The sequence below is a fragment of the Sminthopsis crassicaudata genome, chromosome 3, assembly GCF_048593235.1.
Source record: "Sminthopsis crassicaudata isolate SCR6 chromosome 3, ASM4859323v1, whole genome shotgun sequence".
In the NCBI taxonomy this organism is placed as follows: domain Eukaryota; kingdom Metazoa; phylum Chordata; class Mammalia; order Dasyuromorphia; family Dasyuridae; genus Sminthopsis; species Sminthopsis crassicaudata.
Genome location: NC_133619.1, coordinates 224,588,208 through 224,732,386, shown reverse-complemented (window position 1 = coordinate 224,732,386; position 144,179 = coordinate 224,588,208). Strand labels below are relative to the sequence as shown.

Sequence of the window (144,179 nt, the reverse complement as noted above, 5' to 3'; positions counted from 1 at the left end):
AGATCCCAACTTTTGGGATAAGAGTTCATTATTTGACAAAAACTGCTGGGAAAACTGGAAATTAGTATGGCAGAAACTAGGCATGGACCCACACTTAACACCACACACTAAGATAAGATCAAAATGGGTCCATGATTTAGGCATAAAGAACGAGATCATAAATAAATTAGAGGAACATAGGATAGTTTACCTCTCAGACTTGTGGAGGAGGAAGGAATTTGTGTCCAAAGGAGAACTAGAGATCATTATTGATCACAAAATAGAAAATTTTGATTACATTAAATTAAAAAGCTTTTGTACAAACAAAACAAATGCAAACAAGATTAGAAGGGAAGTAACAATTGGGAAAACATTTTTACAGTTAAAGGTTTTGATAAAGGCTTCATTTCCAAAATATACAGAGAATTGACTTTAATTTATAAGAAATCAAGCCATTCTCCAATTGATAAATGGTCAAAGGATATGAATAGATAATTTTCAGACCTCTCTTCTCTTCAATTTTCAGATAATGAAATTGAAACTGTTTCCACTCATATGAAAGAGTGTTCCAAAGCACTATTGATCAGAGAAATGCAAATTAAGACAACTCTGAGATACCACTACACACCTGTCAGATTGGCTAAGATGACAGGAACAAATAAGGATGAATGTTGGAGGGGATGTGGGAAAACTGGGACACTGATGCATTGTTGGTGGAGTTATGAAAGAATCTGGCCATTCTGGAGAGCAATTTGGAACTATGCCCAAAAAGTTATCAAACTGTGCATACCCTCTGATCCAGCAGTGCTACTACTGGGCTTATATCCCAAAGAAATACTAAAGAAGGGAAAGGGACCCGTATGTGCCAAAATGTTTGTGGCAGCTCTTTTTGTAGTGGCTAGAAACTGGAAAATGAACAGATGCCCATCAATTGGAGAATGGTTGGGTAAATTATGGCATATGAATGTTATGGAATATTATTGTTCTGTAAGAAATGACCAGCAGGATGAATACAGAGAGGCTTGGAGAGACTTACATCAACTGATGCTGAGTGAAATGAGCAGAACTAGAGGATCATTATACACTTCAACAATGATACTGTATGAGGATGTATTCTGATGGAAGTGGATATCTTCAACATAGAGATCTAATTTGGTTCCAATTGATCAATGATGGACAGAATCAGCTATACCCAGAGAAGGAACACTGGGAAATGAATGTAAACTGTTAGCATTTTTAGTTTTTCTCCCCAGGTTATTTTTACCTTCTGTATCCAATTCTTCCTTTGCAACAACAACAACAACAACAACAACAAAATTCGGTTCTGCACATATGTATTGTACCTAGGATATACTATAACATATTTAATATGTATGGGAATGCCTGCCATCTAGGGGAGGGGGTGGAGGGAAGGAGGGGAAAAATTTGGAACAGAAGGGAGTACAAGGGATAATGTTGTAAAAAATTACCTATGCATATGTACTGTCAAAAATGTTATAATTATACAATTAATAAAAACATTATTAAGAAAGGTAAAAAAATAATAAAAAATAAATTCCATGGTTTCCATACTATATTCAGGATTAAATATAAAATCCTCTGCTTGGTTTTTAAAGCTGTTATAACTTGGTCCCTTCCTATCTCTCTAGTCTTCTTAAACCTTACAACCCATTATGTATTTTGTGATCCAATAACAATTGCCACCTTACTATTCCTCAAATAAGGTTTTCCATCTCCAAATCTTGTTAATTTTCATTGCTTGTCCACTTGCCTGCAATTATCTTTTTTTCCATCTTCCCTGACTCTGGGAACACAATATGTAACTTTGCTTTACCTCTGGTAGACCTTTTCTTCTCTTCTTGTGAGAGGATGATGATAACTCAAGGAAACTGAGAAGTTGTTGCATTGTCTGACCTCTCTCCTCTTCTCTCTGCCTCCAATTTATTTTCCCAGTGCACATGTAATACCTGTGTCAGTAAAGGCTACTTTGCAACTCCTTTAGATGTTCACAGCTGTGGAGGCTCTTGGAGAATTGACCTGCCCCTTTCAATGCACTTAGGCATGGTTTTTAATACCTGACTTCCTGGCTTCCCTTAGGTCTCAGCTCATTTCTAACTTTCTGTAAGATGCCTTTCCCAATTTTCCCAAGAAGCCAGTTGTCCTTGATTTTAATGCTATCCCTCTGAGACTATCCCAATTTGTCCTATATATGTCTTATTTAGGGACACAAAATTTCCCCTCAGTACTGATTTGGCTTTAACATTTTAAAATGTTAGTATGTTATCTCATTGTTATCATTCTATTTAATGAAATTATGTATTGTTTTTATTTGTTTTTTGATCCATTATCTTTTTTTTTTTTTTTTTTTTTGGGTGAGGCAATCAGGACTATATGACTTGCCCAGAGTCACACAGGTTGTAAATGTTAAGTGTCTGAGGCCAAATTTGAACTCAGGTTTTCTTGACTTGAGACTAGTGCTTCATTTTTTAAAAACTGATTAAAAAATAGAAATACCTCTAGGAGAGGTTTTTGAAGAGAAGGGCTCTGCCCCTCCTTCCTTTTATTGATTTTAAGAGTAGTTTTTTTTTTTTTTTGAGGGGGGGGCAGGAGCTGTGATCAGGTATAGTGTCCAGGACATAGCAGATTATTAAATGATGCTTGGTGAAATGCAATTAATTGCTGAATATTTTAATCCTTATATGAAAATTTGAAGAGGAAAGGAAATATCAGGAAGAGTTCCTATCACCAGCGTCATCAGAGAATGAGCTGTTCCACATTAGTGAATTTTCTACATAATTGAAGATTATTTGTCCCTTTAAGCATGGAAACTTTTCTTACAATAAGCATTCTGGATGGACATATTTCTAAAAATGCACTTTTCCATTTGTTTGTTTTTTAAACAGAAAATGCTGAGCATGATTTAACCTTTTCTGGATGACTCAGGGTCATCAGTATGAGTATAATTATAGCTCACATTTATATACTGCTTTATTATGTTTGAGCTATTTTCCCCATGACAATTCTGTAAGGTAAGTGGTGCAAGCATTATGGTCCCCATTTTGCAGATAAGAAAAATGAGGTTCCAAGAAGTTAGTCATGGGGTGTAGTGAAAGGCAATGAGGTCTGGAGTCAAGGGCCACTTGGCAGAACATTTCAGAACCCTTAGTCATCTCTTCTTCATATTTAGGCATCAGAATGAGAATGTTCACAAATGCAAGAAGATGAATAATGTTTAGATGTGCCAGGCTGAAGTAAACCTTTCAAATTTCTTCTGCATGGTTATCCCAAGTTGCAGGTTTCTAAACAATGTGGAAAGTTTAAATAACTGTAATGTGGGGCAGTAGAGGAATACCCCATTTGGAGTTAGAAGATGTGAGTTCAAGTTCTACCTTTCCCACTTACTATTCACCTCTCTAGGCTTCAGTTTATCATCTACAAAATGAGGGAGTTGGATAGATGGCCTCTGAGCCTCTCAGTTCTAAATCCAGGATCTTGTGACTGATCTCAAATCCTGGCTCTGCTACTAACTCCTTGTATGAACTTGAGTATATCATTGAACATGCCTAGAAAATGAAGGGTTTGGACTAAATGGTCTCTAAATTTCTTATGGTCTAAATCTTATGAGCTTAAGTCAGTTGGTCATTAAACATTTATTAAGCACCTACTATATGCCAGGCACTGTGCTAAAAGCTTGAGGTACAAAGAAATGCAAAAAAAAGTCTCTGCTCTTAAGGAAATAATAATAGAATAGAAGACAATATGTAAACAATTATGTATAAACAAGAAATTTACAGGATTAAATAGAAATTATCAACAGCAAAAAGACACTAGGAAAAAGGAGGATTAAAAAAGTCTTTCTAGAAAAAGGGAGCTCTTAGCTAAGAATTGAAGGAATCCAGGAGTAGCTTTCCAAAGTTTATGCTGATAGAACTGGGATTTGAGCTCATTTTTAAAAAACAATAGCTTTTTATTTTCAAAATGCATGCAAAGATAATTTTCAGCATTTTTCCTTGCAAAAAATCTTGTTTCACATCTTTCTTCCTCCTTTCATCCCACCCCCCTCTCCTAGACAGCAAACAACCTAATATATGTTAAACATGTGTAATTCTTCTACACTTATTTCCACATTTATCTGTGCTGCGCAAGAAAAATCAGATCAAAAGGGAAAAAAAGAGAAAAAAAGCAAGCAAACAACAAAATGGTGAAAATACCATGCTGTGATCCACATTCAGTCTCCACAGTCCTCTTCCTGGAATGCAAATGGTTCTCTCCATCACAAGAATATTGGAATTGCCCTGAATCACCTCTTTGTTGAAAAGAGCTAAGTCCATCAGAGTTGATTATCACATAATCTTCTTGTTGCTGTGTACAATGTTCTCTTGGTTCTACCCACTTCACTTAGCATTAATTCACATAAGTCTCTCCAGGCCTCTCTGAAATCATCCTGCTGATTGTTTCTTATAGAATAATATTCCACAACATACATACATCATAACTTATTCAGTTATTTACCAACTGATGGGCATGCACTCAGTTTCTAGTTCCTTGCCGCTATAAAAAGTAGTCTAATTCTTTTTTTTTTCAAGAAGAAATATATTTTAATTTTAAGTTTTTTTGATAAATGTAAATTTTTTGATAAATAATCCATTTCATATATTATCAGGTTTTCTACATAAAAAATTAGGCAAAATAGTTGCTAATAATTTCCTTTATTTCTGTTTCATCTTTTGCTTTCTGCTGTTGTCTATTTGGTTTCTTCTCTTTTTATGAAGATAATTAAACTATTACAAATAAACTATTTTATTAGTTTTTACCAAAAAAAAATCAGCTCAATTTTAGTTATCAATAAATTCAATGTTTTATTTTATTAATCTCTTTGATTTTTCTACTTGTGTTTAACAGATTTTTATATTTGCTAGTTTTCTAGTTATCTCATTGCATGCCTAACTCATTAATTGGTTTTGTCTATTTTCTGTTAATACAAGTGTTTAGAAATATAAATTTTCTCTTAAAAACTGCTGTGGAACATCTTCTAAGTATATTATCATTTTCTTGGATGAAATCTACCATTTTAAGAGTTGTTCTCTTATCTACTAATTTTTTTAGGAATAAATTCTCCATTTAGGTTTTAATCCTCTCCTTTAAGGTTTTTTTAAATTAATTTTAATATTTAATGCATTATGATATGTAATTATGTTTTTTTAAGACATTTTTTTTACATTTAAGTAAAGGTACTATAAAATATTGAGAATGTGTGTATTCCTTTTTATTCTCATTCAACAGTGGCTATATAGCTATCATATTGTGTATTTTCCTCTAACATAATCTACTCTACTTTTAACTCTTTGTCCCTGATCCCTTTTTACAAAGAAGGTAGTAAAAAAGAAGGAATGTAATCAATGCTTTATTTATTAGCTATAATTGAAGCTAGCTGCTTCCCTACCTTTGTTATCTCCTTTTCTCCTCTAACCTACTTTAGTCACTTAAGGCTGTTTTTATTTTGGGATTCAAATGGGGGTAAGTGGTTTGTCCAAGGATGATTTCAGGAAGGCCTAGAGAGACTTACATGAACTGATGCTGAGTGAAATGAGCAGGACCAGGAGATCATTATATACTTCAACAACAATACTATATGATGATCAATTCTAATGGACGTGGCCCTCTTCAACAATGAGATGAACCAAATCAGTTCCAATAGAGCAGTAATGAATTGAACCAGCTATATCCAGAGAAAGAACTATGGGAGATGAATATGAACCATTACATAGAATTCCCAATTCCTCTATTTGTGTCTGCCCGCATTTTTGATTTTCTTCACAGGCTAATTGTACCTGTTTCAAAGTCCAAAGTCCAAAGTTCTTTTTGTACAGCAAAATAACTGTATGGACATGCATACATATATTGTATTTAACTTATACTTTAACATATTTAACATTTATTGGTCACCCCAAACGGGGGTGGGAAGAAGGAGGGGAAAAATTGAAAAAAAAAAAAAGTTTTTGCAATTGTCAATGATGAAAAATTACCCATGCATATATCTTGTAAATAAAAAGCTATAATAAAAAAATAAAATAAATACAAATATAATCCTTAATCTCAAAAAAAAAAAGTGGTTTGTCCAGGGTCATCCAGCTAATGAATATCTGAGATCAAATTTGCACTCTTATACTCTTGACTCCAGGGCCGGTGATCTATCCACAACCTTGACATCAGATATTTATTTCTGCTCCTCTCCCAATTTTTTTTTCAGTCTTCTTTCACCTCATAGCCTGTCATGTACTTTTCGGTTTGATGGGGCAATTAGGTGACACAATAGATAGAGGGTCAGCTGCTTTCATGGACTTGATCCAGTTGTTCCACAGAACTCAGGGAAAATAACCTGTACCCAGTTTTGGTTCCAATTGCTAGGGATGTGCGGTCCTGGTTGAAGGAGAAGCAGCTGAGCCCGGCTTTGGCCTCCACCCCACCTGGGGGGGGCTTCGGCCACCTCTGCCTCCTTGGTGGGCGGAGGAGAGGGGCTCAGCATGACAAACAGGGGGGGGTCCTGAGCCCAGGTCGCAAGAGCCACCTTGATCTGTCTCTTGGATGTGGTGGCTGCGGCAGCAGGTCCTCAACCCCCCCCTCCCCTCTGGGACCCTGGGGCCCACCTCCACAGCTGGCAGCCGGAAGCCCCTGAGCAGGAGTCTAATTCTTAAGATCATAATGCCATGTTGTTCTTCTGTACTCTACTACAGTGATGTTCCATGGAGTTATTGCTGTATAAGTACTGGGTTTGATGACAATACTATCTTCATCACTGTAATTTGCTGTCCCTTACCAGCTTTTAAATTTTTAGATGTCTACTCCCCTGTTGCCTATAATACATTGTTCCCAGTTTTAAAAATCTATGAACTATATTTTATTTGCATTTTTCAAGTGCCTCTTTGGATTGAAAGTACTCAATCAACAAGCCAATAAGCATTTATTAAACACTTACAATGTGCCAAGGGCTGTGTTAAGTACAAGAGATACAAAGAAAGGCAAAAACAATTGCTGAAATTAGAAGCTAATATTTTAATGGGGAGACAAATATGACAATAACTGAGTACCTACAAAATAAGTACAATGTAAATGGAATAGAGGTGGAGAGTAAAGTAAGCTATGAATGAAAATATAGGAAGAATCCAGGTTGTAAAGACCTTTAAATGCCAAACAGGGCTTTTTATTTGGATTCTGGAGGTAATATGGAACTGCTGAGAGAAATAGGCAAACCTATGCTTTTGGCAGCTGAGTGGAGATTGAATTGGAGTGGGGAGAGCCAGAAGGCAAGGAAATTAATTTTTAGAAGTTTATTGAAATAGTCCAGATTAGAAATGATGAGGACCTTAACTGATGGTACCTGTATGAATAGAGAGAAGGGGAAATATACCAGGATGTTGTCCAATCTTACATGATGTACCTTTCAATTGCCTCCTAGGAGATATTCATTTCCAATCTTTTGGCAAGCCTCGTGTTTCATGTATTGCAACTATATAGTAACACTGGGAGAATATGGACATTCATAAAAGGGCCCATTGTTTCAGGAAAAAGTTTGAGGTAAATGAAAGGATTTTTAAATTTTCCAAAGACAATCCAATCTGCTTTCTTTTTCTTGTTAACTTTTAGAATCAACACATTGCTCATTTAAAGTTTCTGTTGAAAAAATAGTTACACATATTCATACACACACACACACACATACACACACACTCCCTTACATCTATATACATACATGTGTATATTTGTGTGTGCATGTGTATATGTATATATGTGTATAGTGAGACAAACTGCATAGGTTGTCCATCTAACCAAATGTCATACCTTTTATAATAGATATTCTTTATCACCTTGGATTTTTCTGGGTAGGTGAGGAGATCAAACTTTTAAAAATGGTTATGGAGCTAGTAAGTTCTGCAGTATTTCATGTATTGAAACACAAAGTCCTCTAAAAACTGGATCTTACCATCTATAGAGAATTCCTCTTCAACTCAGAATCTGACCACAATCTCCTCGATGTTGGTGATGAAAATCTTTAGCATCCCTTCTTTGAAAGGGTTACCTAACAAAATGATCTTTATTGTCATATCTTTCAAAGAATGCTTCACATTTTTATGCATGTATGGGAAACATCTTTTTGAAAGACACCTTTTAAGGAAAAGCTTGACTCCACTGAATCACATCTTTTTTTTTTATAGTTAAGCAATAAGAAGCACAGTAGAATTGTATATTCTCTACATATTTTACTAATTTTTGGATGGTAAAGATTGTGGCAAACTGGGTAGGTAATATTACTTGCCAAAGTCTATTTCCTACAAATATCTTCATTGAGGATATCCAAGATCAATCTATTATCTTTTAAAAGTTATGTAAACATTTTTATTATTTTTAAAATTTTGATAAGTGCTTCTATAACATAGTAGAATAGAAAAAAGATGATTGCACAAGAAATGCAAATCTATTTTTTACAACATATTTTATACACATATATGTATGTATATGTGTGTGTGTGTGTGTATACACTCAAACATATGTAAAATCATTCTCTATATACTTCTATCTATTTGTTCTTTCTCTGGATGCAGCTGACATCTTCCTTTATTGGTCCTTTACAGGTAATTTGGGTATTTATAATGAAAAATAATTTTAAAATAAATTTCTCAAACTACAGCCTGCGGGCTAGATGCGCTAGCTGAGGACGGACGTTTATGTGGCTTGCGGGGTTATGGCAAATGGGCTGAGGGGTGGAGACAGAGTGTGAGTTTTTGTTTTTACTATAGTCTGGCCCTCCAACAGTCTGAGGGACAGTGAACTGGTCCCCTATTTAAAAAGTTTGAGGACCACTGAGTCTTATAGCATCAAAGTATTTCCTAAACTTTGGTGGCCAAAATTGAGCAAAATTCTCTAGATGCAATCTTAACAATAAAGAATTCAGAGGAATTAGAGCCTTCCAAATCCTGTAGATTATCTTCTGTCAATCCAGACTAAGGCTCCCTTGTCATTTTTTGGCCCTGCCACACTGGCTCCTTAATGGCTCCTTAATCTTTTTCATATGGACTGATGTCTAGTCATATTTTCTTCATCTTGCACTGGAAATAAGGTTTTTTTTGGTACCAACACAAAAAAATTTGTATTTACCCTTCTAGAGTTTCATCTCATTGGATTTTCCCCAGCATTCTAGCCTGCCAAAATTCTTGGATCCTGTCATTCACTACAATCATTATTTTTTCTAGTTTCATGTCACCTACATATTTGATAGACACGTCCTTTATGTCTCTGTACACAGTATTGACAAAAATGTTAAATTCCACAGGGTCAACCATACATCCCTGAGGCATCTCACTAGAGATTTCCTTCCACTGTATATCTCCAGATTTAACACGGTGCCTATACAGAGAAGTGCTTCATAAATGCTTGTTGAATGATCCTTTGCAGAGCCTGGAGGAAATACAAATCTTTAACATGTAGTGTCTGCTTTGTAGCTCAAAATGTGGTAGAAGTAGCATATACCCAGATAGTTATAATAATAATAATAATAATAATGAGATAGGATATATATATATATATATACATATATACATATATATATATATATATATTTCAATTGCTAGACATTGTGGCCTAAATATATATTTTATATATATTATTTCAATTGATCTTCACAACAGTACTGGGAAGTAAGTGTTATTATTAACCCCGTTTTAACAATGGGGAAACTAAGGTGGAATTGCCCAAAGTCACACAGTAGTAAATGTATGAGAATAGACGTGAATTTAGGGCTTTAATCCATTTCACCACCTCTGATACAGGGGAGACAATACAAAGAGTTATGTGGTATCTGAAGAGTTATCTGAAAAGTATTGGCATCTATCTGGCTTGTATATTGTAACAAAGTGTTATGAAGCAAATTGAATTTGGAGTCAAGTGTTCTATTTTACTACTTGTATGAAAACTTTTAGGTGACAGTGGATATAGAGTGCCATGGTCTGAAGTCAGGAGGACCCGAGTTCAAATTCAGCCTCAGATACTTAGTAGCTGTGTGATCCTGGGCAAATCATTTCACCTTGCTTGCCTCAGTTTCCTCATCTATAAAATGAACTTGAACATGAGATGGCAGATCACTCTATCTTTGCTAGGGGAACTCCAAATGGAATCATAAAAGAGTCAGACATGACTGAACAAAACAACCAAACACCTGCTTCATGAACTTGGACAAAATCATTTGGCCTCTCCAAGCCCGTTTCCTCATGTGTAAAATGGGCTAAGTGACCTTGGAGGTCCTTCAATGTCACTTTTGGGTAGAAGGGGGTTTGGGGAGGGTTATATTGAATGGTGTCACCGATCCATGTAAAGGAAGGACGATGGTGCAGAGATGCCAACTTTGCAGTTTTTTCCTAACAATTTCCACAGTTTGATAGAGGATCACCTTTGTTTTTATTGATGTTAGGACTCTCTTTATTCTTTTCTGCGTCTTACTTTCTCCAGCTGGGATATTGAGATTATATCATCAAGTGTGTAATACCAATATAATAACTGACAGTTGTGTATTACTTTAGACTTCACAAAATGCTTTGTAATCACTATTTCATTTGATCCTCACAACCACCCTGCAATACAGGCATGACAGGTGGTATCTCATTCCTATTTTATAAGCAAGAAAAGTGAGCCACAAAAAAATGGAGTTACTTGTGGAAGACTGGGCACTGGCAAAAGGGTCTTCTGACTTCTGACTTCAAACTCAGTGCTCTTTTGATTACACCACAGCCCTTTATTTCAAAAGATTTGGAAAATATGAAGAATCACAAAAGCACATTCATTGCTGTGACATTCACTTTGGAAAAACAAAGGAAATTAAATCTGCTCAGTCTTCATGAGTGACCTACAACATGATGCCCCAAACATGGACAGGTGATGAGCAACCCTGATCTACACCAAGGTGTTAAGCCATCGCAGCAGTCAGGAAAGTCAGAAGGCAGCTACCTGACACCCAGGTCTTTAATTAAGTTACCGGACAGGGCAGGGATGCAAGCAGGTGTTAAACTTAGACTGGAGAGTGTTAATCTTCTAGTTAGGGGGGAAGAGATCAAGTATTCTTTCAGGCATTGTTTGCCCTTTTGTTCAGCTTTTTACCTGGAACACTCCTCCTCCTCTACGTCTGTCCCTCCCAACTTAATCAAACTCATCTCCTCTCCTCCCCCTTAACTTCCCATAGATGGTTCTTTTGTTATGGTTTGAAAAGGTCTGTCAGGGAGATTGCTGACAACAACTCCCCCCTGTCCCCACAGCTATAAAAGGTCCAAGGACAAGGAGGAAGAGAAAATCGAGAGAAGAGGAAGATCGAGAGAGAGAGAGAGAGAGAGAGAGAGAGAGAGAGAGAGAGAGAGAGAGAGAGAGAGGTGAAAGAAGAGAAGAGAGAGCAAAATCACACAGCTCACATTCGTGCACATCCTGATCCCCACAGACAGAAGACAAGACCACATTTCAGAGCAACAGGTAAGGAGGGAAAAATAATTTATAGGCTAATCTTTTCAGTCTGATCCCTGTCATTTAAAAGCCTTATTTCTAGGATTTCCAATCACTTTTACCCACTGAGATAAAAAAATCTATGAAGTATTTAAGGATCTCCATGATCCTAAGGATTCAGATGAGCCTGTTTTGGTATGTCAAATCTGGCAATATTAGTTCTTGGTCTTTAAATTTTTTAAGCCCTTTGGAATTCTGAGACAAATATTTCAAACTGAGAGGTTGAGAGAAATAGCCATTTCCTTAGAAAAAGGAACTTAATTATCTTTTAGATACAGAGATACCACACCAGCTTACATTTCTTGAGTCTTTTGCTTCCAAGTTCAAATTGCTTTGTAGTCAACGTCTCTTCATTTGCCTACATAACACCCCCTTGAAGAACAGCACTCAGGATTGTTAGGGGTTGACTGAAAGAGTGGGATATGACAGAGATAGTCCCCATCTGTTTTCCTGCCTCCCTTCATATTTTCATTCCTTTGTTCTTTTCTTTCTCTGATTTTTCTTTTTTCTTTCTTCCTTTCTATCTCTCATGCTTTCTTTTTCATCTTAAGCATTTTATCTTCTATTCACCAAGTTAAGAATAAACAAAAAAAAAAGGAATATTGTGCCTCTACTTAAAATTGTTTTGCTTTAATGATACATTGTATTTTGCTGTTACTTCTTAAATTCAATATAAACTGGGAACAAAGCTAATTCTGGAAATTATACTATGTACATTAGTGAAGAGAAACATTTAAAGTCACTACTAACTTCATTCAGAACACATTTTCCCCCTTAGTCTTCATTTTCCTGTTCATTCATATTACCTAATATAATTGAGTTATTAGCATTGATTGAATACCCTATAATATATAAATCTGAGCCAACTGAATTAGCTCAACAAAATTACAGACATTGGGTTCCCCTTTCCCATAGATTTTTGGTTTTAACATAGATTTTGATGATAATGAAGTCGTCCATGGTTCTGAAATCTTTTGTTCTCCAGAGAATTACAGGAGTTTACATTGAAAAATTTTCTAGCTCACAAAAGTAGAAAAGTTTTAGGGCTAGGCACTTACCCAAAGTCTTTTCTGCTTCCTAAGCTTTTAGGAAAGAAAAAGATAACTTTGCCACAATGATAAAACATTCATTCTCAATTTTTAAAAAAGTGCTGGTTTGAGATACTATAAATGTGATGTATTAATTCTATTCTATTCAACTCTAATTTAATTCATTTTGATGAGAATTAATTCAGCACCTACTGTGTGCTAGGCACTATGCTAGATGGCTTTAGAGTTCCTTTCCAATGTTGAGATTCTGTGATTCTCTGGTCAACTTTGCTCTCATCCCCATTGGTCTGTTTTACTTGTTGACATTATTTTTGTTAAACCGCCTGACCTGACTTGAGCCTCTAGCTTCAGTCAGTCAATGAACCAAACAAGTCTAGCAAACTCAAATTTTCCAGCTGAAATTTATCAATTAAAAAAAGAGATTCCTTAAAAATGCTACGGAAATTGCTCTACCCAAGGTTCCAATATTATCATTAGCCTTTTCTTGCTTTATCCTCCTTCATCTCACTATAACACCTGATATTAAAAGAATTCTAGAAGAAAGAGAAAATCCAGACAATGGTGACTAGTGTCTTAGATTACTTATCTTTGTTCTGGTACCTGCTATTTGGTAATGCTGCTTACTTTTTTTTTTTTTTTTTTTTTTTTAACTCAGGCTAGTTTGCAGCAAAATAGTAATGAACATGAAGTTTCTCTTTAGCCAGTCTATATTCCTTCAATTTTCCCAAAGTGTTGGATGCTGTCCTTAGACTTACAAGGCTTCTGACTTTACAGATGGGAAAACTGGGGCTCAGAAAGTAGAATCAACTTGTTCAAGTTCACTGTGAAGATTTCAGAAGCAGGACTAAAATTCCTCTCCTAAATTCTGGTTTAGAGTTATTCCTTCATTATTCCCCCCTAGTCTCTGCCTTGTACCATCAGGGACCATAAGCTCCAGACTTCTAAGCCATTACTTGTGATTCCCCCTTTAAACTTTACTTATGCTGTCTTATTCCTGCAGGACTACACTTTCCCTTGGGATAATCTGATAAACTACACAATTTCATGCTCTATAAAATAAAGGTAGTAGATTAGATAATTATGAAGGTCCCTGTCACTTTAGATTTTATTTTCCTGTAAAAGTGGGGGCAAAATTTCACATCAACTTAACAATTCAGGAAATACTGGTTCTTTCAAGAGAATCAGGGTTAATGTTAAATATTATGAAGAATAATCAGAAAGATGGCTCCATACTTAGATAGATGTCAGTAATTCACTTGAGTATTAACAAGTACAGTTCTTTAAAAATCCTGATTTTATAGCTCATATGTTGCAGATTTCTTCTGCCACTATTTCAGATATTGATAGTAGCCTAAATTTAGATGTTATAAGTCATCATTAGCAGCAGCAGAAATAAGCATTCAGACTATGTAGGACATTGAGCTAGGTATTCAGCATATCAAGAAACATAAGACAAGACTCAGTCTCTAACCTCAAGGAGCTGACCCCTATGAACAGACAGAGCATAGACATAAAAGCTAACTAAAAATATCAGAAAGGCAATACAGTATAGTGGATAGATGATCGGGCAACAGAGTCCAAAATAAAAGTAACTCAAATCTTTCTAATAGCTTGTGCTTTACAAAGATTTTTACATGTTATCATATTTGATCTTTGTGACAATTCTGTGAAGTAGATTCTATTGTTATTCCTATTTCACAGATGAAGAACCTGAGATTTAAAGGTGTTATATCTTGCCCAGGATTCAAGACAGAATTCAAATCCAAATCTTCTTGAGTACAAGTTCAGTACTCTGATCACTACGATATGTTGTTTTTGACCTGGGTTTAAATTTTGCTTCTGATAGATAGTGGTTGTAATTCTTAAACCCTCAGTGTCCTCAGGAAATTAATTTTTTTTAATTTTTAAAATTTAATTTATTTTTTCAAGAAATTCTTTATTAGTTTTACTTAATTGCTTTACTTTGTTCCAAGAACTCTCTTACAAAGTAATCTATAAATGTTTATAATAAAAAAACAAAAATGCAAGGTATTCCAAAAGTCATAGTGCAGCTTTATATTTATTTTCCAAAATATTATTTTATTTTTCTAATATATGCAAAGATAGTTTTCAACATTCACCTCATGCAGCTTTAAGTTTTAAAAGTTGAAGACTATATTGAGACTTTTAAGATACCCAACAGTAGGTGGTTCTGAAGAAGTGTGTGGCCTTGTGTGTTAGCCAATTTGTATTTATTAAGCTCCTACTGTGTGCCAGGCACTGCTCTAAGCTTGTGTGTATGCTGAGTTGCATATGTACTATGGTAGAGTATTCAGGCTATAGGGCTGAAAGTGTTCAGAGAAGGTTTCATAAAATTTGGAGAATTTGACTTAGTCATTGAAGGAAAACTAGCATTTAAAAAAATGGAGGGAGAAACAAATGGAATGAGAATGATCATAAGATAGGAATGTATGTGATCTATTGGGAATTGGGCAGGAATAATAAGAAGGTCAGTTTGGCCAAAGTGGATAGTCTGTGTAGGGAGAATGGTCAGAAATAAAGTTAAAGGGGTAAGTCAATTATGAATGGTCTTTAATGCCAGACTAAAGAGTTGGGACTTTATCCTGTAAGTAGACAATGGGAAGGCACTGAGAGGTTTTTTGTGGGGAAGGAAGTTGGACTAGATATTCTTTAAGGTCCCTTTTAGTTCTACATCTGTGATACTATGAGGATGTATAAAGAGAAAAGAGGAAACTCCCTCCACTGATCAAATATGTACCTATTTTTATAGTCTTAATTACCTGGGTCAATGAGAGATTAAGAGATGTGCCTGGGATCACAGAAACTTCTCTTGAGTTCAGATTTTCTTGAGACTTGAGTAGTTAGATGGTATGGTAGAGTGCTGAATTGGGAGTCAGGAAGACCTCAGATGCTTACCAACTATGTGGCCTAGCTAAGTTCCTTAGCCCCTCCGCTTCAGTTTCTACATTTGTTAAAGCACTTTGCCAATTTTGTTTTTTGTCTATGTCTTTTAATAGTATTTTATTTTTCCAAATACATGCAAAAATAGTTTTCAACATTCACCTTTGCACAACTTTGCGTTCCAAAATTTTGTCTCTCTCTCCCTTTTTCTCCCCTCCCAAGATGGCAATCTGATATAGGTTAAACATGTGTAATTCTTATAAACACATTTCCATATTCATCATGCTGTGCAAGAAAAATCAGATCAAAAAGGAAAAATCAGAGGAAAAAAAAACAAGCTAGCAAACAACAACAAGAAAGATGAATATATTGTGCTTTTATCTGCATTTAGTCTTCATAGTTCTCTCTTTGGATGCAGATGGCACTTACCATCTGAAGTCTATTGGAATTGCCTTGAATCCTCTCATTGTTGAAAAAAAGCCAAGTCCATTTCAGTTGATCTTGCCATTACTGTATACACTGTTCTCTTGGTTCTATTCACTTCACTCAGCATAAGTTCATGTAAGTCTCTCCAGGCCTTTTTGAAATCACATTACTGATCATTTCTTATAGAACAGTAGTTATTCCATTACATTCCCACACCATAACTTATTCAGCCATTCTGCAACAGATGGGCATCCACTCAATTTTCAGCTACTTGCTACTAAGAGAAATTTGGCCATCTTTAAAGTACTATCTTTGTTAGCTAATATTATTACAGACTCCCTCATACAATGTAGACTGATAAATGTTTGTGGATTTGAATGAAATTGAAGGATTGGTGGGACTAAAGGAAGATGAAGACAATGGGAATGAATTCTTTGTGGAACTAGACAAAAGGATGCTGGGAGAGATGAGAAGTCTCAGTTTCCTCATCTGGAAAAAAAGGAGTTGGAATAGAGGATTTCTAGGGCCTCTTTCAGCTCTAACATTTAATGAATTTCATTGCCTTTCCAGTGGCAAATGGACTTTAAGTTTGTCATTTTGTTGCCCATAATCTCACAGCTAGGCTAAAAAAACTCTAGATTGGGGCTACTAATTTTCTCAAGGGGGAACACAATGCTAAGAATTATTTTTCTGATTTGGAGAGATGGGTGGGAGAATGATGGCTGATGAAAATAGGCAAAAGAAACCAGGAAAAATTTAAAAACAAAAGCAAACATATCTTCCTCCATGTTTGGCACTAAATAGGGATTCTTCAGAGTTAACCAGTTCCTTTTTTAAAATGCAATTGCCCCCTAGGGAGAATGAAACTCTAACTGATTTACATCATTCACATCTACCTAGTCCAATCCCTTCATTTTTCAAAAGATGACACTGGCTTTCATACTACCTGGCTAAGCATGTTTACCTAATGTAGTCATTTCTCTTCTCAGTAAAATGAAGGACTGGAGTCAATCATTTCCCATGGTTTCCTAGCTTTTAGTGCTGCTGGTTGTTTGATTGCAAAAGAAAAACAAAAGGGGGTGCCAGAATTATCTAAAGGGTACTATTTTACTTTGCTTCTAGCCTCTGTTCCAGGTTCTTGTGCCTTGCTGCAGAAATCTGTTCAGCTCCTGGATCTTTTAACCCCTTTCCTTTACCTTCCCTGTCATCCCTGGATCATGTACTTGAAGGCTTTGAGCTTTCCAAGTTATTAGTGTTGGCACATGGTCCTTCCTGGTAACTTGTCAGTATCACCTCCCATTCCCTGTAAGCAACTCTCCAAACCGTGCTTGTGTCTGCAGAGCTCCATCCTGGAAGATGTGGAAGCCTTCTTGGAGCTGTCTTGGAGCCCTGCTCATGGCCCTAATGTTTCAGGCCTCGGTGGAAGTTCATGATTGCTCCCTGGACAATTTGTGTAAAGATAGCATGACAGCTGAAAGTCTACTGGTAAGTGTGATGAGGCGGGGGCAGGGAGGAGAGGGAATGATATCTTGGTTTGGGAAAAGGGGAAGTCTGTCTGTATTTATTAGGAAGGAGGGAGGCAAGTGAAGAGACTCAGGGTGAAACTCAGTTACAGACAAGTTAGGGAGCCAGTTTTTGCTATTTTGTTCTGTTCTGCCTTCTCCTGGATCTCCCATGCTTCCTATAGGAAATCTCCCACTTGAAACTATTTGAAAAGTGACTTTCTAAGCTGTCATAAAGAATATCTTAAAATAATTAATAGTCATCTTAGTTGTTGCTTGGGGGGAGGGATTCTTATCTCACATTTCTCAGCTTTATAATTATTCCTTTTCAGCTGGCCTCATGTCACCTTTTCTCTTTCCCCACCCTCTTCTCCCCAATAAATGAAAGCAAATTCTCTAGAGGAAGGAAAAACCAAGATGTCATTTCCTTTCCTTTGAAAAGAGACAAGGCAGTAAAAATAACTAGCATAATAGCTAGCTTTTATTTAAAGCATTTTACATGTTAATTCATTGGACTCTCACAATAACCTTGTGAGGCAGGTACTATTATCCCCATTTTACATAGTAGGAAACTGAGGCTGAGTTTGAAAGGACTTGTCCAAAATCACATAATCAGAGGCAGAATTAAAACTCAAGTTTTCCTGAGTCTATGAACAACATAATGGATTTGTAGTTAGAGTACCAGGTTCAAATCTTGCCTCTATCACTTAGCCAAATTATTTAATCTTTCTGGACCTCAGTTTCCTCCCTTGTAAATGAGGGGCCAGAACTAGATTCCCCTAAACTTCCTTCCATCTGTACATTTATTAATCCTGTGATCTGATAACTTTCAATAATAACAGCTCACTTTTCTGAAGTGATTTACAGAGAGACTGAGTGACCTGTCCATATTAAAACAACTAACATCAGAGATGAATTAATCCCAGCTTTTCTTAACTTCAATCCCAATGTTCTTACTGTTATGACATAGTTGTCCTCCAAACACACCCTCCATTTGGGGGGAGTTCACTTAACCATGAAGGGCACTGGACTAGAATCCTGGAGATTTAGATTCTAGTCTTAACTGTTATTCCTTAGCTATGTAACCTTAAACTTGACATTTAACATTTCAGGGACTCAGTTTTCCCATTTGTTGAGTGAGAGAAGTAAGATAGTTGGTCTTTGTAATTCTAAAATTCTAGAACTCTGTTAGTCCAGTATTTTCCCTTACTCAGTTGAGTTGAATTGGGCTCTTTTTTCCCTCTATGAGTACCCAGAGTCTCTCTGATTCATGACAATTCTGGCTATTTCCTCCATGAAATGGATGATTCAAGGATGCATCCTCATATCCCCTAGTCAGTGAGTGGTTCTGGAAAGGAGTCCCTATTCTCTGTGTCCCTTGTGGAACCCTGGTTTTAGTCTCCACGTCCCAAACTAGGGTGGGATTACCAGGAAATTTATCTTTTCCTCAATAGTTCGCTGTTCCAGGGAGAATGAAATGCAAAATCTCCCATGGGGGAATTCAAGGTAAGTGAGGAATAGTCTCAGACATCTTGAGCAAGCTGGATGATGTGTTGGGTGAAGGCTGGAAAGGCACAATGTAGGCACAGGATAAGGTAGTGTGGTTATGGGACAGGTTGATATGGGAACAGGGCAAGGGAAAAAGGTCAGATCCAAGTATTTTAAGATCAGGGCTGAGGCATGAACCAAAGAATCTAGAATTAGGAATTTTTCTTCTCTTTTGGAATCTGGAGGAATGTTCACCACAATACAAGTATGTTTTTACCAATTCATGTCTGAAGTTCAATTCTAGTCAATTCAAGACTTGGACTGTTTCTTTTTTCTCTTTCTTTTCTTTCTTTCTTTCCTTCCTCCTTTTTTTTCTCCTTTCCTTCCTTCCTGTTTTTACTTTGTATCTTCAGAGCCTACCTAGCACAATGTTGGCACTTAATAAACACATTTTGATCTTTTCGTATTCAAAACTGGATTGAACTCAGTTGAATTGCTAAGTATCTACTGTGTGAGAATATAGTAGTAGAATATTCTATCTTTTCAGCCATCCTATGTCCTCACCTCATTTCTTCTTTATTCCAGGAATGCATCAAATCCTGTTCTATGGACTCATCTAATATACTTGGATACAGAGGAATTGCACAAAATGAGCTAAAACGTACCATAAACTACTCTCATAAAAAATATAAACAAAGAGATATCCACAGTGGCAGCATCAACAGTGATGGTGGAAATGTGAATCAAAAGAGGCAGGAGCTAATACAGGGGGACTTCCTGGATCTTTTCTCTCCAGGAGTTTGGAGAGAGGACAAAGAGGTGCAAGGAAAGAGTCTGCCACTGATCCGAAAAGCCAGACAATTAGATAATAAAAGGTCCTATTCCATGGAGCATTTCCGCTGGGGGAAGCCAGTGGGTAAAAAGAGGCGCCCTGTGAAGGTCTATCCCAATGGAGTGGAAGAAGAATCTGCAGAGTCCCATCCCACGGACTTCAGAAGAGATCTCCCCATGAAGATGGACTATTCTGAGGGTTCTGAGCTAATTGTTGATAAAGGGGAGGATACCATGGAGGACACAGATAAAAAGAAAAAGAAAAAACCTGTGAAGGTCTATCGCAATGGGGTGGAAGAAGAATATGCAGAGTTCCATCTCCCCATGAGTATGGACTATCCTGAAGTTTCTGAGCTAATTGCTGATAGAGGGGAGGATACCAGGGAGGATACAGGGGAAGATACTGGGGAGGATACCGGGGAGGATGCAGATAAAAATGAAAACAAAGAAGGAAGCTATATGATGGAACATTTCCGGTGGGGGAGGCCATTGCTTAAAAAGAGGCGCCCTGTGAAGGTCTATCACAATAGGACAAAAGAAGAATATGCAGAGTCCCATCCCACATACTTCAGAAGGGATCTTCCCATGAATATGAACTATCCTGAGGTTTCTGAGCTAATTGTTGATAGAGGGGAGAATACTGTGGAGGATACAGATAAAAATAAAAAGAATAAAAGGGGCTATAATATGGAACATTTCTGGTGGGGTACCTCTCCCAGGAATAAGCGATATGGTGGCTTTATGGTTTCTGAGAAGAGTCACACTCCTCTCATGACTCTGTTCAGAAATGCTATAATCAAGAATGCCCCTGACAAGGGCCAGTGAGGGAAAAGCTAGGGGGAAGAATAATCTTAGATTTTTCATGAGAGAAGCAGGCCCCAATTCCCTTCTGCCCCCTTTCTTGTCCCCTCTATTCTTATCTTCCATTTCCCAATCTTGGGGTGTGTTACATAGTCAAATCCTCAATAGCCATTGTCTTCAGCCATTAAAGCTATCTGTTTGTCTTTAGGAAATAAAGTTCATTTGATTTCACATTTGATTCTTGACTTTGTGTATAAAGAAAAAAATATAAATATTAATCAAAGCAAATATATTGCACAATGTTGTATAAAGATAGGAAAGGAAGAGCAGTTGAAGGATGGACTGAGGGGGAGAGTTAGCTTTAAGACTTCCAAGTAACAATATGTTTACATATAGTGAGATATAAGGTATTATTTGAATGAATAGGGGAGAAAAAAATTTGTGAGCTAAGTACACTACTAGAATATTAACTGGTATAACAGCTGGCATGCCAGAGAGGAACTATAATATTAGGGAATGATGAATGGTTTAGTAGGTACTTGTTATATGACAATTATTATGCTAAGACTGAGGCTACAAATACAAAAATGAGACAATCTGCTATTAAGAACCTTACATTCTGAGAGAGGAAGACAACACATAGAAAAGAGTTTTGATAAAAAGGGATGGATATTTAATTCTGATAAGTCACAGAAATGGTGACAGATTAGATGAGATGGGAAGTCATAGGGATAAGAAGTGACAGAGCAAATTGAAGTCAGAGCTAGAAATAAACCACAAAGTATTTCAATTATCCAGGTTGTTCCTCCAATCAATCACCCACCAGCCCATGTGGGGAGACACAATAAGACCATGCCCCAAATGTCAAGGAATTTACATTCTCCATGAAAAGACAACAATACTAACTAAGAAATAAGAGTGATGAATCAGTGAAATAGATTAAATACAAATTACATTATATAAATGACCATAGTGATCTGGCTTATCCAGAGATCCAAATTTTTGGACAAAAACTTATTTCTCAAAAATTTCTGGGAAAATTAGAAAATTATGGCAGAAAATAGGTGACCACCAACATATCATACAATATACCAACATAAGAGAAAATTGGGTACATTATTTACACAAAAAGGTGATATCATAAACAAATTAGGAGAACAGAAAATAGTTCTGTCAGATCTATGGATTTATCAGATCTATGGGTAAGGGGAAAATGTAATGACCAAAGATAGAGAGCATACAAAATGGAAAATAGATAAATTTTGATTATATAAAATTAAAAAAGGTTTTGCAATAAAAAACCAATGCACCAAAACTACTGGTTATCCAGGTATGTTGATAAGTAATCAATTAACATTAAACATGCTTGGTATTGTTTTAGACACTGATAGAATGGTTATACAAGAGACCATTGCTACTTTGGAGTAGTTTGGCCTGGAATCAGGAGAGAACTGATTCAGATCCTGCCTCTGATAGTTAGACAAGTTCTTTAATCTCCCAGGTCTCATTTCCTTATCTGTAAGATGCAGGAAATGATAACTAAAATGACTATCTTCTTATTTATAAGAAATGAGGGGTTAGCATGAAGTTCAAATAGGATAATGAATATACCCATGGGGTGGGATGGGAAATATTTAGTGATTGGCTCTTCTGAGGAAAGCTGTTTACAAGATACACTTTTAAGTTTAAACTCCAATATTAAAATTTTTTCCACTATTTTTTAAAGTCTAGATAATCAACAAAACAACAAATTAAATTTTAATTTGCAGCATTTGCCAGTTTTCAAAGTATAAATATTCACACTGATCATTTTAACAATGGGAATTCAAGTTGGCTCTAGAAGACTCTTGGCTACAAGTGCTTTGCAAAATTTAAATATTAACTATTATTATTCTCCTGATTTCATCCTGCTCCAGAACCTCAATTGCTAACTTCCTAATTCTAAGAGACTTAAGTGCACAAATGGTATATAGGTTCATACTTTTCAAGTTGACCTTTTAGTCTAAATACCCTGCTTTTACCAATGAGGAAAGTGAAAGCCATTAAGGTTAAGTGTTGCCCCAATTCTCACAGGTATATTTGGTAAAGCCAGAATTCAGTGTCTTTTCCACACTGCCATTAGATATACTAATGACTAGACAGTTTCTAAGATCTCCTTCCTGTCCTGGTCTTTGATATAGGAGATCATCTCCCAACCCACCCTCTCCTATGGCCAAGGCCTTTAAAGACTCAAGACCACTCTGCCTCCTTTCACCCCAGTTCAATCATGTAGATTGTCTTGTTGCCTAGTAGTGATTTCTTTTTTTAATGGAAGCTTCATTGGATAAAAAATTTGGATCGATTTCCCCTGTTTCATCCAAGAAGCATGATAGGAAAAAGAGATGGTTACATCAGTGACTGTAGGAGCCTCCATGACCCTGACTATCTTCACCTCCTTACAGATTCCAACAGTTGTTTTAAAAGTTTCTGATTTTACACTATGACCCACACTGGAGTCTGTGGCAGTTCCATGGTGGAAGCTGCAGAATCTTCTTAAAAGACCTTAGTCAAAGTTTCACTCTAATACTTCAAATCACAGATAGCTAGGGGCTCAGCATATTTGACTCACCTGTACATACACTTTGAACATATACACATATACATTCATATAACATACCAAACGAAAGGCAGGAAGTGACAAGAGAGCTGGATTTCTAGTCAGGGGACATGAATTAACATTTCCTTGTTACTTATGAGCTGTGTGAGCCTGAGCAAGAGATGGCATCCTCTCTGGACCTTTTTTTTATCTGTTCAATAAAAGTATTAGATTAGAACTCAACCCAAATGATGCTAAATCTTTGATCCTATGACCTACAGACAAACACACCTATACCCCCCCACACACATACATACTCCTACCTATATCCAATCTAATGGAATAGTGAAAAGAATCTTGGATCTGAAGTCAGAAGTTGGGGGAGGGTCTGCCTCTTACTATGTGTATGACTGAAGGAAGACTATTTTGCCTTAGAGCTTCAGGTTTTTCATGTGTTAAGATGAAAGGGCTAGACAAGATAATCACCTTCTAGCCCCTTTTGGCTCCATATCAATAGTACTATAACCTACACAAAAATAAAATCATGAATAGAAGGAAGTTGGTAGAATGGCCAGTCAACACAGCCCTGGGTTCTTTGGACACCAATGGCTGGATTTAAGTTTGGAGAATCCAAGTTCAAAGCCTAACTCTATCCCTTTCTTTCTTGTGTTGCTTTAATCAAGTAATTTCTTCTCACGATCTCAATTTCTTTATCTGTAAAATGAGGTAGCTGAACCCTATCATCTCTAAGGTTGATTTCAGCTCTAAATCTACAATTCTAACATATGACCCGCTCTCCTCTTCTAGTTCTTCCTTCAGACTCTAAATCTTGGGATCCTTTGACACCTCATATTATACAAACAATGATAAAGCATTGAAATGGTCTTAGAGGCTATCAAGTTGAACCATTTAATAAATATACTTTTTTTAAAAATTCTGAACTTCAAACAAGAGAGATTATACATGAAACCATAAATCTCTATTCCATTCAACTCACTTTTTTTTTGAAGTACAGAATAATATCAATTTATTACTTTTAAAGTTGTTCCACTTGTCTGCTTCCTTCAAAACTTCTCTTCCATGCATTTAAAAATGATTGAGACTTGTCTAAGGGTCATTTGAGTAATAAATGTCAGAGTTGAACTTTGAATGAATCCAGGTCTTTTGACCTGAGTTAATGTTCTTTCCTTTATTCCTTTAGCTAGTTACCAGATTCTCTTGATTCATTTCTCATTCCTAGAATATCTTAAATAATTTCTTCCCCACCTCCCATTTCTCTCTTCTTTCACTCATCCTAAACAACTCTGAGTCTTCTCTCTAATATGTCCCTCTTTCTTCAAGTGGAAAAAGCATTGGTTTTGAAGACATATGGCCCTAATTCTGCCACTAGGCATAAACATGAAGTTCTGGATTGGGTCTGATTTAGGCCAATCCTCTGGTAGCTTATTTGATATAGGGGAGGGGGAGGAATAGACAACTCACAGATTATTCAACTGTTAACAGACGGATATCAGAGTAGAACATTGAACAAGTATATAATCCATGGAGGACACTATGAGTTGATTCCTTAAGTAAAGTTGTCTTATCTATGACTTGCCCGTGGTTGTCTACCAGCCAACACTCCAGATCCCTAGTACTCTTCTTGGCTTTTGGTATTCAGGCCACCAGGAAGAGATGTCAATGGCTTGGGCCTTCAGTCCCCTAATCTAATTCAAAATATGGAAGACTGTTTCAATACCTTTTATGGAAAAATAGCCTTACTTACATGGGGTAGGGGAAGAGGTTAGGATATTGCTCCCACTACATATAACATTAAGCAAGAGCCACTTCATTTCTCTAGGCCTGGGAGATAGAGGTTGGACTAGGTGGTCTTCCTGTTCTAGAAGTCTATTATATTTCCATCACTCCCCAACTTAAAAATGACAATGGTTACTTACTTAAAGAGATCAAGGCTCTAGAACTCAACATTCTATTTATCCACAATCTCATCTCCCACTATTCCTGTAAACAAACTCCTCCTTCATTAAAAGATATTTTATTACAATGATACCTACATACATTGGCATTTGAACCCTCTCTCACGAAGAACCTGCCACTTCTTGTGCTCAGGTATTTTTCAAAGTTTAGCTTAAGCCTCCTCTCTTTGATATAACTTTTTCTGTTGACTTCAATCTGTAATGATTTTTTGTGGTACAGTAGCACTAAATATAGGTACAGACTTGCTCACTTCACTATACTATAAACTCCCTGAGGTCAAGGATCAAGTCCTATATCTTTTTAATCCCCAAAATATATAAACAGGACAGAGAACTGAGATTTGTTGACTAGTCCAGGGCATCAATGTGTCAAGGATCTGTGATTTTGTCAAGGTAGGGTCTCCCCCTCAATTGTGCAGATCCCAATTGGTGGACACCTTGGTCAAAAATAAGATGTATCAGCTTTCAGTCAATCTGGCAAGGATCCTTTCTGGAGTTGGATAGGATGGTGTTTGAATAATAGAGTCTTCTTTCCATCTTGAATTTATACTCTGTTGCATAGTTTTCAAGAGTCCCAGGATTCCTCCCAAAATATGGAGACTTTAGTTGAGTAGAGTTAAAGGCAAATAAATGTTAATAGATCCTCCTGAGTTTGTGCCTACACACACAAGAATGCAGAATGCCCATGGAATGAGACATCCTTGCAGATTCATACACAACTTACTGATACTTTGTAGAAACATACCTTCAGCTCTAGAGTGAGTTCTCTGAAAGATGTGAGATACTTTTGGCCTTACATTTGCATATATTAGAAAGTTAAGGTTAAATTACTGAATGCCTATATGTCAGTCACTCTGACAGGCAGTTTGATCCCAAAGATAAGAGGGATTTTTTGCCTGCCTGCCCTCAAGGAATTTCCATTCTACTGCTGACTCTCATGGATGCTCTTAACCCTTTAAATAAAACAAGGAAGCTTCATTGTGAATCTAGTCATTGGGGAGTTGGCAAGTGATCTAGTTCCTTAAGAAAAAGATTAAACTTCTTCCATATTTAGGAGAGGGCAGCCTAGTAGTACCCAAGAAGACCTGAGTTCAAATACAGTCTCTGATATTTTTTAGCTATGTGACTCTGGCAAGTCAGTTTTTTTCAACTCTACTTCAGTTTTTTCAACTGTGAAATGTGGATAGTATATACCTCCCAGGGCTATTGTGAGAATCTAGTAGAGTGCTGGTACATAGAAGGCAGTTAATAAATGCTTGTTCCTTTCCCTTTCTAAGATGGGTTATATGTAATCCTGCAAACAAAGAGCCTTGATTGAGGCTAGACAATCTTCAGAATCTCAGTTTCCATTCTTTTACTCCTGGAATCCAGTTCTGGGCCCCGGATTTCCATCCCAACAGCATCCCTTTCCACTCTACCTCCTGGTGCCGAGGCAAAGAGAGAGGAGTTTTATGGGGGTGTCAAAATGTCAACAGGAAAACCATTGGTATTTTCAGACCCAAATTCTCATCTCAAACAATCATTTACTTTTAAGAAATCAAGCAGGTAGCAATGTGGAGACGACATTAACATTTATTTGAAAAGGGCATCATAAAGACATATTGGAAAATATCGACAAACATTCCCTAAAGAATTACTTTAGTATCATCCCTCCACAGCTATCTCCTCCTCCCCCCCAAATCTACTACTTTTTCCTCAGCCCACAAATGAAGCCAATGGGTTCCAATGAATTTTAAATAGAGAAGCTATCAGTCACTAATTGTACACCCACATATAAATAAATCTATCAGCTATTATATACATGTATTTGAAACTATGTGGCACTTATGCTCTCCCCCACCCCACCCACCCAGGGACATAAAGGTCTAGATATGACACACACACACATACACACACAGACACATTGCAATCTGAGGACAGAAGCATTTACAGGTTTTCTAGCTAGAAGTGCCTCTTGTCCCCTTAGGCTAATTAAGTGCTATTTAGAAATCGAGAGGAGATGGAAGGAGAGGATTTCCCCTATTCCCAGATCTCTCAGAAAAAAAAAAAATGAACTCAGCTTCTTTGGTCCTCAGGTAGAATTAAACTCTCTAGGCCCAACTCCAAATTCAGCAGCATATTCCTCTTCTAATAATATATTCTAGCAATCCAATTGCAGAGAAATTGCTGATCTGAACGAGTAGGAGGTTCCTCCACTGGGAGTTCTCTATAGCAATCAAATCACAGGTTCAGAGACTGTGCCAAAAACTGTTGGGTATTAGGGGCATAAAGGTAAATAGAAATAACCCCAGCCTTCAAGCTTCCCTTCTAGTTAAATACTTCTCTTCTTGAAGCAATTTGGGCCTGGATTAGACTTGAAGCAAATAGTTCATTTTTACTTTGAAGGTTGCTGGCTTAGGGGGACCACAGGTGACCCTAAATTGCTTGTGCCTTCCAGGGCAATGTAGACACCTTGTTTCAGCGCAGTCTGCCAAGCTACCCTCAAAGGGTCCAGTAAGAGCATGGATTCTGAGCTGGGCTCAGCCTTCCAAGTTGTATAGAATCAGACATAATTTAGCACTGTAGAGAGAATTTACCTATCAGGGACATTGGGACTGAAATCAGACAGGATCATAACTCAGAAGATCTAAACCTGATCCTTGAGCTATTTTAGTTTTCTGGAGGTTCCAAGTCATAAGTTCTACTGTACATCTGAGTTCCAGGCAATTAAGAATATAAATTATAGTGGTAGTTGGTTAAGTCATATTTCAGTTGGGCCTGACTAATTTTGTCAACCCTACTTGGGGCTTTCTTGGCAAAGACACTGGAGTGGTTTGCCAATTCCTTCTCCAGATAATTTTATAGATGGGGAAACTAAGGCAATAAATGACATACTACTCAGGGTCACTTAGCTAATAAATGTCTGAGGATGAATTTGAAATCAAGATGATAAGTCTTTTTGATTTCAGGCCTGCTATCCTATTCCATATCCACACCACCACCTAGCTGCCCACACATCGTAGAGAAGGTGCTGGTCAGATTGGGGCAGGGCCATTGAAATCATAGTGTAGCTCTCAACCTTATTGAACATTTCCCCCAAATGCTAAGTGCAGCTAGCATAGTTTTTACCTCTTTGCAGACTGACTTCATTTAACTTCATCTTGACACTACTAATTTTCCAACTTCACTTTCTATTAAGAGGGCATTTTAAGGGAAGTTACTATATTTATGCTCTCAAATGAGAAGATGGAGGGAGTATCTATAGGACTCTGAGGTCTCTACTTGAAGGAAAACTCAGTTTAGTTGAGAAATTGGGATTTTCAAATATATGCATGTCTGATTAAGTCTTCTTACGAAAGCTCTAGCTGCACTTACCCCAGCAGCTTTCTCTCAAAACAGAAGCTCATTTTTTGTCCTTTAGCAGTGTAATGGAGTATCCAGCTGAGCATGGTCAGATAGAATATAAACGGATTGAGGGCATAGATTTTTTTATTTTGTCTTAATATTTCCAGCACCTAGCACTGGAGCTCACATATAGCAGGTACTTAATATCTGTTGCATTGGATTGAAGGATAGTTTATGATTGCCTTTACCCAGGAGAAGAAAAAGGTCTCATCACAATACAGATAAAAGGGGATTGGTGAGGAAGAGCAAGTAATTTCCTCATTTCCTGGGATCAATGCTGGCATGAGAATATATAAAATGTATGAAATCATTTTAAGAACTCACTACTTCTCTCTGCAATACCTTGCTGTAAGGCACACTGACTTTTAAGCAGAATTTTTACAGGTTCCCATGATCAAGAGCTGGAAAAAACCTCATAGACCATCTGTTTCCATACTTATAACATCAGGACACTGGACTAGTGTATCTTTTAAGGTTTCTTAACCATAAGATCCTATAAGCTAATCCAGTGTTTTAATTTTGCAGATGAGGAAACCAAGTCCAAGAGAAAAGCATTTTGCTCCAATCCCAAATGCTTTAGCAGAGGTAGGATTCACATCTAGCCCCTTTGAATCCAATGATCAATTATAGTTTGTTGCTAATTGTCAAGATAATTTAGTTTAACCAGTTGATTAAATTAGGTAATGGACATTATTTAACTCAGATACCAGAAGAGTGAGAAGTAGCTTCTTCACAAGGAGAAAATAAAAGTACAGAAAAGTTTCTCCTGATTTAAGGGTGGGGGTGGAAAAGGCATAGAAGTGATGCTCCTAAGTCAAAGGTGTCAAACCCAAGGTTCCATGCTACTGGCCACAAATAAATACGAGTACCAGCAGAACAAAGATGATATTAATATCCCCCCCACCCCAGGAATCCTTATGCATGGGTAAGTGTCCTGGTTTCTATATGTTTGACATCATTGGTTTAAATCATGTGCCTAGATATTTATTTCTTAATTTTCCCCCTTCACAATGGAATAAGAAACAGTGATAACCAAAAGCAGTAGTCATCTTCTAGGCGAATGACCCTCATTTGTAGACTTAGAAAAGTGTTATAGAAATATTACATAAATCTGAGCCTCAGTATCCATATCTGCAAAAAAATAGAAAGGAAGGGCATGATGGGGGTGAGGGTGGGGGAGGTTGGACTAGATGGCCCATAAGCTCCCTTCTGGCTCTAGATTGTATGATCCCCACTCCTCAGCATCACAGACACAAGAAACATCGCTAAAGGTGGGGGAAGGATGACCAAGTCAAGTAAGAAAGAAACTGAGGATCTTTTAAGGCTAAGTTTAGGGTTAAGTGCTAAGAATAATCCCATGGAGCTAGTTAGTTTTTAACTGGGCTTAGTTTGGCTCTCAGGATTTCTATGTTGTCTTCAAAGTTTCTTCTAAGAAACAATGTGCTTTGATACTAACTTAAAGGTTCCTATTTTAACAAGAAATATTTTAATATATAAAATAGAGAGGAATTTCATGCTTAGAAGGCTGGATGTCCTCCATTTTGAATTTCAGGGACTGCATGCAACCTAAAATTGCATTAAGTAAGTATGGAACTGGGAGGAACAATTCCGCCTTCATCAAATGACACTCTCCTCTGGTTAGAGAGTCTTTATTTAGTTCTGACTGACATCTTGGCAAGCACATTGATAAGTTAGAACAAGGTGGCCAAGGTAGCAACTGGCCTTGAGATCATGCTTTAGAAGGATCAATAAGGAGGCTTGGCTTGGTGAGACACACATGATCATTTTCTTAAAAGATATTTTAAGGTGTCCTACATAAAAGGAGGACCAGACATGTTTTGCTTGATCATAAGAGGGCAGAACGAGGAACAGTGAGTTGAAGGAAGTAAATTTGGGTTTTATGGAGTGAAAAACATTCTCTGAGTTGGAGGTATTCCAAAGTGAAATGAATTGTCTTAAGTACTAATGGGTTCTCTGAAAGTCTTTAAATAAAGGCTAATGACTATGTACCACATATGTTATATGGGAGAACCCTTTTCTGATAATGATCACAACAAAGTGGTTTCTGAAGGCCCTTCCAACTCTGAAGGTGGGATTTGGACCACCTAGTATATTCCTAGTGCAATAACAGAGACTGAGTTAAAGGTGGGCTGCATTTTTCCCCTAACATATTGTAGGCTTGCATAAAACTTTAGAATGCATTTTTTAAAAAAAGGAATTTTGTTTTAGAAATGTGTCCTATATTTTCAGGTTTTATATTCAGGCCAATACACTAACTACTGAAACTATTAAAGCAAAGGCCTGAAAGTGACCTTATGATAGTTGGGCTCATATTATTTCCTTTTTTTCTCTCTGTCTCTTTCCCCTCTCCCTCCTAGAAGGGGCAAACCACTCACCAATCTCTAATTCACTCAACCTCAGGTGAATTATCTCAGCTTAACTAGTAAATGAGTTTGGGGATAAGGTTTAGAGGATTGGGGGAGGAAGGGCTATTTTAGAAGGGTTATTTAGAGAGATGTGCTTATCAGAATCTGCCATCTGGAATTCTAGATAAGCCATTTGAGGGTGGTTGACCTTTGGGAATATCAGCAAGGAAAGAATGGAACCAGAAAGGGCATTGAAGACAAACTTTCCTTCCCACTTTCCCATATTGCTTGGAGCCTCATATCTATTGGTTCTGATTGGGCTTTGGAACAACTTCTTGTCACCATCATTTATAAAAAGTTTACTGAGTACCTACAAAGTGCAGGGTGCTTGGGGCACCAAAAATCTAAAATTTGAGAGAGCTTCTGTTGCACCCTCTGGAGTTCAGAGATATCACCTCATCCAAATATAGACTTTATCCAAGAGTACACACATATGGTTCCCTCTTTTCCCCTCTCCCCCTACCTCCTACAGACACACTCACACACAGACTCACACACTGCAATCTCAAGACAATATAACTGGCCCATCCATTCCTTGATGGATACACCCAAATATTTTCAGTGCTGGCAGGTAAACTCCTGTTGTAGCAATGGTAGTTCCAGGGACCCTTTGCCCAGGACAGGGCAATAACTTTCCCTATGAGGGAAGGGAATGATTCAGAAAAGGGCATTGAGGCTTCTCATCATCCTGTTTTTTTGGAAAGTGTCTATTATCTTAATCTACCCTTGTCCTGAATCTCAAGCCTAGAATCCCAATAGGCCTTTGCTCCACAGGAAGAAAGACCAGTGAAACATCATAACCTATTGTCTCGGGCAGGGTAGAGATGGTAAGATAGCCAAGATGGACCACAGACAGTGGTGGAATGAGACAAATACAGCCTTATCACTTTTGCCTACTACAAGGGAACATTCTCATATATAATTTCTCATGTGCAGGACTCCCAATTTACAGTGTATTTGCCTCTCTGGCAATGTGAAAGTTGAAGGTGGAACTTCTTTCTCTACTTTTTTGCTAGTTTTCCCTTCATCAGATTAGACTTTGTCCTTAATTTTATTAAGCCTCTAACCCCTGGCTCTAAGGGTCCTGTGCCATTTGAGAGACTACTGGCTCAGGCCAACTATTATGGGTGAAAAAGAGCAGGAAAAATTGCTGGTATCAACTACTTGGTGAGCACTGGCATCCCTGGAAAGGATGTTCCATGCTTCCTCTTAGATCTTTGTTTTAGAGCTGCCATGGTCCCAACTGTTTTCCCCCAAATTTCTAAGGCATTCCATTCTCTTCTGCCTAACTCTGGGTCCAACTTGCAGTGACTTCTCACATCAGGCAGAAGGGATTTCAGTCTATTAATCAGTGAGGATGTAGCTCTCAGAGTACCTCACCCTCTTCTGAAGCAGCTCTGTTAGGTGGGGGTTCAAACTTCCACTTGGTAAATGGGAAATTCCTGGAGAAAGACTCCAATACTTTCCTTTTTCTAGGAAATACTGCCCATGAGGTTGGATGTCTCCTTTCCTTATTTCCATTTTCTGTTCAAGCCTAGGTTTTCAGCTAGGCTCATAAGCCACTGATATCTTGGATAGGGCTTCCCTTTGAAACATGGAAAGCCTATCTATGGATAGTTCATAGGCTTTTCCTCAAGGGGAAAAAATAAAACCAAAAAAAAACCACTTCCAACTTATCAGCCAAAAGCTCACCAAGGCTCTGAGACTTATTGGGAAAGAGCCCTCAAATCTCTCCTCACAAAGGACCCCAGGTGACATACAACGCAAGGCAGAGTGGGCAAGGTAGACTCCCACTGGCATAGAGGCCCTGAAAGAGAGTGTGCAAAGCTGGGATGGTGGAGCAGGAAGAAGAGAAGGGTTGAGGGAACTTGTTCTCTCAGGAAGGTGGTCACCATTTGGAAGTTGTTTTTCTCCCCTGAGTTAGGATTCCATACTGTAGGGGATGGGGGTGGGGATCACCTCCCCCAGACCCATCCTCCACAGGGCCTCGGATTCTTGGCACTCAGTATACGCACAGATCAGGGAACTTCATCTCATAGACGGGGATGGAATGATTCTGTGGCTGGCCATAGGCTGCTGTGATGGTACCAGATGGGCTTGGGGGAGGTCTGAAGACAGCAAGAAGAGATTGAAGGGAAAAGTCATGTTAGGGTTACAAATAGGATAAGCTAAAATCAATCTTCTCCTGGGGTAATGTGGGAGAAGACACAGATCCCCAATTACAGAGACCAAATCCATGAAGGTCAAGCCTTTCAAATTTCAATTCAAATTCAAATACAAATTCAATTGAAGCCTTTAGACAGAGAAAGGACAGGATCCAGGAGAAAGTAAGCTAGCTCTGAAGTCAGAGGGTCTGGGTTTGAATTCTATTTGGTGTTTATCTGAGTGGCTGTGGGCATGTCGTGACTACTACTTTCTCTCCTTGTGTCTCAGTTTCCTGGATCTGTAAAATGAGTGGGGTTGGACTAGATGGCCCCTAAGTCCTCTTTTAACTATAGCTCTCTGATCTTATGATCTTATGGGCAATCATGTCTTTATGTTGTGCTCCAAAACTTTTATTTTAAGGATAAATTTATGATGAAGGCCATAATTAGAGAGCCATTCTGTGTTCTTTTCCTGAAATCATTTCCTAATTCACTGACATCTTTCCTTTTCCAATGTCAATCAGTATAGATTAAAATTCCCAATTATAAAAAGGAATAAATCCCAGGCCTCGTTGGGGGCTCCAGAAAACAGAAGCAACAAGTGATGATTTTGGAGAAAAGGGCCTTTGAAAGATCAATATTGAAGGCCACTTACCTGATGGTGATTTCAAAGATCTGGTTGAGTTTGCTCTGTAAAAGTGATGCCTGTAAACCAGAATTGAAAAGAAGGTAAATTTGTTGGCCCCTGACCACATCACTTAACTACAGATTCCTGTGGCCAGTTTAGGGCCAGAGGGCCAAGGGAGGGACATAATGTTACTTTTATCTTTGTCCTTGGACACCTAGGATGAATGAAAAACCCCTGAGACAGAATTTCTGGGTGATTCATAATCAAATTATTAACTAATCTAGCTAATAAGCAAATCATTAGTGGTTCCTCTTGATAAACAAAAGAAACAGAAAATCTAAAAGTCTTAAATATTTCCTGAGAGGAAATTTCCTTGACAACTGAAAATCAATTCTGATTGGTAGACAGTTAATGAAATGGTGAATTAGAAGTCTAGCTTTTCCTGCTGAGAATTTGGCTTGGTCATGAGACTCGGCCACCTCCAGCCATATGGACAGGGAAATCCTTTTCCATCTAGACCACTGGCTGGTTTTCTCCTTCATGAGATGGGCCACCTTAATTGGGGAAAAAATTATGGCTAAACTGGATTCTGTTTATACTCTAAACAAAAGTAAGGTCTCTTAGTTGGGTGGAGTCCAGCTCAAGATCCAAGAGCATGTTCTTTCAAGGATTAGTATTAATCTCAGTCAGCCACATCCTTCAAGAGGCTGACATCCACAGAAGCTGAGCCTCAATGAAGAGACAGAGCTGAAAAGTTTGGATCCTAAATTTAATAAGTGGTTTTATTATGATAGAAAAAATGATTTCTTTTATAGCTCTATATAGAGGCAGCAATCTGCTTGGATTTTGGTCTGCATGAGAACCATATCAGAGAGGTCTTGGGTACCTCCCTTTTAAAGAACCAATTAGAGAGAAGAACATGGCATAGAGGACAGTCAGGAAAACTTAAGCTTAAGTCCTGCTTCTGACACATAATGGCAAGTCTTGGGATATGTAGGCAACTCTCCAATTTTAAGTTGTAGAGAAAGGGTTTATATGCAGTGATAGAGGGGATTTCCTCACTGGGAGATGCCGTACCAATAAAAATAGAGGACCCGATTTAAAAAAAAAAAATTCTTTTATAAGAGTTAAGTAATTCATGGAAGGATAACAAAATGGAATCATTTCCCAAGAATAATGGAGTCAGTCTAATTTAATAAATATTTATTAAGTGCTTACTGTGTACAGGCATTATGCTAGGTGTTGGGGATATATAAAGAAAGAATGAAATAGTTGTTCCTGCTATCAAAGAGCTTATCCTCTTGGGACCTAACTGATCTTTTTCAGTGACCTAGGGGAAAACCTCTTTCCACTTTTCTGCCTCATTCTCTCTGTTTCAGAAAAATAGTAATGCTCTACCTCCCAAGGATGAGAATAAAAGAGTAGCATAACATGGGGTTGAGAGCACTGAAAGAGGAGAGATAGAAATGCAAAATATTTTGCATTTAGTGCCTAAAATGTTTTTATTATTGATGTCCCATCAAATTTTGGCCCTATCAACTCATGAAGATCATTCATAGTCTCATGAAGTGTTTCAATCTGCTTTGGGGGAGAAGCTGTCCATAACCAGTGAAAACCGGAATACATGGAGTAATAAAATTTAGCTTGTTATTGTTTAAAAAACATCTTTTCTCTTTTCCCTCTGAAATTTCTTCCTATTGACTCCTTTCTCTAAAAAACAAAACAAAACAAAACAAACTTATTCAGTCACTTTTTTCCTTCTTCAAATCCTTCTTCCACAATCCCTGTTTCTAAGAAAACTAATCTCAGTTTCTAGATATTCTGATACAGTCAGCCCTGCCAAATATCATAGAACTTGGTACCCATCAGTCAGTTGTCTCTTGGAGATATCCATATTATTTCACCATGGCTGACTTCTTGAGAAAAGGAGCTATTTAAGTTGTCTCCACATAGCAATGTGTTGTTGTTGTTGTTTTAATTTTGTATTTGTTTAAAATAAAAAAATTACAAAAAGAATTTAAAACTTCTCTACTTTATAGCTCCATATCTAAATTAACTGGCCCAAAAGACTGAATCATAATAGGGCTTTCTTGGTACTTTGGGGGATGATACTCAACCCAAATATTTCAATAGAGCCACAATTCCATTGAGAGTATCCTTTTTAACAGTGAAGATCTCAAGCCATCCATGCTGCTTTAAGATTATCCATGTGCAGCTTTTGACAAGTAAGAATTTTTGGCCCTTTATGTCTAATGGCATTCTTTACTCCACTAATACCAGATGAAGATGAGTTATGAATACCAGAAAATACTAGAGATGGTCCATCCCTGGTGGTCAGCCTTTATTTCCCAAGTGGAATGGGCTTAGGGAAAGGCACAAAAGAAGCCCAGAAAGTTTTTGTTTGGTGTTATTATTTCAGTATTGATATATTTCAGTGTTAATCCTTATTAATCCTAAAGAATCGATGTCAGTCTCCCCAGGGCTTCAACACTCACCCGGGCCCCACAATGTGCAGCAATCTCCTCAAAAGGTGCCTTCTGGAACTTCTCAACCACTTGCCGTCGCCGCTCACGCTCTTGTTCCTCTACTGCCACACTATCCACTAAAAACAGAAAGTTTAAGTTAGTATCATGGTAATGGACAGAGTGCTAGGGGCCTGGAATCAGGAAGACTCATCTTTCTGAATTCAAATCTGACCTCAAACATGTACTGACTGTGATCCTGGACAAGTCCCCTATCCCTGTTTTCCTCAGTTTCCCTATCTCTAAAATGAGCTAGAGAAGGAAATAGCACACCCACTCCAGTATCTCTGCAAGAAAATCCCAAATGGGGTCATGAAGAGTTGGACATGCCTGAAAAACAATTGAACTTGGCCAGTGATTCGGAATCAGAGGATGGAAATTCCAATGCTGACTTTGCCATTAATATAAGCATCTTTGGCAAATCATGGCTTCATTCTGGTTTCTTCCTCTTTAAAATGTGAATACTATACTTGTCCTATCAACTTCACATTGTTATAATTTTCAAGTGGAAAATATGTATGAAATAAAATTATAGACATAATTATAACTTATAAAATAATAAATTATTATTTTCAAGTGTTACCAAAAAGGCAAAGTACTTCTATTATAACCCAGAAAATTCTGAGAGAATGAGATAGTGGGGAAAAAGTAGGAAAACACCCAGAGCATGGTGCCCTGAACCAGGGCACAACATGAGGACATCTGGAGGAAAAGGTAGATGCAAAAGGGAAAGGAGAGACAAAGGTTGGGGGGGGGGGAGGGAAAGAGCTCTCTAGTCCTGGTTCTGTCACCAATACACTGTATGATCTTAGGCAAATTATGTGACCTCTATGGCCCCCATTTTTCTCATCTATAAAAAGAAGAGATGGAATAGGTCCCTTCCACCTCATATGTTCTATTAAACTATGGTTTAATGACAGGATGCTAGAGATTAATGACACTTCCCAGTTCTGCCTAGCACCAGCCCAGAGTATATAAACATGGGTAGGTTTCTGAGTAGCTACAATGGAAACTCACCCATCATAAGTGCTGATACAGTGTGCACTAAATAGTCCCTCATTATACATGTTACTAGAATCAACTGGTATATTTGTAAGTTTTATTGATTTTTGTTTCCTCACAAACAATTTAAATTTTTTTTTGTAAAAGAAATTCTTTGTAACTTTAAAAATTCTTTGTAACAAAATATAGCTCTATAAGTAGAGGAGGGGAAAGAGATATATTTGGCAATGAAAGGGATATTTAAAAAAAAAAGAAAAAAAGTACTTTTCAATTCTTGAAATTGGAATTATATTGGAAAATTGAAGACATTTGATCACCATATACACAGATCCCATTCGTTTCAGTTAGTCCTAACTTACCAATGGCCTTCTTTAGGGTCTCATAGGTAATCTCCTCAGCAGGCACTCTCTATAGAGAAAAGAGATGTTTTTGAAAATTAGCTTTCTTAGGAAAGATGAAAGAAGGATGAAGATGTCAAATGATATTGGGGTCTCTCAGGCTTTTAGAATTCCCTAGTACCCTTATTTATCAAAGTCCCAGGCTCAGAAATTAAAAGCCATTTAATTTGTCAGAAACTCTTCTAGACTAGTAAGATACCTTCAAGGGAGCTACATTGTATACAGAATTTGACAGCTGTCTTCCCCCAGCCCCGCCCTGATCATTTCCCTGGCCAAAAAAAATAAATTGATAAATTCAGAGATGGGTTAGAGAGATCCAGTTAGGTCAGACCTTGACTCAGATCAGAAATTTTATTTCAGAAAGACCCCCTACAAACCTCCCCTCACATAATCTGTCTTTTATACTCATTACCAATTCATTTACCAAATATTGTGTGACAAGATCATTATATAATTTGTTTTTAAAATATTGGTCTTTTGAATGAGTTTAAGATATTTAGAATGGGGGGGAAAGATTAGGTAACCCTTAAGAAACATCTTTGCATGATAATTATTCTACACATTACAGACTTAGCAAAGGAGAGATTCAAGGCTGAGCATTTATAAAGAACGTAGAAAGGGGAAAAAGATAAGAGATAAAGTTTAAAAGATCTTATCCTTTTGGCTCCTTTATGTTGTCTCCCTCTATTAAAATGTAATGGTTCTTTCATCCCTTAGTAACTCAGTTGCTGAAGTAACTTTTTATGATTAAAAGGAAATCACCATGGGTTTGGATGTAGAATATATTTGGACAGAAAAAAATGTTTCTGACCTGAAAAAAGAAAGATGAGGGAATGGGGAACAAGGGAACTGAGACCCAGATGCCCATGAGTCAGGAAATTGTTAGTTTTGGAGTTAGTGATAAATCTATCATTTGCAGTGAAGTATATGTGTTTATTTTGAGACTAAAAGTAGCAGCAATTGCCCACATGTCCAGCACTTCACAGCTGGCTTAAGGAAAATCAAGGAATGAATCCAATATAAATTTATCTTGACTTTTCATAGATATCTCTTATGGAAGGTACTCTGAGAGATACTGATATTCTATTAGCTTCCTTGATATCACACTTTTATAGTTGTATGCCTAGCATCTAGGTCAGTGCATAGAACATGAAGGATTCTTAATTGGTCATTAAATTGAATCCAATTAATAGCACACATCACCAATTTTATAATAGAATTCAATAGGAAAAGAGGGCTCAAGACTTAATAGAAATTTGTTTTAAACACATAAATGAATGAATTACAAAGCATTTACTAAGCAGTTACTTTGTGTCATGCACTGTGCTACTAAATGATATGGATTTAAGAGAACACAGAAATAAAGTCCAAGAGCAATGTATTTTTGAATGTGAAAAGGGAAATTAGCTCCCTCTCCTGGATCAGGATGGTATATAAAAAAGAAAGGAATTTACCTCTTCCTTCTCTGGGCTGTTTCTTGATTCTACCTCCACCTGAAGAGAAATGGTTTCACCAATGCTCTTCCTCTTAGATAGGCGATCTTCATCTGGAAAAGGATTCCCAGAAATTCAGAGTGTTTAGAGTAAGCCATGAGAACTTGGTAGTGAGATTCTCAGACCCTTTTATTCCTGCTCTCTGAAACTTTCACTAATTCACCAAAAAAAAAAAAAAAAAAAAAATGCTAAGAGAGAAAATAAAAAAATGCTAAGAGAAAAAATAACCCAGCCAGAGTTCTTCAGGGTGAGGCACAGATTTCGAAATAAAATGGGAGTTGGAATTTGGGCTCTGCTGCAGATCTGCTGAGTCCGTCTGAGCCTTGATTCTCTAGGGCTCATATTTCCCTATTGTTCAATGGAAACAGGAAACCCAAGAGCTCTAGTTAAGGCTTTGAAGTCATTTGAGATCCATAGGAGATTCCATCCCCTGAATGGGGAAGGTTTAGCAAATCTCAGTCAGCACCAGATTTATTAATCATAGGTCAAATTATTCCTGGAATAGGTTACCCCTAAAGATGCTAGGCTGATGGATAAACCCCAACATAGTCAACAGGTTTCATGCTATAGATTTTCTCAGTATTTACCAGTCCTGAATGTCATGAAAGATTGCCAAGAAAGGCAACCTGTGGAGTCAAACTTAAACTAGGAAAAGTGAGGGAGATGAAAATGGATGTCCTCGTACTTTAATCCTACCTGTAAGTTGAGGGATGTATGGTGTGCAGAGCCTATCAGAGTTGTAGCCACTGCCCCCAAGAACTTCACTGATCTTACTCTGACGGAAGAGGAGCTCAATCACCACTTGATCCAGATTCTGGGACAACCTGAAAGACATAAATGGGAAAGAACAGAGGAAGGGAGAAAACAGAATTATGGAGAGATGCAATAGCTGTATACTTTCACAGTTTCCTTCTGGTCTTCTCTCTCCAAAGAAGGAAGCCAACTCTTCTGACCTGTGTTGCCCAGGCTATCTGTCTAGGATAATCCAGGACCAACTGTGTAGCCCCCAAATGATCAAAAAGGCATAAACTAAAGCGATACTTCCCTTAAGCATTTCTAATAGATGAAAGTGATACTACTCTGTGGACAATATAGCATGCTTTAGGCAATAATATCACTGGCAGCAAAGGAAACCCCATGTAATGCTGATATGGTATATGGATAGTGTCATGTCAAGAGTGAGCGTTCCAGAATTCACTTCCCTATGAGTATGATCAATGTTCATAAGGCTGTCATCCACACTGACATATAAAATGATGATCAGTCACCTGGTGCCTGGTGCAGTTCAACCTAGGATGCCAACACTGAATTGTATGTATGTGGTGGTGATGGAGGAGGAAGAGGAAATTATCCTACTTTGTTCTCCTTTCTGTTAATTATATAGCCCTCTGTAGGGCTTCCTGCCTTCAAGATCCCTTCTCCCACTTTAACAGGTACCTCTATCATCCCTGAATCCAACAGAAGCCACTTTCTTACCTAGGTCTCTCCACAAACACATCTTCTGGGAGCAAGTATGGTGCTTCCTTCTGCCTGGTCTCTATTACCTGGAATGTGAAAATGAAATAATAAACAGAGTTGGGTCTAGTAAAGAGAATGAGCTCAGAAGAGAGAGGTAAGATCAGAGACTCTTCTTCGTGTTTTGCCATTTCCTACCACAATTCCCTAAACAGAGTAGACTTTAAAGCATCAGTGTGAAATTCAGAGAAATGCTGATGGTCCAAATAGCCTACAAAATATTTTGTGGCATCATCAATAAGACATTTTACTTGGTGCGCTATATAATCCAGGCTTAAATCCTAGAGGGCTATAGTATCTTCTCAGCCCTAACCCCTTTAACTATTTAAAAAGAAATTATAAAGGTCATTTAACAGCCAGTTGTATTGTGACACAGTGACCTGTTTAGGCACCTCTGATAGCACTGGGCAGTGACATATGATCCTGTGTTTGCTCATTCAGCTCTGCCAGTTTTTGACCCTGGAGCTGAAAGGTGGTTAGGTTACCAAAATAACAGGAGGATTGAGAATTGCAGGTCTGAGTATATATGGATGCTTTCTTTACCAGACTAGACATGATTAGCAGAGGGAATACACTACAGTGATGTACATAAAGACAATCCCACAAGGTATTTAATCCACACCTATTGATTTTGAGCTGGAAGGGACCTTAGAGAGTGGCTAATTCAACTTACTCATTTTGCTGATTTAAAAGAAATTACCTTCCCCAAATCACACAGTATAAGAAGAACTAGGATTTGAATTCAGACCCTCTGACTCAACATCCAGGGATCTTTTTATTTTGCCAAACTGTTTCTCTCTTTTGTTATTAGGAAATAATTTTTTTCCTAGTAGAAATAATAGAAGTCAAGTTCCAGCATACTGATTGCTTAACAATTGTGCTTTCCCCAGGTATACTCCTTCCCACCTTCTCCAATTTAGGCAGGGAAAAAATTTAGTAGTCTAGTAGCACAAAAGAATCTTTCACAATCTGGCTCTCATCAGTGTTTCTAGTCATTTCATCTTATCCCCATTTCATGGTCTCTTTGTTCTAATCAAACTGACTTGCTAACTCTTCTCTCTATATGACATTTCATTTCTCCCCTCTGTACCTTTGCAATGACTCTCATTTGGAATGTTTTCTTCTTTCATATTCACTCTTTGACATCTGTAAATTTTCTTCTGCTGACATGGGAGATATGGTGCTGGGCTTGGAATCAGAAGATCGAAGTTCAAATATGGCTTTAGACACCTACTAGCTATGTGACTCAGATAACTCACCAAACCCCTCTATCTGCCTCAGTTTCCTTGAATGTAAAATAGGGGATAATAGCACACCTACCTGCCAAGTTCTCAGAATCAAATGAAGTAACAGTTGTAAAGTGCTTAGCACAATATCCAGCACATAGTAGACATTATTTATAGGTGCATATTATCTCTTCTTCCCTTCCCTTTCTAGACTCCACTCAGATACCATGTCTTAACACAATGCCTTTCTTTTAATTCTCCACTTATGAAATTTCTTTCCTTTTTATAAATTACTTTGTATGCTTTTATGCATAATTTAGGTGTGTAAATGTTCTATCCCTGTCAGCCTCATAAAAGTCATGTCTACTTATGTGTTGTCTTTGGTGCATGGCACACAGTAGATGCTTAATAAATGCTTGTGAAATTCTGAGAGACTCGAAGCAGGATGGGGCTGTGAATAATACACTGACCTTAGAGTCAGGAAGACCTGAATTCAAATCTAGCACCAAACATTTACTAGATGTATGATCCTTGGCAAGTCACTTAACCTCATTGCCTCAAAAAAGAAGAAAAAGAAGCAAAAGGGAAAAAGGAAAAGGCTAGAAAATTTTTTGATAGGGCTACCAACCTCATGGATATGCTGGCAGAAAGCAGGCACAGCAGTAAGTTGACTGATGAGGTTCAAGTAAGCAGCTCCGAGAGCATAGAGGGCACAGCGGTTGTACACAGGCAGATTTTCTTCATTGATATGGGCCACTTCCTATGCCAACATAAAGACAATCCCACAAGGTATTTAATCCACACCTTCTATCAGGTCCTCCAACTCACCATCCAATCTCTAACTTTACTTACCCTTTTCTGGAAAATTGACTTTCCTCATGATTCATCCCTGAATTAGGAATTTTTATGCCAGGGACAAAAAGCACAAAATACACCCTTGATCTATTAGTAAAGGGAAAGGGAAGACACTGCGACATTATCCCACATAGGATATTATTAAATTTATTAACATCTGTTAAAGTCTATTATTTCTATTTTTAAAATTGTTTTGCTGAAAAATTGTAAATGTCTTCAGCACCCTCAAAATCTGTTACTCTTTGTCAAAGCCACAGCAATCCATCCTGACTGTAGCTCTAATTAAGTCCTATACAGTTTATAGACTATGACTTGTAAGAGAATGGGGGAAAATATCTACTTGAGTCATTCTGTACAATATCCAAAATAAGACAGGTAAATGAAGATGTCATCAATTTTTGTCAGCAAGAACAACCTCATTTGGCTAGAGCATCTTGAAATGTGTGACTTCCCAACTTCTTGGTCCTGCCTTTGACCTCCTTCCTATTGTTCTGCATCCTTGAAAGCCCTCTTCCATCATCATCTCTCTTGATGTTTTTATGCTCCATTAACGTTAGTTCTTTAAGATTGGATACTGTCTAATTAATTTTAAAAGGTTATTAGTCCCTTCATGGGAACCAAGTTTGTCCCATTGTGGGGCAAAGATTACCATTATCCAAACTAAATTAATGATCCACTTATTAGAGTAAAAACAGCTGACTAAGGAAGAGAAAGACAACCCATCTTTCTCCCTGATTCTGGTTTTGAGAGGTGCGTAGATTTAGAACACTGGAAGGCAACATCACTACTTTTTTTTCCTTGTCCTATGTAGGAGCTTATTAGCAATGATGAGTGAAGCAGTCTCTTATTCACATCTGAATTATAAGGTTCAATCATCCAGATCCAAGATGGTCTAAGCCATCCTTAACAAGGTAACCCACGGGTAGCCTCTATGGGATAGCAAAACAAAGATGAAAGTTAAAAAAGGAGGCTGATGGGGGGTAGGAAGTGGAGACAACCTTCATTACATTTCTTGAATGCATTCTGCCATCTGGGAGACGGGTGAGGGGAAGGAGGGGAAAAATTGTAACAAAAGGTTTTACAATTGTCAATGCTGAAAAATTACCCATGCATATGTCTTATAAATAAAAAGCTATAATAATAAAAAAAGAAACTTCAGTGGCTCCCTCTAGAATTAAATATAAACTCCTCTGTTTGTTATTTACAGTCCTATACAATCTGGTTCATCTCATTATCTCTTTCCCTCCATGAGAAACATGTTAAGCTTTAGTCAAACTGGTCTATCTGCTTTCCTTAAGACAAGACACACACTCTCTTATCACCATGCCTTTCCAGCGCCTGAAATGTTCTCTCTCCTCACTTCAAGAACCCCTTTATTCAGTTCAAGTGTGACCTGCTTCAAGAGACATTTCCCGATTTCCTTAGTTGTTAATCCAGTCTCTTAGTGGTCCTTCAACACTGAAATCAATCCTTTTGTATTTACTGTATACATTTATATCCATAAATAGATATATTTGTATCTATTTACTTATCTGTGTAAGTATTTCTTCTCAATGGAATGTAAGTTCTTTGAGGGCAGGGATAGTTTTCATTTTTATCTTTGTATTCTCAGTGCCATGTGTGAGCAACCTATAGCATTGTATTTCTGTAGAGAACTCTCAGGAAGCTAGAAACTTCGGTGTTATGTTCCCCTCCTCCTAAGATTAATCAGGGGTGCATTTAAGTTTGAAATCATGAGAAAGCATAAGGTCCTGACACATTTACAGGGGCATTGTGAGCTTTAAATAAGATTGAATCCCTTGAACTAACAACATACTTCTGAGAGTTAGAGCATAGAAAACAGAAATCAGGGTTGGTGATAGAACAATGGCTTTCATAGTAACATATGGTTTTAAGATATATAAACAACATAATTTCTCTTAATAAATGTTGAATTATCAGCAACCCTGTTTCTCTATTTTTCAACTGCCACTAGCCCATTTGTGTTGTGTTGGCACAACATATTTCCCTATAAGGAAAAAGACTCAGAGAAGTCAGCTGACCAAGTTAGTTGAACAAAATAAGATACTGAGCCGTTGAACTTGATAAACTGATAAAAATCACCCCCAAACAAGAAGTGGGTGAAAGGTAACTGCAAGGGCAGAATGTGCATGCTAAATGAGTTAATTAATAATAACTTCTCTTTCCCAAAGGAGGAGTTTTCTGCCATTTTTGAACACGGGTTGTATGATGGAGAGGGAACATGTCAAAGAGGAACATGCAATGGGAGGATCAAGATGAGTATTCATTTTGTCATTCCCCGGCCTTGGGACTACAAGGGAGGGACTGTCCAGGGTGGATCACAGTTTCTTGCAAGAACCATAAACTAACTTCTTATATTCCGAGTCTTTTTTATCTTTGCAGCATATTTCTAATACAAATATAGTAGTTACTTAATAAGTGTTTACTTAAATGAATTGAATATCATTTTGCCATTCCCTGAAAACTCAATGCTTTCCCAAGAGGCATCCTTCTTGCCATCCAGGGCCCTTTCCCTCCCTTTGGCTCCTTACCACTATGGCCTCACCTGGACAGCCAACACCAGGCGAATGAGGTCCACCACCACTTCCTCGTTGGCCAGCTCAATGCTGATGAGGGCCAGCATGCTGTAGAGAGCCTCATAATGTTTTTGAACATTAGTCTCCTCCTTGCAGCTCATGTAGATGTGTCTGTAGAGCTGCTGAGAATGCTGTGGGTGGGGCAATGAGGCACAAAAATTAGTAAGAGAGACTTTTGCCTTCAGCCCAGAGGGGGCCTTAATGTTATTTTTAAGGCAGTCAGTGCCTCCAAGAGAAGGCAGCTTTTGAACTTGATTGTATAGGCAGGTTCCACAATAAAGCAGACATGACTTGGGTTATTCCCTCCTTTTCCCCTAAAGCAAATTCTAGAGGAGGCTCAGAGAGCCTGGGTGGGGCCATTCAGGGTGATCTTCAGTCTGAAGCTCACTGCTAAGGTTAACCTTCTGCTAGGTTCCTCTTGAAAGTCCACACAAAGCTGCCCATGGGAGTTAGGCACCTCTAAGGAGGTGACAAGAGTAGGGAAAAATCATAAGAGGTGAAGGAGAGGGGAAAAGGCCTCTTGAATAAGGAGGAAAAAAATCTATAAATGAATTTAGGGATCTGGATGTTTGGGGAAGGAGAAGAATCATTCAGAGATACTGCCTTAAGACCTGACCTAGTTTAAGAAGCCAGAAGTGGAAGTGGAGATGGGGGAGAGGTACACCAGCCCTGGGAGGCTTGATTTGCATACCTTCTTCATGAATACAGTGTCTTGCCTGGAGCACTTGTCCACCTTCAGTTTTAGGATAGAGATGTCACTGAGTGTGCTGTGAGGAGAGGAAATAAGGTAGGAATACAGCTTGAATGCTAGCTAGCTCTCAAGTAATTGTCCTTCCATCTCCATTTTCTGGGAAGAAAAGCTTCAGGGATTTCTATCTCACTCCCCTTCATTTGCTAAGGTTCTTAAAAAAAAAAAATCATTCTTAGTCCCTGGGACTTGATAAAGTCAGCATGATAAAATGGATAGGACACTGGAGTAGAAGTCAAGAAAACCTGGGTTCAAACCCTAATTTGTTTTGTGACCCTAAACAATTAATTTAATTTCTCTGTATCTTAGTTTGTAAAATGAAGTGATTAGACATAATGGCCTCAAAGGCCCCTTCCAACTCTAAATTTAAAGGCCAAGGTCACACACTGTGTCCCAGGACATTTTGACTTTTGTCCTGTCTTTGGATTTTGATGACTACAAGAAAGAGGCTGATTACTTTGCTCAACTCTGCCTTACTTAAGTGCAATTCACTCGCAAGGCAAGATACCACCACCATGATGCCATTGGTCCTCTTCAAGAATGAAGGTCATACAATAATATGATTCCAAAATAATCCTAGTTCTTAGGCTCACAGGAAGTTTAAAGCAAACTTAGAGGCCATCTAATAAATCCCCATTATTGTTCAGACAAGGAAACCAAGGTCCAAAAAATCCAAAGTGATTTGGCAATAAGGAACAAAGCTGGGATTTGAACCAAGGTACACTAACTCCAAACCCAGTACTTTTCCCACTGTACCCCAGCTGTCATTATTTTCCTTTATCCCTTTACTATCCAGACTCCATTTCTTTTCTCCCAGATTTCTCTTCCATTCTCTTTGCTGATTGCATCCCATTTTCTCTTTGTCCCTTCTGATTCCCTTATGCAAGAGAAGCTCTCCAACCTGGATTTTACTCTTTCCTCCCAGGTCTTCAATACTTTAAGCTTCTGCTCCTTTCCTTCAATATCTTGGCCCTCCCATAGTCATGGCAATACCTTTTGTTTTCTCTTTCCATCCACCCATATAGCCCAATCCTAGGGTCAATGACTATTCTTAGCCCTCTTGCAGCCTTTGCCTATGGAAAAAAATGATCAAGAGGATAATGATGACAATAGTAATAATAATGATAACAGCCAGAATTTATTTAGTACCTACTATGCACCAGGCATTGTACTAACTGCTTTGAAAAATTTTTACAAAGATTTCATTTGATCCTCACCTCCACCTTGAGAAGGAGGTGCTATAATTAAACCCCTTTTATAGTTGAGGAAATTGAGGCAAACAGCAGTTAGGTGTAAGTGAGTCCCAGGTCACCCAGCAGGTGAATTTGAACTCAAGGCTTCCTAACTCCAGGCACTTTATCCATTATACCACCTTTCTGCTATGACGTTCTATTGTCTTTACAGAGTTGTGTCCAGGTTTCCTTGGTGGACAAGCCTCTTTAAATTCTATAGCTGTGTTCCAGCATAGTGTGAAACTCTTAAAGTCTCCTTCATTCTTCATACCCAAAGGACCTAGAGATCCCATTAACCTGATAGTGGAGAATTTGTGGCGATTGCCATGACGATCTATGAAGCTGATGAGGATCTCCAAGACAAAGAGGCGGATCTCAGCATCCTCCATAAGAGCAGCAGAAAGAAGCCGGTCCAGGAAGGAGCTGGGCAGGGCAGTCAGCATGTTGCTGCACTGGAAGCCAGTGGATACCTGTCAGGAGGCCAAAAAAGGGAAAATCTAGGGATACTTTCTTTTTGGAAACGGGGAATGGAAAGGAAAGGAATAAACATTTAAAGAGCATCTACTACGTACTGGGAACTGTGTTAAGTACTTTTTACAAATATCTCATTTGATTTTCACAACAATCCTAGGAAGTAGTAGGAAGTGTTATTATCCCTATTTTACAGTTAAGGAAACTGAGGCAGAGAGAGATAGACTAACTTGCTGCTTAACATCACACAGGAGGATTTTGAATTCAAATCTTCTAGATTTCAGAACCAGCACTCTAACCACCAGAGAGGAACAAATACACGGAATTAGATTTAAAAATTCTTTCCATCCCAACCACTCCCAGAGTTTAGGGTGGGGCCGTACTAGTAACTTAAGTCTGGGCAAGTCACTTAACCCTGTTTGTCTCAGTTTCTCATTCGTAAAATGAGCTGGAGAAGGAAATGGCAAATCACTTTGCCAAAAAAAAAACCCTAAATGAAATCATGAAGAGTTGGACATGACTGGGAAAAAAGCTACAATAGTAGCAACAAAAACATGCCTGGGCAGTGGACATACAAAAATACAAAAGTTCCTATCCTCAAGGAGCTGACATTCTATTAGGAAGCAGTAAGTAGAGGCCTTCAAAGTCCCAGAGGAGGAATTAGGGAGTTCTAAGACAGGGCATTGATGTGATGTAAATAGAATTTACCAAAATACCGTAATAGTGGTTTGTATGTAGGATGAATTGGAATGGGTCAAGATAGTAATAGCAAGTGTTTTAATAATTTATTTAGAAAGTGATTGAGACCTAGGTTGAGATGACAGCTTTAGAATAGAAAAGCAGGATGTATTTGAGAAATGAAGATAGGGATTGGGAGGCTGAGTAGGAAACCAATCAAAGGAAAGAGATGGATATGACAGGGAGAGAGAAGCAGGGGCCAAGAATGCAGGGATTCTGGGGAAAACCAAAAGGAATAAAGTAAACACAAATGTTATCTGGGAGTTTTTGTTAGGAAAATCTTTCTTACTTTAGGACAGAGACTTGGGTGGGGACAGGGCAGATTTACCTGAAGGAGGGATTTCAGCAGCATGATCTGGGTCAGCCGGTTCCTATTCTCCCTAAGGATCAGAGACACAAATAGCAGAACACTGACATAAGAGTAGTCACTGAATTTGGAGTAATCCCTTCTACTAGCCCTACTCCCACTCACTAGACCTTAGTTCTCAACAAACGGCATCTAACAGAGCTAGAGCAGTGATGCCCTGATCAGGAAGTAGCCATGCTCTTCCCAGATCCAAAGAAACATTCTTTGAGACCTCAGCAACAGGTGAAGGGATGGGGTGGGGATCAAAATGTAAACTGTTGAATGAAGCCATGACAACAATAGGAGGCCCCAAATAGCTGAGCAATTCCAAAAGCAAGAAGAGATAAGCAGAAAAAAAGGAAATAAAGACAGAGGGGAAGAAAGGAAGGATGGAAGGAAAGAAAAGAGGAAGAAAGAGGGGAGGGAAGGAAGGGTGGGAGAAGGGAGAAAAAGAAATCAAACAAGAGCTAAGGAAGGAAAGATCAGAAGAAGAGTGGTTAGGAAGAGAAGAAAATCTAGTCAATTTGGACAGAAAATGCCATCTGCATCCAAAAAATGAACTAAGGAAACTGAATGTAAATCAACACATACTATATTCAACTTCTTTTTTCTGTCGTTTTTTTTTTTTCTCTCTCTCCCATGGTTTTTCCCTTTTGCTCTGATTTTTCTTCTCCCAACATAATTCATAAAATAATATGTATTAAAAATAAATAAACTAGAAAATATAGTCAAGTTGAATTTGGAAAGTTAGAAATTTAGGAGGGGTGGGGACCTGAGGGATGAAGGGAAAAGATACATTTTGATTAACTCACCCTGTCTTTCCAGTCTCCATGGGGTGATGGAGAGAGGGCAGTGGGACTTTGCTCATGATGAAAAGCATTACTTCAGAGCGTTGATAGGTGGGTAGTGTGCTGGCAAAGGAACCTAGATAGGGATGGAGGGCAGAGAGGTGAACTCTAGCTGAGCTGTACAGATGGTTGAGGTCTCACATGGAGAGGCTCTTCAGCACAGAATATTGCTCAGCAATGCTGTAAAACTTTTAAGAACAAATAATGGAAACAATTCTTTGGAAAAGGTTAGAGCCTTACTGCCTTAAAGAATGAAGGAATGTACTAGATGACTCCGGAGAGTTTTTTCTCTCTCAGAATTCTCAAATTATAATCACTATAATTGTGTTTAATATCAGGGATAAAGATCTAGGGAGCAATATTCTCGTTTATTTCAACTACCATATGTTTGAATGGTTGGAAACTCAGTGTTCAAGTACTAATCTCAACCTTTCTTTTCTTCCTTTCCCTTTTTCCCCTCTCCCCTTCTATTTCCTCCTCATCTCATTCCTACTGAAACCAGAAGTCTCTGACCCTATTCTTTCTTCCCCTTCCTTAAAATTAATTTGCCTAACTTTGCATATATTTACTTTCTCTCATCCTTTCTTTCTCCCTCTTGTATGTAGCTCTCTCTGTCTCTCTCCTTTCCCCCTCCCTCTCTTTTCCCCCTCTCTTTCTCCCCCCTTTCTCCATTTCTCTCTCTCCCTCCTCCATCTCTCTTCTTCCCTCCCTTCTCTCTCTCTCCCCCCACCAATCTCTATTTCTGTCATCATTACTTCAAAACAAAAAACTAGCTAAATTCATCAAACAAGCTGTGGTAAGTAAGGGCTTGCTCCTCCTCCCCTGACAAAAAGTTTAGGAAGAATTAGGAAGGAGGTGAAGAATCTTTCTTGGATGTCTTATCCTTTAGGGAGATACTGATTCCTGCTCCAAGGGCTCCCTCCCCACCCCCATGGGCCATCCATCCATCCCACACCGGTGGTCTTGATAACAGCCTCCTGAAACATTCTCTCCTCATGCTCCTTGATGATCTTGGTACCAACACTGACGGCTCCATCGTAGCTGCCGGTCAGGGCATAATCAATGCTGAGCCGTAGCTGCCTCAGCAAAGTATTGAACATCTCTAGCACTGTAGGACCTGAAGAAGGCAATGAGACAAGAAAGGAGAAGTTGGGCCTGGTGTTCACCTCTGCCTTCCCTTGCCCATGATGCAGTCATTTTTCAATTGGATCTGATTTTTCGTGACCCTGTTTGGGGTTTTCTTAGCAAAGATACAAAAGTGGCTTGCCATTTCCTCCTTCAAGACATTGAGGAAACTGAGACAAACAGGGTTACGTGACATGCTCAGGATCACACAACTAGTGTCTGAGGCCATATTTGGACTCAGGTCTTCCTGACTCAGCACCTAATCCACTTACTTAATAATGGAACCCAGCTAAAGACTATTTGTAAATTAATGTTTTTCCCAACTATTCTTAGGAGCAGAGGTCACCAACTTAAGAACTAAAAGACAACTTAAAGACCGTCTAATCTCATTTTACATTAGGAAAGTGAAGTCCAGAGGGAGAAGGAGTACAGTGTGAGAAAGAGCGAGGGAGGCCAATTTGATTGATCTGTTAAATGCATGAAGAGTAGCAGTATGCACTAAGACTAGGAAGGCATGATGGGGCCAGTGTGTGAAGAATTTTAAATGCCCAATAGAGGAGCTTAGAGGTGATCTGAGAGGCAATAGGGAGCTATTGAGGTTTATTGAGTAGGGAAGTGACATCACTAGATCTATCTTTTAAGATAATCATTCTGATGCATGTGTGGAGGGTAGATTAGAAAGGAGAGAGACTTTAAAGGAGATAAATTAAGAGGCTACTGAAATGGTTTGAGTGAGGAATGATTAAGTGCCTACTGGTCTTGTGAGGGGAAAGAAGGGGATAGACATAAGAGATGAGATAAAAAATGACAAGATTTGGCAATGTGGAGGCTGAGTGAGTGAGGGGTCAGACTTGGAGACCACTCTTTTGATGACAGGAATTGGAAGAAAGTATCTGGGCAAAGGAAGTTTTCTTTCCTGCCTCTTCAGAAGCATCTGTTGTCCTCTTTCCCTCAGCATTCCCCTTACCCACAGAGCCAGTAGCAGCAATGACAGCTGCCTCAGACAGGACCTCCACAATGCCCGCACGGATGGTGGCTGCACTTCGACTGTTGGCATCCAGGTGACTCAGGAGCTGCTGGATCACAAGATGGGAGTGCTGGGGCTAGAAACGAGGAGAGGGGATGGCATTGGCCCTGAACTCAATTGCTTCCCATCTTCACCCGGCTAAGCTATTTCTGTAAATTTTAGGTCCCCATTGTCCATCCCAAATGTTACCATTGTTCATATTACTTATATAATTTTTTATATCATTGACCCTCTTGGAGGTCTTGCTAATGCCTAAGGATAGCTTTTCAGAACAATGTTTTTAAATAATTGAAGAAAATTATCAGTTTAAGTTAGAAGTTAAAGATGTAATTTTTTCCCCATCCAGATTAATAGACCCCTCCCCTTGAAGTCTATCCACAGGTCCTCAAAGGGGGGTGGTGGTTTAAGAACCCTTCTCCTGAGATAGGTTACTATCCAACTCAGGTATTAGAGGAACAAAAATTCCTAAGGTCAGAGAACTAGACATTTTGAATTCCAGTCTGTTAGTGTAACAAGTCAGTGACAGAACCAAGTATTGTGACCATCCTAGTTTTTTTCTGGATACTTCAGTTTCCCATCTTATCTTATCATCATCTTCTCACATCTTAAAGTACCCAGCCCAAGTCATACTGCTGTGGAAGATAGCTTGGCTTAGAAAACCAGGCTATGGGCCAGAGCCACGCTGGAGGCATTGTGCCCGCTACTTCTTAGTTCCATTTCCTGCTGGCTATATACAGCACCATTCTAGGCCAAAGGAGGCATCATACCTGAACTGAATACATGATGATTTTAAAGCAACGGATGGCAAACACCTTGGGTTCCCAGAGAGAATGGTTATCTAGGTGACTGTGGAGGGAGAAAACATGGGAAAAACAAGAGTGTGATGCACTATGTGGTATCAGCTTAATTTGGGGCAGAGAGATACCCTCCCCCTTACCCAAGGGGCCTACTAGTCCTGATTCTCAACTGATTCCCAACTTTGTGGATATGTAAGCAAGGGCTAATGGGTAGAAATAAAAGAAGGAAATCAAGGGGATGTAGGAGCTGTCCAAAACCTGGAATGAAGTTATGAGTTGGGCCTAGAGGGGCACAGGATTGTGGATTCAATGCAAAGAGCTGGTTTTCTGACCACATTTCTGCCCTATCAAGGTTTTGAGCTTGTGACCTTTGGAACCAACCTTCCAAATGGAATGCCTGCCAATATACTGTCTCTTCCAACCAAGCAAGGTTTTTCCTCTCCATTCAAATGAGGAGTTAAATGAAACAGGCAGGGGGATACATACCAACAGGACAGAGTAAGAATGATGTATGACTCACAAGCCTATCCTTCCAGTGGCCTCTGGGTGGTCTAGACTATCCACACAGAGAACACAGCTACAACTTCTTTTTCCTTTCACACAGGAAGCAGGGGATAAAGAGTTTCAGGTGTGGGGGTTTAAGGGGACCAAGCATTTGAAAGGGTTAAATGTCTTAACCTCTCAGCATCTCAATTTCCCCTAAAGCAATAGAATTCAGATAGAAACTCACATGAGTACAGGTTTGATGGCATTTTTGATATTGCCATAGGCAGCCCTGCCCAACAGCTCTCGGAGGCATCTCTCAGCCAGCTCTGCTGGGCTCTCTTTTTCCTTCTCTGTGGCCTGTAAGGGTGAAGGAGACCTGCTGTGGAAATACAGACAAAGTAGGTGTCAGGGTGTACCTGAAAACCATGAGAAAAGATGTAGATGGAAAAGAGATGCGGCAGGCAGTGATGCAAAAAGACCTTTCTCACTTCTTTCTACCAATAACAAGCTATTCAAAAGTGATTGCACTTCTCTGAACCTCTCAGAATTCATTTATTCATTCATTCATTTGTTCCATAAGTATTTATTAAGAACTTATTATGTCCCAGGCACTAGCGTTAGATGCTGGAATTATCCAGTTCTTTTTTCTTTTTTTTTTTTTAATTTAATTTTTATTTTATTTTATAATTATAACTTTTTTTTTTGACAGTACATATGCATGGGTAATTTTTTATAACATTATCCCTTGCACTTACTTCTGTTCAGATTTTTTCCCTTCCTCCCCCAACCCCCTCCCCCAGATGGCAGGCAGTCTTATACATGTTAAATATATTACAATATATTCTAGATACAATATATGTGTGTAGAACCGAATTTCTTGTTGCACAGGAAGAATTGGATTCAGAAGGTAAAAATAAGAGTTTACACTCATTTCCCAGTATTCCTTTTCTGGATGTAGCTGGTTCTGTCCATCATTAATCAATTGGAATTGGATTAGCTCTTCTCTATGTTGAAGATATCCACTTCCATCAGAATACATCCTCGTACAGTATCGTTGTTGAAGTGTATAATGATCTTCTGGTTCTGCTCGTTTCACTTAGCATCAGTTGATGTAAGTCTCTCCAAGACTCTCTCTATTTCTCCTGTTGGTCATTTCTTACAGAACAATAATATTCCATAACATTCATATACCATAATTTACCCAACCATTCTCCAATTGATGGACATCCATTCATCTTCCAAGATGCTGGAATTATCACAGAATATCAGAGTTGGAAGGGACCTAAATAATCATTTAGTTCAACAAAACCACAAAAAAATTAATTCTCAGGGCTAAGCCACAATGGAGGAGTACAGTCAGAAGACTCCCCTAAACTCTCCCCTAAATCCCTCCAAACAACTGACCTAGAATAGATCTAGAAGAGATAATTTTAAAATTATTGGACTACCTGAAATCATGATAAAAAAAGAATTTAGAAATAATCTTTCAATAAATTATCAAGGAGTTATCAAACTGTGTATATCCTTTGACCCAGCATTGCTGTTATTGGGATTATATCCCAAAGAAATACTAAAGAGCGGAAAGGGACCTGTATGTGCCAAAATGTTTGTGGCAGCTCTTTTTGTAGTGGCTAGAAACTGGAAGTTGAATGGATGTCCATCAATTGGAGAATGGTTGGGTAAATTATGGTATATGAAGGTTATGGAATATTATTGTTCTGTAAGAAATGACCAACAGGAGAAATACAGAGAGGCTTGGAGAGACTTACATCAACTGATGCTGAGTGAAATGAGCAGAACCAGAAGATCACTATACACTTCAACAACAATACTGTATGAGGATGTATTCTGATGGAAGTGGAAATCTTCAACATAAAGAAGATCCAACTCACTTCCAGTTGATCAATGATGGACAGAAATAACTACACCCAGAGAAGGAACACTGGGAAGTGTATGTAAATTGTTAGCACTACTGTCTATCTACCCAGGTTACTTATACCTTCAGAAGCTAATAATTAATGTGCAACAAGAAAATGGTATTTACACACATATATTGTATCTAGGTTATATTGTAACACATGTAGAATGTATGGGATTACCTGTCATCGGGGGGAGGGAGTGGAGGGAGGGGGAGATAATTTGGAAAAATGAATTTAAAAAATAATAAAAAAAAAGAGAAAAAAAATAAATTATCAAGGAAAACTGCCCTGATATTCTGTAATCAGAAGGTAAATAGAAATTGAAAGAATCTATTGATCGCCTCCTGAAAGAGAGAGCAAAATGAAAACTCCCAAGAATATAATAACCAAATTCCAGTCCTCCCAGGTCAAGGAGAGAATATTGCAAGCAACCAGAAACAAACAATTCAAATATGGTGGATGCATGATCAGGATAACACAAAATCTAGCAGCCTCTAAATTAAATTAAAGGATTGGAAGGTTTAAAACATTATATTCTGGAAGACAAAGGAGCTAGGATTACTACTGAGAATCATCTGCCCAGTAAAACTGAGTATAATCCTTCAAGGGAAAAATAGAAATTCAATGAAATAGAAGACTTTCAAACATTCTTGATGAAAAGACCAGAATTGAGTAGAAAATTTGACTTTCAGATACAAGACTCAAGAGAAATGTAAAAAGGTAAACAGGAAAATGAAATCACAAGGGACTTGATAAGGTTAAATTGTTCTCATTTGTACATGGAAAGATGATACTTGTAAATCATAAGAACTTTCTCATTTTGGGGGTAATTAGAAGGCACAGGTGCAAGTTGAATAAGAAGGGAAGTTATCTTTAAAAATAAAATTCAAAGGTGAGAAAAGGAAAAGAGAAAGGTAGAATAGGGTAAATTATCTCACATAAAAGACACAAGAAAGAGCTATTATAGTGAAGGGGAATATGGCAGAGGTGATGAGAAACACTTGAATTTTACTTTCATTGGAATTGGTTCAAAGAGGAACATACAAATTCAATTGAGTATAGAAATCTATTTTACCCTACAGGAAAGTAGGAGGGGAAGGAGGTAAGAGAAATGGGGATGCTCATCAAAGGGAGATTGGCTTGGAGGAAGACAATAGTCAGAAGCAAAACACTTTTGAGGAAGAAAAAGGTGAAAGGAAAGAGAATAAACAGGTGGGAAGAAGTAGAATAGAGGGGAAATACAGTTAACAATGGTAACTAAAAAATTTAAAGCAAGTTTCTCTGAAAAGAAGGCCTTATCTCTTAAACATATCCGAAAACTAAGCCAAATTTATAAAAATAAGAATAATTACCCAATTAATAAATGATCAAAAGATACAGTTTTCAAATGAAGCATTTATATTTATAATATTTATAGTATTATGAAAAAATATTATAACTCACTATTGATTAGAGAAATGCAAAGTAAAACTACCTTATAACTTATTAGAATGGCTAATTGGAAAGAAAGGAAAATGATAAATGGTGGATGGGATAAGAGAAAAAATGAAACTGATGTACTGGAGTTGTAAACTGAATCAGCCATTCTGTCGAGTAATATGGAACTATGCCAAAACCAAACATACCCTTTGACCTAGTAATACTACTACTAGGTTTGCATCCAAAAAAAGATTAAAAAATATTTATAGAAGCTCTTTTCTAGTGGCAGAGAATTGGAAATTGAGGGAATGTCCACCAATTGGGAAATGGCTAAATAAATTGTGGTATGTGGTTATGATGGAATACTATTTTGCTATAAAAATGCTGAGTAGGATGTTTGGGGAAAAAACCTAGAAAGACTTACATAACTTGATGCAAAGTGAAATGTACTGTGTACGACATAACTGCAACATCTAATCATCTTAGCTGTGAATGACTTAGCTATTCTCAGCAATACAATGATCCAAGACAACTCTGATGGTCTCATGATGAAATATGCTATTCATACCCAAATTAAGAACTGATACTATCTGAATAGAGATTGAAGCATAGTTTTTCACTTTATTTTTTCTTGAGGGTTTTTCCTATGTTTTCTTCACACCATGATTTACAGGGAAATGTTTCACATGATTGCTTGCTTTCTCAATGAGGGAGAAAAAGGGAAGAGAGGAAGAGAATTTGACATCTAAAATTTGAAAAAAGAATGCTAAAATTGTTTTTAACCTGTAAGTGGGGAAGAAAATGAAATATTAAGTTAAAAGAAAATGTGGCTTATATTGTCTTCTTGTTTTTGGAAACTGTGTTTCTCTTAATGCAGTCCAAAAATACATTTACTTTTGGGCACAATACATCATATTGTTGACTCACGTTAGCTTTAAGTCCACTAAAACTTTCAGATCTTTCTCAAACTCTTATCCAGACAGAACTCCCTCAACTTATATTTATAAAGCCAATTTTTGAGACTAGAGTATACTTTGCATTCATTCTTACCTAATTTCATTCATTCTTACCTAATTTTAATGTGCTCAACAGGAAAATTGGATTTGATCATCTCCAAGATCCTATGGTTCCATAGCCTATGGTAACTTCTTACTACCCTAAAGGTTGTTTTTTACTGAGCATATAAGAAGAAATGGTCGGTTCATATAAGTGGTGAGATTTGGGAACTGAAAGTTGTTCTGTAAGGGTAAGTAACTAAGGAAATCAAGAAAATTTCCTTCTTGAAGATCTATGAGAGCAGATAGTACCTGATCTGAGATAGAATTTTACAAGGATAGGTAATTTCTTTAAAGTCAATGAGTCAAAAATGGGGCTAAGCCAAGTTCATGAATGCCCTTAAGTGTTGTTAGGGGAAGAAAAAAAGGGTTTTGAGAAAAGGGAGAAGGGGAGAGAAAGAAACAGAGAGGAAGAAAGAGAGAGAAGGAAGGGGAAGAAAAAGAGAGGAGAGAGGGGGGAGAGAGAGAACAGGAAAAAGAAACGAATGATAGGCTGATTAATTTAGAACTAGAAGAAATCCCATATGTCACCTAGTCCAGCCTTCTCATTTTGCAGATGGGAAAGCCTAAGTGCAGACTTTGTGACTCACCTAAGGAGGTAATTAGTAGAGATAGGATTCTAATTTAGGCATTATGGCTTTGAGTTGAGTGTTCCTTCCATTATATCATGGAAAGAAAATAGGTGGAATCACCATCAGCTGTCACTTCATAATGGTACCAAAGTAAAAAATGACCCGATATAAAGGAAAGAAGTCTGGACCAGAAGACTTAGGTGTGAATCCTAGCTTACTAGCTGTATAACCACGAGTAAATCTTCCTCTTTTAGAGCCTCAGTTTCCCCATTTGTAACAGAGATACCAATATCTGCCTGATCTTCTTCATAGGATTATAGGATCAGAGCTGGAGGAGACCTAGAGGCCATTGATTCAATCTCCTTATTTTACAGAGAAGGAGGGAGCTGAGACCCAAGGAATCTGACTTGATCAAGAGTTGATTTGGGCAAAATATTTTGTAAATCTTAAAGTGCTATATAAGTATGAATTGTTATTACTATTGTTGCTATTATTTCTTTTTCCTGAACAATAATAATAACTGACATTTAAACATTATTTTAAAGTTCATAAAGCACTTTTCATACATCATCCCAGTAGAGCTTCACAATAATTCTGTGAAGTGCATAATAAAGGTATTATAGTCCCCACTTTACAGATGAAGAAACTGAGTCTTGCCAAGGTTAAGTGACTTGCCTATGATCACATAGCTGGTAAATACCAGCCAAGGCCATGAACCTGAATGTAATTCCAGCATCCTACCTACAAGACTGCGGATCACAGTAGGTAATTATCTGCTCGCTCTTCTCCAGCTAGCTGTCCAGACCACAGGACCATCCGAGTAGAAAAGCAAAATGCCCATGTGCTGCTGTTCTAGGACGGATCACTAGAGGGAGCTCATTGCAAAGCCTGCCTGGCTCCCATGGCATCTTGCTGGCTCCAGCCTTTGGAGACTGTTTGTCTAAAACTTCTGCCAGACTTGGAACTTAGCCCTGCTCAAACCTAGGGACATGGCCCAGTGGACAGATTGCTTGCTGGACTCAGAGTCAGAAATTCTTGGGTTCAAATCCTGTTTCAGACACTACCTATGCTCGGTATCTTGGGCACATATTCATATTCCTAGGTATTTGGGTTCCTTGCCAATTGTTTTTCTAAATTTGGATTCTGAACAAATAGAGAGATGGGACAACCAACATTTTTGTCCCCCCTGTCACTCCCATAATACACAAATGAGATAAGAAGGCTATCAGAGAGAAGCCTGACTTTGGAGCCTGGAAGTCTCCTGCTCTGACATGGATAGACTGTGATTGTAAGCACATTATGGCACCTCTCAAGGCCCCCCGCCTTCCCAAGCAGCTCCCAAAGTCTGCAAGTTGGCAAACTGCACTGGGTGAGCAAATTTATGAAATCACAGGCCTGGAAGAGGGGGATTGGGAAGGAAAACATGGGACCTCCTTTTTCCTACATTTAAAATTTTAAATATAACTTTCCTATTTTACAGATTTGAACTCTGACCCACAGGGAGAAAAGATAATACCTCTTCCCCCAAATGTCCACTCCAAATGTGGTTTGCTTAACTTTTCTTTGAAACAAAGAAGAGTTCTTGGGGGATTAGTTGGTGAGATGGAGTGGTATAAAATACCAAAAAGCAGCAATAGTGACAGTTCCTGGATCAGAACTCAGAACTGGTACCCCTCAGCTCTTACTGTTGCTAGGTGGATCAAGAGATTCAGTCTTTTAAAGAATTTTGCAGTGACATCAGTAAGAGAGGAGGGAAGGTCAGGGAAGGTGAGTTCTTAGTCAGCAACCACAGCCCAGGAAAGGCATCTTACCAAATGGGAAAAAAAAAAAAAAAACCATCCCCAAACATCCCCAAACAGTCTCTGACTTGGCTGTGCTAAAGTAATATGATTCTCTGAGTCCTTTGTATCTGTTCAGAGATACCATACCAACCACGGTCTCCAGAGAGTTCAAGACTATTATTGTCCTTTCCTTACAAATGCAGAAATGAGGTATAGTGTGACCTAGGATAATAAAGGAATAATGAAGGTCAGAGTCAAGGTCACCCAGGGAATCAGTTGCCAACTGGGCAACAGAACCCAAGGAACCCAGGTTTTCCTGTGTGGAGTGGCTCCTGAGCCTGGAGCTGGCGGCTTCTCTTACCCATCCCATACAGAGGGACCCTCTCTCACCTCTCAGCTTCCTCTACATGCTGCAGGTTGAACAGCAGAGAAGGAACAATCTTGTCCATGTGCTGTGGGTCCCAGATGTTGGCCTGCAACTCATCATTGACCGTCTTCCTCACCACCCCTTGCAGGCCTTTGATGCCTGACATACGGATCCTGTGGGGAAAAACAGCAAAGTGGTGACAAGGAGTTTCCAGCCCTCTAAATCAGCCTTCCAAGCAAGAGGCCACATCCCTGGGGAGGAGAAAGAGGAGGTGGCACAGGGCCAGGCCCTCAGCAGCACAATTTGACTTTAAGTGATCAGATGTCCTGAAAAAAAGGGGGATGGTTCTAAGCTGAGGCTCCATCCAGAAAGGGACCGTCTCAAAGTATCTTAGCTGCCAATTTGGCACCTTCTGGCTTCAGTCCTTGGCCAAGAGTCATCCCTGGCTCTGCTGCCAGACTAGGAACCTGCCTCTGCTCAGACTGGGAGCTTGGCTCAGTGGATAGCCCACTCGCTAGACCAAGGTTCAAATCTTGCTTAAGACACTTACTGCCTGCCTGATCTTAGATAAATCCTTACCTTCCTAGGTGCTGATTTCCTCATTTGAAAAAATAAGGGGGTTGGACAAAGTGGTCTCCATTCTCTTAGGCTCTGGAGGTTCACTCAAACAAAACAGAATACGGCACAGATAACACTGTTCACATTATTACACCTGGTTCGATGTCGGTCAGCAGCAAGCCACTAATGCCTGTGGAGCATAAGGCTACAGAATGCCAGCCCTTCTTTTTCATGAGAGAGCTAACTGCCAAGAAGCCTGACCTTGGTTGTAAATTTCTCTCAGGCCACACTCATAAAGAGAGGGGGGATTTCATTACAGAAAGAACACTGGGATCTAAAGGCAGAGGGATCCAAATTTCAATTATGGGTCATTTTTTTTGCTTCCTGCTAGTCTGGCATCAGAAAAGAGATTACTATGTGGAGATGGGTGGGGAAAGAAAAGGGCATAGGAACCTGTTGCCTTCCTCTAACAACCTGGAATGGCTGACTTGGGGCAGGAACATATATATCTCTGTCCACAACTTCTGAGCACATGGGAGCGACTTAAGTTCCTGAGGAAGGACTTTCTTAGCCCAAGAGATTTTAGCAGCTAGGCTATCCATGGGAAAGTGGTCCTCAAATGCCTCCAAAGTCTCACATCCCAACCCAAGGAACTCATTGAATTGATTGGGAAATTTGTCAAATTGAACAAACATTTTCCTTATCTACCCTTGTTAAATTTAAAAATAAACAGGGACCATCTCCCCCCCAAAACTCCAAGCTTTGCAACTAAAGATGAGTAGGCATGACTGGATAACAGCTCATTGAGGGAGGGGGAAAGACCTGGGGGTCTGAATGAATTGTAAGCTCAACATAATATGGTGATTAAAAAACCTAGATCGTGTGACTTAAGCTGCATTCATTGTCTAGAAAGAGGGAAGTGATAACTCCCTTTTCTGCTTTTTGTTGTTGTTTTGTTTTATACTTTACCCTCTTCCAGTGACAGCTAGCCCCCTTACTGTTTCTTGTACATGACACCTCAACTTGGAATATTTTCTCTGAATGTCTTGACACATCTCTGCCTCAAGTCTCAGCTAAAACTTTGCTTTCTTCCTTAATCTTAGTGCCTTCCTTTGAAATCCCCACCTCAGTTTATCCCATCTGCTGCTTGTCGGTACACAGTTGTTTGTATATTGTCTTCTCTATTAGACTGTGAGCTTTGTGAAAACAGGGACTGATTGTGGTTTTTTTTTTGTTTGTTTTTTGTTTTTTGTTTTTTTTTTGCTTTTTTTGTATCCCCAGCATTTAGCACAGTGCCTGGCACACAGTAGGTGCTTAATAAATACTAATTGATTGAGTGACTCTCCTCACTCCAATCCATCTTTAGTTTCTAAAACGATTTTTCCTAAAATACAGGTTTGACTTTTCACTTCTCTACTCAATAAACTCCAGTAGCTACCTGTGATCACCAAGATCCAAAGGAAAATCTTCTGTTTGACATTTAAAACCCTTCCCAATCTGCTCGTTTGCTGCCTTCCAGTTTTGCCCTCCATAATCCAGCTACATTTGCCTTCTTGTTGTCTCTTATACAGAACACTCTTATCTCTATACATCATAGCTTTCCTTACTTCTCAGTCACTTATCCTCCTTGAATTCCTTCAAGACCCCACTCAAATCTACCTTCTGTAAGAGGCCTTTCCCAGAACGCTTTCGCCTTTTCCCTCTACAAGTGCCTTTCCTCTGAGATGATTTCCAACTTAGTCTATGTCTCATCTGGAAATAGTGTTTTTCATGTTATCTTTCCCCAGTAGGGGAGGGACTACCTTTGCTTTTATATCCTTAGCAGTTAGTACAGTTCCTGGCACATAGCAGATAATTAATATTTGTGGACTGACTATAGTCTGCCCTCATCAGACAATGAACCGGAATATTCTGGGCATCCCATTTTTGTTACAATTTTGATGATCTAGACAGCATCTAAAAGGGCAAACCAGAATGTGGAAAGGCCTTGAGATCAGGCCATATAAGATTGTTTAGCTTGGAGAAAAGAACTTGATGGTATATGGATAGTGGAGAGTAGGAAGGAAGGAAGCTCTGTGAAGCAGCTCCCTATATTAATGTAGCCCTGATACCTATTCCACAATTAATAGTCTTAGAGAGTTATCTAAAGCACTGAAATATTAAGTGATTTGCCCAAGGTCATATACTTACTATGGGTCAAGGGTAAGACTTGAATGCAAATTTTCCTGACTTCTGGACCAGCTCTCTATTCCTCCCTCTTGTCATATTGCCTCTCAATAATAATTATATTAATAAATAAAATAGAAATAGTATATCTGTGATAAAAGGATTTTCTAGGCCTTTAGTCTAAAGTAATCCTTAAATTTACTACCACTTCTTAACTATTTTGGAGTAAGGTTAAGTGATGGATTTGTCAAAGGGTTAACTACTGGACAGTGAGAAAGCTCATCATCTCTTACACGCTTTAGCAACAGCTATTGAAGAATCATGATATCTGGAATTTTGTGATTTGGTCTGGCTGAGAAGAAGGAAATTGGGATATGATATAGCTGGATAAAAAGAATTAGACCATCTTTCTGAGCCTCTCTACATTCTTGTTCCACTCTTTCAGAGACTAGATGGAAACTACCTTGTGGACCTGGACATTTTCATTTCCTACTCTCTAAAGCACTTTACAACCCACAGTCAGTGGTAGAAAAGCAAATAAAAAGAGTAAAACTAAAAAGTGGAAAAGGTAGGTTTTCTCTACCCTTCAAACCTATAAAAGTAGCTTCAGATGTAATCACCATCAAATACTTTGACCCAGATAAGATGTCCATTTTATTTTGATATACTAACATAAAAAGGACAGACTCCATCACGATTACATGAATCTCTTCCTTTTCTTGTACTGGGCTCTCTGTATCACAGTTCATTCTTTTATTATATATTCTCTTATTCTCTAATTGCTACAAAGATCTGTCTTCCCTGCCTAAAATAATTATAAATTGGGATCCTCTAAAACATATCAATGGATTTTTGTATGTATATGTGCTTGCATTTATGACCATGTATTTCTTTGAATATATTTGTGTGGGCACATATTTATGTGCATTTCTATCTGTGTGTTTATAACAGAGATGTTTCTACGTGGGTGAGTATCTCTGTGTGAAAGTACTTATATATTTTTAAAAGTGAATATGTATATATATATACATATATATTTCTATATATAATTTATATGTATCTATATGAATAACTCCCATGAAACAGATTTTTTTTTAATCTCACATTTACAGGAAGCTTTTCAAAGTATTTTCTTCAAAGGTTTTGAGAAGTAACAAAGACATTATTAATTTCCATTTTGTAGATGAAGAAATTAAGCCTTGGGAAAAATAAAGGGATGTCATTAGCTACTAGGTAGCGGAGGGGGAGGAGGAAGCCTCAGAACCATTTGATTCCAAATCTCATGGTCTTTCCATTATATCACATGAGTGCAGTTCTGTAACTATTTGCCTATGATGGGGAATAGGAGTAGTGTACCATGTGTAACTTAATGAGCATTGATCCATGAATGAACCTATACCCATATTTATAAATGGCTTTAAATGTTTGTGCTTAGCTTTTTTTTTTTTTTTTTAATCATTCCTAAGAAAGTGTCAAAGGGAAGGGAGGTGTCTGTGGTTTGCACAGCCTTGGGGGGATTTAGGTTAATGGAAATGACAGAAAAGTTCATTAGTTCTATAGTATAGTGGGACATTAAAAATCAGGAGAATAGACTATTTTTATGTCAAGTGGAAACTAATGGCTCAGATGAGGAAACACAGGAAGTTGGCTTAAGCAAGAAAAGGAAAATTGACATGGGTTCATAAGGACCTAAATCCTAGGGACATGATCATGTATATATAACCAAGAAAAAGAAATATATATAATGAAGGCAGGAATATTGCTAGCTAAGGGAAAGATAATGATCTTGCCTGTTTGGACCTTTATACATACATATATATATATATATATATATATATATATATATATATATATATATATATATATATATATATATATATATATATATATATGAATATGACTCTACAGTGTCCACAGAAGATGGTCTACATAGTTGTGAGATAGTTATGGTTATGAGAGAATTACTTTTCTTACTGTGCTACTTCATTAAATGCTTTTCCTGTGAAATAGTTATATCTACTGTCTAACTGATAAAAGTAGATGCATTGGTAGGGGCTCATAAGCTCTGGTTTGGGATGAATAGAGACTCAAAGTACTTTGAACCTGGACTAGTCTTGTCTTGGAGGAACCACTCTGTAAGGTGTGTGTGGAGATACCCCAAGCACTACATATTTTTTAAAATGGTAGGAGGTAAATGAGAAATTCCTTAAAGATCTCAGTAGTCACTAGTCATGAGTAAAGCAGTGTTCTAATTTCCCAGCCTTCCTCCCCACCACCTACTCACTTGGTCTTGATCTCCAAGTCATCATGGCTGGAATGACACATTTCACTGAATCGTGACACAAAGAAATCATAGCTCCGATGATAGGAGGGAGTGTCCTCTTCTATGTTGGCAAACTTCACAAACTTCTCAGAGATAGGAGGTGAATAGATAGAAAAAGAGGAAGAGAAGTTAAGAAATTTGAACTAAACTCTCCCTTCCTTTTCAGGAGTCTCTTGCTTCTCATCTCTTATCAAGAAGACTTGAAAATAGTTAAGATTTATGCTGGTTTTGTCTACAGATGGAGAAATTGAGTCTCAAGAAGATTTACTCTAATTGCGTCATAGATATAATTCTTGACCCCATCCCCTCAACTAACTATAACTGTCTTGTGGGACTATAAAGGCACAAGGAAAGCATATACCTATTGACTGATGAATGATTATATGTGACATGGTAACAGATAGGTCTCCAAATACTACTTGGCTTTCAAGGTCTAGACTAAGTCCCATGTGATCCAGGAAGTCTTCCTTGACTGCTGCAGCCAATACTAATCACTTTGCTTCCCAGGCTCCTCTTACAGGATTCCATAGCAAGTTGCTATGGACAACTTTGTGTTTTTTCCTAATACACAAACAGATACACACATATGATATAGACATACATACATACATACATACATACTATCTCCCTGACTAGATTAAAGATTCCTTAAGGACATAGACTAGGTCTTGTACTTTTTTCCCCCCTAGCTCCTACATTGCTCCAAGTAGAGTGGATGTGTTTAGCCAATGCTAAATGGTCAAAGGATTAGAGACGTGAAATACTTCTCAATTTTTTATACTGATGGAGGGTCAAAGTGATAGACTGTCCCAACCACTGCATAATCCATGTGCACATTCAGTACCACAGTTATCAACAGAGTTTATAGAATTATTTTGTTTTCAGGATCCAAATATCTTACCCTGACATTCAAGACTTTCTACCATCCTACTCTAACTTACATTTATCAACTTAAACCACTGCTCTTCTTCACATACTCTTATCATACACTTCCAAACTAATTGGTCCATTTTCCCTTTGTGTGTATCCCATGCTTACATGAAGCTCATGGAATTTCCTATGTCTGAATTGTTTCTCCCTTCCCCCTTATCTCCAAAGTAAGAGAAAGAATACCAGAATCCAAGGACCCAAGTTCAAATCCCATCTCAGACCTTTTGTGTGTGACCTTGGGGTAATCTCTTAGGCCATTATTCATCTATAACATGAAGAAAGGTTCACTAGATGACCACTGAAAACATTCCCAGATCTAGAATTATCTTCTAATCCACTCATGAAAATTCCATTTCTCCCTCTTGACACAGCTTAAACACTCCCACCTCCAGGAAGCTGAGCACAGGTTGAGGAAAAAAGGGACTTTCCCAGCTGAAAGTCACCTTGTTTGTATCTCTCTTATGCAACTGGTATGTTCCATTTTGTATTTCAGTTCTTAACTCTTTTTCTAAATCTTAATCAATGTTGATTGATTATGCGCCTACTATAGTATATATACTATAATAAAATAGTATATACTATATTAAAATAGTATGCCTACTATGTGCCAAGCACTGTGCTAAAGATGCTGGAAATACAAAGACAAAAGCAAACAGATCCTGTCCTCAAAGAACTTACATGCTAATCAGGGGATAAGCTCCCTGAGGACAGGAACCCTATCTTCTGCATCTTCTCCTGCTCCCTAGGAACTAATGCCAGGCTTCTTACTATAATAAGTGTCTGGAGAATGAAACCCACATATATTCCTGAGAAGAGGAAAGGGGGAGGAACAAGTATTTATTAAGCATCTTATTATGTATCATGTACTGGTAAACTTTTTACTAATCTTATCTCATTTGATCCTTAAACAACCCTGAGAAATAGATGCAAATTAGCCTCATCTTATAGTAGAGGAAAAGATGGAATTTAAGGAAATATAAAATAAGGAAATTGAGGCACAAAAAGATTGAATGACTTGTCATGTACACATACTTGTCTGTATATATGTTTGTATGTATAAAACTAGTATCTGAGGCCAACTTTCAACTAAAGTTCTTAGTTCTAGAGCTCAAATTTTCATTAATAACAGCTGTTGTTCAGTCATTTCAGTCTGGCCAGCTCTTTGTGACCCCATTTTGGCGAGTATTCTTAGCAAAAATACTGGAGAAGTTTGTCATTTCCTTCTCTAGCTTATTTTACAGATGAGGAAACTGAGACAGGCTAAGTGCCTTGCCCAGAGTCATACACTAATAAGTGTCTGAGCCACATTTGAATTCAGATTTTTCTGGCTCAAGGCCTGGCACTCTATCCACTGTCCAACTTAATTGCCATTAATAGCAGTGCTAGGGTCTAATCACTCTTTCTGACTCTCTCTGTTCAAATTATTCTTCTGATACCAACAACCTGCAAATACAAAACAAAACAAAACCTTCTTCTGATACCAACAAACCAACTTAGGGCAGGTCACTTATAGCCTTAATTTTCTCGTTGGTAAAAGGAGGGGGTTGATCTGTGTGGGAACTGAATGTGGACCACATGGTATTTTCACTTTTTGTTGTTTGCTGGCATTTTATTTTCTTTCTCATTTTTTTTTTTCCGTTTTTGATCTGATTTTTCTTGTTCAGCATGATAATTGTAGAAATATGTATAAAAGAATTGCATATGTTTAACATATATTAGATTACTTGCCATCTAGGGGAGAGGATAGGGAGAAGGAAGGGAAAAATTTTGGCACACAAGGTTTTGTAAAAGTGAATGTTAAAAATTATCCATACAGATGTGTTGAAAATAAAAAGCTTGAATTAAAAAAAAAGAAAAAAGAAAAAAGGAGGGGGCTGAAAGCTTCTTCCAAGTCTAGTGACCCATTTCTGGCTCACACTCATTAACTTTATTCCATCATTAATGTCATTTTTTTGGAGCTAGCTTCTCAGCATTAACCTCTTTGTTGCCTCATACCTGTCACTGCTGATTCCTACTTTCTGCATGGCTTTCATTCAAGTAGCAAAGATGCCAGAAATCTATTCTAGAGTGACAACAGCTTGCCAAGATGTCCAGAGTGAGAGCCCAGAACACAACAGTGGAGCACTCCAAAAGCCATCTGAGCTCTGAGAGTCAACCCTTACAAAACTCCCCTTTCAGCACTGTCTAAATGGAGGAGAATGCTAAGCTTGCTCAGGACTGCTACCATCTGGCTCTCCCAGCCAAAGCTGAGAGGGACAAAGGAGAAGAAAAAAAGACATCTTTCAGCTCTCTAGAATCAGGGTAGCTTGTGAGTCTATCTGAAAATCTGATTCACTGTGCTACTCAATTGGGATCTTGAGGGAATAACTGAGTTTTCTGCAGAGAAAATGTATCCTTTTTTTGTTGATTGGCTTGTTTGAGACTAAGCAAGCTAAGGCTAGGTATTCTCCTTAAGCAAGAAGTCAACTTATAATTGAAGTCTCCATGTTCTGCCTGCTCACAGCAACTTTATTCACTTATATGCATTTTTTTCAACTCTGGTAAAAGAAGGCTATAATCTCTCTCCTGAGAGCACCTATCCTATTCAATTTAATTACAGTCATCCCTTCCACATTGTGGGATGTAGAGGCATAGGGCCCCCATAATCTGGAAAATTTGCATAGAGCTTTTTTGGCCCTCTTTTTGTACCAGAAAAGTCTGAATTATGGATGGTATTAAAAGATAAAGTATGTTGACATAATACAAGATTATATATAGATTTTATGCATTTCTGAGTTTCTAACTTCTTCTATATAACCTGCTGGCCTTTTGCAAAACCTAAAAAAATTCCCATTAAATTTCTTATGCCAACCCACAATATATTGAAACCCTGATGGGGAAAGTCATGATGTGGAAGAGATAATTCTATTCAACAAACATTTGAATTTTCAACCCATTCATTAATCAACAAAATTTTATTAAGGCCTATTATGATTCATCAGGGATATAAAAACAAGTCCTCGAGAAACTTCCAATATACTGGAAGGAAGGAGGAAGAAAACAAGATATCCACAAGTAAATATGAAGAATATACAAGGTAATTTTGCCAAGCAACTGATGTCACAGTGAACAGAGTGCAGATCTAGAGGCAGATTTAATCTAGAGATTAAATGATTAAATTAATTGATTTGCTCAGGGTCACAGTGGCACAAAAACTTCAGGAGTAGATTGTGAATCTAAGACTATGTCGTATGATTATAGAATCAGTATTTTTTTCACTAAATCCAACAGGCAGAAGTGAAAAGAGAATTTCTTAGATTGGGAGCAAATAGTTAAGCCTTCAGTTTCCCCTTCCATTAAATGGGGATAATAATACCTACTTTTCTCATGAATCTTATAAGGTCATGATCATTTTTAAATCTCAAAGTGTTATGTGAGGCAAATTGTTGATATAATTGCTTCTTTTTCATAGATGCTAGCCTTTTAAGACACACACACACACACACACACACACACACACACACACACACACATATAAAAGAAAGGCATAAAACCTAAAAGACAGAAATCATATAGTTTGGGCTTAGGATCATTCATCTCAACCCTTTTTTATAGAGCTGTTTGTATTGACTGCTTTGTTCCTGCCTTTTTTTATTTACCTAAATTTTCTGCTTAGTTGTAATTCTACTTTCTGCTCCTTTCTCCTCTCCTGCACATTTCCATATAGATGTAAAGCAGAATGGTTCATGTGAAAATTATACTGGGTCCTGGAAGACATTTCTGAATGGTACTTAGTAGCAGCCATGTAACATTAGGCAACTCCCTTAACCTCTGAATTTCAATTTCCTCATCAGCAAATGAGGGTATTGGAGTAGATGATTTCCTAAATTCTCTGCCAGAATACAGTATAATTTTTATAATATATTATAATGTATTACTTTTACATTTAAAATTTTTTAAATATTTTTTAACATTTTATTTTTAAAAAACATTCTCTATATTTTATATATCTTTTTTTAACATTATCTATATTTCCAAATATATTTATTGTTCCCTCTTCCAAAAAACAATCCTTTATTTAAAAAATAGAGAAAAAATATTCAATGAAATTAACCAATAAATCAAAAAAATCAAATATTCTTTGCAATGTTCTATACTCATATTTATATAGAACCATATATGCACCCATATCTATATAGACGCAAGTAGACATGCCAGAAATGATGTTCTTGACATCAGTCTGGGCAAAAAGTCTCATTCCTGGCCTCTTTTGGAATGCTATGGCCTGCTATTACCCAACACAATCTTAGAATCATCGACATTCCCCTCTCCCTCATCTCCCATATTTAATAATTTACTTAGTAATGATTAAATATGGGATTAATTAATTAACAATGATTAAAAATCTTGTTTCCTCCTATACATTCTGTTCACTTCATTCATACATCAGACTACTGTGCTACTTTAATGAGTTTTTAAAAACCATCCTCCTCCCCCATTTAAAAAATCTTTATTATAAAGGCTTTCTCTTTGGTAGAGGAAGGAAGGAAGAATACTTTGGATAATGTAGGTGATGTCTTTCATCACCTCTAAGAGAATAACAGTGATCTCATTGGAATCTAGATTAAAATCCCTGTTCTACTACTGACTAGCCTAGCATCATTTGCATGTGAAATAAAGAATTGTAATAACTTGACTTTGTGGGCTGCTTATAAGGATTAAATGATGCAATCTCAAAGTGTTTTATAAATGTCAGCCACTGATATTAGTGACGCTCAAATAAGACAATGTAAACAAAATCCTTTGTTAACTTTAAAACTGTATGGACCCCTAGCTACTGTACATAAATGTCAAAACATTTATGCACAAGTAGCTTCAAGGAAAAGAAAGAAAAGGGAGAAAAGGATTTCATTAGTAGTTAGAAAAATATAGAAAAATTCCTTCTGCTGGCTGAGGAAAAGTAAAATATAGAATACTGCTGTTCCCAAGTAGAATCTTTGTGTTTTCCCCATAGAAATAATCTAGAAAGGTCATCATGCAGGAAGTTGGAAAGAGAGATATGGAAATATTGTGGGGGCTTTTCTTCTTTCCTGGCAATATCTTCCTTGTGGTAATCAATAAAGGAGAAACTAAAAGAGCGGAATTGGGGCTAGAAAAGCTGCTAAAACTAATTTAATGCTAAGACATTGCAAAGCTAGTAGAAGTCAGCACAAATTGCTTGGGAGAAAGGGGTGTTAGGAAGATTTTTCTTTTAATTTTTAAAGCTTTTTATTTTCAAAACATATGCATAGTTTTTAACATTCACCCTTGCAAAACTTTGTGTTCCAAATTTTTTTTCCCTTCTTTTCTGCATCCTTTCTCCTAGACAGCAAGTAATCCAATATATGTTAAACATGTGCAATTCTTCTATACACATTTGTCTGGAAGATTTTTAATACAAAGCTAACCAATGAAAGTTAAATTTTTTTTAAAGAGAGAAATTAGGAAATTACTAAAAATGCTGAAGAGTTAATATACGTAGGCTATATCCTTTATCTCTTGGTCTTCTTAGTTTATTTCTTTTAAAAGTCTGCTCTAAGCATAATCATTAAATAAAATATTTGCTTAAGTTTAAAAAATTATATTTTAATAAAAAACATCACATATTAAAATGAAGCAAAAATTTTTGGTTATACATATACGTTCATTTTTTTTTACATATTTCCATATGAATCATATTGAGAGAGAAAAATCAAAATGAAAGGGAAAAACCTTGAGAAAAGAAATAGAAGAAAAGAATTAACATGGCAAGAGTATGAGACCAGTAAGTGGTACATCAGATAGGTGGAGTGGAGATAAAGTGGAAGATGCCTTCCTTTTTGAACTCAAATCTCAACTCACTTATTAGCTTTGTGACCCTGGGCAAGTCACTGAAGCTTGTTTGCCTCAGTCCTTGATCTATAAATTGAATTGGAGAAGGAAATGGCAAATTACTTCTGTATCTCTGCCAAGAATATCTCAAATGGGGTCACAGAGAGTCAAACATAATTGAACAACAACATCGTGTACCAGACTCAGTACTAAGCACTTTATAAATATCTTATTTGATATTTGATATAAATTATCTCATTTTATTCTTGAAACAGCCTTGTGGAATAAGGCACTATTGTGTTTTCCATTTTATAATTGAGGAAACTCAGGCAAACAGAGCTTAAGTGACAAAGCTAGTGAGTATCCACAGTCATATTTGACTTCATTCTCAGAATTTTATTTACCTATTGTGCTACCTAGTTACTTCCTGACTTCTTGCCCAGAATTCTAGCTATATAATATGACTGGGAGGCTGCAACAACTCCCAGTGGGCCACAGATTAGAGATCCTTGACTAGGCCATCTTGATATGTTCATTCACAATCAAAGAAACCCCCCAACCCACTCACCTCCAACTCTGGGAGCTCCTTATGTCAAAGAAAGCACAGAAGCTTAGCCCCCTATATCTATTAGGAGCAAGGATTATTTCACTTTTGATTTGGTATTCTTAATAGCTAGCACAATGACTGATATGTAGTCAGTGCTTAATAAATACTTGTTGAATGGTATTTTTATCTTTTTTTGCTTATTTTTTCTTTCTCACTTTTTTCTTTTTGATCTGATTTTTCTTGTGCAGCATAATAATGTGAAAATATGTTTAGAAGAATTGCACATGTTTAATCTGTATTGGATTATTTGCTGTCTAGAGGATTGGGATGGGGGAAATTTGTAATACAAGGTTTTGCAAGGGTAAAATGATGAAAACTATCTTCACATGTATTTTGAAAATAAAAAGCTATCATTAAAAATACTTGTCGAATGATTATTATTGGTGATTATTTTATGTGAAAGAATGCTCATTAGATAAACCAAGATCATAAGACCTTGCCTGCAGGTTTGTGCTTGTGCGTATGTAGCCTTACCAACATTTGGTTGTCAATTTATTGATGACTTATCCTTTCTGCTATTCCCTTTCTCAACCATTAGCTCCTTCATTTCTTCCCCCAAGTCTTACTTATTTATTCAATCTGTTACTAACCCAAACATTGATGGAATGAAGTAAATTAATTACTTGTCCCAGGCAAAATAACAGTTTGGTGATAGAAAGAGTACTACTTGATTTTGGAGTCCACTTTGAATTTAACTCAAATCTTTTCTTTGCTCCTTACTGTCTCTCTGATCTTGGACAAATACTTCAACCTTTTTGGACTTTCAATTTCCTCATCTGTAGGGGTTAGATTAAATAATATCCCTGGACCCTTTGGGGTCTAAATTTTATGATCTGCTTACAACTGAAACATATGTTAACTCAGAAAAACTTAAGCAGAAATCTAAGCCTTTTATATTTGTTGTTGTTCAGTTGTTTTTCAGTCATGTTTAACTCTTCATGACCCCATTTGGGGGTTTTGTTGTCAAAGATACTGGAATGGTTTGTCATTTCCTTCTCCAGTTCATTTTACAGATGAGGAAACTGAGGCAAACAAAGTAAAGCGAGTTGTTTAGAGTCATCTAACTATCAAAGGTCTGAGGCCAGATTTGAACTCAGGAAGATGAATCTTCTTGACTCTATCCACTATGCATCTCTCTAGGTATAGATAGGTGTCACAAAGTTTGCCCAAATATTCACAAGGACTATTTGCATCCAACCTGTGGCAAGGCAATCTGAGCTTGTATTGCTCAGATCAGCCACAGTTGGCCAGATTTACTTGACATAGAGATGTCATTTTGGTTCTCTTCAAGAATGAACTTAACTGATTTATTTAGTACATAATTGAAACTTAAATGATTGTTCCCTTTCTCTCCCATACCCATTTTGTTGAGATGAATATATATAATTTGATTATCATGCCCTTGTAAGGCAAAAACAAAGACATAGAAATGGTCGTTATAGAAACTGAGTAAGAGAATCTTAACACAAAGCTAATCTAGCCCTAATCTGTCTCCCTGACCCTTGCCATATTAAAGATGAGTAGACAGAAGTGGAGTGACTTGTCCAGCTTGTTAGCAACTGAGTCTGAACTAAATTCTAGTTCTTATAACCTTACAGTAGATTTTTTTCTCCCATATTGTCTTAGTACATATATTTCATGGACAAATATTGCATGGACATTCATCTATTTAACTTCAAAAAGGATGGGTCAGTCATCACTTCCCAATTTATTATGGATATGGCAAACAAGAGTTCCTTTAAGTCTCAACTAAAAGCCCACCTTCTACAGGAAGCCTTTCCCAACCTCTCTTAATTCCAGTGCTTTCCCTTTGTTAATCATTTACTCTTTATCCCACAGGTAGCTTGCTTCTTTATACTGTCTCCCCAAACAAATTGTAAGCAGAAATTTTCATCTTTTTAAAAATTCCCAGTACTTAGCACAATACCTGGCACATAACAGACACTTAATAAATTCTGATTTATTGATTTAGAGTAAGGGAATGGAGAACTGAACATGGTGATGAGAAAAATGTTTTTTAATAAATCTGAACAAGTGTCTTTGCTCCTTACCTTTCGTTGTGGCTGGAACACCCAAACAAGCTCTGTGCCTTACCCCACTCTCCCATTCCCACCTCCTTCAGGTATTGCTTACTGAATTTGTGCCTAGGATCTGCAGATTGGGCTTCTCAGATTCCAAAAGCTTGGCCACCATCTTGAGGAAGCTTTCTACAAAAAGGTTGATGCTCTGACAATGGCAGGCCATAAGCAGCTGATCCAGAGCCTCCATTGCGATGCACACATAGCTGGAGAAAAGAAGTATCAAGGATATTACTGCACTCTAGATGCTCTTTTCAATGCCTTCAATGCCCCAATAGATTTTATCCTGGTCTTGGAAGCGTGAAGTAGTTCCCAGGTGACAGTAGGTGCACATACATCTTCCTATTCCAACTCCAGTAGATGAGACATACTACTTAATAGAGATACAGAGGATTACAGGAGTCAGAAACATTAACTCTAAATGCCTTCCAAAATCATTCAAGATCATCTCAAAGAATTTGAAAATCATGGTATAATTGAAGGGAACATTTATATTGTTTTGATTATGGGGGCATCTGAATAATTCCTAACATTTATATACCAATCAAAGAAATTCTAAGTTAAAATTTAAAGGAATGGAAGAATCACATAAGTACAACTTAGTTTCTTCCTTTCACAACCAATTTGAGGGTGGAGATAGTGTCAAGATTTCTACAACACATTCCCTTGCCCAGGATTCAAGAAATGTGAAATATAAAGACCCTGACCCACCGAGAATAATAATTATGATGATGGCAGCATTTCTATAGCACTTTAAAGTTTGCAAAGTACTTTACTAGTATTCAATTGAGCCAGTTGTAGAAAAATAAGAACCATTCTCCAATTGATAAATGATATGAACAAGCAGTTTTCAGAAGAAGTAATGAATGTTATCAATAACCATATAAAAATGATTTAAATTGCTAATAATTAGAGAAACTTCATTGAAATAATTCTGAGATACTACGTCACACTCATTAAATTGGTTAACATGAGAGAAAAGAAAAGTGACAATTGCTGGAGATGTGTAGGTGGAGTGGGGAACTGGTCTAACTATTTCAGAGAACAATTTGGAACTATGCCTGAGGGGCTATAAAACTGTGCATATAACTTGGGCCAGCAATATTTCTACTAGGCATGTATATGAAAGAGATTTTTAAAAAAGAAAACAACCCATCATACCCAAAAATATTTATAGTAGATCTTTTTTGTGATGGCAAAGAACTGAAAATGGAGGAGATTCACATCAATTGGGGAATAGCTAAATCAGTTATAGTATATGATTATAACAATATTACTGCACTATGAAAAATGATGAACAGGATGATTTCAGAAAAACATAGAAAGATTTACATGAGCTGATGTAAAGTGAAGAGAGCAGAGTATTGTACATAACAACAGCAATCTCGTAATGATAATCAACTGTGAAAGACTTAGCTCCTCTATCAATATAATGATTCAAGACAACTCCAAAAGATTTATAATGAAAAATACTATCCATTTCCAGAAAAAAAACTGATGAACTCTGAGTATAAATTGAAGCATATATTTTTCTTTCTTTATTTTTTGTTTCTTTTTCATAGCATGACTAATATGAAAATGTTTTACATGACTTCATTTGTAAAATAAGTATTGTATTTCTTGTCTTCTCAATGGTTGGGGGAAAAGTGGATGGAGAAAGGAAATTTGAAATAGAACATTTTCTTGAAAAATAAATATATAAATAAATGAGATAACAAAAGAAATGTTATATTATAATATTTTTATCAAAATATTCTTTTAAAATATATATTTACAAACTCCTGGTAATGCACTACCTGACTAGAAGTCCCTATAATGCAACAAAATAGTCACAGTAGCAATTTTTTGGAATAGTATTTTGTGTTTCTCCCACAGTTACTTATAGATACCATTTTTAATATTTTAAAATTTTTCCCAAATTCTTTTCTTTTCTCTCTCTCTTTCCTAAGACCGTAAGCAATAGGTTATATCTGTACAATCATGCAAAACATATTTCCATATTAGTCATATTGCAAAAGAAAACACAGACCCCTCCCAAAAAAATAAAGTGAAAAATAGTATGCTATTAGATTAAATAGATTCTATCAATTATTTCTTGGGAGATGGATGGCATTTTTTCATCATGAGTCCTTTGGAATTGTCTTGGATCATTGTACTGCTGAGAATTGCTTGATCATCTTACAATATTGTTCTTATTGTGTACAATGATCTTCTGGTTCTGTTCACTTCACTTTGCTTCAGTTCATATGCATCTTTCCAGGTTTTTCAGAAATTATCCTGTTCATCATTTCTTATAGTATAACAATATTCCATACATCATATACCACAATTTATGCAGCCATTCTCCACTTGATATATATTCCTCAATTTCAATTCTTTGCTACTACAAAAAGAGCTGCAGAGCAATACTTTTTTGTGGTTGCAAAGAACTAAAAACAAAGGAGATACCTATAAAACAGAGTTTGGTCAAACAAGTTATGGTACTTGAACATAATGGAATATTACTATGCTATTAAAAATGACAAATATGAACACAGAGAACCATGCAACCATGAGCTAGTATAAAATGAAATAAGCAGAATCAAGCAAACAATATGCATAATAACTATAATAATATAAGTGGGAATCACAATCATAAAATAATTAAAAGTAAATGTTTGAAATGAGGTCAATTCCAATAGATTTGTAATGGAGAAAGCAATCTGCATCCAGAGAAAAAACTATGGGGACTGAATGTGCTGATGCAAAGTGAAGTGAGCAGAATATTATACACAATAACAGCAATCCTATAATGATAATCAATTATGAAAGACTTAGCCTACTGTGATCAATACAATAATTCAAAGCAATTCCAAAAGATCACATATTTTCACCTTTTTTGTTGCTGTTTGCTTGCTTACTTTTTTTCCTTTTTAATCTGATTTTTTCTTGTGCAGTATAATAATGTGAAAATGTTTAGAAGAATTGCACATGTTTAACCTGTATTGGATTACTTGCTGTTTAGGAGAGGGGAGAGATGGGGAAGGAGGGAGAAAAATGGAACACAAGGTTTTGCAAGAGTGAATGTTGAAAACTATCTTTGCATGTATTTTGAAAAAGAGAAAACTATTATTTTAAAAAAATAAATGTTGGAGATCATAAAAAATAATACTACTCCATTCTTTTGCAAACATAGGGAGGTTCACAAGTGTGGCACATTTTGCATATATTTTCATATTTTTGTCACACACATATACATACACAAACACACACATACCCTAACAAATATTAGTAAAAAAGGGAAAAGGAAAGAAGGAAGGAAGGAAGGAAGGAAGGAAGGAAGGAAGGAAGGAAGGAAGGAAGGAAGGAAGGAAGGAAGGAAGGAAGGAAGGAAGGAAGGAAAAAAAGAAGAAGAGGGAAAAACAAGAAGAACAACAAGAAGGCAGGCAGTGGCATTGGTTCAAAATTCCCTGGCTAAGTTTCTTTTTTTCTTTTTTAAGAGATCTGAGCTATCTGAATCATCCCCCAGAGTCCTTATAAATTTCAAGAAGGCAAGAAAAATTATTGTTAATTAAATGTTGAATGTGTACACTAGCTAGCATGCTGTCGCTTTTCTTTATGTGTTCTAAGTACGCTTTACAACACATTAGGGTCTCTCATATAATCAATACATATCTACATTTATGCCCATTTTATTAGACTGGGAGCACAAATGTACTCTTTTAAATGATAATTGGGGTTTATAGTTGCAGTATCTTTGCATTTATGTTAGTTCTATTCATGATTTATTTGATTCAAAAGTCTTAGTCATGAATGCAACCTCCAATTATAATAATGTTCCTATGGAGAAATAAGGTTTGATTTATATTTTACTTTCTAGGAACCCACATTGGAACAAGAAGGGAATTACTTGTGCAGGCATCAGAATATAAGGTGGGGGAAAGAAAGGTGAGATAGGCACCAAGATCTGGGGACAGGTGTAGGGTCAGAAATTCAGAGAGAAAGAATGAGCAGAACACAGAAAAAAAGAAGACTGATTTTTCATTTCAGGAACTGGAAAATTCTGCTCCCCATTCATGAAACAGCCATTTGTATTTATTACATTTATAGCTCACTTAAAGAGGGGGATCTCCCCTAAGAACTATAACTTCAAGTATATTTATCTCTTCCTATACCCCAATTCTCAATTTTACAATCTTGTCAAACTAGTTCAGCTTCAATCTTACTTCTTTTTATCTTCTCAAATTCCTCCATCCTTCAGCAATGTTGATTGGGATATATAGTCACTCCTTATGTGCAACCTTGAGCCCCTTGTGTCATAACAAGGTAGTAACAGCAATCAACAGGTTTTTAAAATTAAAATTTTTTTCAGTTTAAAATCACCTTTGTCCATACCTCTTGCTAAGATATAGACAAGTTGACTGAATTTCCAAAACAATTAGTTAAAGATGAAGCAGATTTGAAGGAGGCAATAGCAAATGTGGGTCTAACTGGGCCACAGGTACTTTCAATGAGAGCTACATACATGGGAAAGGAAGAATACTAAATGATGCAATCAACAGAAAACTAATTTATCTTTACACTTAAAATCTGGTGATAGAAACAAACCCAAACCCATATTTCACTTAAGAGACAGCTAACAAGCCACTTTAATTCCAGTTCAGGCCTTTCTGGTATCACATCAATGAATAGTTGATAAATATCTGTTAATTTTCTTTTTAAATTTTTTCTTTCTTTCTTTCTTTAGTGTTTTTCCCTAAGTGTAACTAGGGAATATAATTTTTTTACATTTAAAAATTTTTGTTTTTAATGTTTTTAAATTTTAATTTTTTTGAATTCTAGGTTCTCTCCCTTATCTCCCCCCACAATTAAAAAAATACATGTGAAGTTATGTACATTTCCATCAAAGTCAAGTTGTGAAGAAAAACAGATCTCTCACCCTAATGAAAATAAAAACTCTCAAGGAAAATTAAGTTTGAAAAAAAGAGAGAAAGATAAAGAGAATGCTTCAATCTGTAGACACAATCAGTTACTTCTCTGGGTATGGATAGCATTTTTCTTTAGTCCTTCAGAGCAGTTATGGATGATTATATTAATGAGAATAGCAAAGTCATTTACAGCTGGTCATCCCAGAACATTGCTATTGCTTTGTATTACAGTATCTGGATTTTCATAATGTCCTCAAACTGTGGTTCCAACCATACTCTATCAACTATTAAGAAATCAGTGTCCCACCTCCTCTCACTGCTTACCCATATCGATGGCGACCCACGTCACGGATCAACCTTTCAGAGAGGTAAGCACCAATCCTGTCCAGCTTCTCTGGAGCTGAGAGAGCATAGAAGGTCAGCTTCTCCATGTTAGTTTTCACGAGGCCATCCTGTAAATTCAGACAGTGCATGATCATACCTACCATGTCTACAATTAGAAAGGTTCTTAAATCAAAATAGAAATAATAATGACCTAGATTCATGGAACATACCATTCACTGGATGATAGGATTGAAATATGACAGACATCTTACCACTTAGCAATGACCTATAAAATTGGGTCTGGGCTGAATTAATATAAAGAGAATGTCATAATTCTTGTAGTCAAGACTGAAATGCATAACAATGAAACTAGAAGCTCTACCCCCCTACCATTCCTACAAGAGGAACTTTTTTTTTCTGTTTCTGATCAGTAATATATGTATATATTACTTATCCATCCACCTATTCATTTATACATAATTTCATGATCAAAGTTGTAGGTCTAGAAGCAGATGAAAGATGGATTATGAAGGGTACTAAATATCTAATAGAGGGCAGTTTTAAAGCAAAGGTGGGCTTTCTCCTATCCCTACCCCTTTACCCACAACAAGCTGGATTTAGTTCCTTTGCCTGTCATACAGTTCTTGGCTTTCTTTCTATCAATTAGGAAGCCTCTTGCTTGAATGGTAGATTTTAAAAACAGTGCTGGATTTGGAACTGGGAAATACTCAGGTTCAAATCCTATCTCTTACATTTATTACATCTGTGACCTAAGATAACATACAATGTATTTAAATGCTTATTATGTATCAGGCATCAGGCTAACTTCATCTGTAAAATAGAGATTAAAAATACCTGTAGAATTGACCTTGTATGGTTGTTGTGAGATTCAAATAGGATAACATAAAGTATTCTACAAATATCATTCATTAATGTTATTGGTTCTCTAATGTTATTACTATGTAATTAGCAAAGAAGCTATTTCCCTCCTTCTAAACAAAGAAAAACAAAGTAGTACAGACATGGGTTCTCGCTACTGAAAAATGAGAATAACTCAATGTGATAAAGTTCACAAAAACAGCCCTATTCCTTATAGGCCCGTGGTTTGTCTGACTAGAAATACTCAGAGATAAAGAGCCCTAAGGAGACATGCTGGCAAAAATAGAGACCTCCACCAAGGAATCATCCCAGACTCAGGCTTGCTCTATTATTGGAAGAGGGGAGCTAGCTTTCATAGCAGCATGTAACAATGCCAGATGTGAGGATTATGGAGAAACTAGTAACATGGATCAGAGGGATAGCTGTTTTCCACTTGGCCCCAGAGAGCAGAATGAGAAAATTAGAATTTGGAGGCAGATTTTGCCTTAATAAATGGAAAATCTAGCAATAGGTCTATTCAAATATTCTACCTATCATGGAAGGCCAATAATCTGAGATAGATTACAACTCTTCAGGGATATTTGAGAGGTAGATTCATGTAGGGAGACAAGACTAGATGAATTATCGAAATCACAGAAATTTTAGTCTTTGAAGAGATTTAAGTTGCTCTTTAGCCCAACCCATTCCTGAATGGAATTCTCATTATAAGATGTTGACAAGGAGTCATCATCCTTTGGTTCAAGACCTCTGATTTGAGAGAATCCCCTTCTTCTGCCTTTGGCAGCCCACATAACTTTTAGATAGCATGACTTCTGAGATCCTTTCTAGCTTTGAGATTCTATGGCTCTCTGATAAAAGGGGAAGACAACCTACCTCTGGGTCCTCAGGGAAGATGTTGTCAACCAGTCTCTTGTATCGGGGGCGAAGGGCACCACAACAGCCACAGACACCTGGAATGAGAACAAAGAACTTTTGAGAAATGCTTTCCAGGTACACCAAGTAGAAGAGTAGAAGAACAGAGAAGTACGTGATTGGAGTAGTAAGTGATGGGAGTACAATTAAGAATTAAAATTGATGCTTTCTCTCATAACTTTTCATTTAATTTACCCTGGACCAAGTATTTCCTGAATTTTGCACAATGTCAAGCTATTTCTCATTATGACATTCATCTCCCCTTTTTATAAGACGAGAAAAAACACCTGCAACAAGGTGAGATGAACAGAATCTCCAGGCAACCCAGGCCTCTAAGCAGAGTCCAAATGTGGCTGCAAGTAAGATCTTTCTCAAACATCACCTGAAAATATTGCACCAAAACATGCCCCAGTTCTGGGAGAGGGTTTTAAGACAAACTATTCCATCCTCTCAGTTCTCAATGAATCTGCAGTCTCAGTGAGTTTAGATGTTCCCTTCAAGGAAAAAGACAGCAATCTAGCTTCTTTGCTCATCTTATATGAATTTTGTCTAAATCCTTCCATAGTTTCATAATATCATATGCTAGAGGCTTTTCTCATTTTCTTCTGACATTTGACTATCCACACACACACAAAAAAAAACTGAGTGGATGAAGAAAAAAAAAATCCTCAAATTTTTTTTTTCTCTTAGATAATAAGGGTTTAGGTTGGAAGGCTACCCAACTACTTGCTTCACTAAGGCATTCATTCACAATTTCTTCATATTCTTTTTTTGCCTTAACTTTTCCTCTTTTCTCTACCACAAAAGCTTCCCCCCTTTTCAAACTACATCTATTAAACTATTCTCATTAAGAAAATTACTTTATAAATGTGGGTTGAGTTAAATTCACCAAAATGGTTGTTCACAAGGGAGTAAAATTAGAAGGGAAAGCTTAGGTTTATTTTTGATTAACAAGTATCACTAACATTTTTAGAAAAGAGGCTAAATAAAATCTAAATCTTAATGAAAGTTGACCTTACCTCATTTTGGGTATTATTTATTGCTGTTGTAATAAACAAGTTTCACAATTTAAAAAATCTCACTTTGTAGATTTATAGACTAAACACTAAAAGTTACCTCAGAGGTCATCTTGCCCAATCCTTTCAGGAAGGAAACCGAGGCCCATAGAGATTAAGAGACTTGCCTGAAGCTACATACTAGTCAACTAATTAAAGATTAATTTTGGTTAAAAAACTCCTTTTTAAAATTCTACACAATGATTAAACTTAGTTTCCACTCACACATTAATATGAATTGCTTTTATGTTTGAGAATCATCATGCTTACAATAGTAAGAATTATATATAGAACCTATTATGTGCCAAGCACTAGATCAATATTTTACAAATATTATCGCATTTGATCCTTTCAACAGCCCAGAGAAGTAGTTGCTGATATTATCTACATTTTGCAATTGAGGAAAAAGAGGAAAACAGAGGTTAAGTGGTTTGCCCAAGATTATATAGCTAAGAAATATTTAAACTCAAATTTCTCAGGGCTTCATATCTACAAGTTCAGAGTTCTATCCACTGAACTGTAAATAGCTGATAATACAAGGAATGTCATACTATGATAATGCTACCCAATAATGAAATGAATAGCTAAGATCAAGGATAATTGAAAACCAGAAGTTTGGGTTGAAAGGTGGGATTTATTGGGCTCATGTTCTGTTTTTAACTGTATCTATGGAACTTCTGAAAAAATCATTCTTGGCGGGTTCAGTTTCTTATCAAAATATGACCTCTGAAAGATATTGTTCAGTTCTAAGTCTATAATCCTATTATGGAGTCCTGAAATAAATCAAAGTTACAGTGAAGAACTAAGATGTCTTTAATTGAGATATTAGGGCACACCCTGCCACTCTGGGGATGTCCCATCACGAGATTGACAGGAGGATTTCTATACTTTTAGGAGAAAAAGGGAAGGGCGTCATATTAGGTAATGACGTGTGGTCATAAGACTCCAGCCATTTTTAGTAATCCAGGCTAGGAAAACCACATTATTCTGTTGTTTTTATTTTGCTTTTTTACTTCTTAAGATCTAATACCATAAATCCCAATGAGGGGGACTAAGACATCAAAAGCCATTTGGCAGCTGCTCTGACTCAAGCTGGCTTTGTTTATAGGTAGATCCTACAGTATGGGTTTAGTTGAACTTAATTGAGAATAAATGCTTCCAAGAGTAGGACATCTGAGATTATTAGGATTGCTCAGAGGGAGAAGCAGGTAATAGGTGATGTTACACTTCATGTAACATCTTTCTATCATTATATTAACATTTTTTTCTGTCACCATCATCATAGTTGTTGGAAAAGGAAGGCAGGCTCAGATAGAATGGGAGATTTTGTACAACCAGGAGACAGTATGAGGCTTCTTATGATGCATGGAAGTAGCACTGGCTACTTATGATTCATGGAAGAAGAGGCAGGTGCTAATTCCAGAAAGGAAAACACTATTTCCCAGACAACATAGGACAATTTCACTATAGCAGCTACTGAGCCCTTAAAAACCTTCCATGACATTATTTTCACTATTCATGTCATAGGGTTGAAATATCAGGACTAATTTGAAAGTCTACAAAACCTCAATTTCTCCCCTCTGGATGAGTCTAGTCTCTTCTATACTGTTAGGCTGTCCTCACCCTATCATTCTCTGTCTCATAAGGTAGAAGGAGAAAGAAGCTAAAGGGAAAAAGGAAGAAAAAAAAAAAGAAAATATAAGAGCAAGCTCTCTGCTCTGCCCCCTTCTCCCACTGTCTGCTTTATTCTTTGTCATTTCGGTAGTCACTGATTTCCTTACTCTCAGGGACAGAGACTGATATAGCCATCCTCCTGAGGACTCAGAGTTTACTCTGTTATTTTGTACTGCTTGATCTCACCTATGAATGAGAAGAGTTTGCTTTATATGGCTCAATAGCCCCAGTGAGCTGTTCTGTTTTGTTAATCCCTTGTGAATGTCAGGGGTCTGTTTTCTATTGCTCTATACTGTTTAGCTTCATCTTCCCATTAGACCTTCAGCAGGGATATGTTTTATCCTTTTGTATCCTTCATCTCACTGAGCACAAGCCTGAGCATGAGAGCTTCATTCATCTTTTCAGATCATTTATGACTTAGTAAATATTCCCTCAGTAACCAATCATTCAACAAATTCTGATCGAGGACAGATTTTCCCTCTTGAAAGTTGCCACAGACTAGTGGCTGAGGCAAATTTTGTGGGCCTGAGCATTGACGCTTCCCTGGAAAAGGTGGCATTCCAGCTGGGATCCAAGTGAAAGCACAAGTCAGAAGCCACGCTATGTCAAGAACTGGAATTTCTTAAAGACAACATTAAATCTAATAGGCTAAAAGGAAGTGAGAGTGGTAGCTAGTCCTGTCAAGACATCTCCTAATCTCCATGTTTGTTCACTTCTCTATCAAGGGCTGTCATCAAAAAGAGCCAATAAGGTTATCAAGATGTCTGAAGAACTCTTTCTCTATTATTGAGGCAGTGGTTGTATCATCATGGAGGTAGCATAGTGTCAATGGATAGAAAACTAGCTTTGTAGTTAATCAGGAAGACCTCAGTTTAATTCCACTTGGCTATATGATCTTAGGCAAGTTATTTTATCTCTCAGTGTTTCCAGGCACCTTTCATAGGGGTTTTTAAACCCTTTTTTGGTGTCATGGTCTCCTTTGGCCATCTGGTGAAACTTTTTCAAAATGTTTGCAAATATACAGGGAAACCAATTATGTTGAATTAAAAATGTAACTTTTTTTTTTAATACAAGTTCATGGTCAGAGGACTCTATGTTAAGGATTTCTGCTTTAAAAATTATAACTTCTTGTGAAAGAATCCGGCCATTCTGGAGAGCAATTTGGAATTATGCCCAAAAAGTTATCAAGCTGTGCATACCCTTTGATCCAGCAGTGCTACTACTGGGCTTATATCCCAAGGAAATACTAAAGAAGGGAAAGGGACCTTATGTGCCAAAATGTTTGTGGCAGCCCTATTTGTAGTGGCTAGAAACTGGAAAATGCATGGATGTCCATCAATTGGAGAATAGTTGGGTAAATTATGGCATATGAAGGTTATGGAATATCAGTGCTCTGTAAGAAATGACCAGGAAGATGAATACAGAGCGGCTTGGAGAGACTTACATGAACTGATGCTGAATGAAATGAGCAGAACCAGAAGATCGCTGTACACTTCAATGCTGTATGAAGATGTATTCTGATGGAAGTGGAAATCTTCAACATAAAGAAGATCCAACTCACTTCCAGTTGATCAATGATGGACAGAAACAACTACACCCAGAGAAGGAACAGTGGGAATTGAATGTAAACTGTTAACTCTACTGTCTATCTACCCAGGTTACTTATACCGTCGGAATCCAATACTTAATGTGCAACAAGAAAATTGGATTTACACACATATGTTGTATCTAGGTTATACTGTAATACATGTAAAATGTATGGGATTGCCTGTCATCTAGGGGAGGGAGTAGAGGGAGGGAGGGGAAAATTTGGAAAAATGAATACAAGGGATAATGTTATAAAAAATTACTCATTCATATATACTGTCAAAAAAAAAAATTATAACTTCTGAGAAGGGACAGACACACATTAGTAGAGGAATTTCCTAACGGGGCATTCCCTTCCATGGATGAAGTCAAAGGTCTTATTATATATATAAAGTAATATATACACATGTAACATATTATACATTTAGTATATATTTATGTTAAATATAATTACTTATATATTATACATAATATATATTTAATATATAATATAAACACATATGTAATAATTATATATAAAGAAACATTTGAACTCAAATCCAGTTTCAAAACCTTGCTCTTTCCAAAGCACTATTATACTGAAATTTACTTCCTGAAAAATGCATCAGTACACTTTTAAATTTAAATCTGTTGTCTGTTAATTCACCTTTATTTCCTTGCACTGTCAAATAACTAGCTTGGCAGCAATTCATTCATCCTACAAACACAGTCATTCTTGCCAATCTTGCTGCAGCCAAAGGCCCCCAGCCTTGTTGTCTCGGGAATAGATATAAATGCACAATTTGGTTCAATGAAGGACCATAGCTGGCACAGTGGGTTCATATCTCACCTGTTACAACCCTGGGCAAGTTACCTAGAGCTCAGTTTCCTCTTCTATAAAATGAAGGGATTGGACTACAAGACTTCTGAGGCATCTTCTAGCTTTAAATCCATGAACTAGTTTTAATTTAATCGTTTAATTTTAATCTCCAGACATAGTTTATTGAGTTGGCTGTTTAACTGATTTCTTGAGTGATCTGTCCAAGATTATGCTGCCTAGACTATATTTTAGAGATAGCTAGTTTTCTTGAAGCTAGGTCAGTAGTTTAACCACTAAACTGGATGGCCCATGATAGATGTTCCTTAGTGACAAAGGCAACAGCTGTCCTCACTCATCTGTACTCTTCCTCCCAGGCTGAGGTGGAAGTGTACCTTCCACCCTTGTCCATCTGCTCCTGACACTCCCTTTTCAGCTCTATTCCCCAGACAACTGATAGAGGTATCCAAGGCAATGGTGAAAGACTCAAGTAGCAATGGATTCTTATGAGTTACATATGGACTTAGAAAACCACAAATTAATATTATGTATTACATTTTTATTTACTTCTTATACTCTTATTTGTTCAGTTGTTTTTCAGTCATGTCTGTTTGTTTGGGACCTGATTTGGGGTTTTCTTGACAAAGATACAGAAGTGATTTACTATTCCTTCTACAGTTTATTTTACAGATGAGAAAACTGAGGCAAACAGGATTAAATCACTTGCCTGAGATCACACAGCTAGTAAAGCATCTGAAGCTACATTTGAACTCAGAAGATGAATTTTCCTTAATTCAAACCCAGTGCTTTATCCACTGTGCCACCTAGATGCCCTTCATTTCATCACACATTTCCCAATTATATTAGAATTTGCTTCTGGTAGCACTCCAGAATTTTGTCAGCAGTTGTCACCTGGAGTTTGACATACATCTCTGTGCCGGAGTGTATCTATTTCCTCTTAGAGGAAGCTTACTTCAGGTGTAGTCTATCTCCTCCCTCCACTCTTGGGACAGGTGAATTTTTTCAGCACAACTCTAGATAGTTTATTCCCAGTCACTCTCATGTATTTGTGTTTCTTAAATTAGTACACCACAATAGCCAAAAGAAATCAAACATAGCAACATAGTGTTGGATAAACCAAAGGGCATTGATTACTGGAGTTAAAAACTTACTGTCTTGACAAAAACTGATGGGAAAACTTGAAGACAAAAGTAATCCAACAAAAATCATGTTTAAAATATCGCATACAACATATCACAATGAGCTCGAAATAGATACATGAATGAGATATGAAAAGTCAGATTATGAATAAATTAGAAGAGGAAATAAACCTTTCACAAGTATGATAGAGGAAAAGTTGACCAAATAAAGGAGAGAAATCAAAAAAGATAAAATAGACAATTTGATTACAGAAATTTTAAATGTTTTTAGACAAGCAAAATGAATGCAATTAAAATCAGAAGAGAAAGACTTAATTGGGGGAAAATCTTTGCAGTAAATTTAGCTGATGAAGGTTCAATAATCAATATATATAGGCAATTAATTCAAATATATAACAGGAGCCCTTTCCTAATAATTTAAAGATCAAAGGATATGAACAGGAAGTTATGAGAAGGAGAATAATCAACAATTAAATGAAAAAATGCTCCAAATTACTTTAAAAAAAAAAGAGGGGTGGGTGAGTGATAGAAGAGATAACATTATTATAGGTTCAATTTTATTTAGAAGCATTAACTAAGACATTATATATAAGACTTTAGGAATTGGAAGACAAAAATATGTTCCTGTCCTCAGAAGGCTTACATTCTGCTGATGACAATTTGAGATTTATATAATTGTCTACTTACTTGAGCCTCTTGACAAACTCTCTAAGAAGATCCTAGATTTTATTATTCTTATTTTCTGGATGAAGAAACAGCACCTGGCAGGTTAGACAACTTGCCCATAGTCACTGGGTAGTCAGTATCTGAGTTAGGATTTGCCCCCAGGTCATAACTCCAACTATAGTCGTTTTATCCATTATAACACAGCTGGTTTTGTTTTGCTTTTTTTCTAGCCCAGCTTCCTAGAGAGAATGGAGAGAAGTGACCACCTCTTCTTCTGGCATTTTCCTTAATCATTGGTACATGTTTATCTTGGTTTGGCACCAAAACAGTATGGTCTGACTAGCTACAAACAGCCTAACCCTAATCATGGCAAAGTTGCATGCCACATTACCAATTCCCAGCAGAGAGCAACAGAGCCCATAGAGCAGTAACCCCAGTTGTGTCAGACCCCTGAAGCTCCAGCAACATTGAAAGACATATTTTAGAGTCTTAGGGCTACAAAATTTTGGTTTGGAAAATTCTTGGATCCAATTTTCCTGGCATCATATAATATCTGGAGACTCTAGACTTCTTTCTACATGGTTGCATGTCTGGAAAGGGCCAATACTGCCCAAGGGCTATTATGTTTGGCCCACCTTCATTTTCTGAGCAATTCATTAACTAGTTAGTCTCTAATTCTTGCATTCATTCATCATTAATAAAGCACCTACAGTATGCCAGAAATGGCAAATTATTTGCCCAAGGTCACATAGATCATAAATTATCACTTAAACATTTACAAAGGAATTACATGTCATTCAGTCCAATCTTCCCAAAATTATGTTATAGAAAAGAAAACTAGAGCCAGGAAGTGTAGTATGACATCCAAAGTCACCCAAGTTCTAGTTGTATTTTGTTTTGAAGAGCTGAAAGCAATTCACAATTTATTTGGCTCAATTTTGAAGAACTGGTACCTGAAAAAAATTGAAGTGTTTTGTCCAACATCAAACAAAGAGTAAGCATTAAGTGTGTAATTTCCATTAGGGTCCTCTGGTTCCAAATCTAGTACTCTTTCTTTTTCCCTCCAACACATTGCTTTGAGTTCTTGGTGTTTTATCCTAATAGATCACTGCTTAAATTCCTGATTTCATAGCTATTCTGTTCATTATAAAGGTTAGATGAAGAAAGGACAAAGCCCTTTTATAAATATAGATTTCAAAAGAAAATACAGAAGTGAGCTAATTGGCATTAATTCTTTGTATTTTGTACAAAGAGCTTTCATACTAGGGTGAGCTTCAAAGAAAAATCAATGGATAATTGACAGCAGCGTCACCCAGGTAACTATCCTGAGTGAGGAAATAATCACTGGATTTGCAGATTTTCTTAGCCAAGGTGGAAGAAAACCCGACTTTTTGGCCATATTTTTTTGTAATGTAATTTAGTAGAGGAAAAGAAATGGCTAAAGGGCATTTTTAGAAGCCTACACAAGATAAATAAAGCCATCTATTGCCAAACAGATTTCGTGGCTAGGTATAATCAGAGTGAGCAGCAGGAGGTCATGAATCAATTTTACATATGTATGTATGTATATACATAAAATCTTCTACGTGACAAGGTAAATATTTAGAAAAATTCTGACATTAAGCCAAACTGTTGCCAAATAGATTTCCTGGCTAGGTACAATCAGTGAGCAGCAGGAGGTCATGAAGCAAATATAAATATGAAATCTTCTATGTGACAAAGCAAATATTTAGAAAAAATTCTGGCATTAAGCCAAACTTCTATTTAGTCCAAAACACTGCTGAACTTCATGCGCCTCAGAAGGCTTCTGGCAATACCAAAAAAAGAAAATAAATTAGAGTGAATTGTCAGCAGTGGATTGATTATTCTGGAAATTTTGCTCAATAATAGAGTTTACTCTATTTACTGATAAAAGCAACAAGTTAATCTGTGCTTAAGTATTATTTATCTTCAAATCTTGTTTCAAATAATCATTTTCTTAAATCTAATAGTCAAAGTAACTAACCAATTTTAACAAAATTATATGTGTATTACATATTTGGCCCAGGTGGCAACTAACAAAATTGTGAGTCCAGTGAGTTCAGAGGAACAATTAACCCTCAAGGGGATTATCCCTAACAAATTCAAAGTAAGTTCATTGATGGCAAACTTCCCTGAGGTTTCTCAACAGCACTAGGATCAACATTATAATAAATCTAAAGGGACAACATATGATGAAATCGAAGTTTCCCCAATATTAATTCATCTAAATAGGAAAAAGCCAACCTAGTGGGAATAAGCTTTCCCCAGTGAGAAGAGCTTTGCCTTTCATTATTTTTTTCTTTGTTTTTGGTCAAGCAATCAGGATTATATGACTAACCCAGGATTATGTAGTTAGTAAGTGTCAAGTGTCTGAGATCAGATTTGAACTCTGGTCCTCCTAACTCCAGGGCTAGTGCTCTTTCCACTGTGTGCCACTTAGCTGTCCCTTGCCTATCATTATTTTTTTCAGTTATCAATTTAAGTGATTTTTTGTTTGTTTGTTTGTTTGTTTTTTTAGGGAGGAGGACACCATGGGTCTAAGAGTTATAACTAGGATTTAGAACCTAAGGACTATCTACATCTAGACCACAGTTTTCTTATCTGTAAAATTGGGAGGGGAAAGTACTAAAAATAACAGTTAACATTTATATATAGCTTTTAAGTTTGCAAAGTTCAACAATGATTCGGGCCAATTCCAACAGATTTGTTATGGAGAGAGTCATCTGTATCCAGAAAGAGGACCATGGGGACTGAATGTGGAACACAATATAGTTTTTTTTTCACCTTTTTTACTGTTGTTTGCTTGTTTATTTTTCTTTCTCATTTTTTTTCTTGTATAGCATGATAAATGTGGAAATAAGTATAGAAGAATTACACTTTTTTAAACATATATTGGATCACTTGCTGTCTAAGGGAGGGGATAAGGGAAGAGAGGGAGAAAAATTTTGGAAGACAAGGTTTTCTAAGAGTGAATGTTAAAAACTATCTTTGCATATATCTTGAAAATAAAAAGCTATTATTAAAAAATAAAGTTTGCAAAGTGCTTTTTCACGGAGTATCTAGGTAGTATGCTAGATAGAGTACAGCTCTGTAATCAGAAAGACTCATATTCTCGAGTTCAAATCTGGCCTCAGACATTTATTAACTGTTTGACCCTGGTCAAGTCACTTAACCCTAATTGCCTCAGTTTCCTCACCTATAAAAGGAGATAGAGAAGAAAATAGAAAACCATTCCTGTATCTGCTAAGAAAATCTCAAATGGGATCATGAAGTTAGACATGACTGAATATGACTGAACAACAACAAAGTGCTTTTCATATATGATCTCACTTAATTTTCACAATAATTCTGAAAGGTAGGGGCTACTATTATAAATGAGGAAACAGACCACAAAGGGATGAGTGATTTGTTCAGAGTTCAGTTTCTGAAATAGTATTTAAACTCAGGTATTCCTGATACCACATCCAGCTCTCTATTCCCTATGGCACCTAGTTGCCTAGTTTCTACTAACTATAAAAACCTATGATGTACAATTGAAAAACTCAATTAACAGATCACATTCAAAGTTGGTAAAATTCAGACAATGGGGAACAATTCTCAGATGTTAGAACATCATAGAGCCTCTTAGAGCAGAAAATGATCTCAGAATTAATTTTTACCAATAAATCACTCTTTACTAATAAGGCAAGTTCTGCTGGTAACTTCCTTGACAAATAGCCCCTATGCAAAGGATAATCAGCTCCTAACCAGTGAATTGTAGTCTCTTCTCCAGCTAGGTGGTGCAGTGTATAGAGAGCATTGGGTCTGGAGTCAGGAACCTAAATTCAAATCCAGCCTCAGACAACTGAATAGCTGTGTTACACTAGGCAAGTTACTTAATCTTTGCCTCATTTCCAAATTGGAGTAATAACAGCACCTACTTCTCAGGGTGGTTGTGAGAATCAAATGACAATAATTGATGTATTTATATTTATACTTATACTTATAAAGCACTGAGCACAGGGCCTTGTATGTTTAGTAAATACTCATATCCATCCTTCCTTTTTGAAATGTCAACTGAGTTTACAGGATGCACAAAATTCTTTCTCTGTCCTGGAGCCCCAAAGACTTAGCAATTATGACATACTTCACAATGAATTCTTCCCCCATTTTCTTATCTTCCTGCAACCTTTCCAACATTAACTATTTCTTTTGTCATCTTTGTCAATTTAAGAAATGAAAGCTCACAGTTGTTTTAATTCACATTTCTCTCAATTATTTGAATCAATCTTTCATAGAATCATTGATAGTCTGCAGCTCTCCTTTTAGTATCTAACCAATTAGCTATTGGGGAATCACCCTTGGTCATACATAATTTTGTCATTACCATCTGTACCTTGGTTAGCTGACTTTTTTCATAGAATCATCTATAGCTTTGTCTTCCTCCTACTGCATGCACCACCAGCCTACATGTCATCTGGCACAGAAGAGGAATTTGATAAATGCTTGTGGATTGAATTTATATCTTACGGAAGGAAAGATAAGAAGAGATCTCTTCCTACCAACAGTTTCTCTTTATTATTTCAGTTGCATTGTTTATGTTTATGCAACTGCTTTTTTAATTTCATGTAATCTAAACTATTTCACCTTTTGTTATTTGTTCAGTTAAAAATTTCTCCTATTTTTTATTATTTGTTGTGAGAGGTACTTTCTTCTTTTTTTTTTTTTTCTAATTTTCAAATGATGTAACTTTTTAAAGTCAACTATTAACTAATATGTCATAGAAAGGTTGGCATGTGAGTCCTGGTCCCTCGCTTTCTCTTGCCTTAATTTAATCTGGTTTTGTCTCTCTGTCTGCCTGTCTGTCTCTCTCTCTCTCATCCTCTTGATTTCAGGGATGATACCTTAATCTTTATATTCTCTTGGTTTCTTTGCTAGCTTCTAAACTCACTACTGTTCTATCTTCTACATGCTACCTTTGTTTCAACTTTCCAACTACCCTTCTCACCTCTGGTTATTTGCCCATAACTAGATCTGGAATTTAAAGGAACAAAAACGAACTCTTTCTTCTAAACAAATACTTCCCCATTACCATCAATGACATTGGTACTTCACTAGCTAAGACATATACTCTAATGAATTCCCTTTGTTGAAGTTCAGTCTCAATTCAATTTCTCTCTTCCTTCTCCAAGGGCTGCTGAAGAAAATTATAAAGACCAAACTGACTGGGGTAGCTAGGTGGTGCAGTGGATAGAGCACCAGCCCTGAAGTCAGGAGGACCTGAGTTCAAATTTGACCTCAACTTAACACTTCTTTGTGGTATGATCCTGGGCAAGTCACTTAATCCTGATTGCCTCAGCAAAATAAATAAATAAATGCATAAATAAACAAATAAATAAATGAGAACTGATTTTACCTATTCCAAATTTATAGCAGAAATATAGGATTTGGAACTTAAAAGATTTAAGATCATCTAAACTAAGCTGTTCATTTTACTTTTTAGGAAACTGAGACCCAGAAAAATAAATGACTTGTTCAAACAGGTACTAAGTACAAAGCAAGTCCCTGAATTTGGGGCTTGATTCCAAATCTAGGGATTTAAAAAAAAAAAACATCCTATCCTTAGCTGGGCTCTTACTGCTTTTCACCAACTTCCATTCTATCCCTATTGACCCCCATCTCATTCCCCCCTGTGATATTATGTTATGATATATGTTGGGCAACATATTAATGCCCAAGCCTCATGTAAGTTAGTTTTAATACCTTGTAGGGAGAAACTAGTCTATCTTTGATATTGATTTGGTATTGACATCACTTTCTGGTCAGGCAAAAAGAGCTTCAGGTATGCTCTGCTACTTGGCAGATCATGATGGGCAATAAAAGGCAGGAATGTTTCTTTCAGACAAATTAACTCACACTATGTAAACTTGTTGCATATCCTCCTGTTACAATGAAGTAAAATATTTTGTTAAGTGTTAAGTCACCTGTGAATCTCAGTTTGAATATTGAACATAAACTAAGAGGAAATGGCTAACACAGAACACTTATAGAAACTGTTCCAAAATTTTTCTTCTCTCTTTTCTCTCTCAATGTCATCTGAAACTCCTATGCAATAGATGATCTAGCCTTATGCTTCTCTGAGAACCCTGAGATCATTTGAAGTAAATTCCTTTAGGGTCCTCTCCTTGATTCCTCATAGATTCTTAGCATCCAGAAGATGAAGTCTATGACTACTTTTTTTAAACTAAAGCTTTTTTTTATTTTCAAAGCATATACATGGATAATTTTCAACATTTACCCCTGCAAAACCTTGTGTTCCAAATTTTTTTCCTTCTATTCCTCTACCCCTCCCCTACATGGCAAGTAATCCATTATATGTTAAACATGTGCAATTCATCTATACATATGTTTACAAATATCATGTTGCCCCAAAAAATTAGATCAAAAAAGAAAAAACGAGAAAGAAAACAAAATGCAAGCAAACAACAACAAAAATGAAAATACTATGTTGTAATCCACACACTCAGTTCCTATAGTCCTGTCTCTAGGTGTACATGGCTCTCTTCATCACTGAACAATTGGAACTGACCTGAATCATCTCATGGTTGATGAGAGGCAAGTCCATCAGAATTGATCATCATATAACCTTGCTGTTGTACAATGATCTCCTGGTTCTGCTCACTTCATTCAGCATCAGCAGATGTTAAGTCTCTCCAAGGCCTCTCTGAAATTGTCCTATTGATCATTTCTCACTGAGCAATAATATTCCATAATATTCATATACCATGAATGGTATTAGCTGATGGACATTCACTCAGTTTCCAGTTTCTTGACACTACAAAAAGGGCTGCCATAAACATTTTTGAACATGTAGGGCCCTTTCCCTTTTTTATGATCTTTTTTGGTACAAGTCCAATAGAGACACTGCTGGATCAAAGAGTATGCACAGTTTGATAGCCCTATGGGCATAGTTCCAAATTGTTCTCCAGAATGGTTGCATCAGTTTACAACTCCACCAACAATGACTACTCTTTTCTAAAGCTAATCCTTCTACCTACACCCATTTCCTTTTGAATCTTTCAGAACCTTAGCCTATCAATTATTCTCCCTCTCTCACGTCATTAATTTCTCCTTCTCTGCTGGTTCCTTCTCCTTTGATTACAAATATCTCCCCCAAAATGTCTTCCCAATTTTAAAACAATCACCACATTTTTCCTTTGATCTATCAATTATCTCATCTCTCTATATCACCAAACTTTTTAGAAAAAAAAAAAGTTAACACCAATGTCAAAACCCAATGTTTTCTGTTTCTACTACACAATAGAAAATTTTCTCAGTCATCAGTGATCTTTCAGTTCCAAATCCAATGAACTTTTAAAGTCCTCTTTCTCAACAACTGTGTAGATTTTGGAAGTTAACTAGATTGCCATTCCCTATACCCTCCTCTTGTATTTTGAAGATATCCTGTATTTTTTTCTTTTTTTGTACTTTTTCTTTGTTTGTTTGTTATCACAGGCTCAGTTCTCTTGTTCCTCCTAACTACTCCTTGTCTGCCTCCTTTGCCAATTTCTTGTCCTCCACTTGTACCAAGGGAACCAAGATAAACATTATAGATGTTGAGAAGTCAGAAGACAGTCTGGACTTAAGAGAATTCTCAACCCCCCATAATGGAGTAGAAGTGCAAGATCACAGAGCAAAAAAGTAGAACAGGAACCAGAAATCACAAAAATAAACAAAAAACTCTCAAGATTAAGGTAGGGAAGTAAGTCAAAGCCAAGTCAGGAGACAGTAGCCAGAGATCAAAATAAGAATTAGGCAAGCAATAGGGGAAACAAAAAAAGATACAATATCCCAGGGACAAGATATGCTTTCTGCAGTATCAAGGACTAATGGACTAATGACTAGCTTTCTAGAGTTGTGTTAAGAACCAAGCTTGAAGATCAAAAGCTGCTATAATGCAAAACTATATTAGTTTGGGTAATCCTGACAGTAACCCAACCTCCTCCCATTCTATTCTGCTCCATCACTTTACTTTATTAATGCAGAACTATGTGAGATTCAGCTATCTTGTTTTTTCTGACATTATTGCCTGCTAATGTCAAACCAATGAATTTATGTATGCTTTCATTCCCCAAATAAATATGTTCTTTGAAGGAGGGAAGCTGAGTCGTATTTTCTTTTGGATTCCTACAGTGCCCAGTACATTGCTTCACTCCCTGAAGGCACTGAATTAAAGTTTGAATAACTGAGTGCATCATCTTTGCCTTTGATCACTAGAAGATTATAGAGAAGTCATTTCCTCTCTCTAGCCTTTCATTTTCTCATTAGTGATAAATATCACCATCATTCATTAAGAAAAATGCATTTCTTGTAAGGAATTCAAAATGCTTTGTTTTCTGATCTCTGTGATATCTTTCCTCTCAAACATTGGGAATAAGATTTAAACCAGCCCCCTTCAACAAAATCAATTAATTTCTTTAAAATCTGCAATAATATTTCATTCATTGCTACCCATGCCAGCATCCTATTAAAATGAACTAGAGAAAAATCAAAAAAAGAGAAAAGAGCCTTTATTTTAGTTATAATAATCCTACTGTAGAAATCTCCAATATCATATCTTTTAAGAAATTATTATGGTCCTTTAAGCAGAATGGAAATAAATGTCAACCAGAAAGTCCTTCAGATGCTAGATGTCTCTCCCCAACCCCAAAGTTTTTTTGTATGTATGTACATATATATATATATATACACACACATATATGTATATGTGTATGTACATATATGTGTTATGTAATTGTAGATATATGTAATGGCATCTATTATATTTATAGAAGATATGTATTAAATTTCCATGAAAATATATAACATATACTTTAAATATAATACACCTATATATATATATATATATATATATATAATAGTTATATAAGTATATATATACCCATGCACACACACCTCCTTTGGCTCAATTGTAAGCTTTTTTGATGACAGAGATTATTTCATTTTTGTCTTTGTATCTGCAACATTTAAGTACAGTGCCTAGGATATAGACAGCACTTCATAAATGTTTGTTCCTTGGCTATGTGACTGAATTCAAAACCAACCCTACGTTATATTCATTCATTATTCAACAAATATTTAGAGATTATATGCATATCTTTCACTAAGGTCTTTTTGGTGCTTCCTCATGGTATGGAAGTAACTCAGGTTCAAGGCATTTTTACTGGCTGTCCTCCATACCTAAAAGGATCTCCCTCCTTTTCTCCATCTCCTGGCTTCCTTACCCTCCTTCAAGTCCCAAATTCTATAGGAAGCCTTTCCAGTCCCCCTTAAGGTTAGTTCCTTCCCTTATAGGAATATATGCTATTATAAATGCTATATGTTTGTCCATAGTAGTTTGCATGCTTTCTCCCCCATGAGGTTGTTAAACAAGCTCCTTGAGTATTTGGAATACCTTTTACATTTCTTTGCATCTACAATAGTTAACATAGCACCTGGCACACAGTAGATTCTTAATAAATGTTTACTAAGTCAGTAAACTAAGGCTCCTTTAGTTGAGCACAAGCCCTAGAAAAACCCTGTACTACTAAGTTTTAAAGGCTTCATGTACAGGTTTTATGATAGAACTCCTTGTGTTCCTTGTCTGAAAACCAGTCTTGGTAAATTTAGTTTGGAAAGATCACCAGGATGCCACAGGATGGACAGTATCAGCTATAATTTGCATGGGTAAAGGGAGTACCCATTTTGGAAAAAACACAGATTCACAAAGAATTATAGTATCTAAGCTAGATTAGCACTGTTGTACATGATATAGGGAATGCTCCCAAAGAGTTTATTATCTAATCAGAGACACAAGACAGGTGCATCTCACTTTTCATGACAATTTGAAAGTTTTCTTGGAAAAGATACTGGAGTAGTCTGTCTTTCCTTCTGCAACTCATTTTACATATGTGGAAACTGAGGCAAATGAGAATCACATAGGTAGTAAGTGTCTGAGGTCAGATTTGAATTGAGGATAATGAATCTCCAGGACCAGCACTGTGCACTATGGCATCACCTAGCTTCCCTAAACATGCAATTATAGAAATTCAATACAGAAGACTACAATACCTGCCTTGAAATAGTATATGAGTAAAGGTCTGAAGAGGGTTATGGAAAGGGGGAAAAAACAAAAACAAAACAAACAAGCAACAAAAAATAGGATTTCAAGGGTGGGAGAGACCACTTTGGGTTAGATTGATTAGGAAAGAAACCAATTGGAGCTATCCAAACAGGGATTCAGACTCAATTCTTCTGACTTCAAATCTAGCAACTCTATCCCCATCCCATCAATTCATGGAAATCTTTCCAAGCTTTTCTGAAATCAGCCTGCGTAACACTATCCATGTTCTCTTCTACTTTTTCAGTCTCTTATAGTTTATTCTCTTCCATGTACTTTTACATGTTCAGTAACTTTGTTCTCCTGCTATTACTGTTTCCTCCACAAGATACTTCATCTCTGGCTATTTTCTATATCTAGAATTCTCTAGGTGTCTCCACTTGATGGCTTCCTTTGGGTCTCAGCTCAAACTTCACCTTCTGCAAGAAGCCTTTCTCTATCCCCTTAATACTAATACCTTCCATTTGAGATTATTTCCAACTTCCTTTGTTTTGCTTAAGGTCAGGCCTTCTGCAGAGAGCCACATCTAACTATATTTGCAGAGAGGTAGTACATGGAGGGTAACATGGTTTGTGAAGATTCTAGTACCTTATTGGAATTTTTTAAATCACCATAAGAGATGAGGGGCATGGTGAGAATATAAGCAGAGATTGAAGAGGAAGATGAATACCGGAAAGAAAGCAGAATGTGTGCTCCCTGCTGGCTCTAAGCTTGAGAGGGATTAAACATCAGTACAGTCTTCCCTAGGGAGAAGGAAGCTTTGCTTAAATCCACAGGCAAACTGTTAGCTACAATTAACCTCTATCTCCGGCCTTTCCAAGTTTCCTTTATTTTCAATACATTTTGCCTCCTTTCCTTCAAACCTCCATTAATCTGCTCACTGCCTTCTTTCATTAAGGGGATTGCGGTGGGGGAAGGAAAAATCCAATTCAACCAAACATCACCAATTCATTTCTTTAAATGTGAAATTCAGGCCTCTACTCAGACAGAATGTTACTTTCTTTTTAGCAAATAACAGACCAGAACATCTGATCTTCCCCTAGTCTTTCTCCTAGGACCATAGATATCAGGAAATGAAAAACCAGATAGAATGTCCTGGGAATTTATCAAAATTATTTAATGAGAGTTGGAAACAGAGACAGAAATAGGAGAGAAGCAGAAGTAATGGGGAGATAGGGAGAAAAAGACAGAGTACAGAGAAGAAAGACAGAGGCAGAAGAGATGGGGAGATAAACAAGGGCAGAGATAAATAGATGAAAGAGAAATAGACAGGAGAGATAGGAAAAGGGGAGAAAAAGTCAGTGAGATAGAGAGATAGAAAGGAAAAGATGAGAAAAAAGAGAATGGAAACAAAAGAGAAAAGGGAAGGAAAGAGGGAAGAACAGAAAGAGAAATAAAGAAGAGACAGAGGAGATGGGGAGAAAGAATAAGAGAAGCAAAGAGAGAAACAGAGAGAGAGAAAAGAGAGGAAAAAGGGATCTTTCTATTTAATTTTACAGAGCTAAGAAGAGATTTAGGCAATGATCTTCCAACACTTGGAAACTGAATACTAAATCTGGACAGAACCTAGGTGCCTATCCTTCAAATGTTAGGAATTCAGCAGTTACTAAAGCACTTACAGTGTAGCAGGTGAAAAATGAAATGATTGAGAAAACAAAGGTACAATCATATGAGCATTTTAATTAATTAAGCAATGCATACTAATTGCCTTAAAAACTGGGACCAGGTCATTCAGTTTAAGTCTGCATCTCATGTAGACGGGAAACAGACTTTTTATACATTAAAAACAACGAATCAAATAAGACCAATTAATTAAAAGATAAATTAGACAATCTGATTTCTAATTGAATGAAAGATTTGGGACTTTCCAAATTAGAAGGGAAAGAGAACAGGTGCAATTCCCTGAATTCAGAAAAGGAGGACTGTCCCTCCTCCCAAGTGTCTGTAAACAATAACAGGCACGTGGAAACAATAATTGATCAGTACAGATTGCTTGAGATGTATAATTGTGAGAAAACTCCTTGCATCAATCTTTGGATTTGGCTAGGTTTCTGTTTAGCACAATCTAGGTCCTTAGTAAAGGTTCTCTAAGCAGCAGGAGGGGGTGGTCCAGCTTCCCAGCCTCACAAAGCTACTCAAACAATATATTAAGGTTTTCTCCTCATTCCCACACTTGAATAAAGTTTTGTCACAAGACAGGATTTGGACTAGACCCATAATTGAATAGAAAGGACATTGTGTTAGTTCTGGAATTGAATCACAAGATGGAGTCAATGTGATTCATTTAATTTCCACAATTACCCACTTGCTGTCCTAATCCCCTCAATTCCCTCATATGTCAGATGGTAAATATAGCAAAGGAATATTTCAGTGGAGCTGTGAGTGAACTCATGGAGTAGTCCTCCCAGCCCTGCCCAACTACTCTATTCCTTCCTTCCCATCTACATGACTTCCCCATGTCAAAGGATGGTAGATCTCAAAAGCTGGAAGGGACATCAAATTCCAACTCCTTCATTTTACAAAGAAGGAAACTGAGGTGTAGTGAAGGAAGTGATTTGATCAAAGGCACACTGATGGTAAGCATCAGAGGTGAATTCAGGTTCCCTAAATCCAGTCAGTGTTCTTTTTGCTGAATCTGGCTATCTCTACTACTCCATGTACTGAGGGCCTTCCTTCCTTTATTTCTTCATATTTAATAGGTATCTTTAGAGCATTATGGATGACTATATGTTATTCTTGACTATCACTTTCCTGGACAGCTAGGTTGCATGGTAAGTAAAGAGCCAACTCTAGAGTCAGGAAGACTCATCTTCCTGAGTTCAAATCCTGCCTCAGACATTTAGTAGCTTTATAATCCTGATCAAGTCACTTATTGATCACAATTGATCACCATTATTGGCACTCCTTCTATTGTTGAAACTTGCAACCCATACATGCCCTCCCCATTTTCTATGACTCTGGTCTGTGCTCCCCGATAAATCTTCTACATGGAATGCACTTATTGTGTTGAATCTTCTAAACTTTTGACACTTTTGATGCCAATGAACTATATAAGTTTACCAGTCATCACTCACTCTCAACATATGGCCAGGGCACCATCTTTTCTGAACCTCCACTTTCCTGATCATATCTTTTAGGCCCCTCCTCTGGCATGATTCATCATTAGGAATGGATTGCAGCCTACTCATCTCCACCATGCATTTCTCCATTACCCTTTGGGCATCCCTTAAGTTCAATTCTTCAGAGACTGGAATACATACAACATCTCTAGAAACACTTGCTTTAAAAAGTGGGTCATTTCAGAGAAAAGCTTGAAGTCATTAAAAGCAATGAGCAATTTCTCAAAGGCAATGCAGCCTGCCAATCTGATGCTATATCCTAGGCCAGATTCATTGTTCAAGAATGAAATATTACCTACACACACACACACACACACACACAGAGGCATTTTTTAAGCACTTGCTGTATGTAAAACACTGTGATGAGCACTGAGCATACAAACTGAATTGCAAAACACTTCATACTCTTGAGGAGTTCACATTCTACTAAGAGAGACAAAATACATGGAATGATCTAATGGTCCTTAGGATATAGCAGCCAAGTGAATGGTAATACTTTTCTTTAATGTTATTTCCACTGGGGGAAAACGTTCTCTTTTGCTATTGAAGCCTTTAACAGTATGAAGGAGTTTGGGGGAAAGAATATTTTCCCCCCTCTTCTCCCTATCCTTGGTAGGGTCTCAAATCTACACCCTCAAAGATTAGCTATGTATGGGTCCATTCAAAAATAATATACATTCTTTATCCATTTGAAGAAAGATTTTTCCAGCTATTCCCTTTCGTCTCCCAAATCCTAATGTATTCCCTCTGAAATTACCTTCCATTTACATCGTATATATTTTGCAAGTACATTATTATTTGTCTATCATCTTCCTTATTAGGATGTGGGGTCCTAGAAGGCAGAACCATATTTTCACCTTTCTTTGTATCACCAACTATTAGTACAGTGTCTGGCACATATTAAGTGCTTAATCGATATTTGTTGACTAAATGCATTTTAGTTTTAGAGTACCTAGGCTTTAAAAGGTTAAGTGACTCACCCAGAGTCATTCAGCCATAGTATGTCAGAGGTTCAGATGGAAGCCAGGGTTTTTTGTGGTTTTTTTTTGGGACTCTGGAGTCCATTCTCTCTTTCTCCCCCCCCCCCCCTCTCTTTTTGGTGACTGGGGTTAAGTGACTTGCCCAGGGTCACACAGCTAGGAAATGCTAAGTGTCTGAGACCAAATTTGAACTTGGATCCTCTTGAATTTAGGGCTGGTGCTCTATCCACTGTGCCACCTAGCTTCCCCCTGGAATCCATTCTCAATTATATATATCAGAGGCGTCAAACACACAACCTCAACTACACAGTTCAGAATGTCCCAAAACTGGATTAAAATGTAATTGTGAAATATTTAATAAAATAAATAAAAATACAATAAAACATAGATAACAGTACATTTTAAAAGTAAGTCACTATTCAGCCTTCATGGTTGCTCATGTATGGTTTAGTGAACTACATTTCTATTTGAATTTGACCCTTCTAGTCCACATCACACTCTATTTCCTCTAAGTTGTTTACATTTTTGCTGTTTCCATGTAATTGTTCTCCTGTTTGGGCTCATATCACTTTGCATCAGTTCATACAAGTCTTCCTAGGTTTCTCTGAAATCATCCTCTTTATTTCTTTATTTCTTACTGTACAGTAGTATTCTATCATATATAAACACACATACACAGACACACATATATATGTAACTTGTTAAATCATTCTCCAATTAATAGACAAATCCCCAGTTTCCAATTTTTTGCCACTACAAAAAGAGCTGCTATAAATATTTTTGTACATACCAATGCTTTTTTTTTTTTGTTTCTTTGATCTCCTTGGGAGTATAGCCCTAAAGGTTATATTTCTAGATCAAAGTTGTATGCACAGTTTGATAGCCTTTTGGGGATATTTCCAAATTGCTTTCCAGAAGGACTGGAAAGCTCCACCAACAATGTATTAGTGTATTGTTTTCCCATTTTTCTCCAACATTTTTATTTTCCTATTTCATCATCTTACCCAATTTGATAAATGTGACATAGTATTTGAATGGTTTTAGCCTTTTGGGCATATTTCCAAATTGCTTTCCAGAAGGACTGGAAAGCTCCACCAACAATGTATTAGTGTATTGTTTTCCCATTTTTCTCCAACATTTTTATTTTCCTATTTCATCATCTTACCCAATTTGATAAATGTGACATAGTATTTGAATGGTTTTAGCCTTTTGGGCATATTTCCAAATTGCTTTCCAGAAGGACTGGAAAGCTCCACCAACAATGTATTAGTGTATTGTTTTCCCATTTTTCTCCAACATTTTTATTTTCCTTTTTCATCATCTTACCCAATTTGATAAATGTGACATAGTATTTGAATGGTTTTACTTTGTATTTCTCTAATTATTAGTGACACAGAGCAAAGCTTCTTGAACTGTAGGTCCAGACCTCATATGGTAATTACGTAATTAAATGTGAGGGAGGTCTTGAAATTATGATTTATTATGCCTATTTTATTTACCTATATACCTGAGGTCATGTAAAAATTTCTTGGGTGAAAAGGGGAGTGGAAAAGGTTTAAGAAGCTCTGATTTAGAGGATTTTTTTAAATCTGGCCATTGATATCTTGGATCCCCTTAATTGTTGTTGTTGTTTTTAAATTTTCAACTCCAAATTCTCTTTCCCTATCTCCTCCCACACTCATTGAAAAAACAAGAAATACAATAACCATTATATATATATACACAAAGTCATGTAAAATGTACTTCCACATTAGTCATGTTATGAGAGACAAATTTAAAAAATAAAAAATAACATGCTTTTCAATTCACACTCAAGAGTTCATCTGTTCTCTCACTGGAGGTAGATAGCATTTTTCGTCCTGAGACCTTTGCAATTGTCAATCCCCTTAGTTTTTGTTTTTGTTTAATATATTTTCAAGGATTCTAGGGAGATGGTGGAGTACATCAGAAATCTTACAGTTCTCTAAATTTCTTCCACAAAAAAAATCACCCCAGAGTATTAGAAATAAATACAGGGAAAAGTAGTTGTCCTCCTAAGACAATTTGAGAAGACCTCAGGAAAGGCCTGCTCTCTAGTTTCAGCCAAAGTAAAATGCAAACACCTCCAGTCTAACTTTGTAGAATCAACAACTTGGGAGTACCTGGGTTAAGAGGCAGCCTAAAAATTTTCATTTTGCAGACAGTATAGGAGGCTGATGACTGAGTAAGAGAAGCCTGAAGGATCTTTGGCTGTTGAGAGATGCTAAGTACAGCTGTGCTGACCAGATACATCCCAGGCCGTGATTATAGGGAGGAAGAACTAGCACATACCTGGTGAGTGCACTAGCAAGGATATAGGACCCTGTTGGCTATGTGCACTTGCAGGAGGGAAGAGTTGCTGGTTTCAGTTGGAGGGCAAAAAGGACAGTTGTAATTTGCAGCATCCTGAGGGACCACAGGGAGCAAAATCATTTGCAAGAGAATATGGCTGGATCCTAGCTTAGGAGGGCTTAGGAATAAAGAGGAGAACTCATGGTTGGGCTCCAAGACAGACCTCAAAAAATAACAGTGAGAAGAACCTGAGACTTGGGGCAACATTTGCCATACCTCAGAACTAAAACTTGATTATGCAAACTTTATTCTTATCAAGAATGGATTAAAGAAGGAACAACATATATATATCTAGAAGGGTTAAAAGTCTTCCAAATCAGAAAGAAAGAAGAGAGCTGGGTGATAGGATGGGAGGAGAGGATAAGGGAGAACTCTTGGGAGGGGAGTAGGTTAAGGAATAAGAGGATAAGGTAGTGGGTAGAAGTAAAGCAAAGGAGTGAGGAGGAATAGAGTAAATAAGGTTAGGAAGAATAGTGAAGAAAAACAGGAAGAAGGAATACATAAAGAGTAATTGCAGCTTAGAATGTGAATGGGATAAACTTACTCATAAAACGGAAATGGAGTAAGTACTTAGCCCACTGTCAAGAGTTTGGTACTTCCCAGGCAGAGCTTGGGACCCTGAGAGCTCAGGAGCATGGGCAGCAGATGAAGCAATACGCTTAGCAAGAGGGCTGGGGTGACCATCTCATTTACTTACAAAGCTGATGCTTTTCTATTATTTTCATTCCCTCATCATCTATTTGAGAGGTTACTTGAACATTTTCTAGAGTGGATGCACCAACACTTAGGAATACTTTTCTCCTTTTTGTGGATATGAACTTGCCACATATCCCCTCCTCATCTGTTTCCTCTGCTATATATAGCTGTACATTCAAAGTTGCCAAAGTGAAATTGAACATATAGTTACTAATAAAATCATTTGAATATTTGAAGTCAGGAAAAGTTAATCCCATGAATGTTGAGGATTGACTCACTTTATATACATCTCTCCCTTTAGAATGCTCCTTAAAGAGTAGGAACTGCTTCATTTTAAGCCTTGGGCTCCCAGCAGTGTTTGGTACATAGCAAGTGCTTAATAAATGTTGATTGATTAATATTTTGTGCCAACTAATCTTTAAAATTTTTTAAAAATAATCCCTTAAATAGAAGGCAAGATGTATAGTAGCAAAAATGAGCAATTTGGAGTCAGAGCAGAAATCTGAGATCTAAAAGTCTGCTTTCCTATCTATATCATTTCACCTTTCTAAGCCTCTTTGCTTAATTGTAAAATGGGAAAAATACTTGTACTAATGAACATCAAGCTGTAGATTAAAATGTGATCTATTGTTATAGCTATAATAGGCCCGGTTGGAGAAACCCAAACAGAAACAAAGGCCCTGAGCATTCCTGAATTTATTTATTTATTTTTTGGATGCTTCATTTATTTAACTTGACTCAAGAAGCCTCAGCTAATGAAAGGTCTCTGTGTCTGCCATATTCAAATTGCTATTAGTGCCTCTGTGTTCTCAGAGCCTATCAAGCAAGGCCTGCTGGATGAGAGCCCGGTTTCAAGCTCTCTGTATGGGGGAGTGAAAACAGGGATTAGGGCAAGAAACAGAGCTGCCAACTTCTCAGGACAAAGAAAAGGTTCACTGGGAGCATATCGGACGTGAGGCTGAGCACTCCATTTCTGCTCTACTTTTTGGCTCTGAAGTCTCTTACATAACCACACAACAAGGCTCTGACTCAACTTAGCTAGTACTATGTTGCTATCAGCCCTGACTCTCTGATCCTTCTCTTTAGAAGGTGCACCCTGCCCAGAGGATGGAAGGGGACCTTGCAAACATGAATCCTAAAATAAAAACCTGGCTTTCAGTGGTTGTCACTGGCTGCACATCCTCATGGTATTTCCTAGGTTTTATTCCAAGCTCCCCTCCTACAGGAGACCTTTCCTGCTCCCCACCCCCAGATGCTGGTGCTTCTCCCTCCCAATTACTTCGTACTTAATTCATTATCTATTTTGTACATTCTTACATATGAGCTCTCCTAGATGAATGTCACCTCCTCAAAGACAAGGTTATTTCTTTTCTGTCTTTGAATCTCCAGCATCTGGCACAGGGCCTGGCACACAGCAAGCACATCGTGAATACTAGATGACTGATTAAAGAAGCAGTATAACTGTACAAAAAAAGATGCTGGGCATCAGAGGTGCTGGGTTTAAATCTAAGTTTTGAGTGTAGGTATCAATATGCTCTTGAGTAAGTCACTTAATTTATCTTTAAACCTTGTTTTTCTCATTTATGAATACGAGAGACCTCTAAGATCCTTTCTTGCTCAAAATTTATGATCTGTGAATATCTGTTGTGCACCTACTATCAATTAGGCAGCTATGGAGAGCCGTGGACATAGGACCTGAGTTCAAATTTAGTCTCAGATACTTACTAGTTGAATGAACCTAAGTCACTTAAACATGTTTCCCTCAGTTTCTTTATCTTTCAAATGAACTGCAGAAGAAAACAGCAAAGCACTCCGATATCTTCAAGAAAACCCCAATTAGGGTAAAAAAGAAAAAGACAAACTACTCAACAACAACTATCAATTAATCAATCAACAGACTTATTAAGCATCTATTTGGTTTCTGGCACTATGCTAAGTGCTATGCTGCATGTAAGGTGGAGTCAGATGGCATAAGTCTGATTAGGCAGGCTGATGGGCCTATATTTTGAAGAGCCTTTAATTTGCAAATTTTGACAGGTCACTTTAGGCAATGGATATGATGGGTTACTGAGAAATGTACAAATCTCTTTTTTTTCCTTTTATAAATCAATCTCTATTTAGATACAACATGGGAAGCTCATTTTTTAAAAGAACACCAAGTCTCCTTTGGTTCTCACCCCAAAATTTCCAACCTCATAATGGAAGAGAATTAGTAAAGAAGTCTGTATTTTACTATTCTGGGTCTCCTTAAGTGCGTTCATCTGTATTAAATGGATTATAATTTTGTGATACCCTCTTATAGTAATGCATAAGAAAAGGTCTATTTTAATATACTCTTGGGATTTGGGTTTTCACATTTATTTAAGAGAGATAAATTTTCTATTAAGATTAGTTAACTCTTATAAATGAAATGCCATTCTGAGCCCACTGTCTCCTGACAAATGCATTTATTCAATATATATATATATATATTGAGTGTTTGGCAGCATTTGATCAGGGTCTTAAAAGAATAAGGTAGGATTGTGAAAGTAGAAAAGGTCCAGAGGGCATTCTGGACATCTGTGTAGCATGAACAAAAGTCTAGAAGCAAGAATTTGTATACAGGAAAGAAGATTTGCCTGTCTTTCTGTTTCTAATAAGTTTTATTATCAAATTTTGCTTCTGAAACATAGTCAGTGCTATACACAACCCTCCCCTCTCTCCTGAGAACTGAGTCTTCTTTTGTAACAAAGAAACACTAAATCAGCTTGATAAAGGAGAAATATCTGGAGTCAGAATGTGACTTCACATCTTGGTTCTTCTATTTAATATTCACAAAACCTTGGGAAACCTGTTTGACTTTCTGGGTTCTGGTTTCATTATCTTTACAAAGAGGGATTTGGATTTGGTGAATGCTAAATTCTCTTCAATCCCCCCCCCCCCCCAGGCTGGGGTTAAGTGAATTGCCCAGGGTCACACAGTAGGAAATGTTAAGTGTCTAAGACCAAATTTGAACTCCGGTCCACCTGAATTCAAGGCTGGTGCTCTATCCACTGCGCCACCTAGCTGCTCCAATTCTCTTCAATCTTAATTTGTTTTTCATACAGATCTGTGATCTCAGTGGTAGGGGAAGTGTTCCAATGGAGATCAGCCTTGGCTCTGTTACCTAGAGCAGGCACTGAGAGGTTGTTAACTGACTTGCTTGAGGATCATGAAGCCCATAGATAGCCCATTTGACAAAGTAGCTCTTTCCACTCCACACAATAACTCATCAAATTTGAGTTTCACAATAACTCTACACCAAGCAGATACTTTAAGTTGTGTTTTTCTAGATTAAGAAATTTTAAAAAGAAGTACAGAAAGAGCTGAATTACAAAGAAAGATCAAGTGACTAATAAGTAGTGACATTGCTGAGACTAGAATCCAAATCTCCAGGCAACCAGCTTAGGCCAGGATGACGTGCCAAGTCATCCCACAGTGTTGACTTAGCCTTAGGCAGTTGTTGAACTTCTCCAGGTAAATTTGTTTGCCAGCTGCCACAGCCCAGGTCCCTTAATGGAATCAAAACACTCAGGAGATCGATGGAAACAATATAAAGAGCGGGTGTGACTACTCCCCCAGACTCTCCTTTTATTTGACAAGCAGCAAAGATCACATCTGCTCTATTGCAATGTGACCGGGCATTTCAATTCAAGGAGTGCTTAGAAGCTGGCCCTCTCTGTCCTGACACAAAGCCCTGAGTATCAAGGACAGGATTTTGCTAGCAACTGAGAGCAGAGGAGACATCAACACAGTTGCCATAGAAAGTTTAATTTTCATGAGGTATCTAAATTTAAATGCCCTTTCCTTCTCCACTTACTCCCTGTGTTGGAGAAGCTGTCACTTCATCAAATATCTGTGATGTCATTCCTGTGGGAATCTATTCTATGGGCACTCTCTCCTCCCAAGGTGGTGATCAACTCTTAACTTATGACTCTAACTTAGGGCATTATCTGAGGCTGAGGGTTTGTGTCAAAGGTGAGATTTGAACCTTCTGTCTCTAGGTTCAGCGCTTTTCTTATACTTTCTTCTTTCTTCTATTGAGGAAAGACCCAGCAAACATCTCTCTCTGATGACAGGTCCCAGCAGGCTTTCCATCTGGTCTTTTAGCTTCATGATTCCTCCCAATTGATTAATCAAGAACATTTATTAATGTCATTAATATTAATTATTAATATACATTTAATAATTAATAAACATTTATTAAGCACCTACTATATGCCAGGCACTGTACTAAGCACTGGTATCACTACATCTAACCATCTTCTTATATGTCACCCTAGTGCTATATCATCTGGACCAGAGTTTTCTGTAGAGCTAATCTGTCCTTGGTTCTATGCTGCTTAACACATTTTATCAATGATTTTAATGAAGGCAAGCTTATCAGGTTTGCAGGTAACACAAGAGCTGGGAAAGATAGCAAATATGGTGGGTGAAAGAGTCAGAATTCAGAAAGATTGTGACAGATAAGAACATTGGACCTAATTGAATAAAATGACTTTTCAGAAAAAGATAAAGCCCTGAACTTGGAGTTTAAAAAACCAACTTCACAAGTACAAGATGTGAACCATTTGTTTAGTTCATGTAGGGGAGAGAAAGCTAGGGATTCTCAGTGAACAATAAATTTAATGAAATTCTAAAAGATAGTAAGACACTATAATGTTAAGGAAAGAGGCATTCAGTTTGTGTCCAGAATCAGAGAGGTGATAGTCCCACTCTTCTCCTCTGGCCTAATCACATCTGGAGAATTATGTTCTGTGGCAAGTACCATATTATATGACATTTAAAAAATGAAGAGCATTTAGAGATGGGGAACCAGATTAGTTTAGAAAACTGGGAGATGCTTAGCCTAGAAAAAGGAAGGCTTAGGGAAGACATAACAGCTATCTCTGGGGATTCATTGAAGAGGCATCCTATTGAAGAGAGTTTTGTCTTGCTCTATTTGGAACTGATGGGAAAAGCTAGGAAATATTGGTGGAAAATGCCAAGAAACAATTTTAAGGTTAAGTTTAAGGGGAAAAAACAAAACAAGACAGAACAAAAATCTCCTAACAATTAGAACTCTCCAAAAGTAGAATAGACCTTGAAGAGTAATGGATTTTCTTGTCACTTAAGTCTTCAGGCAAAGGCTGTGTGAATCCAAATTGGAAATGCTGTAGAAAGTTACTCTTGACCAGCAGGCAACCTTTGAGTTCTTTTGGACTTCAAGATTCTGCAACTAATTTCCATTCATAAGCTTCTAAATTAGAGCTTCATAACCTTATCTTGGTCATCAATCCCTTTGGTGTCAGTTTAGTGAAGAAGTGTATAGCTTTTAGATATACAAATAAAATACATAGGGCCCCAGAGGAAACCAATTATTCTGAATTACAGTTAACAGAAATGTTTTAACAACAAGTTTATGGGATCTAAACATAAAATAAAGCTTAATTTAAGAGACAGCTAGGTGGTGCAGTGGATAGACAACTGACCCGGGAGTCATGAGAACCTGAGTTCAAATCCAGTCTGAAATATTTACTAGCTATGTGACCCTGGGCAAGTCACTTAATCCCAAATGCCTAAAAAACAAAGAGAACCCTTCATTTAAAAAACAAGTTCATGGACTCCAAGGTAAGAACCCTGGAGCATCAAAGGATCATAGACTTGTAAAATTCAGAGCTGAAATGGATATTAAAGAACTAGACTAAGTTCCTTCATTTCACACATAGAAATTGAAGTTAAGTGACATCCTAAATCACACAAGTAGCAGAGATAGCATTCAAAAACATACCTTCTAGATTTCTAATGTTGCATTCTCCACAGCCACTCAATAACTCACAATCTTTTTGATTACAGAATCAGTCTCTTATAACAACAACAATTACCATGGGACTCATTAAAAATAAGAGAAAGAGTTTTTCAGACCAGAGCCCCGGTAATCTTAGTTTATTTCTACCATTATTATCCAAGGCACTTTGTAAATATTATTCCATTTCCTCCATTAGTATTTACTCTGCAGACAAAAAACCTGGGACAAAAAGAGCAAGAACTGGCTGAATACAAATCACTTTATGGAACAGATCAGGATCAAGGCAAAAATATGGGTTTCTAGAGCTTGGGGTTCTTTGTGTCCCATGACTGGACAATAACAAAACCAGTGCTGAGACTCGAGTCCAATTTGCCTGAGTTCAAAGTGATTTGCAAACCTTAAAATTCTTTGAAAATTTCAATGGTCATTATTACTTATCCAGCTGGGCTTTGAAAAGACTATACTTGCTGGTTTTTATTGAAATTTAGAGCTATAGACAAGCTATAGTGGCGATATGACTACACTAACACATATAGGAGAGGTAGTTTATCATTATGCATAGAGAGCTGATCTTAGAGTCAGAAAGGTCTAAGTTCCAATCATGCTTCTGACATGCTGATTGTGTGATCCTGAGCAAATCACTAACCCTCTCGATGTTAATATGAACTCTCAAAACTATAAATTGCAGAGAAAGCGATAATATGCATTTAGCATATATATAGTGCAGTGGATAGAGTGTCTGAAATGCAGTCAGGAAGACCTGAGTTCAAATTTGGCCTCAAACACTTCCTAGCTGTGTGGTTCTGAGCAAGTCATTTCACCCTGTTTGCCTCAGTTTCCTCATCTGCAAAATGAGCAGGAGAAGGAAATGGCAAACCAATCCAGTATTTTTGCCAAATGGGGTCATGAAGAGTCAATCAGGATTCTTCCCTATTTCAATGAAATCATAGATCTGGTCCAAAATATATTCTCACTTTTTCATTTATTCTGTCTCTCTGTCTCTCTCTGTCTCTCCATCTCTCCACCTGTCTCTCTGTGTGTGTCTCTACCTCTGTCTCTCTCTGTGTGCGTCTCTCCATCTCCATCCTGTCTCTTTCTGTGTCTGTCTGTATGTGTGCAGGTACGTCTGTCTTTCCCTTACACACACACACACACATACACTTCAATAGAAAGTAAGCTCCTTGAGAGTAAAGATTTTCATTCTGCAGCTTTTCTCATGTCTTTGCATTCCCATCACCTTTCAGTGTTTGAGAAATAGTCAAACATTAATTGATAGGTATAAATTCCTAGGATCAAATGATCAATATGAAGATTTATTCATATTTATTATAAGTATTCAGGCATTTTTTTTCTTTTTCAATGGGGGGTTGTGGTTGGGGTATTAGTAGGAAGAAGAAAAGATGGATTTTCACTCATTGAAAAAATTATTTTAATTTTTAAAAATTCTTGAGAACACCAAAAGAAAAATGGACTCTTCTTTCTCTTCTTCCACTAGGACCTTGGAGGTCTAACTTTCTTATTTTACAAATGAGGTCCCTAGAGAGGTGCTGTTAGGATTGAGATTGAAGCCAGGTCCTCCGAGTCCAAATCCAACATTAATTTCTCTGTGCCAGGATGTCCCTACACATCTATCAAATTTTATTTTTTGGCAAGAAGAACTCTTTTACAATCACTATATGCAAAACAACTCCTATTAAATCTTTCATGGAGCACTGTTAAATCCTGACATTAAAACAAGTCAACAGACCCATGTTGCCAACTGTTCACTTTTCATAGACTTTTAAAAGGTCTCTGAGCTCTATTTGGATTTTCGGTGCAGTTAGGATTACAGTTACTGAGAGCCAAGCTAGAGTTCTTTAAAATCAAGAAGAAAGGGCAACTGGTAGCAGAGAATGGCCTTTCAGAGTTGGAAAGGACCTCAGATCACTGAGTCAAACCCAGTTCTTAAGAAGGAAATCTCCACATTTGGGTAAGACAGTGATGGCTAAGCAGAGTTTGTGGCACATATTAATCCTTTAATAAAATGTTTTTTCTTTTGAACTTTGTCATTCCCCACTCCAATCCATCTACCAGTCATTTCCCTAAGTGAAGATCTGACCATGTAATTCTCCTATTGTGCATCAATCTGATTCTCATTGGCCATCAACAGATCCTAGGTCAAGCCCCATTTAGTCATTGTGTGGGTTCTGATTGATTCAGATTGAATAAATAGCAATCGTTTCTGCTTAGACCAGAAACTCTGAGTCTTCTCCTCCTCTGTTCCTTGATGTCCGCCTGACTTCCCCCATTCCTTGATGCCTGCTTGTCTGCCTTCTTCCCATTCCTTGATGCCCACCTGCCTCCCCCATTCTTTGATGCTTGCCTGTTCCCCATTCCTTGATGCCCTTCTTCCTTCTTTTCTCTTTCTTTTTTGATTCTTAGTCTCAATTACTACCTCACCTTAATCAATGAATGGGTGCAGCCACAATCAAACTGAGACCTCTTGAAGATTTTAGCTTAAAAAGGCTAAGGTCTCCCACTGGATCCAGGAGCATCTTCAGTTCTCTTGATCTACAGCCTGTCACTGGACCCATATGGCTCTGGAGGAGAAAGTGAGTCAGGTGCCCTTGCAAAGCCCTTTCTCACTCAAATCCAACTTATTTGCATATAATAGTGGTACAGTATTGCCGCTTAAATCCAATTCACTTGCAAATCAAGACATTGCCCTCCTGAAATAATTGGTCCTCTTCCAGAATGAAAAATGAACTACTATGACTCCCTATTACAGATGATCGAAATATAATCTTTTGTTTGGCCTTTAAAATTCTTTTTTATTTTGAATTTAATGAACATCTTCAAAAAGGAACATATATGAAGCAGGACAAAAAAATGAGGATATGTGAAGCCCACAAAATAGCGTGGTGTACATGAGCATATAAGAAATTCCACATGTTGCTTTCAAAATTGTCCTGCTGGTTTATTTACTTCTCAATTTCTTTCTGTTCTTTTCAGTGCTTTCTTTTCTCCTTTTCAAGCAACATTATAGCTTGCTCATCTCATCTTCTCCCACAGTATTCCCAAGTAAAAAAAAAAAAAAAAAGCAAAAATTACTTTGTTACAAATATGAAGCAAATCTCTTTGACTTTAAAAGTCTTTCACAATCCAGCTCCGACCCACCTGTCCAACTTTATTTCACACTAATCCCTTTCATGTACTCCACTGGCCTTCTTTCTGTTCCTCATACATGGAATTCCATTTCCAGTCTCTGGACCTTTGCCCAGGCTGTCCCTCATGCTTTGAATACACTCTCCACCCACATCTGCCATTTAAAATCTCTAATTTCCTTCAAGACTCAGATTAAGTATCTCTCTTTCCCCAAATTACCTTTTTCATATATACCTATTAATAACTATAGCTGGCATATGTGTGTGTGTGTATGTACACATAGTGTGTGCGTCTATACATAGTATATATAGTAGGTGCATTTATATATATATATGCTATATATAATTATATATATTATATAAATATATATTATATAAATACAGCTACTATGTATCATATATTGTACTAAATGCTTTACAAATGTTGCATTTGTTCATTATAACCCCAAGAGGTAGGTACTATTACTATCTTTATTTACATATGAGGAAATTGTAGCAAATAGAGGTTACTTGTGTCCAAAGAGAAACGGAGGTTACTGTATATCCAAGGTCATACAGCTAGTAGGTATCTGATGCTATATTTGAACTTGTTTTCTTGACTCCATCCACTTTGCTACCTGACTACCTCTATATATACCTCTTGTCTCCTTCCAGTTAGACTGTCAGCATCTTAAAGGGAGAGACAATCTCATTTTAGCCTGGCACATAGTGAGCTTTTAATAAATGTATGTTGGCTAACTGAATTTCTTCTACAATATCCTTGGGAGATAAATGACCTTCAATTCCTTCTATTTGAATACTGATTCTTCCTACTTGTTTGTGCTTTTTCACATCTCTGTATACCTGTATGTAGGAGTGATGAGGTTCGGCACAGGGCAGAGTTGTGGGAATCCCTTCTGATCTGCACAGGTTCTTTGTAAAAGAATTTACGAACCCGAAAAGTTAGACTGGCAAAAAGAAGTTTATTGTTGGAACTGAGAAGTCAGTCTTGGCTTGGAAAACTGACTTCCTCAAAGGTAAGGTAAAGTTCCTAGCAGAGAAATCCTAACAGAGAGGTAAAGAAGGGCGTAGTCCTGCTAGGGAAATAGGTGAGAAAGATAAAGAGGGCTTGACACTAAGAAGAGAATGTCTTCTCAGTGGGCAGAGGGTCCTTACAGGCAATTATGCCAAGCATGACTCCTGCTTTGGGCCTCTGCCAGGAAGTGCCCCAAGTTGCCCCTTTTTATCATTTGAAACTTTGGTTAGGGGCTGGGTGCAGTTTGAGTTGAAATCAGACCAAAATCTTCCAACTGAATAGAAGATTTTCAGTTGAATGAGTGTACCCCAACTAATCTTCAACTCAATAAAGGATGTAATCAGTAGTGAGTAATATCAATGGGGGTGTGCAGGTCTCCTCCAGGATTACAGAATGAAGCTACTTATCTTGATTCCCTAGGGCAGGGATTTCTCAGGAGAGAGCTTCTCCTAGGGTTCAAGGAATTTCTCAAATGTTCCCCCCAAAGTCAGAGACAGTTCCCCTATCAGTATCTTCCTACCTTTTTTTCCAATAAATTCACAATCATATTTTAGACATCATAATACTGATACATAATAATTGACCATGTACCACCTTCGGGTTTGCAAAGGACTTTATGAATATAATCTCCTTTGAGCTCAATAACCCTGTGAAGTAGGTACTGCAAGCATTATTAATCCTGTTTTATAGCTGAATAAACTGAGGTCCAAAGACTTTAAGTGACATACCAATAGTCAAATAGATTAGTCAGAATTTGAACTTAAATCTTTCCAACTCCATGTTAATTCTGGGCATATTTCCCAGACCTAGAACACTTTCTTTTCTATTGTACATACTGATCTCCCTCACTTCCTTTAAATCCAACTAAAAGTCCATTGAAAGCCTTTTTCAACCCCTCTTAATTCTAGTGCCTTCCCTCTCTTAATTACTTCCTGTCAATCTTGGATATAGCTTGATTTGTATATATATATATTTGCATGTTATCTCCCCCATAAGATTGTAATCTCCATGAGGGCTGGGACTGACTTTTGCCTCTTTTTTTGTAGCCCCAGAATTTAGTACAGACTTGGTACATAGCAGATGCTAAATAAATTTTTACTGATTGATTCAAGTCTAACACTCTCCATTTTACTTTAATGTCTGAATATAACATCCCTGTCTTCTTAACTGCTAACTGTTATGCTTTTTCCTTCCTTAGTCCTTGGGCTATTCTGAAGCCTTGACACTCTGTACAACCTCTACTCTGCTCTCAGTCAGTTTCTTAGTTTCCTTCATTGGTTCTCCTTCATCCTACCCCTTAAATATAGGTATCTCCTAATATATTGTTGGTTGGATTGTAAATTGATCCAAACACTCTGGAGAACAATTTGGAACTATATCCAAAGGACTTCAAAATTGTGTTTACCTTTTGACCTAGAAATAGCACTGCTAATTCCCAACAAGATTTTTTAAAAGGAAAGACACATACACACACACACTTTTTTTTTTCCAAGCAGCTCTTTTTGTTGTGAAAAAGAATTGGAAATGGAGGGGATGCCCATCAATTGGGGAATATTTGAACAAGTCGTGGTATATGATTGTGATAGAACACTAATGTGCTACAAGAAATGAAAGCAGGATGCTATCAGAAAAACCTGGAGAGATTTACATGAACTGATTCTGAGTGAAGTGAACAGAACTGGGAGAACATTATACACAGTATATTGTATGATGATCAATTGTGAATGACTTATCTATTCTCAGTAATAGAAAGATTCAAGATAATTCCAAAGGACCAATGACAAAAAAAAAAAATGCTATGCAATTCTAGAGAAAGAAATGATGGAATCTGAATGCAGACTGAAGCATAGTTTTTTTTTTAATTTTCTTTTTTTTTTAATCTGTTTTCTTCACAACATGACTAATATGGAAATATGTTTTACATGACTGTACATGTGTAACTTTTATCAAATTGCTTGCCTTCTCAATGAGGAAGAAGGGAATATAATTTTTAACTTAAAATTGCAAAAATGAAGTCTAAAATTGTTTTTACAATTAATTGGAAAAAATAAAATATTAAAACTTTTAAAATAAAGTGGTTGTCCTCCAAGGATCTGTTATCAGTCTTTTCTTCCTTGACAATTTTCTCTACCTTCATGGCAACCATCATTTCAGTGCAGAAGACCCTCAGAATAGTTGAGGGGGGCCTTAGGCATCATCCAGTTCAATCCCTATTTTTAAAGTTAATTATAACTTTTTATTGACAAAACATATCCATGGTTAATTTTTTACAGCATTATCCCTTGCATTCACTTCTGTTCTGACTTTTCTCTTCCCTCCCTCCATCCCCTCTCCTAGATAGCAGGCAGTCTTATACATGTTAAATATATTATAGTATATCCTAGATATAATATATGTGTGCAGAACCATACAGTTTTCTTGTTGCACAAGAATAATTGGACAATCCCTATTTTTACAAGTAAAGAACTGAGATTATGTAATTTTAGGTGAGGGGGGTATAGGGAGGGAGGAAAGAAAAGGGGAGGGAAGGAGAAAATTAAGTGGCAAAGCCAAGATTCAAACCTAGATCATCTGACTCCAATCTAGAATCCATGGAGCCCCATTCTCTCCCCTGAAAGTCATCCCCACATTTCCAAGAGGCTGCTAGACAAACTGAAATGACTTAAACTAAATTCATTTTCCCTGCCATTCTTCCATCTTCCCAATTTTTATCTGTATGTTTTTTACTAATATTTTATTGGTAGCTTGTTTTTACAGTATCTACATTTCCTATCACATCTCTCCCACCACCTATTTTTTGTCAATGATGCACCTTTGTTCCAAGTCATCTAGGCTTGAAACCTGAACCATCTCTGACCCTTTTCTCTTGTTCCCAACTTCCAGTTATTTGCCAAATCCTGTCAACTCTATCTTCATAATACCTCTTATATCCAATAACTCTCCTCTATTTATGTAGCCATCACCCTAGTCTAGAAGGTAAATTACCACTTGCTTTGTCACCTTACCCCCAGGACCATGGGACTTTTCCATCTGACTCCCAGCTAGAACTTCTTATACAAATTGTCTCCCTCATTAGAATATGAATTTCTTGAGAGCAGGGAATGACTCCACTTTCCCATCTGTATTCTTAGCACTTAGTAAATGCTATTTCACAAAAGGTCAAGAGTATCAAAGAAATCAATGAAAAAAGTGAAGAAAGAAGGCCTACTAAATTTTAGGCTATATTACAGTGCAACAATTATTACCAAAATAATCTAGTATTGGCTAAGAAATAGAGTGATAGAAATACAGTAGAATCAGATCAAGTACACAATATACAGCAGTAAGTAGGTAGCTATGGTAATCTAGTGTTTGGTAAACCAAAAGATCCAAACCTTGGAAGCAAGTACTCTTGATGGGGGTGTTCCCTTTTGATTTGTAAAATTAACACTTTAAAATTGTGTACTCTTTGATCTATAAAGAAGGGAGATTTGAGTCTCAGGCCCTTCTGAGAAGCTTATCTCCCCAGACAAGTTAAGTGGCATCATCCAACTGGGCCATTTCTAAGGCAAATCACCTCCATTGATAGCTGAATCTCCATTCAAATTCAGGTTGAAAAAGCCTTCAAAGCAATTTCATTTGGTGGGAGATCCTGGCCTGATAAGCTCAAACTGCCCCAGCCTCCCCCCCAAGATCTGCTTATAAAATAGATTTCTGTTTACTCATTTCTTTGCAGAAGGTCAAAAGTAGCATGCTCTGACTATTTGGTATAGCTACAAGGACCCTGCCCACTGAGAAGAAATTCTCTTCTCAGTGTCAGCCTCCATTTCCCTAGTAGGACTTTGCCACTAAAGAAATCAGTTTTTCTAGCAAAATTGACTTCTAATTCAACAATAAGCTTCCATTTTTGTCACCTAAAACTCTTTGGTTTTGTGAATTCTTTCATGAAGAACCTGTGCCTCCAACTAAAAGGGGATTTCCACAACTCTCTGACTGTCACTAGAACCCTATCACTCTCACCATTTGACAAAAATATCTGGAAACACTAAAAAACAGTATAGCAGAAATTAGTTATAGATCAATATCTCTCAAAATGGGCATGTGATTTAAACATAAAAGATAATATCATGAGCAAATTAAGGGAGTATGAACAATTTTGCCTGTCGGATATATAAATAAGAGAAGAGTTTATGTCTAAGTAAGAGGCAGAAAAAGTCAAGGGAAGTAAAATGGATAATTTTGATTACATGAAATTAAAAGGGTTTTTTTTTACAAACAAAACCAATTCAGCCTAAATTAAAAGGAAAGCAGGAAAATGGAGAAAATTTTTTGTAGCAAGTTTCTTTGGTAAAAGTCTCAATTTTCTAACACAAGGAGTTGAGCTAAATTTATTTTTTTTTAAATGAGTCATTTCCCAATTGATAAATGGTCAAATGATATAAACAGGCAATTTTCAGAAGAACTGAAAATTAAAACAATGTTTAAGTACTATCTCACACCTATCAGATTGGCTAATATGACAAAAAATGAAAATGACAAGTGCTCAAGGGGATTTGGAAAAATAGGGACACTAATGCATTGGTGGAGTTGTGATCTGATCCAACCATTCTGAAATATATTTGGGGGGCAGCTAGATGGTGCAGAGGATAGAATAACTGCCCTGAAGTCAGGAGGACCCAAGTTCAAATTTTACCTTAGGCTTAGCTGTGTGACCCTAGGCAAGGCACTTAACCCCAACTGCCTCAGGGGAAAAAAAGAATAATTGGGACCTATGCCTAAAGGGCTATAAAATTGTGCATACAATTTTGATTAAGCACTATGACTGCCAGGTTGTATTCTAAAAACATCAAAGAAAATGGAGAAATTGAAGTCAGAAGATAGAAAAGCTTTAAGCAGTCAGTAAAGTCAACCAATTAGGCTTTCTTAAACACCATGGTACAATGGTTAGAGAGCTAGGTCTGAGCTCAAATACTTAGTAGCTGTATGATCCTGGGCAAGTCACTTAACCCTGTTTGTTATAATTTCCTCGTTTTCAAAATGATCTGAAGAAGGAAATAGCAAATTATTCCAGTTGCTTTGTCATGAAAACCCCAAATGGAATTGCAAAGTGTTGGACCCACCTAAAAAGAATGAACAAAAGCAACACAACTTCCTAACTCCAAACCACTGTACCATCTAGCTGCCTATGAACTACAGCTGGGGTTGTTAGATCTGAGAGAAGGGAACTTATACTCCAAATGTTGGGCAAGTAGAAATCACAAAATTTGACAAAAGATTGGACATGTGAGGTGTGTGAGGAGTTAAGATAACAAGCCTGAACCAAGAGATCATTATATACTTTAACAACAATACTATATGATGATCAATTCTGATGGATGTGGCCATCTTCAACAATGAGATGACCCAAATCAGTTCCAATAGAGCAGTAATGAATTGAACCAGCTACACCCAGTGAAAGAATTCTGGGAGATGACTATGAACCACTACATAGAATTCCCAATCCCTCTATTTTTGCCCACTTTTATTTTTTATTTCCTTCACAGGCTAATTGTACACTATTTCAAAGTCTGATCCTTTTTGTACAGCAAAACTACTGTTTGGACATGTATACATATATTGTATTTAATTTATACTTTAACATATTTTTAATATCAATTTTATAATTATAACATTTTTTGACAGTACATATGCATAGGTAACTTTTTTTTTTTCATAACATTATCCCTTGTACTCCCTTTTGTTCTGAATTTTTCCCTTCCTTCCCTCCACCCCCTCCCTTAGATGGCAGGCATTCCCATACATATTAAATATCTTATAGTATATGCTAGGTACAATATATATATGTGCAGAATCGAATTTTGTTATTGTTGTTGCAAAGGAAGAATTGTATTCGGAAGGTAAAAATAATCTGGGGTAAAAAAAATGCTCACAGTTTACACTCATTTCCCAGTGTTCCTTTTCTGGGTGTAGCTGATTCTGTGCATCATTGATCAATTGGAATTGGATTAGCTCATCTCTATGTTGAAGATATCCACTTCCATCAGAATACATCCTCATACAGTATCATTGTTGAAGTGTATAATGATCTCCTAGTTCTGCTCGTTTCACTCAGCATCAGTTGATGTAAGTCTCTCCAAGCCTCTCTGTATTCCTTCTGTTGGTCATTTCTTACAGAACAATAATATTCCATAACATTCATATACCATAATTTACCCAACCATTCTCCAACTGATGGGCATCCGTTCATTTTCCAGTTTCTAGCTACTACAAAAAGGGCTGCCACAAACATTTTGGCACATACAGGTCCCTTTCCCTTCTTTAGTATTTCCTTGGGATATAAGTCCAGTATTAGCACTGCTGGGTCAAAGGTATACTTTAACATATTTAACATGTATTGGTCAACCTGCCATCTGGGGAGGGGGGAAGGAGGGGAAAAATTGGAACAAAAGGTTTGGCAATTGCCAATGCTGTAAAATTACCCATGCATATATCTGGTAAATAAAAACTATAATTAATAATAATTAAAAAATATAACAAGCTTGAGAGACGGTGAGGATGGTGGTACCCTCAACAAATGATAGGAAATCCAGAAGAGAGGATTGGGAGAAAAATTAAGTTCCACTTTGCACATGATGAATTTGAGATACCTACAGGACATCCAACTTACTACATCTATGAGGCAGTTGGGAATGAGGATGTGGCTCAGCAAAGAGATTCAAGTTGGATAAACAGATCTGGGAATTGTCCCAAAGAACAACTAATGAAACTTATTTTACTCCTCCTAGCAAAGTGGTGGAAGCCTATTAGGGCAGAACTGTGCCAAATTTGGTTACTCTAACAGTTGTTTTTGACTATATTTTTCTTGTTGTAATCAGGAATTCAATTTGGAGGAGGTTAAGGTATTAGCAAAAATAAATATGATATAAAAAACAAAAGGAATTAATAAAATTTATTATTAAAAACAATTTAAGTAATTTCTCTTTTAGAAAAGCAACATGGACTTGAAATCAAAAGACCTATGTTCAAATTTCACCTGTTTTTTAGGACCATCATTATGGCAGCTGTGGGTGTAGGTGATATGGGCTTCATCTTTAATGCTATCTATTTATCCCCAGAAAGCCTTCTCTAGCTCCCCAATCACTACTTCCACTTCATGTAGCACTTTTGCATTTTGTTAATGTATTTATCATATGACATGTATTATAGCGGGCATTTAATACCTATTACTAAACTTAGATTAATTTTTTTATTATAGCTTTTTATTTACAAGATATATGCATGGGTAATTTTTCAGCATTGACAATTGCAAAACCTTTTGTTCCAATTTTTCTCCTCCTTCCTCCTCCCCCCTCCCCCAGATGGCAGGTTGACCAATATATGTTAAATATGTTAAAGTATATGTTAAATACAATATATGTATTCATGTCCATACAATTATTTGCTGTACAAAAAGAATCGGACTTTGAAAAAGTAGACAATTAACCTGTGAAGGAAATAAAAAATCAAAAATGCAGGTCGACAAATTCTATGTAGTAGTGCATAGTCATCTCCCAGAGTTCTTTCGCTGGGTGTAGCTGGTTCAGTTCATTACTGCTGTATTGGAACTGATTTGGTTCATCTCATTGTTGAAGAGGTCTGCATTTATCAGAATTGATCATCTTATAGTATTGTTGAAGTATATAATGATTTCCTGGTTAGATTAATTTTTATTCAAAGCTTATGTTATCATAGAATTCAGAACTGGAAAGTACCCCCAGAGATCAGCTAGTTCAAAAATTTCTAGCTTGAAATCTATGAAATTTATTTTAAATATATATTTTGAAAATTATATTTCAATATTTTTTGTAATCAAAATATCTTTTTATTTTATGCATTTAAAAATATTCTTCTGAATGTTTTCATGAGAAAGAATCAGTAGAGAGTTTAGAATCTCTCAAAGAGGCTGACAAAGTGGTCCATGTCAAAAAAAATTGGTTAAGAATCCTTGATCTAGTTCAATTCCATGACATTGTTTTCCAGATGAAGAAACAGAGACACAGAGAAGAGAAGAAATCAGAGAGTCACATAATTGGCTAGCAGTATTAGCTGGGACTCTAACCTGCATCTCTTGATGATGAATCTAGTGCTTTTATTCCCCTGACAGCAGACATGCTTCTCAGATAGGGACAGCACATGGCTAACTACCAAATTGGGTGGTATTGTAGCTATGGAGTTCTGAGCTGAGGAAAATTCAAGAGGACCAATGTAGTAGAGGAAAGCTTCAGACAGGAGCTGAACTTTGCAAGACAGAATATAAATTGGCTGAGCCAAGAGAAGAAGACAATCGGGCACTGTGTGTGGCACCTCATCTCCCCTTTGGGTCAGCTGTAAAGAATGACTTTGCCTCAGTCTGAAATAGAGCCAAAGTATTCAGATGCATGTATATCTTTGCTCATGACTCATTTTAGGAAGCAACAAAAAAACAGTTCTCAACAGTGTAGAAATGTCAGAATAGACTGGCAAAGGAAAGAACTGAAAATACTCTCATATTGGTCTAAATATAGGCTCTATTCCCCTACACATTGAAAACCTGAGGATAGTCTATAATTAGTATTTTTTTCAGGATATATTCATATTCTTTCTCCTTTCAAAGAAGTTTAAATTTAGCAATTATGGCCTAAATTCAGATTTTTTTTGGTTGTTGTTCAGAGTTATGTTTACAATCAGGTAGGGCGCTCCATTCACTAATACAAATCTCTGATCCATCTATAATTCAGTGTTGTAGGTGATTGGGACACTGAAAAATTAAGTGACTTGCCTATAGTCACATTGTTGTCTATGTCAAAGGCAGGACTTTAACTCAGTTCTTCCTAACATCAATATTAGAGAAATCTATTTAGTATATCACAATGCCTCTCATTCAGAATAATATTTTAATGCAACAGTGACAGAATACAAGGAAAAAGAAGGATGAAAATGACGTAAGTGGCAGGAGGGACAATGAGGTCAAGATATAGACTCAAAATCTGGATGGAGTCCCACTTTCATGGGCAATTCTCTATGAGGCCTCAGGGACATTATTACTTCTCTTCTCTTCACACCACAATCTAGGTTTTTTTCCCATGATGGGAAACATGTGGTATAAGAGAAAAAGCTAAATAAATGAAGATGGGTTTGTCCTCAGTTCAGAACTCAATAGTCACAATACCATTCAGTTAGGCCTTCCTATCCCCGTGTAAGAGATGTGCCTGCTGTAGGAAATAAAGCACACTTTACCACCTGCTCCACCATTATGCCCTCAAATTTCTGAGCTTTGCCATCTGCCTTGCCTGTAATTGAACCCTTTAAACCAGTGGGCCTTACCATCTGCACTGCTACTGATGGTTACAGACCCATAGGCTTCTCTTCCTGCAACTTAATCTTCCTTATCTCCTCCAATTAAAATATGAGTTTCTTGAAAGTAAGGACCAGCTCAGTTTTCTATTTGATTCTCCAGTGGGGATAAGCACAGTATTTGACCCAAAGTAAATACTTAGTAAATGCATTTTCACCCATTCCTTCATTAATCCTCTCTCTGACACTAGCTGTACAACCATAGGCTTAGTCTGTCTAAATCTCAATTTCTTGAGGAAAAATGGGAAGAGAATAATACTTGTTCCTCCACAAGGTTTCTAAGTACTCTGTAAACTTTGACATGGTATACAAATGAGAGCTGCCATTCCTATCTTCTCCCTCACTTCAGGATTAATAAAAGAATTATCAAGAGAAAATCTATAAAGTATAGCAAGTTCTTCATGTGTAATGGACTGTGTTATTCAAAGTAGTATTTATTTGTTAACTGGATTGTGAATCACCCAGGGCGACAAGAATTTATCAGACTACTTCCAGCAGCAACTATCAACAGCAATGATACAGTCAGCATTTTAGCAGCTAGGGAGAGTGAAAAGACACTGGCTCTGGAGTCATAAGTCTTGGGCTCAAATCCTGACTCAGGAGTAACTACTACTAGTGGGATCTATAGAAAGTCATTAACTTCTTTGACCTTTAATTTCTTCCTTTATAAAATGAGGGGATTGGTATAAATAGCTTGAGAGATTCCTTCCAGTTTCAAATTTGTTATTCTAGGAATACTAGTTATGCTAGGAAAACTGAGTAATGATACAAGCATCTAAGCCTCAGTTCCCCAATCTATAGTTGCAGTAGCAATAGCCGTAATAGCAGTGGGAGCAGCAATGGTCACAGGGGTGGTAACAGTGGTAGTGGTATTGGTAGTAGTAGCAGTGATAGTGAAAGTGGTAGTAGGAGCAGTGGTAGTGAGAGCGGAAGTAGTAGTAACTAACAAGAATGTGGTGGTGATGGTTATAATAGTAGTAGTCTTAGTAATAATAACAATAATATCATTTATACAGTGCCTTAAGATTTGCACAGCATTTTACAAATATCATATTTTATACTCACAAAAACCCTGGGAGGCAGGAGCTTTTCTTATTCTCATGAGGAAACTGAGGCTGAGAGAATTTAAATGAAATGCCCAAGGTCACACATCCGAGGTTGGATTTGAAATTAGGTTTTGTACTACCCAACTGTAAAGTGAGTATAAATAATAATGGTTTCATTGCATTGTGTTTTGTGAAGCTTAAGTGAGAGAATGCCAATCACCACATATATCATGTAATTAAATAAGCATTTTCCAAAATAATATAAAGCATTATATTATATAAAGCTGGGGATGTAAGGACAAAAAATCAATGACAATCATAGACCTTCAAAGAGATTATATTCTACTGGGAAGATAGATTATGTAAATGGTTAAATTCAAGATAATTTGAGAGGAAGGGAGCCCAGGAATATGGGGAACAGGAAAGGCTTCTCTTAGGAGGTTGGCTATTATTATTTTATAGACTTGGGTCACAGAATCAAACCTTCAAAACTTGTTTTGATCCTTTTAAGGCATCATGATCTGTAATTGAAGTAGTTGCGATAAGTGAAAAGTGGTGACTTTCTATACTGCAGAATAAGTAACTGGAGAAAAGAAGAGGTCAAGGAGGAGAGAATTGCATGCATTTCTACCCAATATACCATTTTAAAATTAAAAACAAACAAAAAAACCCAAAACTTTGTTCACACAAAGTTGGAATCTCAGAGTTGGAAGCAACCTCGGACTCAGGAGTCCCTTCAACAACACACACGACAAATAGTTGGTATGGTGGAGAGAATACTAGCTCTTGAATTAGAAGTTACTGTTCAGTTGTTTTACAGTCATATCTGACTGTCTGTGAAGTTTTCTTGCCAAAGATACTGGAGTCATTTGCCATTTTTTTCTACAGCTCATTTGACAAATGAAAAAAGGAGGCAAACAGGGTGAAGTGACTGACTTGGGATCAAGTAGGTCCCAGATCTGGTAAGTGTCTGAGGCTAGATTTGAACTCATATGAGTTTTCCTGATTCCAAGCCCAATGTTTTGTGCATTATAGCATTACTTAACTTCCCTCAACAAGACTTCTTATAGCAAGTTTTTTTTTTCTATATACGTCTTATTCTCTGAACTTGAGCCTGTTGGATTCTACCTCACCTCACCCCACCCCCAACACATGCATCTGGGTAAAGATTTTTCCTCATTTCTTCATTTTTCCTTATTCAAAGCAAAGACAAAAAGAGATGAGAGGAAATATGCCACAAACTGTCTTCCCACGACTTGATAAAACTAATTTAAGTTCTTTTTCCAATCAGATTATTCTCACCTTACTTTTCTTCCTTTACTTAGTTCCTTGTCCTTTGAAGTCATAAACCCACATATATTTCCAATTTACCTCTAATATTAAAAGATTCTCCATTTACCATTCTTATTTCCATATTTTCCTCTTGTTATTTAAAAGAGCTAGATTATTTTCTTTCTGAGTACTTTAAAACATTTAAACAAATACAACTAGGGCTTGAAATGGAGCTATACAGGCGTCTCCAATTCAATTAGTTGTTTGGAACACAGAATGCATCTTCCAGCAGCTAAGACATTATAAATGGTGGTTATGCTTCCAGGCTAACTCACAACAGTCAATTTAACCCACAAAGCACCTGAAATTCTGTGCATTTAAAATCAAAAAGAGTAAAAAGCAACACTGTTGCTATGCCAGTTGCTATGTTAAGGAAAATGAACACAAAAATCAAATATGAAGGTTTTTGTTTATTTTTAATGCTGGTGCTTAAGGTAAAATGGGTTTAAAGGCAAATGAGATAGATGGAAGCTTTCTGGTAGATTCTTCAGGGAGCTGTGGGGAACTTCAGAGAAAGGTTTTATGAAGGTTACCAATATTTATGTTTAATTATATCTAACCCAAGGTTGAGGTTTTCTAAAGATGTCTCATCTGTACTAGAAATTCTCTGTGAAGACCAACTTACTCTTGGGCCTAGCCCAAACATATTTCCCAAGACACCCAAATGAAACCAATTTAATTCAGAGAATACAGAACTAAGCAGCACCTGTTATATGCTATGCACTTACATAATTAATTGTCTGTTATGTATCAGGCATTGGGTCTAGGAAGACAAAAAGAAAAGAGTCCCTGATCCCAAGAAGCTTACTTTCTTACATTTTATTATCCAAACCAGACCTGATTCTCTAGGCATGGCTACCTTACCATTAGTAGGCCTATCCGCTCCCTATCTTGGGATACTCTCCTTTGTTTCCCACTTAGTCCATCCTGCTTCTGTGCCTTGTGGAATGCTGTAGCATGATTCAGAGGAAAAAGAGTCAGGATTTGGAAACTGGGTTCAAATGGGAACTCTTCCTTATCTGTGTAACTTGTGTGTTGTTATTTTACATCAGTGCCTCAGTAACTTCATCTATAAAATGAAAAGTTTGGACTTGATTTCCAGCCCCACTTTCAGTTCAGATCCACACCTTGTAGCCTTTTCTAAACCTTGACAATTCTCATATCACGCATTTGTTCCACCTTTAACTTAAGAGTTTCCCTTTTTCCTTCCTTCTTCCACCCTCAACCCTCACCCACAAAATTGCCTCATTATTTCGAGGCTTTATAATCATTCTTTGCTTCCCAGTCCCTCAATTTCCTTCTGGTTGCACTTGAATTTATACAAATAGAGGTTTCATGATCATAGCTTCTTCCAAAAGGCACTCACTAGCATCATATACATATCCTCAATCATTTAAATGTCCATTACTTCTGCTGTTGTTTGTCCTTCATTCTTGAAGAGGACCATGATATCAGGGAGGAGATGCCATGACATACAAGTGAATTGGATTTAAGTGAGGGAAAGCTGTGCAAATTCACATGCTTCACTTTCCCTCCAGAGCCATTCGTGTCCAGTGGCAAGATGTATATATAGATTAAAACAACTGGAAATGACCATGGAAACACTTGGAGACCTTGATCTTTTAAAGCTAAGTCTTTAACAGATCTCAGTTTGACTGAAGAAACACTCAGTGATTAAGACTAGGTAAGAAATGAGGCAGAAAATGGGCTCTTTTACTTAGTGAAAAACAAAATCCATCCACCTATCTAAATATACATACACATATATACACAACATATATCTATATCTACCTACACATACATTTTGTATATACACAGATACACACATAATACATATATATATATATATATATATATATATATATATATATATATACACACATACATATGCATATGTGTATGTGTATGTATGTGTGTGAGGGAAAGATGCTCAGGGTTTCTGGCCAAACAGAAACAATTGCTATTTACAGTCACCCTGAGCTAATCAGGGCCCAAACAATGACTAAATGGGGCTTGACCTGAACCTGTTGTTGGTCAATCAATGACAACGGAGTAATTTGGTTTTTAACACATGGTCCTTGCCCATAAACCTCGAGACATTTTGCAGATTTCAGGAATCAAAATTTACATTCCTTAGGACAGATCACCTGCAAGTAAGGGTGGTCAGAGAGAAGGAAAGGGAAAGAAGAGGAAAGCAAAGGAGCTAAATTGCCCAAGGGCTAGTTCCAGTCGGGTGCCCAATGGGACAGCTCCAATTCTCACTCCCAGAGGTTATTGTTTGTCCTTTGTACACTAAATCTACTGATCCCCTAGAAGCCTGAATTGCTTCCAATTCTTATATATATGTATATATGTACTGGGGGGAGGGTAAGATAAATTGGGCTTAAGTGACTTGCCTAGGGCCACATAACTAGAGAATGTTAAGTGTCTAAGGCTGGATTTGAACTCATGTCTTCCTGACTTCAGGATTGGTGCTCTATCCACTGAGCCATCTCCACCCCCCACCCCAATTCTTTCTCTGTTCCTACATCCAGACTGTACAACAACTATATAACCATGCTGACTTATCGCATCATAAATTCATACTATATAATTTCAATCAGCTTCTCACCATTATTCTGAAATCATTTGTCTCTTGTATATTCCCTTACAAACTGCCCACAGTAGTAATTATTAATCTTCTTCACTATTTATTGGCTTCCAATCACAGGTTCTCCCAAGGCTCCCTCACCCTACTTACATCAAAAGGATTGTAGTTATTTATGTAGCACCTACAATATACTAGGCACTATGCTAACCACTTTGCAAATATTAATTCATTTCATTCTCATAACAATTCTGGGATGGTGGATGCTATTATTAGCCCCATTTTACTTATGAGGAAACTGAAGTAAATAGAGATGAAGTGATTTATTCAGGGTCATATAGCTATGAAGGATCTGAAGTTGGATTTGAAGTCTTCCTAACTTCAGACCCTGAATTCTACTGCATCACCTTAATGTCCATCTTTTTTTTTTTTTTTTTTTAACATAGTAGGAGATATTATGATTCAATGGGAAATGTGTTAGATTTGAAAGTCAGAGAGAACCTGGATTCAAATTCCAGCTTTGCTACTAGTTTTGTGATTCTGGGTGGATGGCTTAACTTCCCTGGGATTTGAGTATCTTCACTGTAATATAAGGGTTTTTTGTAGATTGTCTCTAAAGTTCCCTCTGGTTCTAAATATGTCTCCGATGCCATTTTTTCTCTTCTTTTCCTTTTGTCTCAAAAGAATAGGTGTCTCTGCTTTTTTCACCCCAAGCGTAACACCTCTATCTTCAACATATCCTTCCTGCCTCCTCTATACATGCTCTTTCAATTTTTCCAAAACATCTCCAATATCTTCAATTCTTCCATTCCTTCCTCAATTATGTATAAATCTCTTCTATCTTAAGAAAAAGTATGATAAATCTTCCATTGCATCCCAGGGGATTGACTGTTATCCCCTCTTTCTTTGCTAAACTGTTTTCCAGTACAATCTAATTATTTCTTTCTCCAGTTAATATTATGATACCAAATGGCATATGATAAACACTTATTAAGTGCCCCACTTTATGTCACCAACTGTAATGAGTACTGGGGGTTCAAATAAGAAAAAGGAAATACAGTCCTTGCTCTTAAGGAATTATCATCTAGGGGAAAAACAATAAACAAATGGAAGCAAAAAGGGGGAGATGGTGCCAAAGGATGCTGAACCAGGGGCATGGTGGATAATAATTGAGTAGAAATCAAGCAGAGCAGAAGGTGGCAAATGAAGAGATGGCTGACATTTTGAGACTTCTAAAAAAAAAGGAGGCTACAGGAAGAGTTTTTTGCTCTAGTCTCCAGACTTCCAATCAGAAGAAGAAGCAATTAAGGGTACTGATGTAGTATGAGAGGCAAAGCTGAGGTAGCCTCATGATGAGTACCCTTGAAGAGTTTATCTGAGCAACTAGGTGGTGCAGTATATAGAGCTTAAGACTAAATCCGAACTTAGAGACTTACTTTGTACTGGACAGGTCAAATTCTTCATCTGTAAAATGGAAATAATAATTGCATCTAATTCCCAAAATTGCCATGAGGATCAGATGAGATAATTGTAAAGTGTTTAGCATAGTGCCTGGAACATAGTAGGCATTATATCATGATAATGTTTTGCATGAACAGAACATCTGATAATACTTTGATTCTTAATTTGCTCCATTTAATCAATTCAATTAAACACTATTATATATGAGGAATCAAGTAGTCCTTTCCCTCAAGAACCTACATTCTACTGGAAAGAAACAATGTATACATTAAAAAATACCAAAAAATGACAGAGAGACATAGCAGTAACAGGAAGAGAAGAAGATTGAAAAAAGTTTCATGGAGAAATAGCCCTTGAGTTAAGCCTAAAAGAGACAAGGACTCTAGAGGGAAAGAAGGTGGAAGAATGTTCCAGACATGAAAACTGCTTTGTGCAAATGGGAAGAGGTGAGAGCTAAGAGTATCAAATTTGAGGAATGGCCAGTAGTCAAATTTGGCTTCAGCAGAGTTCACAAAAGGGAATAGTATGAAATAAAGCTTTGTAATCCAGTACACCTTTCCAGAGAGCCATAACTGCCAAGCTGAGGGATTTGTGTTTTATCTCACAAGCAATAAGGAGCTACTGAGAGAATTTGAGCAAGAGAGTGGGCTTTTGCCTATAATTTGGGAAAAAAATAAATGTTAAGTGCTATAGATATGAAAATACCTACAATACAAAACTTATTCTTAAAAAGCTTTTTGAAAAAATTAGGTAGTATGTATGTGTATGTGTACAATTAAACATAACTATGAAATGAGCAGAGTGAGATAAGTTAAAGAAGAGATCATAAATTTTGAGCAAGAAGGAACAAAAAAGGACATTTACTTCAAACTATTTTAGAAGATGAGATTTAAAGTCCAAAGTTGTATAGATAGTGAATAGCAAAACTAGTATTTAAACTTAAAATCTTTTCTAGTTTAACCTTCTTTCTGCTATATCCCATAGCTTCTAGCCCAAAGAAAAGTGCTATTAGAAGTCTGAGGAAGTAACTTTCACCTAAGGGTCAAGACAACTTCAAAAGGTAATATCTAGGTGGGCTTTGAAGAAAGAGAAGGATTTCAATAGATAGAAATGGGGAAGGGAGGTTCCAGAATGTCCTTTGGATCTCTCCCCCAATAAAATCCATTCAAATAAATTTTGAAGAGTAATCATACAAATTCTCAATCAATAATCCATCAACAAATGACTGAATATCTACATTATGCAATATGCTGAGCTAGGTGCTATATTCAAAAAAGTATAATTCCCTGTCCTCTAAGAGCTTATAATCTAATTGGTCAGACAGATAGTCAAGTAAAAATTTAAATAAGTTAAACATAACACAAAAGGTCACAAAAATCTATGACATGACACAAATCTATAATAATAAGTGTCATTCTTAAATAAGCAAAGGATATGAATAGGCAGTTCTTGAAAGGATCAGAAGTCGTCAATAATCATGAGAAAAAATTACTCAAAATCTTTATTAATCAGAAAAACATTAAAACAACTTTGAGGTACCTCCTCATACTTAGCAAAATAGCAAAATGTGGTAATATCAAAAAATCTTATTTAAATGCATTCAAATAAGGTTTGTTTAAGTATCTTATCAAAATATAATAAAGGACAAAATTCAGTGCTAGCAGAAACGTGGGGAAAGAGGCATGATGACTTATTACTAGTATAGCTATGAATTGATTCAACTATTTTAGAAAACAATATGGAATTATGTGATAAGTTACAAAAATGTTCATACCCTTTGATCCAGGACTTCCATTTTTAAAGTTTCTATCTTAAGGAAGTTAGCAAAAAAGATAGGACACAACTGTACAAGAATATTCAAAGCATTATTGGTAATAGCAAAGAGAAAATTTGAAACAGCTTATGTGCCCAATTCTAAATCAGTTGTGCTATATGAAGGTACATAAAGAATGATAAATACATAGAATACAAAAATATATTGGAAGACTTAAAAAGTGATGGGGAGGGGGGAGAAGCAGAACAAAACAGTAATATATGTCCTCTCCTTTTACTGTTCTTGACCTCTTCCACTGCAATTCAAATATTGAAATAGTTCAATTTTTCTACTCTTCCCCAGTCTCTCTTCCTCCACTCACATATCATTCAATACCCCTGCTAATCCAGAGGGTATTGTATATGTGGAATAATGGAAGTGTGCCAATGATATGCCTTAAAAAATATAATGTTCCAAAATTCAACAGACATTATTAAGTGAAGCTTCTGCACTATGCACTATGTAAGGCTCTAAGAGAGATTGAGTTCAAATAAGACACAGGTACCAGCCCTCATGAAGGTTACAGTTTCTTGAGGATCCAACACAAGCACAGATTATTCAACATTATTAATATCAAAGAAGTTATATAATATTACATAAGTTCCACAGAGGAAGGCTGCTCTCAACAGTGGAAAATATGGACTCCATGGAAGAAGTAACAACTGAGTTTGGCTTTACTGAATGAGAAAGATGTCAACAGGGAAAGCAAAGTGAGAGATATTTCATAGGAAATATTATGATCTAAAGTATGGGGATTGTCATGCACAACTCAGTTCAGGAGGCAGATATAAGCAAGTTCATCTGGGCCTCTGAGTTCATGGAACAGACAAACAGGGTAAATTTGAAAAGACTAAGGAAGGGGGTTCTATATTACAAAGAGCTTGAATGCCATACAAGCATTTTTTAATTTTGCAATTCAGTGAGCAACTGAAAGATAAGGAGACTGTTTTAGCAGAAGAGTGGGAAGAGCTTTAGAGTCAGAGGAAAAGGAATTCTATTTCCTTTTGTTTGACTTTAGAGGACAGAACCAGGAAATGGTGGAAGTTGCAAAAAGCCAGCCAAATTTAGGCTTAGTATGGGGGGTGGGGGGGAAACAACAAACTTCCTAATAATTAGAACTGTTCAAAAATGAAACAGGCTGCTTCAGGAAGTAGGAGGTTCCCCATCCTTAGAGATTTTCAAACAGAGGTTAGATGACCATTTGTTTAGAAAGATTCCTTTCATGTATGGGTTAGACTAAATGAACATTAAAGCCCTGTCAATTCTCAAATTCCATGATTCTCTTAACTGGTTGGTTCAAATCGCACCAAAAATTCATACCAACTCTATGACCTTAAGCCTCCATATCATTATCTGTAAAATGTGATCAACACATCTGACATGAAGGATAAATCAGTTTCTCTGATACTCTTAACTCTCTCCAAAACAGAAATTATACACTAAATGCAAAGAAACTTCAACTGTCTCCATAATTTGGACACCCAAAATTGAAAAGAAGGGGTGAACAAATGCAGCAGCCAAGCATAGTAATAGCAGCATAATGACATCAGAGAGAGATCAAGAGGTGTCTGTACAATGAAAGACAAAAGTAAAGACAGAAGTCAGGTGGAGATAACAGTAGTAAAGAGGAAGGCTTGGGGCACTATGGACAGAAAATCCTGCCTACAAGATAAAAAAATGAGAAAATAAAAGTTTGGGAGACATCATGGAGCAGTTGGGAAAAACCCTGCATTTAAAGTTAAAGAACCTGTATTCAAATCCGGTCTCTGCCCTTTCTCTTTATATGATGGGAAAATCACTTCTTCACTTTTCTGGACCTCAGTTTCTTTAACTATAGAATAAGGAAATTAAACTAGACAATTTCTCCTGTTCCTTTCCTTCCTTCTTTTTTCCTTTTTCCTTTCTTACTTTCTTTTTTCTTTTCTTCCTTCCTTTCTTCTGTCCCTCCTTTTTTCCTTTCTTTACTTCCTTCTTTCTTCCTGTCTTTTTTCTTCTTTCCCTTTCTCCTTGCTTTCTTCCTCCTCCTTTTTTTATTTTTTGGCATTGCATCTTTTATTTTTTCCTTTGCAGACTTTTATTTTTTTTGTTATGTTAAGTTCCAAACTGTTTCCCTCTCTTCCCATCTCTCACTAGATATGTGTGTGCATATGTATATATGCATATATACACACTATATAGTAAATATACATAAAACATACTGTGTGTGTTTCTATTCATCAGTTCTTTCTCTAGAAATGGATAGTATCTTCCTTCAGTGGTTCTTTGTACTTGATTTGAATATTTATAATACTTAGAATAGCTTATTTGTTCACGGTCATTCTTCAAACAAACACTATTGCTATTACTGTGCACAACATTCTCTTGGTTTCATGCCCTTTCTAAATTCATGCATCTATAAAATGTGAAAAACAACCTTGGCTGTGGGCTTCCTTAATAAAATGAAAGGGTTTGGATTCAGTGGTCTCTCAAGATCCTTCAAGCTTTATATCTATGACTCTATGTCATAGAATCTATGACATCCCTAGATCTATTCACAAGGAAGATTAATCTGGCAGCACAATAAAGAATGTACTAGGGGAAGGAAAGAAAGTAGGGGGATGAACTGGGGCTATTGCAATCATCCTGGTGGATAGCAAGTAAAGAGTCTGTATCAGGGAGGAGAAATTGGGAATAGAGAAGAGGGAATAAAGTAATATAGTGGAGATATGATAGATAAGTTGAATAGTATGGGCAATGAGAAAGTGGGAAGAATCAAAGCTAACTCCAAGCTTTTTGTTGTTGTTGTTATTTTTTTAAGATGAATAGTGAGGCAATTGAAAGAGTGAAAGTTGGAAGAGCAGGTTTAAGAAAGATGAGTTTGATTTTTAAACATGTTGAATTGGAGATACTGGTAAACAAGCGTCAGATATGAGTAGAGAACAAAAGAAAAGTCAGGGCTGATGCTATTAGACATGAGAATTAAATGAACAGAGATAATTTGAGTCCTTGGGAGAAAATGAATTTGTCAAGTAGCTCAATCAATGAGAATTTCTAAAGGTCCCAGCATACTGCTGGAAATTGTGCTTCTTAGGTGTTGGGGACATCAAGGCAAAATAACTGAAATAGTCCCTGCTCTTAAGGGACTTAAAATTTATCAAAGGAGACAATATGTATGTACTCATATAATTATTCAGTCATTTTCAGTCATGTCTAATTTTGGGGGGTTTTCTTGGAAATTAGAAACCACTAGAGTGGTTTGCCATTTTCTTCTCTTGTTCATTTGATAGAGTTAGGTGACATACTCAGGGTCACACAGCTAGTTAAATGTCTGATGCTGAATTTGTACTCAGAAAGATGAGTCTTCCTGACTTCAGGTCTAGTACTTTGTCTAGTGCCTTCTAGAAGTACATATGTACAAGTATATAAAGAATATACACACAATGGATATAAAATAATTTTGTGAGGAAGGTCCTAGTAACTGGGAGGGTGGGAGGAGAAAAAATCAGAAAAAGCTTCATGCAGAAGAAAACTCTTCAGCTGAGGAAGGATTGTAATCTTAGGCATTCAGACAATCAGTACCAAAGTACTCCATAGGAGAGTAAAAAAAACAGGTTCAAGGTCAGATTTTTAAGGACATTGATCTGGCATCTTTTTCATGGTCACTGTCACTTCATCTTGTGGCAAAAAGGCCCTGAAACTTTTGCCTCTATTAAGTGTTTCATTAAATCATCTTTGACTAGTGCTAAGAATACCCCGTAAGGTATATCCACAGCTCAATAGGCCATCCCTGATGGAAATCCACAAACCTCTCTTCTTGCAAGAGGCAGCAGGACCTATTTTAAAGAACAGCAAACAGGAACTTAGGAGACCTGGCTCTGAAAACTGCCTGATATGAGGCAAGTCACATCTTCTCTGGGCCTCAATTTCCCCATCTGTAAAATAAGAAAGTTAGAATAGACCAGACTAGAGTTCTCATTAGCTCTAAGATTCTATTTCTACCTTGCCTTGTATAACCCCTTCCCCATCCTCCACTGCCACTTTCTACCAATCACAAACATCCCCAAGAGCCTAAATTATCAAATGATTTTCTTTTAAAGAGAATAATAGAAACCTAGAAGAATGTACTTTGGATATAAGATTAACTCCTCATGAATTAGAGTTGAAGAGATCATGAAGATCATTTTTGCCTAGTCCTTTCATTTTGTAAATCAAAAAGGACCTTGATTTGGAATCAGAAGGGGCCTTAAAAGTCACCTAATCCAAGCCCCTCCTTTTATAGGTAAGGAGACTGAGGCTCAGACTGAGTAAGTGATTTAAGGTCATACAATTCATTAGAAGTAAAGTCATTATTAGACTGGATATCTTGTTCCCTGATCTAGTACCTTTTCCATAAAACTATTCTAAATCTGAAATTCAAACAAGATGCACACAGCATTCCCCTCAAAAAAAAAATGATGTGCAAGTAGGAGTTTTGCTAGTCGACTCCTTCCCCAATAAGAGTGCCATATGATGGTCCTCTCAAGCCTTTTCTCATCCTTATCGTTTAATACTTTTTGGGTACAAATATCATTTCTATTTGCAGCTGGAGAAACAGGCTAATAGCAGGGAGAAGAGAGACTCTGTAGCAGCTCCCAAAATAGAACCCAGACATCTCAGCTCCCAAGTTCTCCCTTTTTCTCTATTCTCTTACTCTTATCTCCTGCCTTGCTTCAAGCTGTAAAGATGCAAAAGGAAACCCATAAGCCCTGGGTTCCACTCTCCCCTAGCTCAGGTATTCTCTTCCCTGAGCAAAGGGACTTTATTCAGGTTTCTTCCTGGTCTCCTAATGGGACCTTGCCTTAGCTGTTTTCTCAATGCAAGTGTCCTGCAGTCACATGTCCTCCCTCAAAGGAGCTGCAGTTTCAAGCTACTCCGCAGAACAACTAGGGGATGGAAGGGAAAGAAAGGAGAGACACTCATTGAAAGAAAACATTGGACTCGTTAGACCACACAACAGCTGTTGTTCACCTTCCAGGCTCTCTTCACTGATTAGCAGCTCAGAAAAATCTAGTATGTCAGAGGTCAAATAACCCAGCTTAGGTCATCCAAGACCAAAATAGCAGAGGGTGGGTGGAGGAAATGTTGAAGAGGAACCTTCTAGGATTTGGTCAGAGCTCAGAAATGCAGGTAAGAAAGAGAAGCGTGCTAAAGCTGGGGGGAAAACCAGGTTAGCTTCCAAATGGCATCTGCTCTTGACACTAAGATAGTTTGGATGCTTAACCTTGGGCTATAGCACCTCAAAAGCTGCCAGGGCATTCTATTGAGTTATTACAAATATATAGTTAGGCCCAAAGGGAATCTCAAAAGCCATCTTATCCCAAACCCTCTCCCCATTTTCCAAGTTTGGAAAGTAACTAGCTCAAGGTCAACTTGAAAGTAACTAGCTCACAACAGTCAAGATTTGAACTCACAGCTCTTGCCTCAGAACACATTTTCCATTGTATACTACCTTGGTGCAGCCGGAATTCCCCAACTAAATTTATATCTCACTGCCAGTTCCCAGCAGAAAAGAAAGCAGAATCGATAGTGACACCTTAGAGATCAATTAAACGAGAAATCTGCTCTTCTCCAAGGACCCAGTCACTAGGCTCAGAGTTTCTAGTTCCAGAGAAAGATAATGAATGAGAAAACCATTTCCCCTCCCTCCCATATCTGAAAGCTACCAGTCATCTCAATCTCCTCAGGCAGCTCTTAGCCAAAGGTGATTTTCCTAATACCTAATGTCCATCTTCTCCAAGGATCTGGTCCTTAGGTTGTCCTGAATCTCTGAAGGCTACTCATAACAAAAACAGCAACTAACATTAATATATCTCTTTTAAGGTTTGCAAAAGTGCTTTACTTATGTTCTCTAATTTTTTACTTCATAACAACCCTATAAAATAGTTGCTGTTATTGTACCTGTTTTACAGATAAAGTGATTGAGGGTCAGTGATTCACCATGGTTACATGGTGCCTCAGTGTCAAAGGTGAGATTCTAACCCCTCAATTCTTCCCGATCTCTAATCCAGGACTCTTTCTCCAAAACCCTATTGCCCTCTACTCAGAAGGGCATCTCTTATCATCATCCAGAGAGGTTTGTTTTCTTGACAAGTGGGATCTCCAGCAAAGCCAGAGGACCTGCTGGTAGGCTACAAAGCTGAGCAATGGCAGGTGTGAATTCAGCTGTTGAACATAAGTTGTGGGGGTGGGGAGAGTTTGTGAAGCTCAGGCTAAGAGCTGGGTCAAATAAGCAATAGGATGGAGCTCATCACCAGAGCCCATCCTCCCTTTAGCTTCTTCGCTCACTTACCAGCCGATGATAGATTTTAGGAAGGAACCTTAAAAGTTCTCAAACCCCTTCATTTTATAGATGAAGAAACTGAGGCTGGAAAAAGGACATGGATTTTCCAAGGTCACAACAGTAGAACTAAGATTTGAACCCAGGTGCTCTCTAAAGTGATTCTTCTGCAACACCACGGGGACCTAAAAAGACAGGAGGTCTTGAACCCATGTAGAGATAAGGCAGCAGAAAAATAAGTTCCAAGTCCTAGTCTATTCACCAACCTCAGCAGCATCATAACCCTTGCCACAGCCCGGCTTCTACTTCCTGGTCTTCGGTTACCAAGGCAGTAAGGAAAGGGACAGATAGTCATGACCCTTTTTCCAGAGGGATAATAATAGCCTCCACTAACTCCTAGCCTTGCTTTAGTCAGCCCAGACGCTGCAAATTCAGTCACACTACTACCTATACAAGGCATTTCCTCTCGGTTCAGCTTTCCTAATAATAGCTGGCATTTATAGAGTGTTTAAGGTTTGCGAAGTGATTTATAGACATTCTCTAGTCTGATCCAAAGTGCTTTACATATTTCACCTTATTTGATACTTCTTACCTCCCTCCCGTGAGGCAAGCAATCACTATGAATCCCATTTTTTGGAAGAGGAAACTGAGGCTCAACTAGATTTAAGCGAGATAGGACCTTCTAGTTAATTTAGGTTTGCCCCCGCCCCGATTTGGCAGTCGAGGAAAAGAGACCCAGAGAGGTTAGTTAATTTGCCCAAGGTCACCTAGGTCGGCAAAAGTGGCAGAGTCGGAACTCGCACCCAGATCCTTTAGCCCCAGATCCAGCATTCTTTCCACTGCATAGTTCTGGGTCGGCCGTAAGTGCCAAAGGTGCCGTTTGAAGCCTAGCTTTCTTGGGTCCAAGTCGAGGACCAGGTCTAACCACTGCCCCATAGAAACTGGCTACACACGGAATGCCAGCCCTTAACAATGAAACTAACTAGACGAGGCTACCTTCAGAGGTTAGGGCCAGCGAGGTCCTTCTCAGCGGGCCCACCCCCAAGAGCATCTCCAAACAATAGGCAACCGCGCCCACGACAGAGGGACCCAGAGACGCCCCTCGAAGTGTCCGTGCCTCCCCCCTTCCCCCTCTCTTCGCTAGCTTTGTTTCCAGCTCCTTAGGGGCGCCCCTACACAGCATCACCGACAAACACAAACAGGATTCCAAGCTGGCCGGCGAGCCCTCGCCCATTTCCTTCGGGGCTCAGCTGGTGGGGGGAAAGAGTGATTCATTCACTTCCCCCCACGCGGTCCTGGGCTGTGGAAGTTTGCTGAGACTCTAGCTGGCAGAGGCTGGGGGTGCTCTGGGGTGCCGAACCTGACGGTCTGGCGGCTGAGCTTCCCATCCCCGCTCTCGGGCTCCGCTTGGCCGGTTCTTACCATACATCTCCAGCTCCCGGCTCTGGCTCGTCCCCTCCCGGGCGGTCCGGCAGCGTCTGCAGGGCAGTTCTTAACCAGAGCCTCCCGCAGCCTCAGCCTTTCATTCACCGAGCAACGGAGGGATGGCGGCGGCGGCGGCGGCGGCGGCGGCCGAGGAGCGCAGGAGGCAGCGGGAGAAGAAATGAATAGGGAAGCGAGAGGCCATTCAGCAGACTCCCCACCACTCCCCCCAGCCTCTTTCAGGAAAGGGCTGGAGGAGAAGGAGGTGGAGAAAGGGAGGAGGCTATGCTAATCTGGAGCCACCCCTTCTCCCGGCTCAGCCTCTGGGAGACGTCTCCAATGCCCACCCCACCCCTTTCTTGCCCCCCCCCTCAGGCTCTTGCCTGGAAACCAAAGCCCCCAAGATTTCCCTTTTATCTAAGGCTGGTACTCCGAGGTCGGCAAGCTGCAGCTTCTTCTCCCGACGTCAGAGTGAGTTTGCCAAGTGGAAAGTGCCAGAAAGAGAGGCTTTTTCCTCGGTGCCCTGATGCCAGCTTTGGGCATCGCCCTTGAATTGTCTTCTTTCCCACTGGGGTGTTCAGGCTCTAGCAAGGTCAGGAGCCACAGACAGAACATGTTACTCTCCCCCGTTCTCCCCCAACACATGCAAGCCCCGGCGCTCGCGCGTCCTCCCTCCCACCATGTCAACGAGGAATAGGAGGGGAGAAGGGGAAAACTGAGGTGTGGTTCATGAAGGCTGCCCCACGAGAAAGCAACCCCAGGGGTAGGGAAGACTGTGCCAGCTGGGCAGCGAGAACAAAATAGGAAGAACTGCTCTCAACCAGACTCCCTTCCAAATCATTGCACCAGCCCTTCTGCCTGATCAAGCTGAGCACTGCTGCATTGGGATATATAAACTCCTGACTAATCCCCTCCCTCCCTCAAAAACTGTATCCCCAGGTGCTAATCTTGCAAACCCTTAGCTGCTCTGGATGCCACCAAAAATCTTCCGTGCTCACTGCACCAAATACTGCAGAAAATCCTCCTTCACTGCACCAGCAATTGCTGGAAATCTTTGCCATCTTCCAAATTCCGAAGATGGCCCTTCTACCCCATGGTGGAGGAAGTACAGCTCCTTCTGCTCCTGGCAATCTACTCCTACAAGTTCTGAGATAGAAGGATCTTTAAAGATCGTTTAGTTCAACCTCTTTGTTTTACAGATCAGGAGAGGAAAATTTGGAAATCAAATATGAAAATATATGGAGGGCACTATTTAAAGGCGAACTGTTATTATTAATAGTAGCAATAAATCCAATTCAGCAAGTATTTGCTCAGCGCTCCGTGTATTTCTGAGCCCTCAGCAACACCTTTCAAAGACGGAATCACATCATTCCTGACTTTTAGTGTATCTAATGAAGATGAAGTCTACTTTAGAACCGTAATATGAATGAGGATGTAATAATTGCAAAGGAGAGATCCAAAGTATTATGAGAGATTGAAGAAGGGAAAGAATACTTCTGGCAAGGAGAATCAAGGGAAAATTCATGAAAGAGGTGACATGAGAGCTCCATTTTATAGTAAATGAAGAATTTCAACAAGCATAGCCAGAGTAATATCAGCAGGGAGGGACTTTGGAGACCATCTTGTCCAGTCCTCTTCTTTAAAAAAATAAACAAAAATTTTACTAATGACTTTTTGCTCCACCATCATTAATTTCAATGCTGTCTCTCATCCCCTCCCCCACCTACTCCCCAAAAACAACTGAACAAAAACATCATTATAATGAAGGCATGTGACAATATAGTCCACATTCTGTCCTATTAATCTCCTGTCTTTCTCTTACTGTGAGAGGGGAGAGATGCTTCTTTTTCTGTTCTTGATTTCAGTCAGTTTTTCAGTCCCTCAGAATTCCATTTCCTTTTAGTGTTTTGTTTTTAATTTGGATTGTAGTTATTATGCATATTGCTTTCTCTTGGTATAGCTTTACTTTACTCTGTGTCACTTCATGCAAATCTTCCTACCTTTCTCTGAATCCATTTCTTCATGCTAAGTAATTTTCCAGCACATTCCTGTGCCATCTTTTTTCCCCTAGCTATTCCCCTATCAATGGGCACTTAGCTTGTTTCCAGCTCTTTGCTATCAAAGGACTACAGCTAGATGGAGCATGAAGCAGCTATGTGGTACAGCAGATAGAGCACTAGCCTCAGAATCTGAAAGATAGGAGTTCAAATATAACTTTAGACACTTACTATTCCACAGCCTCATGAACAGTGCATTAGTGTGCCTATCTATTCAGAGATCCTTCATTGACAATCCCTTCATGTTTCATCTTTGCTCACTTTTATGGTGTGAGGTGAACCTCAGAGTTGTTTTATTTTGTGTTTTCTTACTATTAGTGATTGGTTTTATTTAGTGATTTATAAGTTGCAATTTTCTTTTGAAAACTATTTTTATATTTTGGTAGCTTATGCACAGGGAAAACATTCTTGATATGATTTTATTTCACTTCCTTTTTTATATTGGATATCTTATTTTTATTGGCTATATTTTATACAAATATATTTCCATATATCTTCTACTTATATTTTCGTTTTATTTTTACAAAAATGAAGTTGTTTAATTTTATGAAGTCAAAATTGTCTGTTTTATCTATTATGATTTTCTCTTGACCTTGTTTAAATTACATGTTCCCTCTAAGTACATATGTGATACATATCAGATCTTGTTCTCTTTTAAAGTTTTTATAGTGTGACCTTTTGCATATCTATTTTGACCTAATTGAGGCATGTAGTAAAATGTAAAGGAGAGGGCATGGACTTTAAATTAGTAGAAATGGGTTCAATTCCTGCCTCAGGTAATTATTAGCTTTGTGCCAACCAGCTGCCTCAAGAAAGACCTTTTAAGAAGGGATAAACTAGAAGCAAGTCATACTTCCAAGGACCAAGTCAAAGTAAAGTCAATCTCACC

The 144,179-nt window shown here is 37.4% G+C and overlaps 2 protein-coding genes across 2 annotated transcripts; one reads left to right on the top strand and one right to left on the bottom strand.

Annotated features, from left to right (window-relative positions):
* The first annotated feature begins 11,312 nt into the window (after window positions 1-11,312).
* On the top strand, window positions 11,313-20,746 carry POMC (proopiomelanocortin). The gene is made up of 3 exons (XM_074300055.1): window positions 11,313-11,487; window positions 17,234-17,378; window positions 19,469-20,746. The coding sequence occupies exons 2-3, from the start codon at window positions 17,250-17,252 to the stop codon at window positions 20,537-20,539; spliced, it is 1,200 nt and encodes a 399-aa protein (XP_074156156.1). The 5' UTR covers window positions 11,313-11,487; window positions 17,234-17,249; the 3' UTR covers window positions 20,540-20,746.
* Window positions 20,747-32,552: 11,806 nt separating this feature from the next.
* On the bottom strand, window positions 32,553-141,486 carry EFR3B (EFR3 homolog B). The gene is made up of 23 exons (XM_074300054.1): window positions 141,234-141,486; window positions 81,662-81,738; window positions 79,910-80,037; window positions 74,734-74,884; window positions 65,196-65,317; window positions 60,211-60,360; window positions 53,319-53,453; window positions 52,559-52,637; window positions 51,732-51,867; window positions 50,595-50,756; window positions 49,604-49,715; window positions 48,774-48,825; window positions 47,534-47,706; window positions 45,948-46,023; window positions 45,226-45,387; window positions 42,433-42,564; window positions 40,540-40,607; window positions 39,760-39,887; window positions 39,025-39,116; window positions 37,532-37,580; window positions 36,144-36,250; window positions 33,676-33,725; window positions 32,553-32,984 (listed from the first exon to the last, which is right to left on the bottom strand). Exons 1-23 carry the CDS (start codon window positions 141,238-141,240, stop codon window positions 32,879-32,881), a joined length of 2,454 nt encoding a protein of 817 aa, XP_074156155.1. The 5' UTR covers window positions 141,241-141,486; the 3' UTR covers window positions 32,553-32,878.
* Between the last annotated feature and the right edge of the window lie 2,693 nt (window positions 141,487-144,179).

Bases quoted from the DNA above. Each gene is read 5' to 3' on its own strand.
- POMC (XM_074300055.1), top strand. From the start codon at position 17,250: ATGTGGAAGCCTTCTTGGAGCTGTCTTGGAGCCCTGCTCATGGCCCTA. The intron at 17,379-19,468 runs GTAAGTGTGATG...TCTTTATTCCAG, and splicing joins TGACAGCTGAAAGTCTACTG to GAATGCATCAAATCCTGTTC.
- EFR3B (XM_074300054.1), bottom strand. The intron at 50,757-51,731 runs GTAAGGGGAATG...TGCCTTCTTCAG, and splicing joins TGCTGCTACTGGCTCTGTGG to GTCCTACAGTGCTAGAGATG. The intron at 36,251-37,531 runs GTAAGTTAGGAC...TTCTGTTTTTAG, and splicing joins GACCCTAAAGAAGGCCATTG to TGGATAGTGTGGCAGTAGAG.